The sequence below is a fragment of the Tachyglossus aculeatus genome, chromosome 1 (assembly GCF_015852505.1).
Source record: "Tachyglossus aculeatus isolate mTacAcu1 chromosome 1, mTacAcu1.pri, whole genome shotgun sequence".
NCBI classification, from domain to species: domain Eukaryota; kingdom Metazoa; phylum Chordata; class Mammalia; order Monotremata; family Tachyglossidae; genus Tachyglossus; species Tachyglossus aculeatus.
In genome coordinates this window covers 142498390-142642568 of record NC_052066.1, presented here as the reverse complement: position 1 = coordinate 142642568, position 144179 = coordinate 142498390, and the positions used below count along the sequence as shown (strand labels likewise).

The 144179-nt window shown below is 46.4% G+C and overlaps 2 protein-coding genes across 7 annotated transcripts; one reads left to right on the top strand and one right to left on the bottom strand.

Annotated features, from left to right (window-relative positions):
• Positions 1-28813: 28813 nt before the first annotated feature.
• On the bottom strand, positions 28814-72669 carry ZC3H8 (zinc finger CCCH-type containing 8). Of its 4 annotated transcripts, none has more exons than XM_038752506.1 (9): positions 72571-72669; positions 46789-46945; positions 46471-46599; positions 45608-45806; positions 40999-41138; positions 34194-34310; positions 32449-32560; positions 30834-30943; positions 28814-29077 (listed from the first exon to the last, which is right to left on the bottom strand). In XM_038752506.1, exons 1-9 carry the CDS (start codon positions 72621-72623, stop codon positions 28898-28900), a joined length of 1197 nt encoding a protein of 398 aa, XP_038608434.1. In that variant the 5' UTR covers positions 72624-72669; the 3' UTR covers positions 28814-28897. The 4 variants fall into 4 exon arrangements, with proteins under 4 accessions (XP_038608434.1, XP_038608411.1, XP_038608427.1 ...); XM_038752483.1 differs by lacking the exon at positions 72571-72669 and adding an exon at positions 53718-53872; XM_038752499.1 differs by lacking the exon at positions 72571-72669 and adding an exon at positions 53718-53872 and having other exon boundaries at positions 45608-45803.
• An 8574-nt stretch (positions 72670-81243) lies between these two features.
• ZC3H6 (zinc finger CCCH-type containing 6) lies at positions 81244-143598 on the top strand. Of its 3 annotated transcripts, none has more exons than XM_038764085.1 (12): positions 81244-81951; positions 103180-103363; positions 107780-107902; positions 116890-117073; positions 125330-125469; positions 127425-127541; positions 127974-128085; positions 130206-130315; positions 132207-132460; positions 135230-135741; positions 138744-138980; positions 141140-143598. In XM_038764085.1, the coding sequence occupies exons 1-12, from the start codon at positions 81872-81874 to the stop codon at positions 142639-142641; spliced, it is 3555 nt and encodes a 1184-aa protein (XP_038620013.1). In that variant the 5' UTR covers positions 81244-81871; the 3' UTR covers positions 142642-143598. The 3 variants fall into 3 exon arrangements, with proteins under 3 accessions (XP_038620013.1, XP_038619915.1, XP_038619926.1); XM_038763987.1 differs by having other exon boundaries at positions 116890-117142; XM_038763998.1 differs by lacking the exon at positions 81244-81951 and adding an exon at positions 94544-94631 and having other exon boundaries at positions 116890-117142.
• The last annotated feature ends 581 nt before the right edge of the window (positions 143599-144179 follow it).

Sequence of the window (144179 nt, the reverse complement as noted above, 5' to 3'; positions counted from 1 at the left end):
CGTCCCTATGCAGCAGCGTGGCTCAGTGGAAAGAGCGTGGGCTTGGGAGTCAGAGGTCATGGGTTCGAATCCCGCCTCCCCCACATGTCTGCTGTGTGACCTTGGGCAAGTCACTTCACTGGGCCTGAGTTCCCTCATCTGTAAAATGGGGATTGGGACAGTGAGCCCCACATGGGACAACCTCAACTCCTTGTGTTCACCCCAGCACTTAGAACAGTGCTTTGCACATAGTAAGCGCTTAACAAATACCAACATTATTATTATTATTACAAAAGGCAGCAAACCTTGTGACTCCCAGGCCCGCGCCCCGTTCCCATGCAGCGGACAAATGGCAGCAAACCTCGTGACTCCCAGGCCCGTGCCCTGTCCCCATGCAGCAGCGTGGCTCAGTGCAAAGAGCGCGGGCTAGGGAGTCAGAGGTCATGGGTTCGAATCCCGCCTCCCCCACATGTCTGCTGGGTGACCTTGGGCAAGTCACTTCACTTCTCGGGCCTGAGTTCCCTCATCTGTAAAATGGGGATTAGGACTGTGAGCCCAACAAGGGACAACCTCATCTCCTTCTGCTCCCCCCAGCGCTTAGACCAGTACTTTGCACATAGTAAGCGCTTAACAAATACCAACATTATTATTATTATTATTAGAAATGGCAGCAAAGCTTGTGACTCCCAGGCCTGTGCCCTGTCCCCATGCAGCAGACAAATGGCAGTAAAGCTTGTGACTCCCAGGCCCGTGTCCCGTCCCCATGCAGCTGACAAATGGCAGCAAACCTCGTGACTCCCAGGCCCGTGCCCTAACCCTACGCAGCAGCGTGGCTCAGTGGAAAGAGCGCGGGCTTGGGAGTCAGAGGTCATTGGTTCGAATCCCGCCTCCCCCACATGTCTGCTGTGTGACCTTGGGCAAGTCACTTCACTTGTCTGGGCCTGAGTTCCCTCATCTGTAAAATGGGGATTGGGACTGTGAGCCCCACATGGGACAACCTCATCTCCTTGTGTTCCCCCCCGGCGCTTAGAACAGTGCTTTGCACATAGTAAGTGCTTAACAAATACCTACATTATTATTATTATTACAAATGGCAGCAAACCTTGTGACTCCCAGGCCCGTGCCCCGTCCTCATGCAGCAGACAAATGGCAGCAAACCTCGTGACTCCCAGGCCCGTGCCCCGTCCCCATGCAGCAGTGTGGCTCAGTAGAAACAGCGCAGGCTTGGGAGTCAGAGGTCATGGGTTCGAATCCCGCCTCCCCCACATGTCTGCTGTATGACCTTGGGAAAGTCACTTCACTTCTCTGGGCCTGAGTTCCCTCATCTGTAAAACGGGGATTGGGACTGTGAGCCCCACATGGGACAACCTCATCTCCTTGTGTTTCCCCCGGTGCTTAGACCAGTGCTTTGCACATAGTAAGCGCTTCACAAATACCAACATTATTATTATTATTATTACAAATGGCAGCAAACCTTGTGACTCCCAGGCCCGTGCCCCGTCCCTATGCAGCAGCGTGGCTCAGTGGAAAGAGCGCGGGCTTGGGAGTCAGGGGTCATAGGTTCGAATTCCACCTCCCCCACATGTCTGCTGTGTGACCTTGGGCAAGTCACTTCACTTCTCTGGGCCTGAGTTCCCTTCATCTGTAAAATGGGGATTGGGACTGTGAGCCCCACATGGGACAACCTCATCTCCTTGTGTTCTCCCCAGCGCTTAGAACAGTGCTTTGCACATAGTAAGTGCTTAACAAATACCAACATTATTATTATTACAAATGGTAGCAAAGCTCATGACTCCCAGGCCCGTGCCCCGTCCCCATGCAGCGGACAAATGGCAGCAAACCTCGTGACTCCCAGGCCCGTGCCCTGTCCCCATGCCGCAGCGTGGCTCAGGGCAAAGAGCGTGGGCAAGGGAGTCAGAGGTCATGGGTTCAAATTCCGCCTCCCCCACATGTCTGCTGTGTGACCTTGGGCAAGTCACTTCACTTTTCGGGCCTGAGTTCCCTCATCTGTAAAATGGTGATTGGGACTGTGAGCCCCACATGGGACAACCTCATCTCCTTGTGTTCCCCCCAGCGCTTAGACCAGTACTTTGCACATAGTAAGCGCTTAACAAATACCAACATTATTGTTATTAGTATTACAAATGGTAGCAAACCTTGTGACTCCCAGGCCTGTGCCCTGTCCCCATGCAGCAGACAAATGGCAGCAAAGCTTGTGACTCCCAGGCCCGTGCCCCGTCGCCATGCAGCGGACAAATGGCAGCAAACCTTGTGACTCCCAGGCCCGTGCACCGTCCCTATGCAGCAGCGTAGCTCAGTGACAAGAGCGCGGGCTTGGGAGTCAGAGGTCATGGGTTCGAATCCCGCCTCCCCCACATGTCGGCTATGTGACCTTGGGCAAGTCACTTCACTTCTCTGGGCCTGAGTTCCATTATCTGTAGAATGGGGGTTGGGAGTGTGAGCCCCACATGGGACAACCTCATCTCCTTGTGTTCCCCCCAGCGCTTAGAACACTGCTTTGCCCATAGTAAGCGCTTAACAAATACCAACATTATTATTATTATTATTATTATCATTATTATTATTATTATTACAAATGGTAGCAAACCTTGTGACTCACAGGCCCGTACCCTGTCCCCATGCAGCAGACAAATGGCAGCAAAGCTTGTGACTCCCAGGCCCGTGCCCCGTCCCTATGCAGCAGCATGGCTCAGTGGAAAGAGCGTGGGCTTGGGAGTCAGAGGTCATGGGTTCAAATCCCATCTCCCCCACATGTCTGCTGTGTGATCTTGGGCAAGTCACTTCACTTCTCTGGGCCTGAGTTCCTTCATCTGTAAAATGGGGATTGGGACTGTGAGCCCCACATCATCATCATCATCAATCGTATTTATTGAGCGCTTACTATGTGCAGAGCACTGTACTAAGCACTTGGGAAGTACAAATTGGCAACATATAGAGACAGTCCCTATCCAACAGTGGGCTCACAGTCTAAAAGGGGGAGACAGAGAACAAGACCAAACATACTAACAAAATAAAATAAATAGGATAGATAGGTACAAGTAAAATAGAGTAATAAATATGTACAAACATATATACATATATACAGGTGCTGTGGGGAAGAAAAGGAGGTAAGATGGGGGGGATGGAGAGGGGGACAAGGGGGAGAGGAAGGAAGGGGCTCAGTCTGGGAAGGCCTCCTGGAGGAGGTGAGCTCTCAGCAGGGCCTTGAAGGGAGGAAGAGAGCTAGCTTGGCGGATGGGCAGAGGGAGGGAATTCCAGGCCCGGGGGATGACGTGGGCCGGGGGTCGATGGCGGGACAGGCGAGAACGAGGTACGGTGAGGAGATTAGCGGCAGAGGAGTGGAGGGTGCGGGTTGGGCTGTAGAAGGAGAGAAGGGAGCTGAGGTAGGAGGGTGCAAGGTGATGGACAGCCTTGAAGCCCAGGGTGAGGAGTTTCTCCCTGATGCGCGGATTGATTGGTAGCCACTGGAGATTTTTGAGGAGGGGAGTAATATGCCCAGAGCGTTTCTGGACAAAGATAATCCGGGCAGCAGCATGAAGTATGGATTGAAGTGGAGAGAGACACGAGGATGGGAGATCAGACAACCTCATCTCCTTGTGTTCTCCCCAGCGCTTAGAACAGTGCTTTGCACATAGTAAGCGCTTAACAAATACCAACATTATTATTATTATTACAGATGGTAGCAAAGCTCGTGACTCCCAGGCCCGTGCCCCGTCCCCATGCAGCGGACAAATGGCAGCAAACCTCATGACTCCCAGGCCCGTGCCCCGTCCCCATGCAGCAGCGTGGCTCAGTGGAAAGAGCGCGGGCTTGGGAGTCAGAGGTCATGGGTTCAAATCCTGCCTCCTCCACATGTCTGCTGTGTGACCTTGGGCAAGTCACTTCACTTCTCTGGGCCTCAGTTTCCTCATCTGTAAAATGGGGATTGGGACTGTGAGCCCCACATGGGACAACCTCATCTCCTTGTGTTCTCCCCAGCGCTTAGAACAGTGCTTTGCACATAGTAAGCGCTTAACAAATACCAACATTATTATTACAAATGGCAGCAAACCTTGTGACTCCCAGGCCCGTGCCCCGTCCCAGTGCAGCGGACAAATGGCAGCAAACCTCGTGACTCCCAGGCCCGTGCCCTGTCCCCATGCAGCAGCGTGGCTCAGTGCAAAGAGCGCGGGCTTGGGAGTCAGAGGTCATGGGTTCAAATCCCGCCTCCCCCACACGTCTGCTGTGTGACCTTGGGCAAGTCACTGCACTTCTCTGGGCCTGAGTTCCCTCATCTGTAAAATGGGGATTGGGACTGTGAGCCCCACATGGGACAACCTCATCTCCTTGTGTTCCCCCCAGCGCTTAGACCAGTACTTTGCACATAGTAAGTGCTTAACAAATACCAACATTATTATTATTGTTATTATTACAAATGGTAGCAAACCTTGTGACTCCCAGGCCCGTGCCCTGTCCCCATGCAGCAGACAAATGGCAGCAAAGCTTGTGACTCCCAGGCCCGTGCCCCATCCCCATGCAGCGGACAAATGGCAGCAAACCTCGTGACTCCCAGGCCCGTGCCCTGTCCCCATGCAGCAGCATGGCTCAGTGCAAAGAGCACGGGCTTGGGAGTCAGAGGTCATGGGTTCGAATTCCTCCTTCCCCACATGTCTGCTGTGTGATCTTGGGCAAGTCACTTCACTTCTCTGGGCCTGAGTTCCCTCATCTGTAAAATGGGGATTGGGACTGTGAGCCCCACATGGGACAACCTCATCTCCTTGTGTTCTCCCCAGTGCTTAGAACAGTGCTTTGCACATAGTAAGCGCTTAACAAATACCAACATTATTATTATTACAAATGGTAGCAAAGCTCGTGACTCCCAGGCCCGTGCCCTGTCCCCATGCAGCGGACAAATGGCAGCAAACCTCGTGACTCCCAGGCCCGTGCCCTGTCCCCATGCATCATCATCATCATCATCATCATCAATCGTATTTATTGAGCGCTTACTGTGTGCAGAGCACTGTACTAAGCGCTTGGGAAGTACAAGTTTGCAACATATAGAGACAGTCCCTACCCAACAGTGGGCTCACAGTCTAAAAGGGGGATTTCCCTAAATTTCCCTAAATGAGGGAAATCAGTAAGGCTGGCTTGGAGGAAGCTTTCACAAGACAAATCATATCTGAAATTCCTTAACTTCCACTTCACTACCCCCTTCAGACCTCCCAAGAACGCAGAACAGAAGCGATTTAAAATATTTTCACATTCAGATGCTGAAATAATATAACTAAGATGGTCCGAAGTTTTAGATTCATGGGATAAAAAATGGAAACCAGAACTACACCTGGAGAGAACACAGCCAGTTCAATTGTACACCTGTCACACTAATGTTTAGATTAGTGCAGATAGTCTAAGGTGAAGTCGCATCCAATAACACGAGGGAATCGATCAACTTTTTCTTAAAAATAGAAGGTAGATGATGAAATTGCACTTAATTCTGAATGAATTCAGACAGGTCCTATCGATTCCATGTCTTGCTTAGTCACCACTTTCCTCACGGCTTCTTCCAACTCCCCCTTACGAAAAGCGCTCAGAACGAGCCCGTTTAACATCCGACGTTTGGTTACGACAGGTCAGTGGACCATTCCCTTTTACCCTTATCTATCCTGCTGGTCGGTGTTGGACTTCTTATCGTCAGAGACGGAGGGGTCCAGTACAGGGTTCACAAATCCAGCGTACTCCGAGTTGCCGTTGTCATCCATTTCGGCACTCACAAAATCATTCTCCCACTCCAGTCCGTTAGAGTCATCAGAGGCTGAGGTAGGCTGGCTTCCGCTCTTCTTGCCGCTATACCTTAGAGCTGCCCGGAGAGCAGCGTGGCTCAGTGCAAAGAGCGCGGGTAAGGGAGTCAGAGGTCATGGGTTCGAATCCCGCCTCCCCCACATGTCTGCTGTGTGACCTTGGGCAAGTCACTTCACTTCTCGGGCCTGAGTTCCCTCATCTGTAAAATGGGGATTGGGACTGTGAGCCCCCATGGAACAACCTCATCTCCTTGTGTTCCCCCCAGCGCTTAGACCTGTACTTTACACATAGTAAGCGCTTAACAAATACCAACATTATTATTATTATTACAAATGGTAGCAAACCTTGTGACTCCCAGGCCTGTGCCCTGTCCCCATGCAGCAGACAAATGGCAGGAAAGCTTGTGACTCCCAGGCCCGTGCCCCGTCGCCATGCAGCGGACAAATGGCAGCAAACCTTGTGACTCCCAGGCCCGTGCCCCATCCCTATGCAGCAGCGTGGCTCAGTGGCAAGAGCGCGGGCTTGGGAGTCAGAGGTCATGGGTTCGAATCCCGCCTCCCCCACATGTTGGCTATGTGACCTTGAGCAAGTCACTTCACTTCTCTGTGCCTGCGTTCCCTCATCTGTAAAATGGGGGTTGGGACTGTGAGCCCCACATGGGACAACCTCATCTCCTTGTGTTCCCCCCAGCGCTTAGAACACTGCTTTGCCCACAGTAAGCTCTTAACAAATACCAACATTATTATTATTATTATTATTATTATCGTCATCATTATTATTATCATTATTATTATTACAAATGGTAGCAAACCTTGTGACTCACAGGCCCGTACCCTGTCCCCATGCAGCAGACAAATGGCAGCAAAGCTTGTGACTCCCAGGCCCGTGCCCCGTCCCTACGCAGCAGCGTGGCTCAGTGGAAAGAGCGTGGGCTTGGGAGTCAGAGGTCATGGGTTCGAATTCGGCCTCCCCCACATGTCTGCTGTGCAAACTTGGGCAAGTCACTTCACTTCTCTGGGCCTGAGTTCCTTCATCTGTAAAATGGGATTGGGACTGTAAGCCCCACATCATCATCATCATCAATCGTATTTATTGAGCGCTTACTATGTGCAGAGCACTGTACTAAGCACTTGGGAAGTACAAATTGGCAACATATAGAGACAGTCCCTACCCAACAGTGGGCTCACAGTCTAAAAGGGAGAGACAGAGAACAAGACCAAACATACTAACAAAATAAAATAAATAGGATAGATATGTACAAGTAAAATAAATAAATAGAGTAATAAATATGTACAAACATATATACATCTATACAGGTGCTGTGGGGAAGGGAAGGAGGTAAGATGGGGGGGATGGAGAGGGGGACGAGGGGGAGAGGAAGGAAGGGGCTCAGTCTGGGAAGGCCTCCTGGAGGAGGTGAGCTCTCATCAGGGCCTTGAAGGGAGGAAGAGAGCTAGCTTGGCGAATGGGCAGAGGGAGGGCATTCCAGGCCCGGGGGATGACGTGGGCCGGGGGTCGATGGCGGGACAGGCGAGAGCGAGGTACGGTGAGGAGATCAGCGGTGGAGGAGCGGAGGGTGCGGACTGGGCTGTAGAAGGAGAGAAGGGAGGTGAGGTAGGAGGGGGCGAGGTGATGGACAGCCTTGAAGCCCAGGGTGAGAAGTTTCTGCCTGATGCGCAGATTGACTGATAGCCACTGGAGATTTTTGAGGAGGGGAGTAATATGCCTAGAGCGTTTCTGGACAAAGATAATCTGGGCAGCAGCATGAAGTACGGATTGAAGTGGAGAGAGACACGAGGATGGGAGATCAGACAACCTCATCTCCTTGTGTTCTCCCCAGCGCTTAGAACAGTGCTTTGCACATAGTAAGCGCTTAACAAATACCAACATAATTATTATTATTATTACAAATGGCAGCAAAGCTCGTGACTCCCAGGCCCGTGCCCTGTCCCCATGCAGCGGACAAATGGCAGCAAACCTAGTGACTCCCAGGCCCGTGCCCCGTCCCCATGCAGCGGACAAATGGCAGCAAACCTCGTGACTCCCAGGCCCGTGCCCCGTCCCCATACAGCAGCGTGGTTCAGTGGAAAGAGTGTGGGCTTGGGAGTCAGAGGTCATGGGTTCGAATCCCGCCTCCCCCACATGTCTGCTGTGTGACCTTGGGCAAGTCACTTCACTTCTCTGGGCCTGAGTTCCCTCATCAGTAAAATGGGGATTGGGACTGTGAGCCCCACATGGGACAACCTCATCTCCTTGTGTTCACCCCAGCACTTAGAACAGGGCTTTGCACATAGTAAGCGCTTAACAAATACCAACATTATTATTATTATTACAAATGGCAGCAAACCTTGTGACTCCCAGGCCCGTGCCCTGTCCCCATGCAGCGGACAAATGGCAACAAACCTCGTGACTCCCAGGCCCGTGCCCTGTCCCCATGCAGCAGCATGGCTCAGTGCAAAGAGCACGGGTAAGGGAGTCAGAGGTCATGGGTTCGAATCCCGCCTCCCCCATATCTCTGCTGTGTGACCTTGGGCAAGTCACTTCACTTCTCTGTGCCTCAGTTCCCTCATCTGTAAAATGGGGATTGGGACTGTGAGCCCCACATGGGACAACCTCATCTCCTTGTGTTCCCCCGGGCGCTTAGAACAGTGCTTTGAACATAGTAAGCGCTTAACAAATACCAACATTATTATTATTATTATTACGAATGGCAGCAAACCTCGTGACTCCCAGGCCCATGCCCTGTCCCCATGCAGCGGACAAATGGCAGCAAAGCTTATGACTCCCAGGCCCGTGCCCCGTATCTATGCAGCAGCGTGGCTCAGTGGCAAGAGCGCGGGCTTGGGAGTCAGAGGTCATGGGTTCGAATTCTGCCTCCCCCACATGTCTGCTGTGTGACCTTGGGCAAGTCACTTCACTTCTCTGGGCCTGAGTTCCCTCATCTGTAAAATTGGGATTGGGACTGTGAGCCCCACATGGGACAACCTCAACTCCTTGTGTTCCCCCCAGCGCTTAGACCAGTGCTTTGCACATAGTAAGCGCTTAACAAATACCAACATTATTATTATTATTACAAATGGTAGCAAACCTTGTGACTCCCAGGCCCGTGCCCCGTCCCCATGCAGCAGACAAATGGCAGCAAAGCTTATGACTCCCAGGCCCGTGCCCCGTCCCCATGCAGCGGACAAATGGCAGCAAACCTCGTGACTCCCAGGCCCGTGCCCTAACCCTACGCAGCAGCGTGGCTCAGTGCAAAGAGCGCGGGTTTGGACGTCAGAAGTCATGGGTTTGAATCCAGCCTCCCCCACATGTCTGCTGTGTGACCTTGGGCAAGTCACTTCAATTCTCTGTGCCTCAGTTCCCTCATCTGTAAAATGGAGATTGGGACTGTGAGCACCACATGGGACAACCTCATCTCCTTGTCTTCCCCCCGGCGTTTAGAACAGTGCTTTGCACATAGTAAGAGCTTAACAAATACCAACATTATTACTATTATTATTACAAATGGCAGCAAACCTTGTGACTCCCAGGCATGTGCCCTGTCCCCATGCAGCGGACAAATGGCAGCAAAGCTTGTGACTCCCAGGCCCGTGTCCCGTCCCCATGCAGCGGACAAATGGCAGCAAAGCTTGTGACTCCCAGGCCCGTGCCCCATCCCTATGCAGCCGCATGGCTCAGTGGAAAGAGTGTGGGCTTGGGAGTCAGAGGTCATGGGTTCGAATCCCGCCTCCCCCACATGTCTGCTGTGTGACCTTGGACAAGTCACTTCACTTCTCTGGGCCTGAGTTCCCTCATCTGTAAAATGGGGATTAGGACTGTGAGCCCCACATGGGACAACCTCATCTCCTTGTGTTCCCCCCGGCGCTTAGAACAGTGCTTTGTACATAGTAAGTGCTTAACAAATACCAACATTATTATCATTATTACAAATGGCAGCAAACCTCGTGACTCCCAGGCCCGTGCCCCATCCTCATGCAGCGGTCAAATGGCAGCAAAGCTTGTGACTCCCAGGCCCGTGCCCCATCCCTATGCAGCTGCATGGCTCAGTGGAAAGAGGGTGGGCTTGGGAGTCAGAGGTCATGGGTTCGAATCCCGCCTCCCCCACATGTCTGCTGTGTGACCTTGGACAAGTCACTTCACTTCTCTGGGCCTGAGTTCCCTCATCTGTAAAATGGGGATTGGGACTGTGAGCCCCACATGGGACAACCTCATCTCCTTGTGTTCCCCCCGGCGCTTAGAACAGTGCTTTGTACATAGTAAGTGCTTAACAAATACCAACATTATTATCATTATTACAAATGGCAGCAAACCTCGTGACTCCCAGGCCCGTGCCCCATCCTCATGCAGCGGTCAAATGGCAGCAAACCTCGTGACTCCCAGGCCCGTGCCCCATCCTCATGCAGCGGTCAAATGGCAGCAAACCTCGTGACTCCCAGGCCCGTGCCCCATCCTCATGCAGCGGTCAAATGGCAGCAAACCTCGTGACTCCCAGGCCCGTGCCCTAACCCTACGCAGCAGCGTGGCTCAGTGGAAAGAGTGCAGGCTAGGGAGTCAGAGGTCATGGGTTTGAATCCCGCCTCCCCCACATGTCTGCTGTGTGACCTTGGGTAAGTCACTTCACTGGGCCTGAGTTCCCTCATCTGTAAAATGGGGATTGGGACAGTGAGCCCCACATGGGACAACCTCAACTCCTTGTGTTCCCCCCGGCGCTTAGACCAGTGCTTTGCACATAGTAAGCGCTTAACAAATACCAACATTATTATTATTATTACAAATGGCAGCAAACCTTGTGACTCCCAGGCCCGTGCCCCGTCCCCATGCAGCGGACAAATGGCAGCAAACCTCGTGACTCCCAGGCCCGTGCCCTGTCCCCATGCAGCAGCGTGGCTCAGTGGAAAGAGCGTGGGCTTGGGAGTCAGAGGTCATGAGTTCGAATCCCGCCTCCCCCACATGTCTGCTGTGTGACCTTGGGCAAGTCACTTCACTGGACCTGAGTTCCCTCATCTGTAAAATGGGGATTGGGACTGTGAGCCCCACATGGGACAACCTCATCTCCTTGTGTTCCCCCGGGCGCTTAGAACAGTGCTTTGCACATAGTAAGCGCTTAACAAATACCAACATTATTATTATTATTACAAGTGGCAGCAAACCTCGTGACTCCCAGGCCCATGCCCCGTCCTCATGCAGCGGACAAATGGCAGCACACCTCGTGACCCCCAGGCCCGTGCCCTGTCCCTATGCAGCAGCGTGGCTCAGTGGAAAGAGCGCGGGCTTGGGAGTCAGAGGTCAAGGGTTCAAATCTTGCCTCCCCCACATGTCTGCTGTGTGACCTTGGGCAAGTCACTTCACTTCTCTGGGCCTGAGTTCCCTCATCTGTAAAATGGGGATTGGGACTGTGAGCCCCACATGGGACAACCTCATCTCCTTGTGTTCTCCCCAGCGCTTAGAACAGTGCTTTGCACATAGTAAGCGCTTAACAAATACCAACATTATTGTTATTATTACAAATGGTAGCAAACCTTGTGACTCCCAGGCCCGTGCCCCGTTCCCATGCAGCGGACAAATGGCAGCAAACTTTGTGACTCCCAGGCCCGTGCCCTGTCCCCATGCAGCAGTGTGGCTCAGTGGAAAGAGCGCTGGCATGAGAGTCAGAGGTCATGGGTTCGAATCTCGCCTCCCCCACATGTCTGCTGTGTGACCTTCAGCAAGTCACTTCACTTCTCTGGGCCTGAGTTCCCTCATCTGTAAAATGGAGATTGGGACTGTGAGCCCCACATCGGACAACCTCAACTCCTTGTGTTCCCCCCAGCGCTTAGACCAGTGCTTTGCACATAGTAAGCGCTTAACAAATACCAACATTATTATTCTTATTACAAATGGCAGCAAACCTTGTGACTCCCAGGACCGTGCCCCGTCCCCATGCAGCGGACAAATGGCAGCAAACCTCGTGACTCCCAGGCCCGTGCCCTGTCCCCATGCAGCAGCGTGGCTCAGTGCAAAGAACGCGGGCTAGGGAGTCAGAGGTCATGGGTTCGAATCCCACCTCCCCCACATGTCTGCTGGGTGACCTTGGGCAAGTCACTTCACTTCTCTGGGCCTGAGTTCCCTCATCTGTAAAATTGGGATTGGGACTGTGAGCCCCACATGGGACAACCTCATCTCCTTGTGTTCCCCCCGGCGCTTAGAACAGTGCTTTGCACATAGTAAGTGCTTAACAAATACCAACATTATTATTATTATTACAAATGACAGCAAACCTCGTGACTCCCAGGCCCGTGCCCTGTTCCCATGCAGCAGTGTGGCTCAGTGGCAAGAGCGCGGGCTTGGGAGTCAGAGGTAATGGGTTCGAATCCCGCCTCCCCCAGATGTCGGCTGTGTGACCTTGGGCAAGTCACTTCACTTCTCTGTGCCTGAGTTCCCTCATCTGTAAAATGGGGGTTGGGACTGTGAGCCCCACATGGGACAACCTCATCTCCTTGTGTTCCCCCGGGCGCTTAGAACAGTGCTTGGAACATAGTAAGCGCTTAACAAATACCAACATTATTATTATTACAAATGGCAGCAAAGCTTGTGACTCCCAGGCCCATGCCCCGTCCTCATGCAGCGGACAAATGGCAGCAAACCTCGTGACTCCCAGGCCCGTGCCCCATCCCTATGCAGCAGCGTGGCTCAGTGGAAAGAGCGCGGGCTTGAGAGTCAGAGGTCATGGGTTCAAATCCCATCTCCCCCACATGTCTGCTGTGTGACCTTGGGCAAGTCACTTCACTTCTCTGGGCCTGAGTTCCCTCATCTGTAAAATGGGGATTGGGACTGTGAGCCCCACATGGGACAACCTCATCTCCTTGTGTTCCCCCCAGTGCTTAGAACAGTGCTTTGCACATAGTAAGCGCTTAACAAATACCAACATTATTAATATTATTATTATTACAAATGGTAGCAAAACTTGTGACTCCCAGGCCCGTGCCCCGTCCCCATGCAGCGGACAAATGGCAGCAAACCTTGTGACTCCCAGGCCCCTGCCCTAACCCTATGCAGCAGCGTGGCCTAGTGGAAAGAGCACGGGCTTGGGAGTCACAGGTCATGGGTTCGAATCCCACCTCCCCCACATGTCGGCTGTGTGACCTTGGGCAAGTCACTTCACTTCTCTAGGCCTGAGTTCCCTCATCTGTAAAATGGGGATTGGGACTGTGAGCCCCACATGGGACAACCTCATCTCCTTGTGTTCCCCCCAGTGCTTAGAACAGTGCTTTGCACATAGTAAGCGCTTAACAAATACCAACATTATTAATATTATTATTATTACAAATGGTAGCAAAACTTGTGACTCCCAGGCCCGTGCCCCGTCCCCATGCAGCGGACAAATGGCAGCAAACCTTGTGACTCCCAGGCCCCTGCCCTAACCCTATGCAGCAGCGTGGCCTAGTGGAAAGAGCACGGGCTTGGGAGTCACAGGTCATGGGTTCGAATCCCGCCTCCCCCACATGTCGGCTGTGTGACCTTGGGCAAGTCACTTCACTTCTCTGGGCCTGAGTTCCCTCATCTGTAAAATGGGGATTGGGACTGTGAGCCCCACATGGGACAACCTCATCTCCTTGTGTTCCCCCCAGCGCTTAGAACAGTGCTTTGCACATAGTAAGTGCTTAACAAATACCAACATTATTATTATTATTATTATTACAAATGGTAGCAAAGCTCGTGACTCCCAGGCCCGTACCCTGTCCCTATGCCATACCGCTTATCTAGCGATGGTTATCGATTGATCCCTGCTATGTACTGAGCGCTCGCTTGCCTTGTGGAAAGCCCCGTCCGAAATGCTCGGGAGGGTCCGCTCCAACAGAGTTGGTCGATGGGACCCCTGCCCACGAGGAGTTTAGAGGAGGAGTTGGCGGTAAAAACAGGTTATTGAGGGGCCGAGGGAGAGGTGAATAAAGGGAGCAAATCCAAGAGCTGGGGCAATGCAGAAGAGAGTGGGAGAAGAGGAAAGTTGGCTATAAGAAATGTGCAACAGACCTCCAACTGATATATAAAATCTATGGACTGGAAGGCAAGCCATTAGCTTCTTAAGTGGGCGAAAAGCTGATACAAAATACAAAGAATGGAAGAGCAAACATTTAGTAACTCCAATAGCAGGCAGCGCCATAATACAAACTGTATGAAATATAAATAACAGGCTCAGTCTTTTTAAAACAGCAGGCAGCAACCTCATACAAAATATGAGATATAAATCACAAACCTAGGATCTCAAACTGCAGGTATTAAGCGAATGCCAAGGAAACATGGTGACACAGTACAGAATGACCTTTATCCTATTAATTGATATAGCCTAATTAATACAGGATATAAACTGACATAGGCTACAGTATTTTATCTAATCTGTAGCTCGCTACTAATATGCTTCATTACATCATCTCAAACACAAGGTGATGTAATAAGGAATGTATATATACCTATATATATACACACACATACATGTCATTTATATATCACGTGAGGTGATGTGTGTGTATATATATGATATATATATACATGATACTTTAAGGAGTAAAGAGATATAGATATCACCTCATGTATATAGATCTACATGTTATACATGAAGTGATAGCTATATCTATCTTTTAAGTCCTATATATGGAGAGATAGAAAGATGATATCTATATCTATTTACTCCTATATGGAGATCATGAGGCGTTATCGATATCTATTTCCTCCTTAAAGTTTCCTCTTGTAGTCTATATCTGTTTGTGGGGCTTACTATTGAAACATGCTTTTAAGCTCAGTAGGAGGACAGTCATTAGAGAGCCATTTGATTTTTCAAACCTTCAGATAGCCACCTGTGCCCACCCTTTGAGTTCAAGAAAGACATTTAGGACCATCCCATCCCTATTCCTTGTGTTCTAGGGTGCAGGTTTTAGGATAGAACAATGTTGAAAAGCTAGGGAATGTTAAGCTCTTTGTGGGCAGGGATTGCATGTCCACCTACTCGAATAATAATTCTCGTACTTGTTAAGCTCTTAAAATGTGCCAAGCACTCTTCTAAGGACTAGGGTGGATACAAGTTAGTGAGGTTGGACACAGTCCCTGTCCCACATGTAGCAAACACTCTTATCCCCATTTTACAGATGAGATGATAAAGGCACAGAGAAGTGAAGTGACATGCCCAAGGTCACAAGGCAGACGTGGCGGAGAGAACCCAGGTCCTTTTGGCTCCCAGGCCCCTGCTCTATCCACGAAGCCACGCTACTTCTTCCAAGCACTTAGTACAGTGCTCTGCACCTAAGTGCTCAATAGAAACCATTGATTAATATCTTTAAAGTACATTTTATAAATTACTCATTTCTATTAATTTCTGTCTGCCCCTTAGACTGTAAGCTCATGAAGGACAAGGAACATTCCTGCTAATTCCGTTGTACTGTGCTCTCCCAAGTGCTTAGTGTAGTGCTAAGTCCTAAGTAAATACCATTGACTGATAGACATTCATTCATTCAATTGTATTTGAGCACTTACTATGTGCAGAGCACTGTGCTAAGCGCTTGGGAAGTACAAGTAGGCAGTGTATAGAGATGGTTTCTACCCAACAATGGGCTCCCAGTCTAGAAGCGGGAGACAGACAACGTCAGTGCTTAGAACAGTGCCAGCGCTTAGAACAGTGCCAGCGCTTAGAACAGTACTTTGCACATAGTAAGCACTTAATAAATGCCATAAAAAAAACAACAAAAACAACAAAAAAACAAAAAACAAAACATGTAGACAGGTGTCAAAATCCAGACATGATCCCTGCCTTCTAGGAGCTAACAGTCTTAGTGGGCACAACAGACACTGAAAGACTCCCAGAATTTTCAGAATTGATTTTTCAAGCCAAAAAATCCTGAAGGTTTGAAAAATCAAATGACTGTCCTCCTACTGAGCTTAAAAGCACGTTTCAATAGTAAGCCCCACAGACAGATATAGACTACTTGGGGATACTCTAAGAAGGAGAAAAGAGAGAGCTATAGATATAGCACCTCATGATCTCCATATATGAGTACATAAATAGATGTAGATATCATCTCTCTCTCTCTCTCTCCATATATAGGACTAAAGCAATAAAGCTATCAACCTCTCATGTTGTACAGAGAAGCAGCCTTGTCTAGTGGAAAGTCCACGGGCCTGGGAGTTGGGAGGCCTGGGTTCTAATCGTGGCTCTGCTGCATGACCTTGGGCTAGTCACTTCTCTGTGCCACATTTCCCCTCCCCTGCAAAATGGGGATTCATTAGCAGTTCTTCCTCCTTCTCAGACTCTGTGCGGGAGCGGATAATCTCGTATCTATCCCAGCACTTAGTCCACTGCTTGACACATAGTTATAATAATAATAACAACTGGAGGTGGTAGGGATAAAACTGAGTCAACTTTGAGGTCGGGCTGAACTGGAGGAGGAAGGAATCAAACTGACTCAGCTTTGAGGTGCTGCTAACTTGGATCATCCCTCCCCACTATCAGCAGTGCTACCTTGGACAGGTTCCCATGGAGAATGCCGTTGGCAAAAAGTCACACAGCGGTGGAGCTGGGATTAGAACCCATGACCTCGGACTCCCAAGCCCAGGCTCTTTCCACAGATTCACGCTGCTTCTCCGTGTTTGTTACCTCATCTGCAAAATGGGGATGAAGACTGTGAGCCCCACGGGGGACAGGGACCGTGCCCAACCCAATTAGCTTGAATCTACCCCAGCGCTTAGTACAGTGCCTAGCAAATAGTAAACACTTAACAAATACCACCTCTACGGACCCTTTTCATCGGTCCGTGGCCTAGTGGAAAGGGCCCAGGCCTGGGAGTTGGAAGACCCAGTCGCACAGTGCTTACCGTACCTGAGGCATAATCCGGGCAGCTGATGTCACAGACTCTGGTCTTGCTTTTAGGAATAGGTTTCCAGCTATGTTGATTTTCTGCAGACCCTGAAATAATGAAAATATCTTAGTTGAGTTAGAAGGGCTCAGATTTACAATGAACTGCCTTCAGCAGATTCTAAAGGGTATTGCCTGATTGTTTGCCTCTTGGCAACAAGACTCCTGGCTGTCCACACTGTTGGCATTCCCAGGGCTGGCGCTTCCCTTGGCCAAATTCCGTGGATAATACAGCGCCCTTTGTGCCACCTGCTCATTTTGCTCCTTCTGGGGGATGGTTGTCCGATCCATTTTAGCAGCACCCTTGTTGTGACAGCCTTTTTCCCCCACTGTGGTTTCCTTTACCTTGGGGGAGCCCCCTCGGTCCATTCATTCAATCATATTCATTGAGCACTTATTGTGTGCAGAGCACTGTACTAAGCGCTTAGCACTGTACTACTTGGAGTGATGTTTTCTGAAGCTTAAATTTAGGGCTGAATTTGTTCCTGCTGCTTTTTTTTATGAGCTAGAGAGATCGATGTTGGTACCTCTTACCCACACCTGAGCAATTGCAACTGTTCCCCAAAACCTTTTCCTTCAAGAGGGGCCTGCCCTAGGACTCCGTGCCACAGCGTTAAGACGTCAAGGGCCAAGCCGAGGTGTGGGAGGGTGTCACGGCCCTTAGGAAACCTATGAAAAACCGGGCGAAGATAAGGAGCTCTGTTTTGGACATGTTAAGCTTGAGGTGACAGGAGGACATCCAATTAGAGATGTTTCGAAGGCAGGAGGAGATGCGAGACTGCAAAGAGGGAGAGAGATCAGGGCTGGAGAGGGAGGTTTGGGAATCATCTGCAGAGAGGTGGGAGGTGAAGCCACGGGAGCGAATGAGATGTCCACGGGAGCGGGTATAGATGGAGACTAGAAGGGGACCCAGAACTGAGCCTTGAGGGACCCCCACAGTTAGGAGTGGGAGGCGGAGGAGGAGCCCACCGAGGAGACCGAGAAGGAATGGCCAGAGAGAGAAGAGGAGAACCAGGAGAGGACAGAGTCAGGGAAGCCAAGGTTGGATCACGTTTCCAGGAGAAGGGGGCGGTCCACAGCGTCGAAGGTGGCTGAGGGGTCGGGGAGGATTAGGATGGAATAGTGGTACAAGGTCACGCAGCAGATACGTGGCAGATGTGGGATTAGAACCCAGGTCCTTCGCGTGAAAAAACAGTGTGGCACAGTGGCTAGAGCCTGGGGCCTCGGAGTCGGAAGGTCAAGGGTTCTAATCCTGGCTCCGCCACTTGTTGGCTGTGTGACCTTGGGCAAGTCGCTTCTCTGTGACTCAGTTCCCTCATCTGTAAAAGGGAGATTAAGAGTGTGAGCCCCACGTGGGACAAGGACTGATTAACTCACTGTTAACTGTTAATAGCTAACTGATTAAGCCCTCAGAACAGTGCTTGGCACATAGCAAGTGCTCAGTGAGGACCATCATTGTTCTGAGGAGGTAAGTCATCTTATAATAATAATAATAATAATAATAATAATGGCATTTATTAAGCTCTTACTATGTGCAAAACACTGTTCTAAGTGCTGGAGGAAATAAGCTTTCCAGTATTCTGCTTTAAAAGGGCCAAGGACTCAGGGCTGGCGCCAACCCTTCTTTATTTATTTATTTTATTTGTACATATTTATTCTAATTATTTTATTTTGTTAATATGTTTTGTTCTGTTCTCTGTCTCCCCCTTCTAGACTGTGAGCCCACTGTCGGGTAGGAACCATCTCTATATGTTGTCAGCTTGTACTTCCCAAGTGCTTAGTACAGTGCTCTGCACATAGTAAGCGCTCAATAAATACGATTGAATGAATGCATGAACCCACTTCTGCCTGTACCTCGTCAAACTCCTCGGCCATTTTCCGGGACAGGTCATTCTTGGGAGAGCTCTGGAACATTTGGGCCATCACCAACCCTGAAGAAAACCCGAGGGAAAGGACGCGTCAAAGAGGGGAATGAGACGGCGGCCCGGTTCGACGTTTCCCAAAGGAGAGAGGCGGGGAGCAAAACCTTGTCTTCCACAGGTGGGGACAGCAACCTCCTGTAGCCTCCCCCCCACCAAAAATAAAATGATTTTACCGGGAGAGTGGAAATGGGGGGGAAACAATAACAATAACAATAATAACAATTATGGTACTTGTTAAGCACTTACAGAAGCACTCACTTCTATTAAGCAGAAGCAGCGTGGCTTACTGGAAAGAGCCCGGGCTTGGGAGTCAGAGGTTGTGGGTTCTAATTCTGGCTCCAACACTTATCAGCTGTTTGACTTTGGACAAGTCACTTCACATCTCTGTGCCTCAGGTGCCTCATTTGTAAAATGAGGAGGAAGACCGTGAGCCCCACGTGGGACAACCTGATTACTATGTATCTACCCCCGTGCTTAGAAGGGTGCTCGGCACATAGTAAGCACTTGCCACCATCATCATCATTATTATTATTATTCAAACTCAGTTCCTTCTGACTCAAGCCTGGGCTCTAATCCACGCTGTCTTCCTAGATGCATCCAAAGGAGAAATTCCCAGGGGAAAACCAGCACCATATGAAGAAGCTGATTAGGTCCAGGAGGGCCCCATCAGGGTCGGCTTTGTAAGCTCGGGCCCAGTCATCCACCACAGATTGAGGAAAGATTTAAAAAAATCCACCAGGGATTTAAGGAGGCTTTCAGCAGCGAGTTGGGAGCTATCAGGGTGGACACGGGAGGAGATGTGAGACTGCAGAGAGGGAGCGAGAGATCCGGGCTGGAGGGGGAGATCTGGGAATCGTGCACAGAGAGGCGGGAGTTGAATCCACAGGAGTGGGTGAGCGACGGGGCAACTTCTCAGAGAGGTACCTGTATAGAGCCATAGCCCATGCTGACCACCTCAAAGAGGGTCACCGCCTGGTCTTCCTCCGCCCGAGGTTCTCACGTGGCTGGCGGCCTCTCCTCTTCCCCCTCTGAAAAACGTTCTGCATCCACAACAGCAATAACAAAAGAAACCCCGGCATCACTACCGTGAGGCGGCTTTCCCAACTGAGCTCGTATAGTCGGCCGATGGTCAGGCCGAGAGGGCTTCAAGGTCACCTCCTCCAAGAGGCCTTCCCAGACTGAGCCCCCTTTTTCCTCTCCTCCTCCCCATCGCACCCCCGCCCTACCTCCTTACCCTCCCCACAGCACTTGTGTATACTTGTATGTACATATTTATTTATTTTACTTGTACATATTTAGACTGTGAGCCCACTGTTGGGTAGGGACTGTCTCTATATGTTACCAACTTGCACTTCCCAAGCGCTTAGTACAGTGCTCGGCACACAGTAAGCGCTCAATAAATATGATTGATTGATTGATATTTACTACTCTATTTTATTAATGATGTGCATAGAGAGAGAGTCAGCATGGCTCAGTGGAAAGAGCACGGGCTTTGGAGTCAGAGGTCATGGGCTCAAATTCCAACTCCGCCAATTGTCAGCTGTGTGACTTTGGGCAAGTCACTTCACTTCTCTGGGCCTCAGTTACCTCATCTGTAAAATGGGGATTAAGACTGTGAGCCCCCTGTGGGACAACCTAATCACCTTGTAATTTCCCCAGTGCTTAGAACAGTGCTTTGTACATAGCGCTCAATAAATGCAATTGATTGATAGTAAGTGTTTAATAAATGTCATTATTATTATTATATAGCTGTAATTCTATTTATTCTGACAATTTTGACACCTGTCTACGTGTTTTGTTTTGTTGTCTGTCACCCCCTTCTAGACTGTGAGCCTGTTGTTGGGTAGGGACCGTCTCTCTATGTTGCCGACTTGTGCTAGTCTAGTGCTCTGCACGCTGTAAGTGCTCAATAAATACAATTGAATGAATGAATGAATGAATGAAGGGGTGGGGGGGGGGGCTCTCTTTGCGGTAAGTATTTGGTACGGCCAGACATCGTGGCAATAGAACGGGGCTGCAGGGGACTTCTCCAAGCACTCAGGTGCTCTGCACATGATGGGATGGAGAGAAGAGTACATAAGACTTGGGTTCTAATCCTGGCTATGCCATTTGCTGGCTGGGTGACCTTGGGCCAGTCACTGAACTTCCTGGGCCTCAGTTCCCTCATAGGTAAAATGGGGACCAACACTGTGAGCCCCAAGTAGGGCAGAGACCGTGTCCAACTCGATTTGCTTGTATCTATCCTGGCACTTAGTACAGTGGCTGGCACATAGTAAGTGCTTAACAAGCAGCGTGGCTCAGTGGAAAGAGCATGGGCTTTGGAGTCAGAGGTTGTGGGTTCAAATTCCAGCTCTGCCAACTGTCAGCTGTGTGACTTTGGGCAGCTTAACTTCTCTGGGCCTCAGTTACCTCATCTGTAAAATGGGGATGAAGACTGTGAGCCCCCCATGAGACAACCTGGTCACCTTGTAACCTCCCCAGCGCTTAGAACAGTGCTTTGCACAGAGTAAGAGCTTAATAAATGTCATTATTATAAATACCACACTTACTATTATTATTACAGTACCTGGCACATAGTTAACACTTAACAAATACCACGATTATTAATTATTATTATTATTATAGTGCCTGGCACATAGTAGGTGCTTAACAAATACCACACATTATTATTACCATTATTATTATTATTATTATAGTGCCTGGCACATAGTATGTGCTTAACAAATGCCACGCATTATTATTACCACTATTATTATTATAGTGCCTGGCACATAGTAAGCGCTTAACAAACACCCCAATTATTATGTCAGAAGGTGGTGGGTTTTAATCCCGGCTCTGCCGCTTGTCCGCTGTGTGACCTCAAGCAAGTCATTTCCCTTCTCTGGGCCTCAGTTCCCTCATCTGGAGAATGGGGATTGAGATTGTGAGCCCCAGGTGGGACAGGGACTGTGTCCAACCCAATTTGCTCGTATCCACCCCAGTGCTCGGTACAGTGCCTGGCACATAATAAGCGCTTAATGAATACCATCACTGTGATAGTGCCTGACACATAGTAAATGCTTAATAAATCCCACAATTATTATTATTATTATTGACTGAGGGAACTGCCACCCCAAAATACAACACACGCCCCCCTCTTTACCCCAATATGACTGGGCCCAACATTTCTTTCTCTCTCTCTCTCTTGCTACATCCGATCACGATTCAGGGACCGCAGAATTGCAACTCTCCTCTTGCAGCCAGGAAGGTGAAGAGGGAAATGCCGGAATCTTCTGTCCCACCGGACCCGTCCCGCTCGGCCCTTAGCAATGATAACTCCTCACCGTGGTCTTCCCGGTGCCGGCCATCCTCCCGTCTCTCTCTACGGCAGAGGAGAGAGTGTGCTTCCGTCAAAAAGGAGCCGGCCTAGAGACGGGAGGACCTGGGTTCTAATCCCGGCTCCGTCGCTGGCCTGCCGGGTGACCTCAGGCCAGTCACTTAACATCTCTGGGCCTTGGTTCCCTCATCTGGAAAATGGGGATGAAGACTGAGCCCCCTGTGGGACAGAGGACTGGCACGGAGATTAGCTCATATCCACCCCAGCGCTTGGCACATAGTAAGTGCTTAACAGATGCCACAATTATTATTATTAATATTATCAAACTGCCCCATACAGGAACTGACTTACACGCAGCGACTGACATTTGCTTAAAGAAAAATACCGGGTTCGATACAGAGTGTCAGGGCAGAATATAAGAGTGGAGCAGCGTGGCTAGTGCCAATTGTCAGCTGTGTGACTGTGTGACTTTGGGCAAGTCACTTCACTTCTCTGGGCCTCAGTTCCCTCATCTGTAAAATGAGGATTAAGACTGTGAGCCCCCAGGGGACAACTTGATCACCTTGTAACCTTCCCAGCGCTTAGAACAGTGCTTTGCACATAGTAAGCGCTTAATAAATGCCATCATTATTATTATTATTATAGAGCACGGCCCGAGGAGTTAGAGGACCTGAGTTCATTCATTCATTCATTCAATTGTATTTATTGAGCACTTACTGTGTGCAGAGCACTGTACTAAGCGCTTGGGAAGTACAAGTTTGCAACATATAGAGAAGGTCCCTACCCAACAGCGGGCTAATCCCAGGTCTGCCACTTGTCTGCTGTGTGACCTTGGGTACGTCACTTCCCTTCTCTGTGCCTCAGTTCCTGCATCTCTACAATGGGGATTGAGACCGGGATATCGGACAGGGACTGGGTCCAACTTAATTACCTTGTAAATACCCCAGCACTTAGTATGGTGGCTGGCACATAATAAGAGCTTAACAAATACCATTCAAGTGTCAATTTTACTCACCTGGCCATCCTGGTTGGGCTGGCTCATGTCTAGAAACTAATTGCAAATAAGTCTATAATAATCAGATAGATTTATAGATCTATCTACAGATAGATTTACAATCAATCGTATTTATTGAGCGCTTACTGTGTGCAGAGCACTGTACTAAGCGCTTGATCCAGCTGGATCACAGGGTCCACCTATGAATGCCATTCATTCATTCGAGCGTATTTATTGAGCGCTTACTGTGTGCAGAACACTGAACTAGGTGCTTGGGAAGTATAATTCAGCAACAAAGAGAGACAATCCCTGACCACAACGGGTTTACAGTCTGGAATGGGGGAGACAGACATCAAAACAAATAAACAGGCATCAACGGCATCAATATAGATGGAATGAGAGAGATATATACACACATTAGAACAAATTAACAGGCTATTAATATAGATAAATAGAATTATAAATATGCACATAAATACACAGGGGCTGTGGGGCGGGGAGAGGGGGTAGAGCAGTTGTAGGGAGTTGAGGCGATGAGGGAAAGGGGAGCAGAAAAAACGGGGGGCTCAGTCTGGGAAGGCCTCCTGGAGGAGGTGAGCCTTCAATAGGGTTTTGAAGGGGGGAAGTGTGATTGTCCTAGAGAAGGTGGGAAGCATAGGGCTTAGATAATAAATGTGGAATTTCTTAAGCGCTTACTCTGTGCCAAGCACTGAACTAAGCGCTGAGGTGGATACGAGCAAATAGGGTTGGACCCGGTCCCTGTCCCACTTGGAGCTCAGAGTCTCCACTTCCACTTTACGGATGAGGGAACTGAGGCCCAGAGAAGGGAAGTGACTTGCCCAAGGTCACACAGCGGACACGTGGCGGAGCCGTGATTAGAACCCATGACCTTCTGACTCCGAGGCCCGGGCTCTGTCCATTACACCACGCTGCTTTAACTGCATATTGAATTCTGAATTAGGAGATTAATTTTAAATATTTTATGCATTTCTGATAGTCTTAAGTAAGGTGAATTAGGCCTAAAGGGAAAAATGAATAAAAATACTGGAGTAATGTGAAGACCCATACACTTTTACACTTTCATTCATTCATTCAATCGTATTTATTGAGTGCTTACTGTGTGCAGAGTACTGTACTAAGCGCTTGGGAAGTACACTTAGTTCAGTGCTCTGCACACAGTAAGCGCTCAATAAATGCAATTGAATGAACGAATGAATCTTGTTCACCGCTTCTTGGAATTTAAAGGTTTTTTTTGTGTTTGTTCAGTGGTATTTGTGCCAGGCACTGTACTAAGCGTTGGAGTAGAGACCAGCCAATCAGGTTGGACACAGCCCCTCAACTACGTGGGGCTCATAATCTTCATCCTCATTTTACAGATAACAATAACAGTTATAATAACAATAATGACGGTATTTGTTAAGCACTTACTATGTGCCAGGCACTGTACTAAGCTCTGGGGAGGATACAAACAGGTCGAGTTGGACACATTCTGTGTCAATCAATCAATCAATCGTATTTATTGAGCACTTACTGTGTGCAGAGCACTGTACTAAGTGCTTGGGAAGTACAAGCTGGCAACATATAGAGACAGTCCCTACCCAACAGTGGGCTCACAGTCTAGAAGGGGGGAGACAGAGAACAAAACCAAACATACTAACAAAATAAAATAAATAGAATAGATAGGTACAAGTAAAATGGGGCTAGCAGTGTCAATCCCCGTTTTCCAGATGAGGAAACTGAGGCCCAGAGAAGGGCAGCGACTTCCCCACGGTCACCCAGCACGAAGGGTCAATTGTGAGGAATGCCGGAGAAGAGGAATCCCATCCGAAAGTCCTCTAGACCGGAAACCCGTCTCGGGCAGGGAATGTGTCCGTTTACTGTCCTATTGGCTCTCAAGTGCTTAGCACATAGTAAGCGCTCAATAAATAAACTTTTAGACTGTGAGCCCACTGTTGGGTAGGGACTGTCTCTATATGTTGCCAACTTGTACTTCCCAAGAGCTTAGTACAGTGCTCTGCACACAGTAAGCACTCAATAAATACGATTGATGATGATGATGATAAATACCATTGAAGGATTGAATAAATACGATTGACTGAGTGAACGAAAGCCTTCTAACAAATCAAGTCTATTTCACCTGCTTCATCCCAGCCCTGAGTGCTTGGCTTTTAATTCCGCTTCCATCCAAGTCGATTTTCCCGGTTTCTTTCAACCCTGGGTGTGGGTGTCTTCTAGACCGTCAGCCTGTCGTCGGGGAGGGATTTTCCCTATCTGTTGCCAACCTGTACTTTCCAAGTGCTTAGTACAGCAGTCTGCACACAGCAAGCACTCAATAAATACAACTGAATGAATGGTGCATGTGCCTTTCTAATTCTGCTTCTGTCCAATCCAGCCTATTTTACCTGCATCTTCCGACCCTGGATATGCATTTCTAAAGCTGCTTCCATCAAATCCAGCCTCTCCCTCCTACTTTTTCCCCCGGCCCAGTGCCTTCGCTCAGGTGGTAGATAACTAGGAATGCCAATAACATTCCCTAAACAGCAGCAAACTATTAAATTAATGAGCTCCTCCCCTGAGCTGCAGTCAGCTTGTTAGTAAACCATGGCCTTCTTAAGTACCGAACTGCGGCTCTAAAGATCCCCGAGGGCTTTGCAATAGTTTGTGTCATTTCCTAAACGACTATTCCAGGGGGAAGAAGCGGCTAATTTTTTAAAGGAATGAGACTTTTTTTTACCTACCCATCCCCTAATTCGGTCCTCTTGATGAGGGAAATGAGACACAGGGAAGTGACTGTGACTTCCCTTCTCCACAGCACCTGTATATATGTATATATGTTTGTACATATTTATTACTCTATTTATTTTACTTGTACATATCTATTCTATTTATTTTATTTTGTTAATATGTTTGGTTTTGTTCTCTGTCTCCCCCTTCTAGACTGTGAGCCCACTGTTGGGTAGGGACTGTCTCTAGATGTTGCCAACTTGTACTTCCCAAGCGCTTAGTACATTGCTCTACACACAGTAAGCACTCAATAAATACAATTGATTGATTGATTGATTGAAGTGACTTGCCCAAGGTCACACAGCAGACAAAATGGTGCAGCCAGGATTAGAACCCAAGTCCTTCTGTTTCCCATGCCCATACAACATCCAGTAATAATAATGGTATTTGTTAAGCACTTACTATGTGCAAAGCACTGTGCTGCTTCTCTACCAGCTCTGTTGCTGCACTTAGTACAGTGCTCTGCACAAAGTAAGCCCTCAATAAACACCACTGATTGATTTGTAACTCCAACAGCCAGGATTTGAAGAATTTACAACTCATGCCAGAGGGCTGTAGGGAGAGAGGGACAAACAGATCACTTGACCTGTGGGCAGTCAGATCTGGGGGTCTTTTATTTTACCTTCCGGCCCTGTTGGATCGATCAATCAATCAATCAATCGTATTTATTGCACGCTTACTGTGTGCAGAGCACTGTACTAAGCGCTTGGGAAGTACAAGTTGGCAACATATAGAGACGGTCCCTACCCAACAGTGGGCTCACAGTCTAGAAGGAGGAGACAGAGAACAAAACCAAACATATTAATAAAATAAAAAGAGTAGATATGTACAGGTAAAATAGAGTAATAAATATGTACAAACATATATACATAGGATCAGTGTAGAGTTAATAATAATAATAATAATGGCATTTATTAAGCACTTACTATGTGCAAAGCACTGTTCTAAGTGCTGGGAAGGTTACAAGGTGTAAATATAATAATAATAATAATAACAATGGCATTTATTAAGCACTTACTATGTGCAAAGCACTGTTGTAAGCGCTGAGGAGGTTACAAGGTAACCAGGTTGTCCCCCGGGGGGCTCACAGTCTTAATCCCCATTTTCCAGATGAGGTAACTGAGGCACAGAGAAGTGAAGTGACTTGCCCAGAGTCACACAGCTGACAATTGGCTGAATTGTCAAAATAATAATAATAGTATACATGAAGCACTTATTGGGTGCCAAGTACTGCACTAAGCACTGGGGTAGACACAAGTTAGTCAGGCCAAACACAGTCCCCTGTCCCACATGGGACTCACAGTCTAAGGAGGTGGGAGAACGGTTTTGAGTCATCACTTTACAATCAATCAATGGTGTTTGAGAGCTTACTGTGTACATTCACTCATTCGTATTTATTGAGCGCTTACTGTGTGCAGAGCACTGTACTAAGCGCTTGGAAAGTACAAGTTGGCAACATATAGAGACGGTCCCTACCCAACAGCGGGCTCACAGTCTAGAAGGGGGAGACAGGCTGCAGAGCACTGTCCTAACCACCTGGGAGAATACAATACCACAGAGTTGGCAGACATGTTCCCTGCCCATGAGGAGTTTATTACAGTCTAGAAGCGGAGAAAGACATCCAAACAAATTACAGACAGGTACATAAGTTCTGTAGGGCTGAGGGTCGAGCGAATACCAAGTGCTTAAAGGATACAGTTCCAAGTACAAGGGTAAGAGAGCAGAAGAGAAGCAGCATGGCTCAGTGGAAAGAACATGGGCTTTGGAGTCAGAGGTCATGGGTTCAAGCACTGTTCTAAGCACTGGGGAGGTTACAAGGTGATCAGGTTGTCCCACGGGGGGCTCACAGTCTTAATTCCCATTTTACAGATGAGGGAACTGAGGCCCAGAGAAGTGACTTGCCCAAAGTCACCCAGCTGACAATTGGCGGAGCCAGGATTTGAACCCATGACCTCTGACTCCAAAGCCCAGGCTCTTGCCACTGGGCCACGCTGCTTCTCAGTAGTAACAGCACTGAGTGTCTACCACGAACTGTCGTGGAATCAGTCGCAGAATAAGGACTTAGATGGAGGGTGGTCAGAGCAGAAGCTTTATTACTACAGCTATGAGAGAGAACACCAACGGCAAAACCTCCACCCTGCCTGTTGTGAACTATGATCAGCTCGGTGGGTGCATCCTCCTTATACACTAACATGTGCACAACCTGGTGTTTTCCTCTGACAGAAGAGGAAGCTACAGATGGCCACTAAGTGAGTGGAGTGAGGAAAACAACTGTTTCTCGGAAGGGGAAACCAAAGGCCTTACTCAGCACTCGGAAGGTTTGATCATTTTCCCACGAGGCCTGGGCACTCTTGGACCAGATATTTTTTGATCCACCACGGATTTCACCATTTGGGGTCCGAGGACTGAGTGCGAACCTCCACAGTAGAAAGCAATCAATCGATCGATTGTATTTATTGAGCGCTCACCGTGTGCCGAGCCCTGTATTCAGCGCTTGGGAGAGTACAATATAACAGAGTTGGTAGGCATGGTCCCTGCCCACAAGGAGCTTATAGTCTAGAGGGGGAGACAGGCATGACTATATATTAATATATTATGGCTATTATAATGGTAACTAACTGTTGGGAAAGAACACACAGGGGAGAATTAGAAACATTCTACATGGCTATATATTAATATATTATGGCTATTATAATGGTAACTAACTGTTGGGAAAGAACACACAGGGGAGAATTAGGAACATTCTACGTGTAAAGTGGGGCTCTGGTGGCACATCCAAAAGGGAAGATAAAAACAATAAGAATGCACAGGCAACAAAACCGAGGACGGGGATTAATTAAATATAAAAAATACAATCAAAACAGCAGTAGGACACTGCAGCTAGAAGAGCAGAGCTTTACTTGTGGTGGGCTCTCCCAAGGGTAGTAGGAATTCGGGGCTCAGTTCCCTTGGCTCAGGCTGAGCCATCTAGAAGAAGCTGGGGGGTATTTCTCCATACGGAACAGACCTTGAGCTTCCCCAAGCCACCAAATGTTTGCTTGAAAATTTAACTGCACCAATGACAGACCTTGAGCTTCCCCAAGCCACCAAATGTTTGCTTGAAAATTTAACTGCACCCATGACAGACCTCAATCTAACGCTTTGCGATTTTATGGCCTTTATTCACAACGGGTTTTCACACTTTTTAAAAGACCCCCCGGGTGTTCCTGGAGTCCTCGAAAATATCAGTTTGTTTCTTTGGATTCGGGAACAGAAAACAACCTTGGGGGTGCTGGCAAACAGCTGGCTTGTAGAGGTATCATAGCAGGAGGAACGGGAGGAGGAGGAGGGACTGGGTCTTCAATCCCGGGGTGTTCTGAACTGCTTTCAACCTCATTGACCGGCTTCTCTCCGTGATTCAGAACCTACACGAAAACCGCACCGTCAGTTTTGAACAAAAACCTTCTTGAAATCAAAGCAACCAAGAGGCTTGAAAAAGTCTACTGCTCCCTCTAGATGGTAAGCGCCTTATGGGCAGGGCACGGGTCTGCTAATTCTGTTGTCCTCTCCCAAGCGCTTAGTACAGTGCTCTGCACACGTAAGAACTCAACAAATACCACTGATTGACTCATTGAATATATGACATTTCCAATGATAGACTCAGAAGGGGACTGATCAAATTTTCTTCTTATATTACAGCACCTTTTTACTGACACTTCAAAGTCATCTCTGACCAAATACATAATGGCCCAAATTCTGGATATTGAGCAGAGCTTGTAAATGAGTCCAAATAAATCTAGATTGCAACTAGATTATAAATTCCTTGTTGGCAGGGATCATGTACTTTTCCACATGCTTAGCATAGTGTTCCGCAGAGAGTAGGTACTCAATAAATACTGACTTTCCTTCACTGCCTCGCACTTGCCTTTTTCACTTCCCTGGCACATGATCAGAGGAATTTTTGCCCCAGATGATTATTGCCAATAGCCTTTTAGTCAGCAACACCCCTTTAGCATTCACAGGCCTATCTGCAAACTGAAGCGGACAAGATTCGTTCTCCTCATTTTACAGAAAGCCAGCAATCCTGAAAAATGACTAAGATCTCACTAACACCAAATACTCTGCACTTCTTAAAGTTTGCTTTTCCCCTGATTTTCCCAAGAGGGTGAAAAAAGACTTCTCCGATCCTTCCCCGAGCCATCGCAAGTATCTTTTGACAGAGACACGTTATATAATTCGTGTGGGGACCAAGTGGCATCTGCTGCTGCCGTTGGGGTCTCTGAAAAATCCGTTCTGGGGCTGCAAAATGCACCCGTTCTCCCCACCACTCGTCTCACAATACATGCTGCTGGAGGTAGGAGGAGTAGGAAGAGAGTGGGGATGGTTCAGTGACGACCATCACCACTACGCAAAAAACAACTCAAAAGCGGGTCCCGCTGGCAGTAGGATATACTCCTTTCTCTCAACCTTAGGACCGAAGTGGAGAAGGAATCTTTCAGCTCCCCTGAGAACTGCTTAAAGGACGAAAGGAGTGCCACTGAATCAGAGGTATCAGAGCAGCCCCTACCCAAATGGCCGGGGCCAGAAAAGGAGCACTACCCATCTTTGTGGACACGGTGCAGCATGTGTGCAGAGACTCTCTCAGAGACACTCAAGAGTGCAAAGACTCTCTCTTAGAGACATTCACATGCAAGCTGACCAACTGTGCAAGGTTCTCTCTCAGCGACACTCACGCGCGTGGATACAATCTCTTGTGAGCGGCATCAACTTCAAACTGAAGGGACAACTTTCCATCAACTCCAAGTCATTTTTTTATGGTATTCGCTAAGCGCTTACTGTGTGCCGGGCGCTGCATTAAGCGCTGGGGTAGATACAAGGTAATCAGGTTGTCCCACATGGGGCTCACAGTCTTAATCCCCATTTTACCAATGAGGTAACCGAGGCACAGAGAAGTGACGTGACTTGCCTAAGGTCCCACAGCAGACAAGCCCATGTTCTTTCCACTAGGCTCCGTTGGTTCTCTGAGAAAGGAACCACACAGACTTTCCTTTAACCAAAACAAACCATTGCCATTGAGCATTGCTGGGCCCCAAGACAGTATTCTTTACTTCTACTGAATGTCCCTGGGGGCCTCGTTCAGTGCCCCGGCAATCAGTGTGGACCCCCAAACGCTAGACTCACCTTGTCCAGGAGTTCCTTGGTTTCCTCAGTCAGGGGAGCGTGAGAAAACTTGCACTTGTCACCTTGGTAGCACTTTGTTCGCGTGTGATAGAACTTGCACGGATATTCATGTAATCGGAACTCTTAAGGAACAAATCCAGTACCGACTGGTGATGGGAGGTTTGATAAGTCATTCTGAACTTCGCTATTCCCCCGCGGCTCGGTGAGCAGTTTCAGAAAGGTGATCCTGGGGTCCTGCCTGGAGGGGAGAAGGCTGCCTGGAGGCGGTTTGAGGAGGGGGCGAAGGGGAGAAGCACCTGCTTTTCCAACCCGAATGGCGCAAAGGACCACCTCTATTCCTCAGTGGGGCTGGGCTCTGGGTTGACGCTTGAGGACGACTCAGTATTCCATCTCATTTGGAAGAAAGATGGAACTCTAGTTTCTGAGTGACTCCGGGGCTCAAAACCTTACGGACCAACTCCCCCCAGGACCGAAGCGGAGATGGAACTTTTCAGCTCCCCGGGGAACTAGTGAAGGATGAAAGGAGGAGTGCCGCCGAGTTAGATAGGTGGGACTCCAGGTTGAAGAACGGCCCTGTTGCCCTGGGGTGTTGCTGACCAATAGGCTATTGGCAATAATCATCTGGGGCAAAAATTCCTCTGATCATATGCCAGTGAAGTGAAAGAGGCAAGTGCAAGGCAAGATGAAAGTGCCTATGCAGTGAAGGAAAGAGTCAGTATTTGAGTACCTACTCTCTGCGGAACGCTATGCTAAGCATGTGGGAAAGTACATGATCCCTGCCAACAAGGAATTTATTATCTAGTTACAATCTAGATTTATCTGGACTCATTTACGAGTTCTGCTCAATATCCGGAATTTGGGTCATTATGTATTTGGTCAGAGTGCTCTCGGTAATTACAAAGATGAGGATGAGAAGTGAGTTACCGAATCCTAAGCAACTTATTATCTTGAAATGTAGTGGAAAACACCCCGGGATCACGCTTCTTTCACCAACATGATGGACAGTTGCAAATTCCCCAAATTCTGTAGTTGCTGCCATTTGGAGACTGTAAAGCTTCTTGTGGGCAGGATCACATTGTACTATACTATATACTGTGTATTGTATTACATACTGTATTATATACTGTAGTATGCTGTACTTTCCCAAATCTCCTAGTACAGTTCTCTGCACATGGTAAGTGCTCAATAGATAGCACCAACTGACTGACTGTTCCATTGGAAAGGTGGCTACCTTCTCTGGATGTTCCTGGGTGTTAGACTGTGAAAGCTACAGGGCAGCATGGTTTGATGACTTAGCTCAGAACTGGGGCCCAGGAACCCAAGACTTGGGGGAGCCTCTTTTCTTTGTTGGAAGTCGTAAGAACACTTTATCCTGACAGGGCTGATGGAGAGGATATTTGCTTGCAAGAGTTTCTCTTTAAGAGCCAGGGAGAAAACTGGTACAACTCAACTAGCTGCCTCGAGAGAGAGAGGGAAGTTTTCTGGGTGGGTTTGCCAAATCGAATATGGATCATTCTACTGGGATGGTCTCACTTTCCTTTTGTAGCAGAAAAAAAACCCCAAACCTTGTTTTGGAAAAAAACAAAACAAAAAAACCCATTCAGTTTCAGGATATTGTGCATGTAGCGGCAATTCTCCCCTCTATTGCAGTAGCCCTGGATGTAGAATTTGCAGATTTCCTTTCTCTTCTCCAATTCTCCTTCATGCTCAAATCTGCATTGTTCTCCCTGTGGATGAGATAAGGAGAAGAAATACAATAAACAAGGCACCGAGCCTTAGACCACTTCATTGTAACTACCATTATGACAAGTTAAAGCATTTATTAATTGGATTTTACTTCTCGCCATTCAAAAAAAAAAACCCTAATACTCTGCGGTGACTGGGGTGGTTTTTCTTCACACCTCAGACAGTGACCATGGTAATCCCTGGCTACCCCCAGGTTACCACAGTTATCCCTCAGTGGACTAAAGCCCACATGGGCTGGAGCATCTCCAAACCGTTCCAACCTCTGAGGGCATGTTGGGTACGCCGGATGAGGCTCCTCCAATCTGAGAGGTGAACCCCGAGAGGGGGACTGCCACTCCCCGAAAATACAGCAGGCTGATCCTGTCCAAAGTACTTGCAAGAAGAAGAGCTAACTTGTTACCCTCACCCTCCAAAATGTGGGTAGGTTGTGAGTGATCTCATTGCGGGGTTCATTTCTTAGTGGAAAGAGCACAGGTTTGGGAGTCAGAGGTAACTGGACAATTCTCTTGACAATTAACACAATACTATTTAAATAATAATAATGATGTGGCATTTGTTAAGCGCTTACTATGTACAGGCACTGTTCTAAACGCTGGGGTAGATACGATATAATCGGGTTGGACACAGTCCCTGCCCCACATAGGGCTCCCCGTTTTAATCCCCATCCTACAGGTGAGGCAACTGAGGCCCAGAGAAGCAACTTGAATTGTCCAAGGTCACACAGCAGACGAGTGGCAGAGCAGAAACTAGAACCTAGGTCTTTCTGACTCTTTCCACTAGGTTACAACTAACATCCCAAAGGACTCGACTGCGAGGGGGTGGGAAGGAGGGGGATAACTGGCATTCCAAAGGGATGGGGAGACGGGAAGAGGGAGGAAAGATGCCCACGGGACCCTGGGACCCAGATTATGCCAGGGAAAGAGGAAGGAGAGGGCCTGTTCCTTCTGAAGGAACTCTCAAGGAAGAAGGCACTTCCATACCAGACTCTTCTGGCAGTTCATTCCCAGGCATCTTCTAGACTGTGAGCCCACTGTTGGGTAGGGACTGTCTCTATATGTTGCCAACTTGTACTTCCCAAGCGCTTAGTACAGTGCTCTGCACACAGTAAGCGCTCAATAAATACGATTGATTGATTGATTCTGGGGCTCCAAATCCCCTGGCGTACCCAGAAAGGCTACTCTTTACCCCTTAGTGGCCATCCCCTGGGCGATGAGGGGGTCAGCTAGGGGAAGTGGGGTGGAAAAGGCCCACCGGGAGACCCGGTGGGGGGGCCTTTCAAGGATGCGGGTTTGGATTACCGAGCTCAGATGCCACTCGGGGACCTGGAGGCTGCTGGGAGCAGCCAAATGCCGCACACTAGAGGAAGCTTCAGGCGGCAGGGAGCCACGTGAGACACTCCTTTCCTCTCGCCTGTGCCTATCGCCCGCTTTACCTCCGCAAAGAGGACTTAAAGGTCATGATTTTTCACACGTTAAGCACTTTTCTAACAGCGGGAAGTTCACCAACCGGGAGCGATTTTGAGCACAGAAATTCAAAAGACCGGACCTAAAAATCAGACGGACATGAAACAAGTCCTTTCTCGGAAGGGGTTTCGCGGCCCAGAAAATGATTTACCTTGATGCACCTCCCATCCAGAAAATATTTACAGATCTGCTTTCCTTTGCGCTCCACGGTGTGCTGATTTATGAACTCTTGACTCAACTTCACACATTTCTTCACAGGTTGACTAGGCTAAAAGGGACAAAGATACAAAGATACTGTTAGCTATTAAACTATAACTGGAGCACAGTAGGGGTGAGGGTAGAGGGAGAGATGGGGAGAGAGCAAGAATGCAGGAAGGGGGGAGAGACAAAGAGAGTGGGACACACACACACGCACACAAAAAAATGAAGTTTGCGGGAAGAGGATAGTGAGAAACTCAGTGGAAAGAGCACGGGCTTGGGAGCCAGAGGTCATGGGTTCTAATCCCGGCTCTGCCACTTATCAGCTGTGTGACTTTGGGCAAGTCACTTCACTTCTCTGAGCCTCAGTTACCTCATCTGTAAAATGGGGATTAAGACTGTGAGCCCCATGTGGGACAACCTGATGACCTTTTATCTCCCCCAGCACTTAGAACAGTGCTTGGCACACAGTAAGCGCTTAACAAATACCAAAATTATTATAAACTCTGTAGTGGAGAATGAACCTTGCTCCTTCCTTTCCCCAGTACAGCACTCTTCCTGGCTTCTCTGTCCCTTCTTGGGAGATGGGGAGGACACATGGTTTTTGGCCAGAAACCCCTCATGCATGCACAGACATTTCCGATAAACCCCTGAGCTGAGGTACATTTAACACATTTATAATCAGATGAAAATCCCAATGGTTAGATGTAGTCTGGTGGATAAACGGTAAGACAGTTGAAATCTAACAAAAAGCTTGAGCTACGGACATTCAGTTTTTGGGTGGGAGACCCTGAGATTTGCTGAACTGAAGCCCGTCGGGATCAAAGGTCCTTGCCGTGGGCAAGGAATGTGTCTGTTATATTGTCACACTGTACTCTCTCACGCACTCAGTGTGCAATAAACGCTCAATATATACCATCGATTAGTCTGAAAAAGGCGAGATTGGCCCTCAAGTTCCTGGCTACAAATGTGGCTTATTTTGTTTTCTCTCACATCTCTCCGCTCTAGCGTACTGCCTCTCTCTCTCCCCCTCCTTTTTTACCCAAGACGCAGTGCAGGGCAAGGGCAGCGTCACTTGTCCAGTCCTGGGCTCTGCCTCACCACCTGACCGTTCACCATTCAGAGGGTTCATCGTAACCAGATGCTACTTCTGGTTTCTCTGAGAGATTTCAAAGCTCCTTTTTTTCCCCAAGGGATAGTACCTTTACCTGTTGGCTACCCTCTGAAGCCCCGTCTCCTTGTCATTGCATACAAACCTGGCAAAAAAATCGATCTATCAATCATATTTATTGAATGATGATTAGGCGCAGAGCACTGCATTAAGGGCTTTGAATATAGTACTGTAACAGACATAATTCCTGCCACCGCTGGGTAAGGCCTTACTTCCCACCTCCCAGAGAGGCAGGCCCAGATGGAGGTTTGGCTTGCTTGTTATCGTTGATAGAGCCCAGGCTGGGAGTCAGAAGGTCATGGGTTCTAATCCTGGCTCCACCACTTATCTGCTGTGAGACCCTCGCCAAGTCACTTCACTTTTTTGGGCCTGTTGCCTCATCTGTAAAATGGGGATTATGACTGGGAGTCCCACATCCAACCCGATTTGCTTGACTATATCTCAGTGCTCATCTGTAAAATGGGGATTATGACTGCACATGAGACAGGGACAGCATCCAACCCGATTTGCTTGACTATATCTCAGTGCTTAATACAGTTCCTAGCACATAGTAAGTGACTTGGCTGAGATCACAAAGTGCATGCATAAAAGGTTTTGTGTGCACCAGACTGTCAGTGAGTGTATACGAGGGTGTGTGTCTGAATGTACCAGTGTGCATATGTGGGTATATACTCTATTTTGCTTGTACATATTTACATATTCTATTTATTTTATTTGTTAATATGTTTTGTTTTGTTGTCTGTCTCCCCCTTCTAGACTGTGAGCCCGCTGTTGGGTAGGGACCGTCTCTATATGCTGCCAACTTGTACTTCCCAAGCTCTTAGTACAGTGCTCTGCACACAATAAGAAATACGATTGAATGAATGAATAATAAGCGCTTAACAAATATCCCATATTATTATTCTGTGCTTGTGGACTGATGATCCACGTCAACCATCCTCAGTGGCTCGCTGGAGGATTGGGCTTCATGTTCTTTTCGGACCTCCTTGTGGAAGGGAGCGGAGAAGAGGAGTCTAGGAAGTCCCAGCCCATAGAACCCAGACTAAGCCCCCTTTTCCTCAGCTCCCCTTCCTTTCCGCGTCACCTCGACTTGTTCCCTCTGCTCTTCCCCCCATCTCCCTGCTCCACAGCACTTATATATGTTTATATCTATAATTCTATTTATTTCTACAGATCCCTGCTTACTAGTTTTGATGTCTGTCTCCCCTCCTCTAGACTGTACACCCACTGTGGGCAGGGACTGTCTCTCTTTACTGTTGTACTGTACTTTCAATCAATCAATCAATCAATCATATTTATTGAGCGCTTACTGTGTGCAGAGCACTGTACTAAGCGCTTGGGAAGTACAAGTTGGCAACATATAGAGACAATCCCTACCCAACAGTGGGCTCACAGTAAGCACTCAATAAATTTGATTTAATGAATGAACAGAAACCATCCTGAAGCAGATCCGATCCATCGTTTTTTGGGGGGGTTTTTTTTGGTTTATTTTATGGTATTTGCTAAGTGCTTACTTCGTGTCAAACACTGTTCTACGCATTCTACTAGGGTAGCCACAAGTTAATTCGGTTAGACACGGTCCCTGTCCCGCATGGGACTCGCCATCTAAGTAGCGGGGAGAACGCACTCCCAAGCACTTAGTAAAGTGCTCTGCACACAGTAAGCGCTCAATAAATGTGGCTGACTGACTGAAGAGGAGAACTGGGGCACAGAGAAGTTGAGCGACACAGCAGAGTCAGGATTAGAACCCAGGTCCTCTGCCTCCCAGGCAGGTGATCTTCCCACCAGGCCACTCTGCTTTGAGTGAGTCTGAGAACAGGACTGACCATCCAGAGGCGTTCCCTGTGGCCAGATCTACAACTCTGAAGAAACTTCAGGCTGATGTTCTTGTGGTTTCTGCTGGGAATACCACAAGATCTCTATTCTACAGGTTGTTACCACTTTTTTTTTTAATGGTACTTGTTAAGCGCTTACTATGTGTCAAGCACCGTTCTAAGTGCTGGGTTAGAGACAAGTTAATCAGGTCGGACACAGATCCTGCCCCTCATGGGAGCGGTCTATGCCTTCTGATACTTTTATCCCCTGTTCTGTTCTCCTCATTATGGTCTTTGTAACTAGGGTGCTTTATACCAATGGAAAGACAACTGGGAATCAGCTTATTATACACTGTCCTTGTCACCAACCAATTTTCTTATCATTCAAATGGAGAGGGGGTGCACAGCTCTTGTCATAAAAACCTGTTCAGATTCCTTTAGAATACAAGGAAGCCACGCTTCATCATGACTCTCCTAGCACCATGCTGGCTAAATTGCTCTTTCATTCCAATCCATTAAAAACAGAATTAATAGAAAAATGTTCCCTAAGGTTCCCTTACTTGAAGTGCGCTCGCTAAGAATTTTGCCGTGAGACTCACTTCTTTGGTAAATCCAAAGGGAGGGATGCGTGAGGTATGGAGGAACAAGTGTTCTCCCTATTTTACAGATGAGGAAACTGAGATCCAGGGAGGTCACGGGACTTCTCTGAGGTAACACAGGCCGGTGGCAGGATTGGGAGTCGAGCCCAGGCCTTCTGGCTTGTAGAGTTGGCCCATAGTACCTATCCACCCCTTATTTTGCCTAACCCAGTTTGCGAGTTCCCACTGCAAAGTTGTGAAAGTCGGGTGGGAAAATTAGTGGCAGGATGTGGAGAAGGTTAAAACATCAGAAAGCATTTGGGGTCCACTTAGGTACATGTCTGTAATTTTATTTATTTATATTAATGCCCGTTTCCGCCTCTAGACTGTAAAGCTTGTTGTGGGCAGGGAATGTGTCTGTTTTATTGTCATCTTGCACTCTCCCAAGCGCTTAGTGCTCTGCACACAGCTAGCGCTCCACAAATGTAACTGACTGACTGGCTGGGGATTCAATACCTGGGTTCCTTCCTACTTAGAAAGTGAGCCCCGGTGCTTAGTATGGGTCCTGGAACGTAGTAAGTGCTCAACAAATGCCACAATTATCGCTATTATATTTCCTTTCAAACAATATTAATTCTCGCTCCTGAAGAACTGCAGGAAACAGCTGGGATTTTCCGGAAAGCAGGTCCTCCCCAGACTCACGCCCCAACTCTGAGAAACCCTGTACATGGGGGAAATGGGGCCATCCCGTACCCCACAGAGCATCCCATTGCCGTTGCAAGCCCCATAACGGCAGCCCAGTCCCCCAGAATTTCCAGCTGTCAGATCGTTGGAGGGGCTGCGGTAATTGGAACAGAGCTCTGAGAGGTCAAATGACTTGCCCAGGGTCACACAACAAGTACAGTGAGAAGTCACAGGATCTGCCTTTCAACAGCTGTTCATTTACTACAATCTTATCTCCGTGGTTTCATAAGGAGAAGCAGCATGGCTCAGTGGAAAGAGCCTGGGCTTTGGAGTCAGAGGTCATGGGTTCAAATCCCAGCTCCGCCACTTGTCAGCTGTGTGACTTTGGGCAGGTCACTTCACTTCCCTGGGCCTCAGTTCCCTCATCTGTAAAATGGGGATGAAGCCTGTGAGCCCCCCGTGGGACAACCTGATTACCTTGTTCCCCCCCAGCGCTTAGAACAGTGATTGGCACATAGTAAGTGCTTAATAAATGCCATTATTATTATTTGGAACTTGGCTGTCTTTTATGGTATTTGTTAAGCGCTTACTATGTGTCGAACACTGTTCTAAGCGCTGGGGTAGGTACAGGTTAATTAGGTCAGACACAGTCCCCATCCCGCATGGAGCTCAAAGTAGGAAGGTGAAGAGGTGATGAATCCTCATTTTACATTGAGGAAACTGAGGCCCAGAGGTGAAGTGACTTGCCCAAGGTCAGAGAGCAAGCAATTGGCAGAGCCGGGATTAGAACCCAGGTCCTCTGATTCCCAGGTCTGTGCTCTTTCCACTAGGCCATGCTGGTTCTTAATTCATTATCAGTCTTCCCCAACTGAGAAAGGAGGACTGTGCTTGATTTAATCATCTCCTAATGTACTGATAATAATAATAATAATAAAGGCATTTATTAAGCGCTTATTATGTGCAAAGCACTGTTCTAAGCGCTGATCCTGGTGCTTCCCTTAGAACAGTGCTCCAGTGCTTAGAACAGTGCTTGGCACATAGGAAGCACTTAACAAATACTATCATTATTACCACAGAGCTCAGGACAGAGTAACATCTTCGTCAATATCACTGTTCCTACTACTATTTCTTGTGATACTTCTTCCACCCAGCCTGAATTCTGGGAGGTAATAAGCGCTTAATAAATCCCATCCTCATGTAATAATGGTACTTGTTAAATGCTTACTATGTGCCGAGCACTGGGGTAGATACAAGGTAATCAGGTTGGACACAGTCCCTTGGCATTCATTCATTCAATCGTATTTACTGAGCGCTTACTGTGTGCAGAGCACTGTACTAAGCGCTTGGGAAGTACAAGTTGGCAAGTTGTCCCACATGGGGCTCTAACTCTTAATCCCCATTTTCCAGATGAGGTTACCGAGGCCCAGAAAAGTGAAGTGACTTGCCGAAGGTGTCACAGCAGACACATGGCAGAGTCATGATTAGAACCCAGGTCCTTCTGTCTCCCAGGCCTGTGCTCTATCTAGGAAAGTGTCCAGTACTGTGCTGAGCACTGGGGTACATAAGTCAACTAGATCAAAAAGTCACAGTGTGGGCACCAAGAAAACTATTAATGACTGTGGTGTTTATTGAGGGCTTATTATACGCCAAGCACTGTACTAAGCACTGGGGTAGATTTGAGACAATCATCATCATCATCAACAATCATATTTATTGAGCGCTTACTATGTGCAGAGCACTGTACTAAGCGCTTGGGAAGTACAAATTGATTACAATCAGATTAGACACGGTCACAGTGTGACTGTGGTGACATCAGGGTACCACAAAAATATCACTCAACTTTGATATTTGTTCAGTGTTTACTACATAATAAAATAATAATAATAATAATGGTGCTATTTGTTAAGCGCTTACTATGTGCCAAGCACTGGAGTAGATAGAAGGTAATCAGGTTTTCCCACGTGGGTCTCAGTCTTAATCCCCATTTTACAGATGAGGCTACTGAGGCCCAGAGAAGTGAAGCGACTTGCCCAAGGTTGCACGGCAGGGCGAGTGGTGGAGCTGGGATTACGGAAGCCAGGAAGATGCAACTAGTAGAAGGCGAATGGAATTGTGATTTTTATTTCCAACCCTAGTAGCTTCAACTCTATTCTTAAGGTGCCCCTTAGGCACAGAGTTCATTCATTCATTCATTCAATCAATCGTATTTACTGAGCACTTACTGTGTGCAGAGCACTGTACTAAGCGCTTGGGAAGTACAAGTCGGCAACATACAGAGACGTTCGGGCCCTGAGAAGTTAGTGACTTGCCCACAGTCGCACTGCAGGAAAGTTGGGGTGCTGGGCCTCCTGACACCCAGCCCCATGTTCTTTCTGAGAGGCCACGCCACCCCCCCAATCAATTCTTCGATAGAGCACATTAATACTATCTATACAACCAGCTGAAACGACCCCACACTCTTCCTGCTTATACGTGTAGATGCTCATCTCCTCCAACGCCCAGGTACCGTACCTCTTGAAAGCCATCTGTTCCTGAAAATGCATTAGGCCCTTTATTACCTCCTCTTCCTCTTCCTCGGTCTTTGCGCTTCGTTTTCTTCTGCAAACCGCGGCCGCGACCGACGCTGAGGTCTTTACCCTTCTGTTCAACACCTAAGGGAGGTAAAAATCCCCTTCAGACCCGTTCCGGGAAGACAGAGAATGCAGCCAGACCAAGCCCCCCTTTCCCTCTGCTCCCCCTCCCTCCTCACTCGCTTTGCTCTACCCCCTTCCCCGCCCCGCGTTTACATGTTTATAATAATTCTATTTATTTTTATTAGTGATGTGTACATACCCATAATTCTATTTATTTATAATGATGCTACATATGCCTGTTTACTTGTTTTGATGTCTGTCTCCCCTCTTCTAGACTGTGAGCCCGTTGTGGGCAGAGATTTTCTCTATGTGTTGCTGAATCGTACTTCCCAAGTGCTTCATGCAGTGCTCTGCACACAACAGGCACTCAATAAGTACGACTGAATGAATTAATTTATTCTTCCACAAGAGAAAGTGCGGTGTAAGGTGTGGAGTTCTTCCTCCAACTTTCCGGCCCTGCCCCTACGAGCCAACGATGGGGAAAAGTGGGTTGGATTTTTATAATAATAATAATAATAATAATAATAATGGTGGTATCTGTTAAGTGCTTACTATGTGCCAAGCACTGTTCTAAGCACGGGGGGGGGGGGGGGGGGAATACAAGGTGATCAAGGTTGTCCCACGTGGGGCTCACAGTCTTAATCCCCATTTTACAGATGAGGGAACTGAGGTCCAGAGAAGTTAAGTGACTTGCCCAAGGTCAAATAGCTAAGTGGAGGAGCTGGGACTCGAACTCATGACCTCTGACTCCCAAGTCCGGGCTCTTTCCACTCTTTATATTTCACGTCCAGGAGAAGCAGCGTGGCTCAGTGGAAAGAGCCTGGGCTTTGGAGTCAGGGGTCATGGGTTCAAGTCCCGGCTCGGCCAACTGTCAGCTGTGTGACTTTGGGCAAGTCACTTCACTTCTCTGGGCCTCAGTTCCCTCATCTGTAAAATGGGGATTAAGACTGTGAGCCCCCCCGTGGGACAACCTGATCACCTTGCAACCTTCTCAGCACTTAGAACAGTGCTTTGCACATAGTAAGTGCTTAATAAATGCCATTATTATTATTATTATTATTATTATTAGAACATGGAGCCGTGCCAGAGCGGACCAAAGAGAGAGGGGCTGACCACCTCTTGCCAAAGTCGAGATGGACTGGCCCTCCCACCCTCTCCCCAGCTGCTTCCTCTAGACTGGGAACATATCTAATTCTGTTATATTGCCCTCTCCCAAGCGCTCAGTACGAAGCTCTGCACATAGTAAGCGTCAGTAAAGACCACTGACAGACACACCACAGGCCTCGGAGTCAGAGGACCTGAGTTCTCATTCCAGCTCTGCCACTTGTCTGCTGTGTGACCCTGGGCAAGTCATTTAACTTCTCTGTACCTCAGTTCTCTCGTCTGTAAAATGGGGATTCGATACCTGCTCTCCTTCCCTCACAGACTGTGAGCCCTGTGTTTGAACTGTGGGCTCTGCCTGACCTGATTATCCCAGCACTTGACACAGAGTAACAAACAAACATTGCGTAGAGCATGGGCCTGGGAATTAAGAGGACTTGGGTTCCAGGCCCAGCTCCGCCACTTGCCTGCTGTGTGACCTTGGGCAAATCGCTTCACTTCTCTGGGCCTCAGTTCCATCTTCTGCAAAATGGGGATTCAGTACCTATTCTCCCTCCTACTTAGATCGTGAACCCCATGTCAGATCTAACTTGAATCTATCCCTGCGCTTAATACAGTGCTTGGCAAATAGTAAGCGCTAAGAGAAGCAGCGTGGCTCAGTGGAAAGAGCACGGGCTTTGGAATCAAGGTCACGGGTTCAAATCCAGCTCCTCCAATTGTCAGCTGAATGACTTTGGGCAAGTCACTTCTTTGTGCCTCGGTTACCTCGTCTGTAAAATGGGGATTAAGACTGTGAGCCCCCCATGGGACAACCTGATCACCTTGTAACCTCCCCAGTGCTTAGAACAGTGCTTTGCACATAGTAAGCGCTTAATAAATGCCATTATTAAGAAATACCACAATTATTATCATTGTTACTAATAATCATCTTCTTCGTCATATTTATTGAGCATTTACATGTGCAGAGCACTGTATTAAATGCTTGGGAGAGTGCAATGTACCATCTGGTAGACATGTTCCCTGCTTACAATGAGCTTACTAAATACCACAATTATTCTCATCTCTTCTTATTTTAACTACGTAACTTGACTCTCATTCAACCTACATATTCAATCCATTACTAAATCCTGTCAGTTCGACTTTCACGGCACTGCTAAAATCCACCCCTTCCTCTCCATCCAAACTGCTACCACGTTAATCCAAGCACTTAGCCCATCCCTCCTTACTAACTGGATCAGTCTCCCTGCTGACCTCCCTGCCTCCTGTCTCTCTCCACTCCAGTCCATACTTCACTCTGCTGCCCGGTCATTTTTCTACAAAAATGTTCAGGCCATGTTTCCTCACTCCTCAAGAAACTCCAGTGGTAGCCCATCCACCTCCGCATCAAACAGATACTCCTCACCACTGGCTTTAAAGCACTCAACCACCTTGCCCCCTCCTGCCTCACCTCACTGCTCTCCTACAACACAGCCCACATGCTTCGCCCCTCTAATGCTCACCATCTCAGTGTATCTCGATCTATCTCGCCACCGACCTCTCGCCCATGGCCTGCCTCTGGCCTGGAACAGCCTCGCTCCTCAAATCTGACAGGCAAATACTCTCCTCCCACTTCAAAGCCTTACTGAAGGCCCATCTCCTCCAAGAGGCCTTCCCTGACTAAGCCCTCCTTTCCTCTTCTCCCATTTCCTTTTGGGTCACCCTGACTTGACCCCTGTATTTACCACCCCCACAGCTCCACAGCACTCATGTACCTATCATAATTTATTTATTTATATTAATATGTTTCCCCTTCTAGCCTGTAAGCTTGCTGTGGGTAGGGGACGTGTCTGTTATATTGTGACATATTGTTACATCGGACTCTCTCAAGAACTTAGTACACTGTAAGCGCTCAATAAACTCTGTTCTACACCAGGATGTAGACGGTAGACTCTGTTCTCTAGATTATCAAACTCATGGTGGAAAGGGAATGTGTCTGTTATACTGTTGTATTACACTCTGCTCAGCACTTAGTACAGTGCTCTGCACACAGAAAGAGCTCAATAAAATACCACTGACTGACTGATAAGCCACAGCACTGTGGCTACCCAATACACTGCTATGAAGAAGAAACCATGAAGCTCTTCAAACAGAGCAGTTTCACTTCTCGAGATCTCCCCCTTGTAGAACCATGAAGCTCTTCAAACTGGGCAGTTTCACTTCTGGAGATCTCCCCCTTCTAGACTGTAAGCCCATTCTTGGGTAGGGACCGTCTCTATATGTTGCCGACTTGTACTTCCCAAGCGCTTAGTACAGTGCTCTGCACACAGTACAGTATGATTGAATGAATGAACCGACCTACTTGTGTAAAGACTCATTCTGGCAGTTTGAAATTTGAAAATACTTTGGCCTGGAGAGCTCCCTTTTTATGATTAACACAATACTAACTGCACTATCAGTGTTCAACAAATAATGGGGAGTCACCCACATATCAAGGGAAGATAATTCCTAACTGAAAGCAGTTTGTCCTGAAGTCAGCAAGAATTATGCCATTAGATAATGTAAGTCATTAATGAAGGATCTGATTTAATTTCCTCCCGTGGCAGACTATTATTCCTTGGCATTAGAAATAAAAGATGTCTTATCAAAATTTAAGTTAAAGCTGCAGCCCCATGGCTTGAAGGTCAAAATCAATGGTATTTATTAAGCGCTTCCTAGGTGCAGAGGACCGTATTAAGCACTTACGGTACAAAGTAGGGGTCACTTTAGAAAAACCTGTCTGCTTTCATACATCTCAAAAACACAGATAAATCTTGTTGATCCGTGAACCCTGCCGAGAACACATGTGTGCCTGGTGACGCCAGAGTCGCTACATGAACTTCCAGATATAGCCATCTTGAATATTACTTTTTAAACGTTTCCCCGGTGTGGGTTAACAAACACGTGGACAGAAGAATAACTAGTGGATCAGAGCATATTCGATTTTCAAAAGACCTTTGACAAGGTAGCAGGTCGAAGACTTTGCAGTAATCATGAAATGACTAAAAGGAAGGAAATAAGCCATCACGGACGCAGCACGGCCTAGGGGAAAGTGAGCAGTCTGGGAGATCAGAGCACCTGGGTTCTAATGCCGGCGCCGTCAACGGACCGCTGTGTGACCCTGGGCAAGTCACTTAACTTCTCAATCAATCGTATTTATTGAGCGCTTACTGTGTGCAGAGCACTGTACTAAGCGCTTGGGAAGTACAAGTTGGCAACATATAGAGACAGTCCCTACCCAACAGTGGGCTCACAGTCTAAAAGGGACTTTTAAAAGGGAAACTTCTCGGCTTCCTCAACGGTAAAACAGGGACAAAATGTCTCCTCAGACTGGCCCTCTGCCACCGTTAGTGAGACAAGACTAGACTTACTTTGTTGGATCCCTTTCATCTCCTGGGTTTTCAGGGCTTCATCAGGCACTGGGGTTCTTAAGGCAGTGCTTGAGGTTTCTTTTGCTTGTATGTACTGTTTCAGCTGATCGGCAAAATCCTCTTCCTCGCTGTGACTGAATTTCCCCAAGGGGCTGCTGCATTCATCATACTTCCAATTTTTTGATTCTTGACACTCCTGCTAAAAAAATAAACAAATAAATAAAATAAAATGAAAGATGGATCATTTCTGGTGTTTGTTGGAGAAGACGGAAGCATCTACTTTCCCCTCCCCACAGCACCTGTATATATGTTTGTACAGATTTATTACTGTATTTATTTTACTTGTACATATTTACTCTTCTATTTACCTTGTCAATGATGTGCATCTAGCTTTATTTCTATTTATTCTGATGACTTGACAACCGTCCACATGTTTTGTTTTGTTGTCTGTCTCCCCCTTCTAGACTGTGAGCCCGTTGTTGGGTAGGGACCGTCTTTATATGTTGCTAACTTGTACTTCCCAAGCGCTTAGTACAGTGCTCTGCACACAGTAAGCGCTCAATAAATACGATTGAATGAATGAACTCAAAATATCAACATCCCTGAGAGACGCTTAATACATTATCATTATTATTATGTGCTATCCAGACAGAAAGGGTGACTTTTTTTTTTTACTTTTTCAATGCTATCTTTTAAGTGCTTACTATGTACCAAGCACTGTACTAAGCACTGGGGTACATGCAAGATAATCATGTTGGGTACAGTCCCAATCCCACATGGGGCTCACAGTCTTAATCCCTATTTTACAGACAAGGGAACTGAGGCACAGAGGAGGAGATGAAAAGGTAATTTTAAAGCAATACCTGAAGAAATAATTTGTCATAATCCCTGTAGTGGGTAACAGGTCTCTTTTTGGGAGGCTCTCCCGATGAATTTTCAGTGTCCAAATCAAGATTGCAGTTGGAACTGTTATCATCACCTGGGGAATTATGCTGAAAGATAAAAATAAATTCTTGCTCAAAGAAACAAAAAACAGAACTTTTACAAACACCAGGGTAAAATAACTAGGGTTTAACTTCAGTAAACATGTTTAATGTTGCTGAGAATTTAACAAGGGATCCTTTTAAAACAAGCAATTTCATTTCCATAGAGCCAGTTCCACAAAAAAACAAATTTCTAACCTTGGGTTTCTCCCATCTTCTTTGGGTTTGTTCTTTGGCTTTTGTGGATTTCTCTCTTGATTTTCTGTGAGTTTCCTCTCTTTTCTCTTGTCTGCTCCCTTTTGCTTCTTGCTTTTGGGGGTCTTCGAATCCTGCCGTCTTTATTTCACCACCTTTTCTACAGGGGAAAAAGTGTGTTTCATACTTTCAGTGTTGGTAGATACAAAATATGCTGATGCCCCCTGGAAAACTGTGGTACTGTTCCAAGAATGTTTGAAATAGAACCATTTCACTCCTCTAGAGAGAAGACTCCTTGTAGGAGGTCCATCAATCAATCAATCGATCGTATTTATTGAGCGCTTACTGTGTGCAGAGTACTGTACTAAGCGCTTGGGAAGTACAAGTTGGCAACATATAGAGACAGTTCCTACCCAACAGTGGGCTCACAGTCTAAAAGGGGGAGACAGAGAACAAAACCAAACATACTAACAAAATAAAATAAATAGAATAGATATGTACAAGCGGTGGTACTTATCGAATGCTTACTGTGTACAGAGTACTGCACTAAACACTTGGGAGAGTGCAACACAACAGAGTTGGTAGATACATTCCCTGCCCATAATGAGCTGACAGTCTAGAGGGGACGGTGTCTCCAACTGTTACATTTTACTCTCCCAAGCGCCCAAAAAAAGTGCTCTGCACACAGTAAGCGATGAGGGATCTGAGGCTCAGAGAAGTCGAGTGAGCAGACAAGCAGCAGAGGTAGACATCAGACAAGCAAAAGAGCTGGGATTAAAACCCAGGTCTCCTGATTCCCAAGCCTGTGCCATGCTGCTTCTCGAGAGATACATGGGCCCATTGGGAATTCTGAAAAACAGCCGGCTAATAGTGGCAAAGACTGCAGCAGTTACCAAGGCAACTTCTCCGCTCGGTTAGGGTACCAGGACTTAGCATCTACACTCCGCTACGGCTACTTCAGTTTCTAAATGGCTCCCACGTGTTAAAAACTTTTGTGTGCCCGTTGCCACGTGTTGCCCCTCTGCCCACCTACTCGCTTCACGACAGTCTGGGCACCGGCAGGAGCGAGACTGGCAGAGGCGTGAGAGCGCGAGTGGTCCCGGGAGAATCATCGTCATCAAGTCAATTCCTTCATTCCAGTTCTCAATCCTTATCAGCGCCTTCATCCGGGATGCTTGGAATAACCTGGCCCCGCTAGAGAAGCAGCGTGGCTCAGTGGAAAGAGCCCAGGCTTGGGAGTCAGGGGTCAAGGGTTCCAATCCTGACTCCCCCGCTTGTCAGCTGTGTGATTCTGGGCAAGTCACTTCACTTCTCCTCAGTGACCTCATCTGTAAAATGGGGATTAAGACGGTGAGTCCCACATGGAACAACCCGATCACCTTGTATCCACCCCAGCGCTTAGAACAGTGCTTCCCACATAGTAAGCACTTAGCAAATGCCATCATTATTATTATTACTGTAGAAGCATCATAGTCTTGTGGCTAGAGCCTGGGCGTCAGAAGGACGCTGGGTACCACTCCCGGCTCTGCCACCTTTCTGCTGTGTGACCTTGGGCAAGTCACTTCACTTCTCTGGGCCTCAGTTCCCTCATCTGTAAAATGGGGATTAAAACTGTCAGCTCCAGGTGGGACAGGAACTGTGTCCAACCTGATTTGCTTGTATTCACCCCAGCACTTGGGACAATGCCTGGCACATAGTAAGCGCTTAATACAACAATTTTTTTTAAATTGTATCAGCTTTCTCACCAGTCTCACTCTCCAGTCCATATTTTCCCTCACCTCAAGAGACTCAAAAGATGACCCATCCTTCAGCTTCAACCAGAAACTTTTGAACGCCAGCTTTAAGGCACTCCATCAGCTCTTCCCCTCTTATTTTTTTTTGTGGAATTTGTTAAGCTCTTACTATGTGCCAGGCGTGGTACTACAGCTGTGCAAGCAGGGAAGCAGCACGGCGTAATGGACAGAATATGGGCCTGGGAGTTAGAAGGTCATGAGTTCTAATCCCGGCTCGGCCACTTGTCTGCTGGGTGGCCTTGGGCAAGTCACTTCACTAGGCCTCAGCTACCTCATGGAAAATGGGGATTAAGACTGTGAGTCCTGAGTGAGATGATAATAATAATGATGGCATTTGTTAAGCACTCACTATGTGCAAAGCACTGTTCTAAGTGTTCTAAGCTGGGGGGATACAAGGTGATCAAGTTGACCCACGTGGGGCTTACAGTCTTAATCCCCATTTTACAGATGAGGTAACTGAGGCTCAGAGAAGTTAAGTGACTTACCCAAGGTCACACAGCAGACGTGTGGCAGAGCCGGGATTCGAACCCATGACCTCTGACTCCAAAGCCTGTGCTCTTTCCACTGAGCCACGCTTTGGGTCCCAGCCTGATTATCTTGCATCTACCCCAGTGCTTAATCAATCAATCAATCAATCATATTTACTGAGCGCTTACTGTGTGCAGAGCACTGTACTAAGCGCTTGGGAAGTACAAGTTGGCAACATATAGAGACAGTCCCTACCCAACAGTGGGCTCACAGTCTAAAAGGGGGAAGACAGAGAACAAAACCAAACATACTAACAAAATAAAATAAATAGAATAGATATGAACAAGTAAAATAAATAAATAAATAAATGGAGTAATAAATATGTACAAACATAAATACATATATACATGTGCTGTGGGGAAGAGAAGGAGGTAAGATGGGGGGATGGAGAGGTGGACGAGGGGGAGAGGAAGGAAGGGGCTCAGTCTGGGAAGGCCTCCTGGAGGAGGTGAGCTCTCAGTACGGCCTTGAAGGGATAATAATACAGCTTAATACAGTTCCTGGCACGTAGTAAGCACTTTAACAACAAATACCACAATTATTATTATTATACAAGACAACTGGGTTGGATGTAGTCCATGCCTCAGTTTAAATCCCCATTTTACAGAAAAGTGAGGCGACTTAACCCAGAATCACCCAGCAGACAAATGACAGAAGCCAAGATTAGAACCCAGGTCCTCCGACTCCCAGGCCCAAGCTCTTTCCACTAAACCGCGTTGCTTCTTGCTGCCCTCTTCTCAGCGCCATTCCTCCACCTACAAATCAGCCAGCATACTTTCTTCCTCACAAGCCAATCTGCTCACTGGGCTTCATTCCTGACTCTCCCACTGTGACTTCTTGTTTCCACTCTTCCTCTCTCCAGGCTGAAACTCTCTTCCTCTTCAAATCCACCAGACCACAGCCCTCCCGATCTTCAAAATCCTCCTGTAACCCCACCGCTTCCAGGTGGTCTTTCCCAATTAATAATAATAATAACAGTAATAATGGTATTCGTTAAGAACTATGTGCCAAGCACTGCTCTAAGCTCTGGAGTAGGTACAAGTTAAAGAGATTGGACACCGCCTAAGTAGAAGGGACAACAGGTAATGAATCCCCATTTTATACTGCATCCCCATTTTACAAATGAGGAAACTGAGGCCCAGAGAAGTGAAGGGACTTGCCCAAGGTCACACATCAGGTGGAGCAGGGATCCTGTCTACAAACTCTCATCTGCTCTTCCAAGTGCTTAGGACAGTGTTCTGCACAGAGCACACCCTTTACAAATACTAGTGACTGACTTTGTTGAGGGGAGGCTAAGGGAAGCCTCCCCATCCCCAGGGGAGGGGCTGGAAGGAAATAGTTCCACAAATTACTAGGAAATTATTATTATTATTATTATTATTATTAATAATGGCATTTGTTAAGCACTTACTATGTGCCAAGCACTGTTCTAAGCACTGGGGTAGATACCAGGTAATCAGGTTGTCCCACATGGGGCTCACAGTCTTAATCCCAATTTTGCAGATGAGGGGACTGAGGAGCAGAGAAGTGAAGTGGCTTGCCCAAGGTCCATAGCAGACAAGAAGTGGAGCTGGGATTAGAACCCATAACTTCTGACTCCCTAGACCGTGCTCTTTCCACTAGGCCGCTGCTTCAGTCTGTCCTTATTCTAAATTAATGCAAAAAGATAAGAAAACCACTAGGTTATTATTAGTGACAGGGGCAAAAAAAAACCAAAGTCCTACTCCCATCAAGAAGCTGCAATGCCAGTGAAATGATTTTTTTTAATGGTAGTTGTTAAGTATTTACTGTGTGCCAAGCAATGTTCTAGGCGCTGGAATAGATGCATCATTAGATTAGACCCAGTCCCTGTCCCTCTTGGGGTTCACAGTCTTAACCCCCATTTTGCGAATGAGGGAACTGAGGCCCAGAGAAGTGAAGTGATTTGCCCAGGGTCACACAGCAGACAAGTGGCAGAGCCAGGACTGGAACCCGGGTCCTTCTGCTTCCCGGGCCCCGCACTTCCCACTAGGCCCTTTGCAATTAGTGAAAGTTAAGCAACCAAAAATCACATTGTGCAAACGGGAATTCAACCACCTTCCCACCCAGGGCCCTTCGGAGGGTGATGGGGGATGGCCCTCCTCACCCCGCCAGCCCCCCACCGCTTCTCCCAAATGCCACAAACCCTCTCGACCCAGGCCCTTGGGGAGAAGGAGAAGGAGGGAAAGGAGGAAAAGGAGGAGGAGGAAAAAGAGGAAGGGAATAATAATAATGATGGCATTTGTTAAGTGCTTACTATGTGCCAGGCACCGTTCATTCATCAATCAATTGTATTGATTGAGCACTTACTGTGTGCAGAGCACTGGACTAAGTGCTTGGGAAGTACAAGTCGGCAACATATAGAGACGGTCCCTACCCAACAGTGGGCTCACAGTCTAGTCACAGTCATTCATTCAATCGTATTTATTGAGCGCTTACTGTGTGCAGAGCACTGCACTAAGCACTGTTCTAAGCACTGGAGTGGAGGATTAGGCATTGTGGCTCAGTGGAAAGAGCCCGGGCTTTGGAGTCAGAGGTCATGGGTTCAAATCCCGGCTCCGCCAACTGTCAGCTGTGTGACTTTGGGCAGGTCACTTCAATTCTCTGTGCCTCAGTTCCCTCATCTGTAAAATGGGGATTAAAACTGTGAGCCCCCTGGGGGACAACATGATCACCTTGTCACCTCCCCAGCGCTTAGAACAGTGCTTTGCACATAGTAAGCGCTTAATAAATGCCATCATTATTATTATTATTAAGACTGTGAGCCCCCCGTGGGACAACCTGATCTCCTTGTAACCTCCCCAGCACTTAGAACAGTGCTTTGCGCATAGTAAGCACTGAATAAATGCCGTCATTATCGTCATTATTATTATTACAAGCAATCTGGGTGGACACAGTCCCTGTCCCGTGTGGGGCTCACTGTCTCGATTCCCCATTTTTCAGATGAGGGAACTGAGGCTCAGAGAAGTGAAGTGCCTTGCCCACGGTCACACAGCGGACAAGTGTCAGGGCCAGGAGTAGAACCCACGACCTCCTTACTTCCAGGCCCGGGCTCTAACCACTAGGCCATGCCGCTTCTCATCGACCATGGGGGGAAGGGGAGGAGGAGGAGTGGAACTGCTCATTCATTCAATCGTATTTACTGAGCGCTTACTGAGAGCAGAGCACTGTATTATCATTACAATACAGCAATAAAGAGACAATCCCTGCCCACTGCGGGCCTGCTCACATAAACCTCCTTATTATAATGATCGGAGAGACGGTGGGGGAAGAAAGGAAATGAGATAGAAGGGAGAGAGAGAGAAAAGAGAGGGGGAAGAGAAGGGAGAGGGAGAAAGGGGAAAAGGAGAGAGAGAAGGGGGAGAGGGAAGAAAGAGAGGAGAGAATGGGGAGAGAGGGCAATAGGGGAGGGGGGAAGAGGGGAGAGAAAAAAGACAGGAGAGAAAGAGGGGGGATAGAGAAAGAGAGAGAGGAGGGGAAGAGAAAGGTGGTGGAGAAGAGAGAAAGAGAGGGGAGAGGAGAAAGACAGAAGGGGAGAGAGAAGGTAGACTGTGAGCCCACTGTTGGGTAGGGGCCGTCTCTATATGTTGCCAACTTGTACTTCCCAAGCGCTTAGTACAGTGCTCTGCACACTGTAAGCGCTCAATAAATACGACTGAATGAATGAAAGGTGGAGAGGGGGAGAAAGAAAGAGAGAGGAAGATAGGGAGAGAGGATAGAGAGAAGAGAGAAGGGGGAGAGAGAAAGAGAGGGGAAGTCAGAGAAGGGGATGGGGAAAGAAGGGGAGAGAGGGGAAGAGAGAGAAGGGGAGAGAAGGGAAAGAGAGGAGAGAAGGGGAGAGAATAGAGGGGAGAGAAAGAGAGGGGAGCGGAGAGAAAGGAGGGAGAGAGAACGACAGAAGGGAAGGGAGGAGAGAGAAGGTGGACAGGATAGAGAGAGGGGAAGACAGAAGGGGAGAGGGAGAAAGGAGGGACAGGGAGAGAGAGAAGGGGAGAGAAGGGAAAGAGAGAGGAGAGAAGGGGGAGAGGAGAGAAAGGAGGGAGAAAGACAGAAGGGAAGGGGGGAGGAGGGAGAAGATGGAGAGGATTCAGTGAAAGGGGAAGACAGAAGGGGAGAGGGAGAAAGTGGGGACAGGGAGAGAGAGACGGGAAGAGAGAGAAGGGAAAGAGAGAGGCGAGAAGGGGCAGAGAATAGAGCGGAGAAAGGAGGGAGAAAGACAGGAGGGAAGGGAGGAGAGAGAAGATGGAGAGGATGGGGGGAGGACAAAAGGGGAGAGGGAGAAAGGGGGGACGGGGAGAGAAGGGAAAGACAGAGGAGAGAAGGGGAGAGGATAGAGCGGAGAAAGGAGGGAGAAAGACAGAAGGGAAGGGAGGAGAGAGAAGATGGAGAGGCTAGAGAGGGGAAGGCAGAAGGGGAGAGGGAGAAAGGGGGGGACGGGGAGAGAGAGGATAGAGAAAGGAAAGAGTGGGGAAGACAGAGAAGGGGAGGGGGAGAAAGAGAAGGGAGAGAGAAAAAGAGAGGAAAGAAAGAGTGGAGAGAGAAGAGGGAGCTTAAGGGGGTGGGGAGGGGAGAAGAAATCAGAGGCTACTGCACCTTTGTTCCCCGGGGCATCCGGGACGTGCGGCTGCTGGGCCCAGGGGAGGGTTGGGGGGCTTAGAAAAGAGGCTGTAGAAGGGCGAGAGGGTCGGGGAGCCGGGGCTCCGGGGGCCGGGGCTCCGGGGGCCGTCGGCCATGCTGCTGACGGGAGGCCCAGCCCGCACGGCCGCCGCTTGACAACTGTGGGCCTCCAGGCCCCTTCCGCTTCCCGTCCGCCGCCATGACCTCAGGGGACCCCGCCCACAGGCCCGGGACCGGCCCGTTGGTCGCCTTGTTCGGGGGTATTGGGGGCGCCCCCCCCCCCCCCATGTGCCAACCACTCTACTAAGCGCTGCGGTACACACTCATAAGCAGGTTGGACAAAGCCCACCTTCCGCACTCCGCCACTTGGCTGCTGGGTGGCTTGGGGCAAGTCACTTCACTGGGCCTCAGTTACCTCAGCTGTAAAATGGGGATTCATAATTATAATCATAATGATGACGGTATTTGTTAAGCGCTTACTATGTACCAAGCACTGTTCTAAACGCTGGGGGGGGGATACAAGGTGATCGGGTTGTCCCACTTGGCTGCTGGGTGACTTGGGGCAAGTCACTTCACTACACTGGGCCTCAGTTACCTCAGCTGTAAAATGGGGATTCAGAATCATAATCATAATGATGATGGTATTTGTTAAGCCCTTACTATGTGCCAAGCACTGTTCTAAACGCTGGGGGGGGATACAAGGTGATCGGGTTGTCGCACTTGGCTGCTGGGTGACTTGGGGCAAGTCACTTCACTTCACTGGGCCTCAGTTACCTCAGCTGTAAAATGGGGATTAATAATTATAATCATAATGATGATGGTATTTGTTAAGCGCTTACTATGTGCCAAGCACTGTTCTAAACGCTGGGGGGATGCAAGGTGATCGGGTTGTCCCACTTGGCTGCTGGGTGACTTGGGGCAAGTCACTTCACTTTTCTGGGCCTCAGTTACCTCAGCTGTAAAATGGGGATTAATAATCATAATGATGGTGGTATTTGTTAAGCGCTTACTATGTGCCAAGCACTGTTCTAAACGCTGGGGGGATGCAAGGTGATCGGGTTGTCCCACTTGGCTGCTGGGTGACTTGGGGCAAGTCACTTCACTTTTCTGGGCCTCAGTTACCTCAGCTGTAAAATGGGGATTAATAATCATAATCATAATGATGGTGGTATTTGTTAAGCGCTTACTATGTGCCAAGCACTGTTCTAAACGCTGGGGGGATGCAAGGTGATCGGGTTGTCCCACTTGGCTGCTGGGTGACTTTGGGGCAAGTCACTTCACTTTTCTGGGCCTCAGTTACCTCAGCTGTAAATTGGGGATTCATAATCATAATCATAATGATGACGGCGTTTGTTAAGCGCTTACTATGTGCCAAGCACTGTTCTAAACGCTGGGGGGATGCAAGGTGATCGGGTTGTCCCACTTGGCTGCTGGGTGACTTTGGGGCAAGTCACTTCACTTTTCTGGGCCTCAGTTACCTCAGCTGTAAAATGGGGATTCATAATCATAATCATAATGATGATGGTATTTGTTAAACGCTTACTATGTGCCAAGCACTGTTCATTCATTCATTCAATCGTATTTATTGAGCGCTCACTGTGTGCAGAGCACTGTACTAAGCGCTTGGGAAGTACAAGTTGGCAACGTATAGAGACGGTCCCTACCCAACAGCGGGCTCACTGTTCTAAGCGCTGGGGGGGATACAAGGTGATCAGGTTGTCCCACTTGGCTGCTGGGTGACTTTGGGCAAGTCACTTCACTTCACTGGGCCTCAGATGCCTCAGCTGTAAAATGGGGATTAATAATAATCATAATAATAATGGTATTTGTTAAGCACTTACTATGTGCCAGGCACTGTTCTAAGTGCTGGGGAGATACAGGGTGATCAGTTTGTCCCACTTGGCTGCTGTGTGACTTTGGGCAAGTCACTTCACTTCTCTGGGCCTCAGCTGTAAAATGAGGATTAATAATAATAAAAATAATGGTATTTGTTAAGGGCTTACTATGTGCCAAGCACTGTTCTAAGCACTGGGGGGATACAGGGTGATCAGGTTGTCCCACTTGGCTGCTGTGTGACTTTGGGCAAGTCAGTTCACTTCTCTGGGCCTCAGTTGTAAAATGAGGATTAATAATAATAATAATAATAATAATGGTATTTGTTAAGGGCTTACTATGTGCAAATCACTGTTCTAAGTTCTGGGGGGGATACAAGGTGATCTGGTGGTCCCACGTGGGGCTCACAATCTTAATCCCCATTTTACAGATGAGGGAACTGAGGCCCAGGGAAGTGACTTGCCCAAAATCACACAGCTGACAAGTGGCGGAGCTGGAATTAGAACCCATGATCTCTGACTCCCAAGCCATGCTCACTGAGCCATGCTGATTAAGACTGTAAGCCCCACGTGGGACAACCTGATCACTCTGTATCCTCCCCAGCGCTTAGAACAGTGCTTGACACACAGTAAGCGCTTAAAAAATGCCATCATTATTATTATTACCATTATTATTACTCCACCGTATTCATTCAATCGTATTTATTGAGCACTTACTGTGTGCAGAGCACTTGGAAAGTACAATTTATTCATTCAGTCAGTCAGTCAATCGTATTTATTGAGCGCTTACTGTGTGCAGAGCGCTTGGAAAAGCGCTGCCCAGCCCGCACCCTCCGCTCCTCCACTGCTAATCTCCTCACCGTACCTCGTTCTCGCCCGTCCCGCCATCGACCCCCGGCCCACGTCATCCCCCGGGCCTGGAATGCCCTCCCTCTGCCCCTCCGCCAAGCTAGCTCTCTTCCTCCCTTCAAGGCCCTGCTGAGAGCTCACCTCCTCCAGGGGGCCTTCCCAGACTGAGCCCCTTCCCTCCTCTCCCCCTCGTCCCCCTCTCCATCCCCCCATCTTACCTCCTTCCCTTCCCCACAGCACCTGTATATATGTATATATGGTTGTACATATTTATTACTCTATTTATTTATTTATTTATTTTACTTGTACATTTCTATCCTATTTATTTTATTTTGTTGGTATGTTTGGTTCTGTTCTCTGTCTCCCCCTTTTAGACTGTGAGCCCACTGTTGGGTAGGGACTGTCTCTATGTGTTGCCAATTTGTACTTCCCAAGCACTTAGTACAGTGCTCTGCACATAGTAAGCGCTCAATAAATACGATTGATTGATTGATTGATTGATTGGAAAGTACAATTTATTCATTCATTCAATCGTATTTATTGAGCACTTACTGTGTGCAGAGCACTGTACTAAGCGCTTGGGAAGTACAAGTTGGCAACATATAGAGACGGTTCCTACCCAACAGTGGGCTCACAGTCTAGAAGGGGGGATACAGAGAACAAAACCAAACATGTTAACAAAATAAAATAGAATAAGTATGTACAAATAAAATAAATACATTTATTGAGCACTTACTGTGCACAGAGCACTGTACTAAGCACTTGGAAAGTACAATTCAGCAATAAAGAGGGACAATCCCTGCCCACAATGGGCTCACAGTCTAGGGTGGGGGAGATACATCAGAACAAGTAAACATCAATACAAGCCACGAGGAGCAGCGTGGCTCAGTGGAAAGAGCACAGGCTTTGGAGTCAGAGGTCATGGGTTCAAATCCCGGCTCCACCACTTGTCAGCTGGGTGACTTTGGGCAAGTCACTTACCTTCTCTGTGCCTCAGTTACCTCAACTGTAAAATGGGGATTAAGACTGTGAGCCCCCCGTGGAACAACCTGATCCCCTTGTAATCTCCCCAGTGCTTAGAACAGTGCTTTGCACATAGTAAGCGCTTAATAAATGCCATTGTTTATTTATTTATTTTATTTTTAAGCAGGCATCAATAGAAATAGAGAGAATTATAAATTTACACACATATACATAAGTGCTGTGGAGCGGGGAGAGGGGGGAAGAGCAAAGGAAGCCCACTGTTGGGTAGGGACCGTCTCTGTGTTGCCAATTTGTACTTCCCAAGTGCTTAGTCCAGTGCTCTGCACACAGTAAGCGCTCAATAAATACGATTGAATGAATGAATGAAAGTGAGTCAGGGCGATGTGGAAAGGTTGGGACTTTTCCTCAGCCTTTTGGGGGCTTAGTCCGGGAAGGCCTCTTGGAGGAGGTGCATCTTAAGGGGGGGAAGAGGGATCATCTGGCGGATTTGATGCAGGAGGGCGTTCCAGGGCAGAGAGACTGTCCGGACAGAAGGTTAGGCACCAGAGGAGCCAAGTGTGAGGGCTGGGATGTAGAAGGAGAGAAGAAAGGCAAGGTAAGAAGGGGCAAAGTGATGGATGGAGAGCTTTAAAGCCGATAGTGAGGAGTTTTTTTTTGATACGGAGGTTGACAGGCAAGCACTGGAGAACTTTTGAGGAGAGGGGTGATATTCCCTCAGCGTTTCTGTAGAAAGATAATCCGGGCAGCGGAGTGAAGTTGGGACTGAACTGGGGAGAGGCAGGAGGTTGGGAGGTCCAAAAGGAGGCTGATAATAATACTACTGATGGCATTTATTAAGCGCTTACTATGTGCAGAGCACTGTTCTAAACGCTGGGGAGGTTACAAGGTGATCGAGTTGTCCCACGGGGGGCTCACGGTCTTCATCCCCGTTTTACAGATGAGGGAACTGAGGCACAGAGAATAATAATAATAATAATGATGGCATTTATTAAGCGCTTACTATGTGCAGAGCACTGTTCTAAACGCTGGGGAGGTTACAAGGTGATCAGATTGTCCCACAGGGGGCTCACAGTCTTAATCCCCGTTTTACAGATGAGGGAACTGAGGCACAGAGAATAATAATAATAATAATGGCGTTTATTAAGCGCTTACTATGTGCAAAGCACTGTTCTAAGCACTGGGGAGGTTACAGGGTGATCAGGTTGTCCCACGGGGGGCTCACAGTCTTAATCCCCATTTTACAGATGAGGGAACTGAGGCACAGAGAATAATATTAATAATAATGATAGCATTTATTAAGAGCTTACTATGTGCAGAGCACTGTTCTAAGCGCTGGGGAGGTTACAGGGTGATCAGGTTGTCCCACGGGGGGCTCACAGTCTTAATCCCCATTTTCCAGATGAGGGAACTGAGGCCCAGAGAAGTGAAGCGACTTGCCCAAAGCTGACAGCTGACAATTGGCGGAGCCGGGATCTGAACCCACGACCTCTGACTCCAAAGCCCGGGCTCTTTCCACCGAGCCACGCCGTAGATCCAAGGTAGTCAGGTTGGACACAGCTCCTGTCCCACATGGGCCTCCTGGTCTTAATCCCCACTTTACAGATGAGGGGACTGTAAAGTGACTTCCCCAAGATCACGCAGCAGAGGAGTGGCAGAGCAGGATTAGATCCCAGCTCTTTCCAACTCCCAGGCCCGTGCTCTAGCCAGTAAGCCATGCTGCTTCACACATACCATTATTATTAATTCAACGGAAGACCAGTGCTAGGCCAGTCATAACCGTAGAAATGTTGACAGCGGAGGAGCTTGCATTATTTCATCTTCACGGTTATTTTCACTCACCCATTCCTACGGTATTTAAGATTACCCTGGTGCTTTCTATATTCTTAGGACCCCGGGGGAAAAAGCTGAAACTGGAATGACTAATTAAGCAATCTGAATAAAGCTGTTGCTCTCTTCCCAATAGGATTATTTCGATTATTATTGCTCGTTTCCCTGGAGGGATGTAAGTCATGAAAAACTCATCTGAGGTTTTCTTGGAAATAATTAGTTTGTTGGGTTTTTTTCACTCTGAAAACAAATCAAACAGCTACGGTTTAGATCACGGTAGTGTCAAATTCAAATGTAAATACCTACAGTGATTTCTCATGTAATGGGTGGGGGGTATCATCATCAATCGTATTTATTGAGCGCTTACTATGTGCAGAGCACTGTACTAAGCGCTTGGGAAGTACAAATTGGTAACATATAGAGACAGTCCCTACCCAACAGTGGGCTCACAGTCTAAAAGGGGGAGAGAGAGAACAAAACCAAACATAGTAACAAAATAAAATAAATAAATAGATATCCTATATATCTATATAGGTATCCTTTAAGAACTTTATGTTATGGGAAAATTGTGCTGTAATAGCCACTGAATCAATGGCAATTAATGGTTACTAGGTAGTTGGTTAGAAGATATCCCCATCATTGACATTTTTGATACAAACTGCTATAATAATAATAGTATTTGTTAAGCGCTTATTATGTGCCAGGCACTGTACTAAGTGCCAGGGTGGATACAGTAAGCTCTCAATAAATACTACTGAATGAATACAAGAAAATCATGTTGGACACAGTCCACGTCCCTTGTGCGGCTCACAGTCTGAATCCCCATTTTACAGATGAGGTAACTGAGGCCCAGAGAACTTAAGCAACTTGCCCAAGGTCACCCAGCAGACAAACCGTGGGGTTGGGATTAGAACCCAGGCCCATGCTCTATCCACTATGCCATAGTATAGTATTATGTCCACCAGTAGCAGAATATTTTACATTCTTGTCAATCAGGCATTGGTATTTATTGAGCGCCTATCGTGGGCAGCATGGCCTAGTGGAAAGAGCATGGGCCTGGGAGTTCAGAGGCCCTGGGTTTTAATCCCAGCTCTGCCACTTACCTCCAGTGTGACCTTGGACCAGTCATTTCTCTTTGTCTCCATTTCCTCATCTCTAAAATCAGTCGATCAATCAATCAATGGGTTTTATTGAGCGCTTACACTGTGCAGAGCCCTGTACTAAGCATTTGGGAGACTACAGAAGCAGCGTGGCTCAGTGGAAAGAGCCCGGGCTTTGGAGTCAGCGGTCATGGGTTCAAATCTCGGCTCCGCCAATTGTCAGCTGTGTGACTTTGGGCAAGTCACTTCACTTCTCTGGGCCGCAGTTACCTCATCTGTAAAATGGGGATTAAGACCGTGAGCCCCCCGTGGGACAACGTGACCACCTTGTAACCTCCCCCGCGCTTAGAACAGTGCTTTGCACATAGTGAGCGCTTAATAAATGCCATCATTGTTATTATTATAATTAATAATAATACATATAATTTATGTATATATACATAGTACATATAATACATATAATTTATAATAATACATATAATAATAATGGCATTTATTAAGCACTCACTCTGTGCAAAGCACTGTTATAATAATAATAATGATGGCACTTATTAAGCACTCACTATGTGCAAAGCAGTGTTATAATAGTAATACTGATGGCATTTATTAAGCGCTCACTATGTGCAAAGCACTGTTCTAAGCGCTGGGTATGGGAAAGTACAATATAAGAGAGTTGGTAGACAGGTTCCCTGCCCTCAAAGAGGATGGGAATGTTAGTGGAAGAGAGAGGATTTTTGGAAGGGAGGAAGATGGGTTCAGCTTGTAACACTCTGGGGGGAAGGAGAAAATCAGCGGCAGAGAGGCCTCCGCAGTCCCGCCCCACTACCGGACGCTACCTCCCAATCCACCAGCTCTCCTCAGCACCAGTCAATCAATCAATTAATCGTATTTATTGAGCACTTACTGTGTGCAGAGCACTGTACTAAGCGCTTGGGAAGTACAGGTTGGCAACATATAGAGACAGTCCCTACCCAACAGTGGGCACCATCAAGGAGACTCCATCCCGGCCTGTCTCGCACCATCCCGGCGGGAGACAGAAAAGCGGCCACAGCCTGATGCCATCTCCACAAAATAATAGTCATAATAATAATAATAATAATGATATCTGTTAAGCGCTTAACTATGTGCCAGGCACTGTACTGAGCGCTGGACAAGCAAATCGGGTCGTACACAGTCCCTGATCCATGTGGGGCTCACAGTCTCAATCCCCATTTTCCAGGTGAGGTAACAGTCCCAGAGAAGTGAAGTGACTAGACCAAGGTCACACAGCAGACAAGTGGCCAAGCCGGGATTAGAACCCATGACCTTCTGACTCCCAGGCTTGGGCTCTGACATTCATTCATTCAATCGTATTTATTGAGCGCTTACTGTGTGCAGAGCACTGTACTAAGCGCTTGGGAAGTACAAGTTGGCAACATATAGAGACGGTATATCTATTCTATTTATTTTATTTTGTTAGTATGTTTGGTTTTGTTCTCTGTCTCCCCCTTTTAGACTGTGAGCCCACTGTTGGGTAGGGACTGTCTCTATATGTTGCCAACTTGTACTTCCCAAGCGCTTAGTACAGTGCTCTGCACACAGTAAGCGCTCAATAAATACGATTGATTGATTGATAGAAGGGGGAGATTTATTAAGCACCTACTATGTGCAAAGCACTGTTCTAAGCACTGGGGAGGTTACAAGGTGATCAGGTTGTCCCACGGGGGGCTCCCAGTCTTAATCCCCATTTTACAGAGAACTGAGGCCCAGAGAAGTGAAGTGACTTGCCCAAAGTCACACAGCTGACAAGTGGCAGAGCCGGGATTTGAACCCATGACTCATGACTCCAAAGCCCGGGCTCTTTCCACTGAGCCACGCTGCTTCTCAATCCATTACGCCACACTGCTTCTCAGCAGATACAAGGTCGATGCAAGTTGGGTTGTCCCCCGTGGGGCTCAGTCTTAATCCCCATTTTCCAGATGAAGGAACTGAGGCCCAGAGGAGTGAAGTGACTTGCCCAAGGTCACACAGACAAGTGGAGGAGCCGGGGTTAGATAGAACACGTTCCCGGGAGCACAGGGACCCCAACCTTCCGCAGCATGGTGTAGTGGATAATGGGGGTTCTAATTAAGGTTCCAACTCTTGTCTGCTGGGTGACCTTGGGCAAGTCACTTCACCTCTGTGCCTCATCTGTAAAATGGGGATTGAAAGTGGGAGTCCCACGTGGGACAGGGACTGTGTCCAACCCAATTTGCTCGTCTCCAGCCCGGCGCTTACTACAGTGCCTGGCACTCTGTAAGCACTTAACAAACACCACAATTATTGTTATAATTCTTTTTAGATCACGAGCATAAATGGGAATGAAAGGTCTGTTCTCCCCCTTAGACTGCAAGCTGCACTTGGTATGACTATTTCTGACCTGCTTATCTTGTATCTTGTAAATCTTCTAAAATGGGGATTAAGACTGTGGGCCCCACAGGGGACATGAGACATGGACTGGACTGTGACATGGACTGGAATTTGCTCCTAGAGCTTATCACAGTGTGTGGCAAGTTGTTGCCAACTTGTACTTCCCAAGTGCTTAGTCAAGTGCTCTGCACACCGTAAGCGCTCAGTAAATACGATTGAATGAATGAATGAATGAAATAGCGTTTAACAAATACCACCATTATTACTCTTAAAGCCTGAATCTAAGTTTTCCATCCTCTAGCATTAGAAGATAAAGCTGCATATCTCAATGAATGCAGCCCAAAGCAAACTTCTTTATGACATTTAAGTGAATGATAATAATAATAATAATAATAAAAAACTGTGATATTTATTAAGTGCTTACTATGTGCCATGCACTGTATCATGAGAAGCAGCGTGGCTCATTGGAAAGAGCCCGGGCTTTGGAGTCAGAGGTCAGGGGTTCAAATCCCAGCTCTGCCAATTGTCAGCTGTGTGACTTTGGGCCAGTCACTTCACTTCTCTGTGCCTCAATGACCTCATCTGTAAAATGGGGATGAAGACTGTGAGCCCCTATGGGACAACCTGATCACCCTGTAACCTCCCCAGCGCTTAGAACAGTGCTTTGCACATGGTAAGTGCTTTACAAATGCCATCATCATTATTATTATTACCAACCTTTAGGGTGGAAACAAGCAAATTGGGATGGACACAGTCCATGTCCCTTCCATGTGGTGCTCACGGTCTTAATCCCCATTTTACAGATGAGGTATTGGGGGCCCAGAGAAGTGAAGTGACTTGCCCAAGGTCACACAGCAGACAAGTGGCAGAGCTGGGATTATCCATCAATCGATTAATATTTTTTTTGAGCGCTTACTCTATGCTTCTTCTGATTCCCAGGCCCCTGCTCTATCCACTAGCTCACACTGCTTCTCTTTCTATGTGCCAGGCACTGTACTACTACTACTAATCATGTTGGTATTTGTTATGCGCTTACTATGTGCCAAGCAAGGCACTGGGGTAGATACAAGTTAATCTTGCAAGTAGATTTGACTTTCTCTGACAAGACTTGCCCCAATCTTGTCATCACCAGAAGAACTAAGGTTCAGGGAATAGCCTCCAACTACAAAGATTGGCAGTAGCATTTAGGCAATAAAATGAGTGTAAAAAGGAGAGCAGCCTCCTGCCAAAAACATGACAGGGGCAGGGAGGTTGGTCAAAGCCTGATAGATGATTTAATGCTAGAGGCAATTGCGGAAAATATTAAGATTTGATGATTGTAAAATTTGAAAAGACGTTTGTTTTCTTTCAATAAGATTGTGTGGTTATCGGAAGAAAGAACACCTGCGAAGAAAAAGGGCATAGTCCCCCAGCAATGAGAGATTTTTCTTCAGGTACAGAACAGAGGATGAACAATTGGCCTCCTCTGAACCGAGTGATTCTACTCAAAGCCTTCTTCTACACTAAAGATTTCATGAAGCATATTTAAATCATTTAACAAGAGGGAGGAACCCATGTTTAATCCCATTAGTCATGGAGCTCTAGCACGGGGATACGGAGAAGCAGCGTGGGCCTCGTGGAGAGAGCGTGGGCTTGGGAGTCATCATCATCATCATCATCAATCGTATTTATTGAGCGCTTACCATGTGCAGAGCACTGTACTAAGCGCTTGGGAAGTACAAATTGGCAACATATAGAGACAGTCCCTGCCCAACAGTGGGCTCACAGTCTAAAAGGGGGAGACAGAGAACAAAACCAAACATACTAACAAAATAAAATAAATAGAATAGATATGTACAAGTAAAATAAATAAATAAATAGAGTAATAAATATGTACAAACATATACACATATATACAGGTGCTGTGGGGAAGGGAACGAGGTAAGATGGGGGAGATGGAGAGGGGGACGAGGGGGAGAGGAAGGAAGGGGCTCTTTGAGAGTCCGTGGACTTAGGTTCTAATCCCAGCTCCGCCACTTGTCTGTTGTGTGACCTTGGGCCAGTCACTTAACTACTCTGTGCCTCAGTTATCTCATCTATAAAATGGAGATTAAGACTTTGGGCCCTATGTGGGACAGGGACTGTGTCCAACCTGATTATTTTGTACCTTCCTCAGCACTTAGTACAGTGTCTGGCATGTAGTAAGTACTTAAAAAGTACCATAAAAAAAAGAACACCTTGTAATTAAATTCATTCATTCATTCATTCAATCGTATTTATTGAGCGCTTACTGTGTGCAGAGCACTGTAAGCGCTTGGGAAGTACAAGTCATCTGTCATTTGATAATACTTTGATGACGGGCTGCTATATTTAATTGATCTTCTGATCACTGCCAAAAGTTTACAAATTTAAATAGATCATGCTCCCTTTTCATAAAGAGAAGCAAAGAGCCGAATAGTTCCTAACTGATGCTTCTAAAATGTTTTTAGCAAAACCAGTCTAATGCAAAGGAGCAGTAACTAAAGGACAGTGGGGAACTAAAGAGCAGCGAGTCAAAGACTCGGCAAATGTGCGACCTTTTAAAGAGGGTCACAAATCTGCGAGAAGATGAGGGGAAAACACAGAAATATACGTATAGGTATAGAGTGACCTATCTATACCTATGTGTATATTTATATGGTTATATATCACTCTCTATATAAATGTATAAACCCAGAAATTCAGAGACCAGAGAGCCTCAACTAGATAACCACACTGTCCGAAAGAAAAGTCAGACATTAAGACAGTGACAGAGAAGGATACATCCCGAGATATAGCGGGAGAAAAAAAACCAACAGACAGAGAAAGAGAGCAAAAGAGGCAGTTGGATGAAACATTCAGTCATTCATTCAATTGCATTTATTGAGTGCAGAGCAATGTACTAAGCGCTTGGGAAGTACAATTCAACAACAAATAGAGACAATCCCTGCCCATAATGGTCTCACAGTCTAAAAGTGGGGCGACAGACATCAAAAGAAGTAAAGCGGCCTCGGTAGCATCATTATAAATAAATAGAATTATAATATAATAGAATTATAATATACACATCACTAATAAAAATAAATAGAATTATAATTATAAATATGTACAGATGTACACAAGTGCTATGGGGCGGGGAGGAGGGAGGGAGTCAGGGTGATGGGGAGGGGAGGGGGAGCAGAGGAAAAGGGGGGCTTAGTCTGGGAAGGCCTCCTGGAGGAGGTGTGCTCTCAGAGACCCAACAGGGAGACAAAGAGTGAGAATCGGAGATAATGAGACACAGATATCAGGAGAGATATAGAAAGGGACAGAGACAGAGATAAAACCCAGAGGTAGAAACCATGTGAAAGGTTGACAGATGGAAGGAGACAGACATGGTTAGGGATGTATAGAGAGACAGACAGAGAAGGTTGAAAATGGCAGATAGTTTGAGAAAGAAGTCCCCTCCAAAAACAACAAAGATAATAACTGTGGTGGTATTTGTTAAGCGCTTACGATATGCCAAGCACTGTACTAAGCAGTGGGGTAGATACAAGATAATAAGGTCTCACATGGGGCTCACAGCCTACGTAGGAGGAAGAACATGTACTGAATCCCCATTTTGCAGATGAGGGAACTGAGGCGCAGGCCAGTGATGTGACTTACCCAAGGTCACACAGCGGGTAAGTAGTGGAGTTGGCATTAGAACCCAAGGTCCTCCGACCCCCAGGCCCGAGCTCTTTCCACTAGACCACACTGCTTCTCTAAACACACAGAAACAGAGGGGAAAAAAAGAAAAGAGGGAAAAACTATGATGGAGAAATACATCGAGGGCTGAGAATAAGATAGAAAGAAATAGTGATACAAAGGGACAGAAGCAGGGGTAGCCAGTGACAAGATATTGGCACAGGTAATCATCTAACAAATATCACGGTTATTATTTTCAAGACTGTAAGCTCCCTGTGGGCAGGGAGCATGTCTACCAACTCTGTTGTATTATACTCTCCCAAGTGCTTAGTGCGGGGCTCTGAACACAGTAAGACCTCAATAAATACTGTTGATTGATTGGCAGATGGAGAGACAGGCAGAAAGACCCAGAGACTCAAGACAACTGTGAGCCCGTTGTTGGGTAGGGACCGTCTCTATATGTTGCCAACTTGTACTTCCCAAGCGCTTAGTACAATGCTCTGCACACAGTAAGCGCTCAATAAATACGATTGAATGAATGAATGAATGAATAGTGGTAGAAGGTGGCAGAGAGGAAAATTAAAAATTTGCACGTTAATAGATGCAATAGATACTATTTATTAAATGAGAGCATATATAATTGCACTGTTAAGAACAATCCCAATTTAACTCTAAGGAACCGATGCCTGTGGAAAGCTTATTCACTTCATAAGTTATTACTATATTCTAGTTTAAAATGCTGATTACACTGTACAACGCTGGATTCCCAGCTCCGTGCATCTTCAGAACAGTGACGTTATTAAGCTCATTAATAATGGACCGGATCAAAGGTCAGAAAAAGCCGAATCTTTAAGAGTAAGGTGCATTCATTCAATCGTATTTATTGAGCGCTGACTGTATGCAGAGCACCGTACCAAGTCGGCAGCATACAGAGATGGTCCCTACCCAACAACGGGTTCACAGTCTAGAAGGGGGAGACAGACAATAAAACAAAACATGTGGACAGGTGTCGAGTCGTCAGAATAAATAGAAGTAGGGGAAGCAAAAAAATGCTGGGGCCTCTGGTCAAGGGGAGAAAAACCTTGGGTCTGGGGGCTCAGAACCAGGAGCCTGAGTGGAGAAAGTGATTCCTGTGCTAGTGGTTTGCATCAATCAATCAATGGTATTTATTGAGCACTTCCCCATCTTACCTCCTTCCCTTCCCCACAACACCTGTATATATGTATATATGTTTGTACATATTTATTACTAAATTTATTTATTTATTTTACTTGTACATATCTATTCTATTTATTTTATTTTGTTAGTATGTTTGGTTTTGTTCTGTCTCCCCCTTCTATTCATTCATTCATTCAATCGTATTTATTGAGCACTTACTGTGTGCACAGCACTGTACTAAGCGCTTGGGAAGTACAAGTCAGCAACATATAGAGACGGTCCCTACCCAACAACGGGCTCACAGTCTAGAAGGGGGAGACAGACAACAAAACATATAGAAAGGTCTCAAAATCGTCAGAACAAACAGAATTAAACGATCTGTGTCCAACCTGGTGAGCTTGTATCTACCCCAGTACATAGTACAGTATCCGGCACATAGCAGCGTGGCTTAGTGGAAAAGAGCCCAGACTTTGGAGTCAGAGGTCATGGGTTCAAATTCCGGCTCCGCCACTTGTCAGCTGTGTGACCCTGGGCAAGTCACCCAACTTCTCTGTGCCTCAGTTCCCTCATCTGCAAATGGGGATGAAGACTGCGAGCCCCCCGTGGGACAACCTGACCACCCTGTAACCTCCCCAGCGCCTAGAACAGTGCCTTGCACATAGCAAGTGCAAGGATTTAGACTGTGAGCCCACTGTTGGGTAGGGACTGTCTTTATATGTGGCCAATTTGTACTTCCCAAGCGCTTAGTACAGTGCTCTGCACACAGTAAGCGCTCAATAAATACAATTGATTGATTGATTGATTTTCTGTCCCCCCCTTCTAGACTGTGAGCCCACTGTTGGGCAGGGACCGTCTCTATATGTTGCCAACTTGTACTTCCCAAGTGCTTAGTACAGTGCTCTGCACACAGTAAGCGCTCAATAAATACGATTGATTGATTGATTGATTGACTTCCTGGTTGCAAAACTTGGGAGAGACATGTTTCCTACTCATAAAGCCATTCTCACTCTCTCATCCTTGCCAGTGGTCGTCCCGTTGGGCACCATTGGAACATAGGGAGCGAGGAGCGGGGTAGTAGTGTTGATTTCGTGCCTATCACAACCCCCCGCACACAGTAGGCGCTCAATCGACACTACTGAATGAATATCCGTTTTCATTTTGAAGCGGGAAGACCACAAAACCACAAAACTTTTGACCTATCAAATGAAGGGAGCTTACATGATAGCTCCTGGTTGGAGTTATTAATCTGGAGTGGGAAGCTATTGATCCTCACACTCTGATCAATCAATCACTGGTTTTTCATTCATTGTCGTATTTATTGAGCGCTTCCTGTGTGCAGAGCACTTGATCCCCACACTCTGATCAATCACTGGTATTTCATTCATTCATTCAATCATATTTATTGAGCACTTCCTGTGTGCAGAGCACTGTACTAAGCGCTTGGAAGTACAAGTTGGCAACGTATAGAGACGGTCCCTACCCAACAGCGGGCTCAAAGTCTAGAAGGGGGAGATTTATTAAGTGCTTACTATGTGCAAAGCACTGTTCTAAGCGCTGGGGACATTACAAGGTGATGAGGTTGTCCCGCGGGGGGCTCACAGTCTTCATCCCCATTTTACAGATAAGGGAACTGAGGCCCAGAGAAGTTAAGTGACTTGTCCAAAGTCACACAGCTGGGCTCACAGTCTAGAAGGGGGCTTATGGTATTTATGGAGCACTTACTGCACACAGAGCACTATACTAAGCGCTTGGGAGACTACAATGCAACAGAGTTGGTAGACCCTTTCTCTGCCGACCAAGAGCTTCCAGTCTAGAAGGAAAGAGAAATGAGAAGCAGTGTGGCCTAGTGGATAGAGCACGGGCCTGGGAGTCGGAAGGACCTGGGTTCTAATCCTGGCTCTGCTGCTCGTCTGCTGTTTGACCTTGGGCAAGTCACTTCACTGCTCTTTGCCTCAGGTACCTCATCTGCAAAATGGGGATTAAGACTGTGAGCCCCAAGTGGGATGTGGATGTGTCCAACCTTGTATTTTCTCCAGCACTTCGTACAGTGCCTGGGCACAGAGTAAGCGCTTAACAAATACTATTAAAAAAACCATGGAATGCTTCACAGATTTGCGTGTCACCCTTGCACAGCGTCCCTTACAGGCCCGACCCCAGAAGGAGGCTTAATGCTTAAGGCTTAAGGCTTCAGAAGCACCTTGAGAACCATGAGATGCACCGTGGCTCAGTGGAAAGAGCCCGGGCTTTGGAGTCAGAGGTCATGGGTTCAAATCCCGACTCTGCCACTTGTCAGCTGTGTGACTTTGGGCAAGTCACTTCACTGGGCCTCAGTTACCTCATCTGTCAAATGGGGATTAAGACTGTGAGCCCCCTGTGGGATGACCTGATCACCTTGTCAATCAATCAATCAATCAATCGTATTTATTGAGCGCTTACTGTGTGCAGAGCACTGTACTAAGCGCTTGGGAAGTACAAGTCGGCAACATATAGAGACAGTCCCTACCCAACAGTGGGCTCACAGTCTAAAAGGGGGAGACAGAGAACAAAACCAAACATACTAACAAAAATAAAATCAAATTGTCACCACCCTAGCGCTTAGAACAGTGCTTTGCACATAGTAAGCGCTTAATAAATGCCATCATCATCATCATCATTATTATTATTATTATTATTAATACTGACAAATGGCCCAGATGGATTGCACAGACTGCCTTGCATAATACATAGGATAATAAGGTTAAAGTACAGTGTGGGAAGCAGCGTGACTTAGTCGAAAGAGGGAGGTCATGGGAGTCAGAGGACCTGGGTTCTGAGCCCGCCGTTGGGTAGGGACCTTCTCTATATGTTGCAAACTTGTACTTCCCAAGCGTTTAGTACAGTGCTCTGCCACAGTAAGCGCTCAATAAATACGGTTGAATGAATGAATAATTCCACCTCCATCACTTCCCTGCTGTGTGACCCTGGGCAAGTCACTTCGCTTCTCTGGGCCTCAATTCCATCATCTGCAAAATGGGGGTTCAATATCTGTTCTCTCTCCTACTGTGTACCCCATCTTGGATCTGATTATCTACCCCGTGCTTAGTATAGTACTTGGCACATAGTAAGGGGTTGACAGAGGAAGCAGCATGGCCTAATGGATAGAGCACGGGCCTGGGAATCAGAAGGTCATGGGTTCTAATCCCGCCCTGCCACTTGTCTTCTGTGTGACCTTGGGCACTTTTCTGGGCCTCAGTTCCCTCATCTGTAAAATGCAGATTGAGACTGTGAGCCCCGCACGGGACAGGGACTGTGTCCAACTCGATTTGCTCGTATCCACTCCAGCGTTCAGTACAGTACGTGGCACATAGTAAGCGCTTAACAAATAGCATAATTATCAGTAGTAGTAGTACAGAACCAGAAAGTTAAAAATTCAGCAAAAAGCTTCATGAGGTAATGTCTGCTTCAGACGAGTAAACGTACAGGATTCTGCCAAAAATCTCTCTTGTCTCGTCTGTTTCCACACTGTACAATTGGTCATTTTTTCTCCTGGTGACCCATACTCTTGAAGCTAAAATCTGTCCATGTTAACCTGCCGGCACAGTACCACAATAATTTGTAACGTAAACGTGTTGATCTGGTTTTCGTTAGTGCTACTACAACGAACAGATTTAGGTTGTAGTGATGTGTAAAAAGTTTTTTTTTTCTTTTAGTTAAACTTCACCAAGAACATGTGTGAGGAAATCTTTTAGAAAAAACATTCCGATAAAGCGGCCTGATAAAGGTTGTTACAGATGAAAAAAAAAACCCGCTTAGACTCCATTTTAAGGAAATACGGCTGCTCTGTCAGTTTGTGGGCTCAAAACAAGCCATAGTAGACTCAAGATTGTTTTACATCGGTATAAATGCTGGCAAAGGGTGAGTCCTGTCAATGAACACTTAAAAAACAAACACAAAACAAACAGGGATTTTTCCCATTTCATTTTATGCTCATTTTGAGGCTTCTTCTGCATTTTAATCAATCAGTGGTATTTATTTAGTGCTTGCTATAATAATGATGGCATTTGTTAAGCGCTTACTATGTGCGAAGCGCTGGGGGGGATACAAGGTGATCAGGTTGTCCCACGTGGGACTCACAGTCTTAATCCCCATTTTACAGATGAGGGAACTGAGGCTCAGAGAAGTAAAGTGACTTGCCCAAGGTCACATAGCAGACATGTGGCGGAGGCGGGATTAGAACCCATGACCTCTGACTTCCAAGCCCGGGCTCTTTCCACTGAGCCATGCTGCTTACTAGGTGCAGCAATTCATTGAATTCTATTTATTTTATTTTGTTAGTATGTTTGGTTTTGTTCTCCGTCTCCCCCTTTTAGACTGTGAGCCCACTGTTGGGTAGGGACTGTCTCTATATGTTGCCAACTTGTACTTCCCAAGCGCTTAGTACAGTGCTCTGCACACAGTAAGCGCTCAATAAATACGATTGATTGATGGATTGATTGAATTAATGTATGTATTTATTACTCTATTTATTCATTTTACTTGTACATATTTATTCTATTTATTTTAGTATGTTAATATGTTTTGTTTTGTTATCCGTCTCCCCCTTCTAGACTGTGAGCCCGCTGTTGGGTAGGGACTGCCTCTCTATGCTGCCAACTTGTACTTCCCCAGTGCTTAGTACAGTGCTCTGCACACAGTAAGCGCTCAATAAATATGATTGAATGAATGAATGAGTGCAGAGCACAGTACTAAGTGCTTGGGAGAGACAATTCCACAATGAGTTTACAGAGCACTGTACTAAGCGCTTAGTACAGTGCTCTGCACACAGTAAGCGCTCAATAAATACGATTGATTGATTGATTGATTTACCATCTACACACATTAATATAAAGAAGTAATTCATTCTTATTAAAGTATATTAATAAATAAATCTAATTTAATCAAGCGTATTAAAGTATATAATTTAAATGTATAAAGATATGTACATAAGTACTGTGGGGTAAGCTTTTAGCTTTAGGCTCACCATTAATCCTTGGTTGGAGATCGTATTACCTTAGCCATGGAGACGTTTTGGTTCCTGGATCATATCCATCACTAGAATTCATAAAGATTCCAGGCAACACGAACGTAGGAAGTGTTTGGTATTTACTTGCTACACTTTTCAGAGCCGTGTCCACTTCAACTGCCTCTGGGTGTGTTTAACAGCACATTAAAAAAAGATCAACAAAAGAAACAAGTTAATTATTATTGACAATCAATGAAAGGCCAAAGGAGCAGTGCTTCGGGGCTCGAGAATGTACTAAGGATTCGAGGAAATTTAATACAGAATTGTAGTCGAATTCAGAGGCCCGGCAGTGGAAAATCTGGCATATCCTTCAGGTTTCTTTCTTCCAAACCGCTGTGTCTTCTGCTTTGGAACAGTACACGTTAATTGTTATTGACAATCAATAAAAAGGCCAAAGGAGCAGTGCTTCGGGGCTAGAGAATGTACTAAGGATTCGAGGAAATTTAATACAGAATTGTACTCAAATTCAGAGGCCCGGCAGTGGAAAATCTGGCATATCCTTCAGGTTTCTTTCTGCCAAACTATTGCGTCTTCTGCTTTGGAACCGTACACCCTATTGGAACACCATTTTGTTTCCCAACATCTAGGGTTTTTCAATCCCCATATATTTTAATGATTTTTGTTAAGCATTTACTATGTGCCAGGCACTGTACTAAATGTTGGGGTAGATACAAGCTAATCCACAGTCCATTTTCCACGCGGGGCTCCCAGTTTTAATCCCCATTTCATTCATTCAATCGTATTTATTGAGCGCTTACTGTGTGCAGAGCACTGTACTAAGCGCTTGGGAAGTACAAGTTGGCAACATATAGAGACGGTCCGTACCCAACAGTGGGCTCACAGTCTAGAAGACAGAGAACTGAGGCACAGATAAATTACGTGACTCACCCAAGGTCACACAAGCAGACAAGTGGCAGAGCAGGATTGGAATCAATCAATCAATCAATCGTATTTATTGAGCGCTTACTGTGTGCAGAGCACTGTACTAAACGCTTGGGAAGTACAAGTCAGCTCTTCTAACTCCCACGCCCATGCTCTTTCCACTAGCCTTCAGCGCTTAGAACAGTGCACATAGCGCTTCACAAATACCAAAATTATTATTATTATTGCTGCTCCTCAATCGGTTGCCATATCCTGTCTATTTTCCCCTACATTTAAAGGACCCACCCTTACTCTCCATCCAAATGATCACCCTACTAGACTGGACTGTAAATTCCTTGGGGGCTGGAATCAAATCAACTAGTTCTATTTTATTTCCCCAGGCACTTCGATCACGATAATAATTGTTTTTGTTAAGCGCTTACTATGTCAAGCGCTGTTCTAAGTGCTGAGGTCGAAGCTAATCAGGTTGACCCCACTCCCTGTCCCACACGGGGTTCAACAGTCATCATCATCATCAATCGTATTTATTGAGTGCTTACTGTGTGCAGAGCACTGTACTAAGCGCTTGGGAAGTACAAATTGGCAACATATAGAGACAGTCCCTACCCAACAGTGGGCTCACAGACTAAAAGGGGGAGACAGAGAACAAAACCAAACATACTAACAAAATAAGTAGAATAGATATGTACAAGTAAAATAAATAGAGTAATAAATATGTACAAACATATATACATATATACAGGTGCTGTGGGGAAGGGAAGGAGTCAATCCCCATTTTACAGAACTGGGGCACAGAGAAATTAATTGGTTTGTCCAAGGCCACACATGGGGCACAGAGAAATTAATTGATTTGTCCAAGGCCACACATGGGGCACAGAGAAATTAATTGATTTGTCCAAGGCCACACAGCAGCCAAGTGGTGGAGCAAGAACTAGAACCTAGGTCCTTCTGACTCCCAGCCCGTGCTCTATGCACTAATGATGGCACTTGATAAGCGCTTACTATGTGCAAAGCACTGTTCTAAGCGCTGGGGAGGGGGGGCTACAAGGTGATCAGGTTGTCCCACGTGGGGCTCACAGTCTTCATCCCCATTTTACAGATGAGGTAACTGAGGCTCAGAGCAGTTAAGTGACTTGCCCAAGGTCACACGACATGTGGGGGAGACGGGATTAGAACCCATGACCTCTGACTCCCAAGCCCGTGCTCTTTCCACTGAGCCACGCTGCCTCTCCATGCGACTTCGTATTTATTGAGCACTTACTGTGTGCAGAGCACTATACTAAGCGCTTACATTCTACCCTCCCAAGCACTTAGTACAGTGCCCTGCACTCGGTAAGCGTTCAATAAATACAACTACCAGGGTTGGTAGGCAAGTTCCCAGCCCACAAGTAGACATTCAGTAAGTACTAGGGGAGTACTAGGGGAAGTACTAGGGGAAGTTCAGTAAGTACTAGGGGAAGCAGAGTGGCTCACCGGAAAGAGCCCGGGCTTTGGAGTCAGAGGTCATGGGTTCAAATCCCAGCTCTGCCAACTGTCAGCTGTGTGACTTTGGGCAAGTCACTTCACTTCTCTGGGCCTCAGTTACCTCATCTGTAAAATGGAGATTAAGACTGTGAGCCCTCCATGGGACAACCTGATCACCTTGTAACCCCCCCCCCCCAGCGCTTAGAACAGTGCTTTGCACATAGTAAGCGCTTAATAAATGCCATCATTATTACTAGCAGTAGCATGGCGGAGTGGATAGAGCAGTCCTGGGAGTCAGCAGGTCATTAGTACAGTGCTCTGCACACAGTAAGCGCTCAATACATACGATTAAATGAATGAATGCTTCTCAAATAAGTGCGAAAGATTCACGATCCGGTGAATGAATGAATCCCAGCTCTGCCACTTGTCTGCTGTTTGACCTTGGGTAAGTCATCTCACTTCCTTTGTGCCTCAGTTACCTCATCTGTAAAATACAGGTTGAGCCTGAGCCCCACATGGGATGGGGACTGTATCCAACCCGATTTGCTTGTATCTACCCCAGTGCTTAGTACAGTGCCTGGCAGATAGTAAGCACTTAACAAATACGATATTATTATCTACCCCAGTGCTTAGTACAGTGCCTGGCACACAGTAAGCACTTAAATTTATTGCTCTATTTACTTTACTTCTACATATTTACTATTCATACGATATTATTATCTACCCCAGTGCTTAGTACAGTGCCTGGCACACAGTAAGCACTTAAATTTATTACTCTATTTATTTTACTTCTACATATTTACTATTCTATTTGTTTTGTTAATAGTGTGCATATAGCGTTAATTCTATTTGTTCTGACGATTTTGACACCTGTCTACATGTTTTGTCCTCTGTCTCCCCCTTCTAGAGTGTAAGCCCGTTGTTGGGTAGGGACCATCTCTATACGTTGCCAACTTGTACTTCCCAAGTGCTTAGTACAGTGCTCTGCACACAGTAAGCGCTCAATAAATAAGATTGAATGAATGAACAAATACAATATTATTATTATCTACCCCAGTGCTTAGTACAGTGCCTGGCACACAGTAAGCACTTAAATTTATTGCTCTATTTACTTTACTTCTACATATTTACTATTCATACGATATTATTATCTACCCCAGTGCTTAGTACAGTGCCTGGCACACAGTAAGCACTTAAATTTATTACTCTATTTATTTTACTTCTACATATTTACTATTCTATTTGTTTTGTTAATAGTGTGCATATAGCGTTAATTCTATTTGTTCTGACGATTTTGACACCTGTCTACATGTTTTGTCCTCTGTCTCCCCCCTTCTAGAGTGTAAGCCCGTTGTTGGGTAGGGACCATCTCTATACGTTGCCAACTTGTACTTCCCAAGTGCTTAGTACAGTGCTCTGCACACAGTAAGCGCTCAATAAATAAGATTGAATGAATGAACAAATACAATATTATTATTATCTACCCCAGTGCTCAGTACAGTGTCTGGCACATAATAATAATAATAATAATAATAATAATGTTGGCATTTGTTAAGCACTTACTATGTGCAAAGCACTGTTCTAAGCGCTGGGGGGATACAAAGTGATCAGGTTGTCCCACGTGGGGCTCACAGCCTTAATCCCCATTTTACAGATGAGGTCACTGAGGCTCAGAGAAGTTAAGCGACTTGCCCAAGATCACACAGCAGACATGTGGTGGAGCCGGGATTCGAACCCCTGACCTCTGACTCCAAAGCCCGGGCTCTTTCCACTGAGCCACGCTGCTTCTCTGATAGTATGTGCTTAACAAATATGATATTATTATCCACCCCAGCGCTTAGTACAGTGGCTGGCATACAGTAAGTACTTAAATGCAATATTATTAATTATAATCTACCCCTGCGCTAAGTACAGTGCCTGGCACATAGCAAGAGCCTGACAAACACAATATTATTAATTACTATCTACTCCAGCACTGAGTGCAGTACCTGACACAGAAAGAGGTTAACAAATATGATATTATTATTACCTACCCCAGCGTTGAGTACAGTGCCTGGCACCCAGTAAGGACTTAAAAAATACCATCATTATTAATAGTAGTACTATGGATGGATTAGGCCAATGTAGCCATTTCGGTTACAAGCTATCAGTTGAGGGCTTAATACAGCGCTGCACACACAGTAGAGGCTTAATAAACACAACCGAATGGATCAATCAATCATATTTATTGAGCGCTTACAATGTGCAGAGCTGTACTAAGTGCTTGGGAAGTACAAGCTGGCAACATATAGAGACAGTCCCTACCCAACAGTGGGCTCACAGTCTAGAAATGGATGAGAATCAATCCCTCTCAGAGAAGCAGCGTGGCTCAGTGGAAAGAGCCCGGGCTTGGGAGTCAGAGGTCATGGGTTCTAATAATAATTTTGCCCATTGTTGGGCAGGGACCGCCTCTATATGTTGCTGACTTGTACTTCCCAAGCGCTTAGTACAGTGCTCTGCACACAGTAAGTGCTCAATAAATACAATTGAATGAATGAATGGTATTTATTGAGCGCTTACTATGTGCAAAGCACTGTACTAAGCGCTGGGGGAGACACAAGGTAATCAGGTTATCCCACGTGGGGCTCACTGTCTTCATCCCCATTTTCCAGATGAGGTAACCGAGGTACAGAGAAGTGACTTGCCCAGAGTCACACAGCCGATAAATGGCAGAGCTGGGATTAGAACCCAGGGCCTCTGACTCCCAAGCTCGGGCTCTTTCCACTGAGCCACTCTGCTTCTGCTTGTCAGCTGCATGACTTTGGTCAAGTCACGTTACTTCTTGGGAGTCAGAGGTCATGAGTTCTAATCCCCGCTCCGCCACAAGTCTGCTGTGTGACCTTGGGCAAATCACTTAAGTTTTCTGAGCCTCAGTGACCTCATGCATGACTTTGGGCAAGTCACTTCACTTCTTGGGAGTCAGAGGTCATGAGTTCTAATCCCCGCTCCGCCACAAGTCTGCTGTGTGACCTTGGGCAAATCACTTAAGTTTTCTGAGCCTCAGTGACCTCATCTTTAAAATGGGTATACAGACTGTGAGCCCCATGTGGGACAATCTGATCACCTTGTATCCCCCCCAGCACTTAGTGCTTCGCACATAGTAAGCACTAACAAATGCCATTATTAATATTATTACTTCTCTGGGCCTCAGTTACTTCAGCTGCAAAATGGGGATGAAGACTGTGAGCCCCACATGGGACTACCTGATCACCTTGTAACTACCCCAGACAGTGCTTTGCACATAATCATTGCTTAACAAATAGCGTGATTTAGTGGAAAGAGCCCGGGCTTTGGAGCCAGAGGTCATGAGTTCAAACCCCTGCTTCGCCACTTGTCAGCTGTGTGACTTTGGGCAAGTCACTTCACTTCTCTGAGCCTCAGTGACCTCATCTGTAAAATGGGGGTGAAGACTGTGAGCCCCCCATGGGTCAACCTGATCACCTTGTAACCTCCCCAGCACTTAGGACAGTGCTTTGCACATAGTAAGCACTTAACAAACGCCATCATTATTATTATCATTACTTCTCTGGGCCTCAGTTCCCTCAGCTGCAAAATGGGGATGAAGACTGTGATCCCCCCGTGGGACAGCCTGATCACCTTGTAACCTCCCCAGCGCTTAGAACAGTGTTTTGCACATAGTAAGCGCTTAACAAATGCCATCATTATTATCGCTATCACTTCTCTGGGCCTCAGTTACCTCATCTGTAAAATGGGGCTTAAGACTGTGAGTCCCCCCCCGTGGGACAGCCTGATCACCTTGTAACCTCCCCAGCGCTTAGAACAGTGTTTCGCACATAGTAAGCACTTAACAAAGACCATCATTATTATTGCTATCACTTCTCTGGGCCTCAGTTCCCTCAGCTGCAAAATGGGGATGAAGACTGTGAGCCCCCCGGGGGACAGCCTGATCACCTTGTAAATTCCCCAGCGCTTAGAACAGTGATTTGCACATAGTAAGTGCTTAACAAATGCCATCATTATTATTACCATTACTTCTCTGGGCCTCAGTTCCCTCAGCTGCAAGTAAGCACTTAACAAATGCCATCATCATTATTATTATTATTACTTCTCTGGGCCTCAGTTCCCTCAGCTGCAAAATGGGGATGAAGACTGTGAGCCCCCCCGGGGGACAGCCTGATCACCTTGTAACCTCCCCAGCGCTTACAACAGTGTTTCGCACATAGTAAGCGCTTAGCAAAGGCCATCATTATTACTGCTATCACTTCTCTGGGCCTCAGTCCCCTCAGCTGCTAAATGGGGATGAAGACTGTGAGCCCCCCCGTGGGACAGCCTCATCACCTTGTAACCTCCCCAGCGCTTAGAACAGTGTTTCGCACATAGTAAGCACTTAACAAAGGCCATCATTATTATTGCTATCACTTCTCTGGGCCTCAGTTCCCTCAGCTGCAAAATGGGGATGAATACTGTGAGCCCCCCGCTGAGACAGCCTGATCACCTTGTAACCTCCCCAGCGCTTAGAACAGCGTTTCGCACATAGTAAGCGCTTAACAAATGCCATCATTATTATTACCATTACTTCTCTGGGCCTCAGTTCCCTCAGCTGCAAGTAAGTACTTAACAAATACCATCATTATTATTATTATTATTACTTCTCTGGGCCCCAGATCCCTCAGCAGCAAAATAGGGGTGAAGACTGTGAGCCCCCGGTGGGACAACCTGATCACCTTGTAACCTCCCAGCGCTTAGAACAGTGTTTCGCACATAGTAAGCGCTTAGCAAAGGCCATCATTATTACTGCTATCACTTCTCTGGGCCTCAGTCCCCTCAGCTGCTAAATGGGGATGAAGACTGTGAGCCCCCCGTGGGACAGCCTGATCACCTTGTAACCTCCCCAGCGCTTAGAACAGTGTTTCGCACATAGTAAGCGCTTAACAAATGCCATCATTATTATTGCTATTACTTCTCTGGGCCTCAGTTCCCTCAGCTGCAAGTAAGCACTTAACAAATACCATCATTATTATTATTATTATTACTTCTCTGGGCCCCAGTTCCCTCAGCTGCAAAATGGGGATGAAGACTGTGAGCCCCCCAGGGGGACAGCCTGATCACCTTGTAACCTCCCCAGCGCTTACAACAGTGTTTCGCACATAGTAAGTGCTTAACAAAGGCCATCACTATTACTGCTATCACTTCTCTGGGCCTCAGTTCCCTCAGCTGCAAAATGGGGATGAAGACTGTGAGCCCCCCGGGGGACAGCCTGATCACCTTGTAACCTCCCCAGCGCTTAGGACAGTGTTTCGCACATAGTAAGCACTTAACAAATGCCATCATTATTATTACCATTACTTCTCTGGACCTCAGTTCCCTCAGCTGCAAGTAAGCACTTAACAAATGCCATCATTATTATTACTTCTCTGGGCCTCAGTTCCCTCAGCTGCAAAATGGGGATGAAGACCGTGAGCCCCCCGTGGGACAGCCTGATCACCTTGTAACCTCCCCAGCGCTTAGCACAGTGTTTCGCACACAGTAAGCGCTTAACAAATGCCATCATTATTATTACCATTACTTCTCTGGGCCTCAGTTCCCTCAGCTGCAAAATGGGGATGAAGACCGTGAGCCCCCCCGTGGGACAGCCTGATCACCTTGTAACCTCCCCATTGCTTAGAACAGTGATTTGCACATAGTAAGCACTTAATAAATGCCATTATTATTATTATTATTAACACTTGAGCGTGGAGGGCTTCGGGTCCGCCCCCCGAGGCCAAGCCAGCGCCTCGGGGCCCGCTGGGAAAACGCTCCCGCGCCTGCCCAGAAGGGACGGGCCCCGGGGAAGGCAGAAAGACGGGAAAAACGGCACCGCGGGGAAGTCCCCGAAACGGCCCTCGACTTAAAGTTGGCCTGAGGGGCGGGCGGCGGGGCCGCCATGACACTCCCGCCCCCCTCCTCCGCCCTGACGGCCTCGAAAGGCGGCCATTACGGCTGAGGGGGGAAAGGACAGGCCGCGCGCCCCCCCCTTCTTCCCCCTCGTGGGGGCGGCGAGCACGTGACGCGCGCGCGCGCGCGTTCGTCGGCGGGGAGGTATCCCTCCGCCGCCGAGCGCGTCGACGGGGGAGGCCCCGCCCCCTTTTCCGGATCGACACCCGCTCTCATCCAATGGGGGCGCGCCATTCGGGAGGCCCCGCCCCCTCTCCGGGGGCCTCCCCCCTCCCCCTCGCGCGCGCGCGCGCGCGCACGCGGAGGGATCCTTATTTTCCCTCCCTCCCTCCCCCCCCCCCCCTTCGCGCTCGGTCTTTGGCCGCGCCGTCGCCATTTTGTGAAGCCGCCTTGTGAGGGGGGCGCCGCCATGTTGGCGGGAAGAACTCAGCGCCACGGCCACTGCCCCAACCCCCGTGTTCCTCACCGCCATCTGCCCGTTTCCAAGCCTCGACCACCACCATCACCGGCGGCGGCGGACAGAGCCTAACGAGCAGCGCCGGGGGGGGGGGTGTCCTGGGGAAGGGGGTGCAGTTAGAGCCCCCCCCCCCCGCCACCCCCTCCTTCTCTGTCTCCCTCTGCCCGGGCTTGTTAATAGACTGGAAAAAGTCTCTGTGTCTCTCTGTGTCGCTCACTAAGTAACCGTGAGTTTTTACCACCAATCCATCACCGCTCACCACCCAGTCCCCGGCGGCGGGCGAGAGGCAGGTGGTGGTCAGCGAGGCCCAAGTGTGTTGTGTCTCCTCCTCCTCCCTCCTGGTCCTCGGTCCTGTCAGGCCCCGCGGCTCCAGCACAGCATCAGCAGCATCAGCAACAGCAGCAGCAGCAGCAGCAGGGCCGGGGGCGCGCTAAGGGTTCTGGTCCGGTGGCCCAAAAAGGACCATCCTTTTTCCTCCTCCTCCTCCTCCTCCTCCTGCTGCTGCTCATCCCTCCTCCACCACCTCCACCATCACCACCACCACCACCACCATGGCCTTTGAGAGCCTTTTCTCCAAAGCCCCCCACCCCGTCCTTGACCAAAACATGACAGACTCTGAACATGCAGAAAGGTCGAGTAACCCTAATTCTCTATTTCTTTCTCTTCTCTCTCTCCTCTTTCCTCTCTCTGACGGATGGTAATAATGATGTGTCTGTGATCAGTAATAATCATGGTCCTCATCCTCGTTGGGGGGGGGGCGGGAGTGTTTTTGACATTTTTTTTGGGGGGGTGGGGGGAGTCATCCCCTTCATCCTCTGGGGTTGGGGGGGCGCCCCCCTTCATCTTACGGGGTCGAGGGAAATGATGGGGGGACGACCATCCCCTTCATTCTCTGGGGTTGGGGAAATGATGGGGGGGGGCGTCCCCTTCATCCACAGGGGTCGAGGGAAATGATGAGGGACGGCTATCCCCTTCATCCTCTAAGGTTGGAGGCTTGAAGTGGGGGGGCGACCATCCCCTTCATCCTCTAAGGTTGGAGGCATGAAGGGGGGGGGGACCATCCCCTTCATCCTCTAAGGTTGGAGGCAATGATGTGGGGGGGGACCATCCCCTTCATCCTCTAAGGTTGGAGGCAATGATGGGGGGGGGGGACACCATCCCTTTCATCCTTTAAGGTTGGAGGGAATGATTGTGGGGGGGCATCCCCTTCATCCTCCAAGGTTGAAGGCAATGATTGGGGGGGGGACCATCCCCTTCATCCTCTAAGGTTGGAGGCAATGATTGTTGGGGGGGCATCCCCTTCATCCTCTAAAGTTGGAGGCAATGATGGGGGGGTACCATCCCCTTCATCCTCTGAGGTTGGAGGCAATGACGGGGGGGACAGCCATCCCCTTCATCCCCTGGGTTTGGGGGGAACCGTCCCCTTCATCCTCTGGGGTCGGGGGGGAACCGGGAGGCTCGGTCGGAGTTGCAGTTTGCATGATTTAAACTTATCTATCTATCGATTTTTGGTTGTTGCCTTAGTTCCATTAAATGCGCCTCGCTAAGTCTGCGACATCACCTCGCTTTCATTGCAGCTCGCCCGGTGTGGATCAGGGCTTTGAGGGCGGGGGGGTTAACTTATTTATTTATTTATTCATTTCTTCTCGCGCAACCCCTCACTAGGTTCCGTTTTCTATATTTAACTCGGTGATCGGGTTTTCTCTTCGGATTTCGCTGCCTGCGGATTTCACTGGATCTTCTTCTTCTTCTTCTTCCCTTTTTTTTTTCGATGCAGATTAAGGCCCTGAGTGACGTGGTGTCTCGCCCCCCCCCCCCCCCCCCCCCCCCCCCTCCCCAGCCAGCGAGTGCCCACACAGTCCCTCCCAGTCATCATATCCCCGGTTAGATGACAAGCACTTTTGTGTGTGGGCCTCCCCTCCCCTCTTCCTCTCCCTCCCCTCTTCCTCCCCCTTCCCCCCAGCCCACCCCCCCGCGCTCGCCCGAGCCCCTCTTGCAGCCACCTTGCTGCAGTCTTCCCCTCTTCCAGCAGCTCGGACCCAAGCGAAGGCCTCGAAAACTTTTGTCGAGCGCCAGCCACCCCGCTGTTCAATGGTCAGACCGTTGCCAACAGGAAACGAGGGGGCTCTAACGATGCTGCTGTTGGCGTTTGTTAATAATAATAATGATGGCGTTTGTTAAGCGCTTCTATATGCAAAGCACTGTTGTGAGCGCCGGAGAGGACACAAGGTGATCAGGTTGTCCCACGTGGGGCTCACAGTCTTAATCCACATTTTACAGATGAGGGAACTGAGGCACGGTTGTCCAAAGTCACACAGTGGAGCCAGGATTTGAACCCATGACCTCCGACTCCCAAGCCCGGGCTCCTTCCACCGAGCCACGCCGCTCAAGCGCTTACTATGTGCCAAGCAGTGTTAATAATAATGTTGGTATTGGTTAAGCGCTTACTATGTGCCAAGCAGTGTTAATAATAATGTTGGTATTGGTTAAGCGCTTACTATGTGCCAAGCACCGTTACTATGTGCCAAGCAGTTGTCTTCCCCATTTTACAGATGAGGCAACTGAGGCACAGAGAAGTTAAGTGACTTGCCCAAGGTCCCACAGCTGACAAGCGGCAGAGCTGGGATTCAAACCCATGGCCTCTGACTCCCAAGCCCGGGCTCTTTCCACTAAACCATGCTGCTTGTCAGCGCTGGGGGAGATATAAGATCATCGGATGGTCCCACGTGGGGCTCACAGTCTTCATCCTCATTTTACAGATGAGGAAACTGAGGCACAGAGAAGTCACACAGCAGATAAGTGGCGGTGGCAGGATTAGAACCCACATCCTCTGATTCCCAAGCCCGGGCTCTTCCCACGAAGCCATGCTGCTTCTCCAATCCTAATCACCAACCGAAGGGGCGCCTAGTGGGGGCAGGAGCACTGGACTAGGTGTCCCGGAAAGTACAGGACCCCCTTTCTAGACGCCCACTTCTTCGGCAGCGCGGTGGGCCCGTCGGTCAGTGGAGTTGGTCTTGACGATGGCAGCCAGGCGGCCTGGTGGACAGAGCCCGAGTCCTGGGGTCGGAGGACGTGGGTTCTGATCTGCTGTGTGACACTGGGCAAATCACCTCACTTCTCTGAGCCTCAGTTACCTCATCTGTAAAATGGGGATTAAATCCTACTCCCTCCGGAGCCCCGTATGGGGCAGGGACTGTGTCCCTAGCTGATTCAGCACTTAAAACAGTGCTTGGCCCGTAGTAAGCGCTTAACAAGTACCATAATTATTACAGTAAGCCCTAGAGTAAATACAAGATAAGGGGAGACAAAGGCTCGCCCATATAGGGCTCAGAGTCTAAAGCTAATGAAAAACAAGAGTGCTTGAAAATAATGCCACGGCCTTTACTTCCAAATAATTCAAATGATTAAATTTTAGGGGATTGTAAATTTACCTCTGGCCTATTTATTTTTTTTTTTAGCATATGAACTACGCTGTGAACATTTTCCACCAAGTCTGTTACTGTTACTCAATTCCTGTCCCAGAGGATACAAGCTTCAGTTCAAAGTCCGCTGCCCATCATATGTTAACTCTGAAATATGCTGAAAGACTTCTCCAGTGTATACCCAGGAGGGAGAACAGTTATTAAATCCCTGTTTTACAGATGAGGAAACTAAGGCCCGTTGGTGGGTAGGAACCGTCTCTATATGTTGCCAACTTGTACTTCCCAGGTGCTTAGTACAGTGCTCTGCACACAGTAAGTGCTCAATAAATACGGTTGAATGAATGAAGGCACAGCGAAGTTGTCACTTATCCAAAGTCACAAAGCCGGCAGAGCCAGGTTTAGAACCCAGATCCTCTTTCCACTAGTCCCCCACTACTTTTCATTTCTCGTATCAGAATGACATAGTAGAATTAAAGTAGGCATCATATCTTCTTTACTGGTAATAATGGTTATCGTGAAATTTGTTAAGTGTTTACTGCCAGCCAAACACTTCCAAACACTGTAGATAATCAGGCTGGTCACAGTCCCTGTCCCATGTGGGACTCCCAGTTTTAGCAGAAGGGAGACCAGGTATTCCCATTTTTCAGATGAGAAAACTGAGGTGCGGAGAGGTTCAATGGCTTTCCCAAGGTTACGGCAGGCAAGAGTGAGGGTGTTATACTCGCCCATTGTACTCTCCCAAGCGCTCAGTAAGCGCTCAATGTTATGTTGCCAACTTGTACTTCCCAAGCGCTTAGTACAGTGCTCTGCGCACAGTAAGTGCTCAATAAATACGATTGAATGAATGAATAAATACGATTGAATGAATGAAGTGCCCACCTAGTGATTCAGAGTCAACATATGCTAGCCAGCCGACTTTGAAGTGTGTATCCTCTGGGACAGGAATTAAATAAAAGACTTGGTAGATAATGTTAGGAGCGCAGTACATAAGAAGCAGCGTGGCTTAGTGGAAAGAGCCTGTGCTTGGGGAGTCAGAGGTCGTGGGCTCTAATCCCAGCTCCGCCACTTATCATCTGTGTGACCTTGGGCAAGTCACTTAACTTCCCTGTGCCTCAGTTACCTCATCTATAAAATGGGGCATAAGTCTGTGAGCCCCATGTGGGATAACCTGATTACCTTGTATCAACCCCAGTGCTTGGCACATAGCGCTTAACAAATACCATTATTATTATTATTATTATTATTATTATTATTATTATTATTATCTTCTAGACTGTGAGCCTGTTGTTGGGTAAGGACTGTCTCTATATGTTGCCAACTTGTACTTCCCAAGCGCTTAGTACAGTGCTCTGCACACAGCGCTCAATAAATATGATTGAATGAATGAATGAATATTATTGTTACATAAGCTCTGCACAGAGTAAGCCCTCATTAAATGACGCTGATTGATTTAGAGAACTCATTTCCAAATTTTGAAGAGAATAGGTCAGGGAATGGAATAGCCAAAACATCACCTTTGTAAATATTTTTTCAACTCCAAGTTTGGGTAACTATATGATGATGAAGATGATGGTATTTTTTAAGCGTTTACTTTGTGCCAAGTACTGTTCTAAGTGTGGGGTAGATACAAGGTAATCAGGTTATCCCATGTGGGGCTCACAGACTTAATCCCCATTTTACAGATGAGATAACTGAGGCACAGAGAAGTAAAGTGACTTGCCCAAGGTCACACAGCTGATCAGTGGTTTAGCCGGGATTAGAACCCACGACCTCTGGCTCCCAAGCCCCTACTCTTTCCACTAATAATAATAATAATAATAATGGCATTTATTAAGCGCTTACTATGTGTAAAGCACTGTTCTAAGCGCTGGAGAGGTTACAAAGTGATCAGGTTGTCCCACATGGGGCTCACAGTCTTTATCCCCATTTTACAGATGAGGTAACTGAGGCACAGAGAAGTGAAGTGACTTGCCCAAAGTCACCCAGGTGACAATTGGCGGAGCCGGGATTTGAACCCATGACCTCTGACTCCAAAGCCCGGGCTCTTTCCACTGAGCCACGTTGCTTCGCTGTGCATGGCTTCACTAAGCCATGCTACTTCTCATGTCACATATATGTCAGACTGAGCCCCTTCCTTCCTCTCCCCCTCGTCCCCCTCTCCATCCCCCCATCTTACCTCCTTCCCTTCCCCACAGCACCTGTATATATGTATATATGTTTGTACATATTTATTACTCTATTTATTTTACTTGTACATATCTATTCTATTTATTTTGTTAGTATGTTTGGTTTTGTTCTCTGTCTCCCCCTTTTAGACTGTGAGCCCACTGTTGGGTAGGGACTGTCTCTATATGTTGCCAGCTTGTACTTCCCAAGCGCTTAGTACAGTGCTCTGCACACTGCGCTCAATAAATACGATAAATATGATTGATTGATTGATTGACTCATGTCACTGTATGTATATATAGTATATATGCCACTGTTAGTGTACAGTATGAGTAATAATTACTCAAGCCAGTAAATGCTATTATGATGCTTTAGTAGACAGTTTCTAACCCTTTCTTTCCTCCCGTATTATAAATCGTGAGTTTGCCACTTTCTGCTTGCACTAAATGTTAACCTCATAAACAGCTTTGTCTTTAATGATACACTTTTTTTGGTGTTTGTTAAGCACTTGCTGTACGCCAGGCACTGTACTGAGCTCTGGGGCAGATACGAGATAATGAGTTTGGAAGCAGTCCCTGTCTTACATAGGTCTCACGGTCTTAATCCCCATTTTACAGATGAGGGAACTGGGGCACAGAGAAGTTAAGTGACTTGCCTAAGGTTACACAGCAAGCAAGTGGCGGAGCTGGGATTAGAACCCAGGTCCTCTGGTTCCCAGGCCCATGCTCTTTCCCCATGACTACGCTGCCTCTGATTTTGTTGTATCCCTGTGAGTAGGTGATGAATATATCCAAGTAAAACAGTATATTTAAAATAAACTTAAAGCTAAGGTTTCTTGTTTTAAAAAAAAGCAACCTAAATATGCCTTTCCCACTGTGGCAAAAAAAAGGCACGTTTGGGATTTTTTTGTTTTGTGTTTGGAGAAAAGTGTGTGGTTAAGGCAGTGGTTTGAACATTGGTTTTAATCACATATATGGAAATATGGGTTGCTGAACCACATTGCCTTAAATGAATTGCAGTGAAAATGGTGAAGCTTGCTAAATTAACCTCTGTCGTCCCCATTGATAATACAGAAGATCTTCTGTCTAAAGTGAAAGCAAATAGGGGAAAACTAGTTTCTCATGAGGAATTCCCTGTTCTGAATTTCTGGAGGCAAAGTGATGACATTTCTTTTTGACAATTCCTATTTAAAGAAGAAAAAAAACTTGGATAAAGTACAGCATACGATTTTTTTTAATGATAGGATTAGCGTCATTAGGCATTACCCTTTTGAGTTGAAGTTGACTTGTTCTCATTGGAATTTTATTTTCTCTTTTTCAAGGGATGCAAAGGGATTGATTTCAAAACTATCTGTAGTGTTAAGAAAACTTTCGTTAAATGGATAAATCAGAAGGTCAGAAGGGTGAATTATGCTAGGAATTTTGCTGGAAAACATGTTGTGATGCGAACCTAAAGACCTAGCGAGAAATGACTGTGAATTAGGAAATGTACGTTTCCTCTTCCTTGGGGAAGAGAAGATGCTCCACCAAATGAAATATTTAAAGTAGTATCCCTGTTTTAATAGTAGTAGAACTTGTGTAGTTGTCATATAGAGAAGATTGGGCTTCTTACTTTATAAGCAATCTGGATAAGTACACTTTCTATTGAATGGTTTTTATAAATCATTTGGGTGCGCGAGACAGATTTTGTCAGTGGTGAATCAGGAACATTGTGAACTCCATAATCATCCCAGCTATAAGAAGAGTATGTCCCTCAAACAATTGGTGTGATATACTTCCCTGAATATGAAGTGTTTTCATTTTGAAAATGTTTCCTGCCGTTGCCCACTTCGAAGTTATTTGATTAGATGGTGGGCATGTAAGCACCCCAATTTTATCCAGAAACAATTTCTGCTTCAAATGTTCTACACCCCATAGATTCTTCATAAATTCTAGTCATTAATGAGGTAGAATTTTGAAGCAGAGTGTGTAATATATTGTAGAATGAATTACTGACAATAGTTTATTAACAATTTCTATCTGAAGGTGGTTGGTTAGAAACAAAAGGTTCAGAACATATTCACGTGGCAGGTAGGGAACAAACAGAATTTGTGTCCATGTGAGTTGTGTAGGAAGAAAATACCGTTATGTTCCTTAAGGGTTTGGATCCATGATGGATTGTTGGAAGGAGAGTGACACAAATTAGATGGCAAAGTTAGGGATGCTAAATGCTTCCCCCAAAATTGGATGTCAGGGAAAGCATGACAGAAGTTAGATGGAAAAGTTAGGGATGGTAACTGCTCCCCCAAAATTGGAGGTCAGGGAAGGCAGACACACTCCTCCACCCAAGTATTGCGTTATCATCGCCAAAACCAATGCCAAGCTGAGTGGACCATTGGTCTGACTCGGTATGGCACTGCTTATACCCTTAAGCACTTGGCATGGGCCAATACACACGCTAACGTGGGTGAAGATAGCACATGCTTGTCGCATTGTGCTGCACCCCTGCCTGCCTAGTCACTTGTTACCTGCTCTGCCCCATCGGGAACATGACCGTCAGAGTGTCTTGCCAGAGACACTAGGCAAGAACAATAACAACAGCAATAAATAAATAATAAGGGGAGTAAATACAAGGTAATCAGGTTGGACACAGTCCCTGTCCCACATGCGTCACAGTTTAAGGGGAGGGTGGGAGAGCAGATGAGGGAAGTGGGATGCAGAGGAGCTAAGTGACTTGTCCAAGGTTACAGAGCAGGCAAGTGGCAAAACCAGGGATAGACGCAGGTCTCCAAACTCCCAGGCTTGTTCCACCAGGCCTCGCTGCTCCTCCGGGCTATAAGTCAGGACAGAAGCTCACCTGTTGCTCCTGACAAGAGAGTGCACCCGTCGCGTGGGTGTACATTTGTGCAAGGGTTTTGGCGAAAGAATGACACTATCCGTTACTGGATGAGTTTGATTGCATAATATTCTTCCATAAGGAACTAGCAACCAGTTTACAGTCAGTTTCATTGAAGGCAGAATGAGATCCCTCATCTACTTACTACATTCAGCAACAAATCTTCAGTATTAGCAATCAGTCAATCAAGGGTATTTATGGAGCCCATACTCTGGGCAGAGCAGTGTGCTAAATGCTTGGGAGAGTACAGTACAACAGAATTAGCAGATACATCCATACCAAGCTTAAAGTCCAGAAGGGGAGAGACAGACATCAATATGAATAAATAAGTAATTTATACTAGTAATAAGCTAGATGTATTTTTCTTTTCATGTCCTGAAAATTATGCATCATCATAATCCGTAATGATAGAATGATTTTGGGGAAGCCAGACTTCATACGGAAAATTCTCATCACTCTGTAAGCATTTTTGTTCTCTCCCTTTGATTTGGTTTTTGTAGGAACTCCAATAGATGAATACATTTTGGGTGGTATTATTGACTGTGGCGTGAAGGAACAAAGCACACACTGTCCCCCAGATGACTTACGTGTTAATGGATTGAGAACCGGAGAAAGAAAAGCAGATTTCTTCATTGCAAAGGAAATAACCGCAAACCAATGCATCCATATAGAAAAGTGGCCCTTCCCGGCCACAAAGGAGAGGGGCAAGTCACATTCTTTCAAGTGCCCCCGCATACAAAGGCGACTTCTTCTGAAGTATGGGCTTCAGAATGAGTTGCCGAAGATGGGAAAATGTGACACCTGACGAGTCGTACCCATTCGCTAGTTTTAGGCTTTGGTCTCCCTGTTCCTAGGGCCAAATCCGCAGTCAGGTAGACCCTGGAAGAGATCGAGAAGGATCAGGAAATAGGGAAGACAGGGTCTTGGATTTACATCCAGGGAAAGCCAGTGTTATTTAAATGTTTCACTGGACATTGCTTGAAGAATAAGTAGCAATTTGCATCCATTTGTCTTGTTAGATTTTTTAGGCACCTTGAGGTACCCATTTTGCTTTTATTGTGTGTTCCCCAAACCAATACAATGCTGTACAAACAGAAAGCACTCAGTAAGCATCTGCCAATTCTGTTGTACACTCCCAAGTGTTTGGTACAGTGCTCTGCGCACAGTCAGTGCTCAGTAAGTACCATTGACGATGATAAAGAAATACTGTTGGTGATAATGGTGGTGATTGGTCTGGAGTATAAATATTTAAAAGGGGTCTTCTGTGACATTCCTTTTTTAAGGACTCAGAAGTGAAAATTATAAGGGAAGTAGTTGCCATTGTTTACCTTTCCTTAAACTGTTCGAGAAACCTAGACTCTTAAATAAAATTGTAATATTCCCTTTGTGAGTCAGATTCCATGCCCCTGTGATTGAATTCTGAGAAGGCTAAAATTTTTGTGTTTGTTTTTTCACCTAATATAATGACTGAAATCCATTCACGTACCGCATCAGCTCTTCTTTGAAAGAAATATGGTACTGTTGACAGTTGTGTTGACCCTTTCAAGACTCATACCACTTTATGAACTGAAGTAATAACGTGTTAAGCCACTTGAAAAAGTTAATGGAGCATCCAAAAGTGCCTAACCTAAAATCAAGGAGAAGCTTACATATGGGGAGCAGGTGGCTCATAATTTTTTGTTATGTACTTTTGCTACAGATCTGGAATTTCTCAAATTTAACTGTAGCTTTTTAGTTAATCATTTGCCTAGGTTTTAAATCCTTTTTATTTTACTGTATTTTGGTATAGAACGATACTAAATCACGTGTATTGTATTTTGGTAAAAAAAAACAGAATAAAGATGCCCGTGATGAGATTATTTTCTTATTAAATAAAATCTTCCATAAATTTCACATTTATTTGAACATAGAATGTCCACAGAATTCATCATTAAAACATCAAACTTTTTCTAGATGCCCTGTTGGGGCTTTACGTTAATCACTACAAGTTTTTTTCAACAGTAAAAATTCAAAAGCATTGATCAGCATTGATTTTGGTGTGTATTTGTTAAATAAAAGAAAAAGTTGGCACCTATTTCTCTAGGATTTGACCGTTTATTATAGTTTCCAAAGATAATATTCAAATTAGATGCTCACTGGTCTAAGAGTTGGGCCTCTCCTAGGCCAATAATTCCCTACTGACTACAGAAACGAATCTCGGGATCTTCTGTTCGTCACAGAGAATTTTACTGTCAGTTCTGCCGTAACACATATCGTCATTGTGCGTTTTGGCTAGAACGCTGTGGAAGAATTAGGCAGAGTTCTCCCAACAGGGACTATGTGTCTGGATAGAACATGGTGAAGAAACAATTGGGCGCATAAGCTCGGAACTGGCAAAGGCATAGCGCCGTGTGCATGAAATCACTTGATAGTATGTCAAGGTACAGATACTACGATGGAACTCCTTAATTCAAAGTTCTTCAAGAACATAACACCTGCACGCAAAACCCCTCCCAAGTAAATCTGTCGGAAGCCGTCCAATTCAGATCGTTCAGGGCAGGTTTAACTCCTCTAGACTTGGATTCACTTCAGTGTCATTTCTACTAATACAAATAGAGCCAGAATGCTAGAGTACTGTTCCCAGATCAAGACTCAGTGGTAGAAATAGTAGCGTTTTCTGCGTACAGAGCACTGTACTAAGCACTGGGAAAGAGTGCACAGGTAGGAGTTAGGTACAGTCCTTGTCCCTCGGGGGGCTCCCCATCTGAAAAGCTTCAGAGTTCTCAAAAGCTCCGTTTTTGCTGAGCTTCTGGCTCACGTCTAATATCAGTTCATTCAAATTATGATCGTAGGTATCGGGATATCCTTTCTTAATGCATTTCTAGCAATTTTGGGGGGCTTTTAGACTATTGTGCTACTTTGCCATTCCTGGCTTTTCAGCTTGTATGTTTTGTCTTTGCGGAGATCTCTGGTCTGTTCTTCGGTTCAAAGCGTGAATGAACCTTGGATAGCAAGGAATCGAACCCGGAGGTTAAAAAAAAAACCCAGCTCTCCCTACTACCACGAGGGCCCCTCCAGGAGGTTGGAGCTTGGTGACACCCGGGAGTTGAGGATCCAAACACTGAGGAAGGCCTAGCTGGTGGCCGGAACCTGTTTTGGCCATAGATTCATCCTTTTTCTTTTTGCTGCGAGAAGTGGGAACCCAAACACTGTTGCAGGCAGCAGGGAAAATTCTGTTGGGAAATTTTATAATATCGCTTCCCATTTTCCTCATGCAAACTACTTGTCATTGGAATTGAGGACTGGAGGAGCACTTCTTTCTGTTCCCTTTTCCTGTTGCCTGTGGGTAGGGAATGTGTGTGTTTATTGTTCCGTTGTACTCTCCCGAGAGCTCTGCACACAATAAGCGCTCAGAAAGTACAACTGACTGACTGGTCCTATAGGCCTTATGCTGAAGGGAGCAAATAATTTTTTCCCAGGCAACGGCCAGACGTTGTGCTCCCCACAACCCGCCCGCCGTTTACGTATCTTTCTGATATGTGTGGCAAATGTTCTTACTGGTACCAGAGAAGCAGTTGCTGAGAATGTCAACCTTCACCCCAGGTCCATCCTCGATAGCTCCCCCGAAATCACCCTCTATCTGTCACTTTAATGTCTGGCCACCCCTTTATTCGTTCATTCAATCATATTTATTGAGCGCTTACTGTGTACAGAGCACTATACTAAGCGCTTGGGAGAATACAGTAGAACAATACACTTGGGAGGAGCTAGATTGTACAGTCCTTGTGGGCAGGGATCGTGTCTACCACCTCTATTGTATTGTCCTCCCCCAAGCACTTAGTACAGTGCTCTGCCTACAGCAAGCGCTCCGTCAATACCAATGATTGATTGATTGATGGGCACCATGATCGATATGTCCCTAAAAGCGTTCAGTGAACAACCTTACTGCTGTACACAGAGTGGAATTTTTTCTTTCCTCCTCTTATTCCCCCTCATCCTCAATTAAGTCTGCAGGAATTTCCTTCCTCAGCACAATCTCTCCATATTCAAAGGCAGAACTGGGGAACTGTTTCTTAAAACCAGTGCCATCCCAAGTTGTAAACTCATTGTGAAACACTTTATGCCCTATAATAAACTTAAGAATATAATTGTTGGTCCTCAAAAGATAGTTTCAAAGTGCATATCCTGTGGGTCATTTGTTTTTTCAGAGCCCTGTATCGGAGAATGCTAAATTTTGTTCAAGGGTTAAATTTCCTAGGTCAGTTTGGGGCTTTAAAGCATGGTGACATATTAAAGGCAATATTTAATTAAGATCATTTTCTCAGTTTGCTCTGCGATTTTGACTTGTTTTGGCCTAAGATCTTCATTGCTAGCATTGGTCTCAAATTGCTTCATTCAGAAACCTATTTCCATGCGAGGGTCATTTGTTGTGGAAATCGGAAGAATGTGGTTTGACTAGCACAGTGGTTCGTTGATGGATATAGGAGAGGAAATAGGTAATAGCCTGGCACATTTTTTGCCTGCAGGGATTTAAAGGCTTTCAGCCCCAACTGCTTTTCTGAAAAATTTTAAAAAGCATCGCTCAAGAAAGCTGATGGCTTTAACATCACCTTCATATGGAACAGTACATTGCCGTATTATTTTTGAAAGTCCGTCATAAAGTTATTTGTTGCGTCATAGTGCTCCTGCCCACCTCGTCATCGCTTCATCAGATGGGCAGAAATTGCTTGTTCACGAGTTTGTTTCCCAACGGAGGGCTGGAGAGCAGTCCCATTTTCCAAGTGTCAAAGGTGCCAAGGAACTGAGAGTGTGTCCAGGAATTCTCCTTTCAAATGATACTAAACTGGGAGAAGTTCCTAACACTTTGGAAGTAAGGCATACAATTCAAAGTGACTTGAATAAGTTTAGAAAAGTGATTGGGTAGCAAGAGATAGTTTTTTAGGGGGCAAATTTCAGGCAGTCCGGAAAAAGGAAAGACAGTCAAATGGTAAAACCCGGGATCAACCTGTGGGCCCAGGTTGGGGAGGAGTTGTATAGACCTGGAGTTAGGTTAGTTCATGTCTGTCCATCTTAAACCCCGTCCACCTTTCCACAAGCCTGAAGTGTTTTGGAAGTTGGGGTTCTAGTACGTCTGGGGGAGCTAGAAATGGGCACAGCCAGAGACATTTTGGCTAGATGATAGGGGAATTTAGCAACCATTCCAATCCAAGTTGGGGTGTTAGGAGGACATTGACCAGATCTCCTTGTCCATATAGAACAGAGCCAGGGGAAATAGATTTAAATTACAGCTGAAGAGAGTTTGAATAAATGTATGAGATAATTTTTGATACTGGGGTGAAAATGTTGGAATAGGTGGACACTGTTCTTGAAGATGGAAAAAGAAATAAACATCCATCCCAGATTCTCCTCTCCAGTGGCAAGGCTTGGACCAGATCATTTTTGGAGATCCCTTCTAGCTGTGTGATCCTTTCTAAATCGGGTGTAGTTGAGAGAGCGTTCTGTAGATTGTGGGGAAACCAATTACTCATACAAGATTTCCTTTCTAAGAAATAGTTCAGGGAAGAAAAATAATGATATCTTTTGGCTAGTCAACTCTTCATACTTCTTGAAGATAACTGAAAGCTATTGCTTAGGGAAATGGAGAATTAGAAACTTGCCCTCCTGGGGCTTGAAGCATCCTGTGCATTAGTCATTTGGAACATTAAAATGTCTAGAGTGGGCAAATCTCCCATTTTTTAAAAGAATGAACAAATGTCTTGTTACGTTCACCTTGCCTCCTTAAAGCTGATGGGGTATGGTAATGCCACTGATTTGCAGAGTTGTATTAATATTGTTGTTGTTATTCCGATTCGCAGTGACTCTATGGATGTATTTTGTCCAGAACATCCTGTCTTCTGCCATGATCCATAACCTTTCTGACGCTTCTTCCGTTATCGTGGTCTTTATCCATCTAGCTGCTTTTCCTAGCATTAGCGTCTTCTCCAGAGAATTAGTCCTCCTGATGATGTGTCCAAAATACGCTAATATGTCGAGTCATTTGGCCTTCCAAAGACCACTTTGGCTTAATTTGCTCCAAAGTCCATTTGTTTGTTTTTCGGGCAGTCCATGGCATTCGCAAAAGCCTTCTCCAGCAATCACATTTCAGAAGACCCCATGGTCTTTCTATCCTGGTTTTTCATGGTCCAGTTTTCAGATCCATACATTGTCAGTGGAAACCCCATAGAATTGACAATATGTATTTTTGTGGAAATTGTTAAATCAGCACATTTCATGACTTTTTCCAGGCTCTTCATAGCTGTATTAATATTAGGATATCAGATATTGACCCTCCCATTTGAAAATGAACCAAATAATGAACTTGAGCATTGTACATCCTGTTTTTATCTTCTTTTTAGAACACAGATTAGATGGAACGGGGATTAGGGTAATTTGAACTTGAAGGATTTGAAAGGTTATTGATTTGGCAAGATTGAACTGAGCTTTTGAGTACGGCATGTGGCATAAATGATAAAAGACCCCTGAAATCCAGCATCTTTGGCAGTGTATCCAGGGAAGTCAGGAATATCCAGGTTCAGGTCTGAAATTTTTCCACTGTGGTCAGGATGTTGCACTGTTAGTCTCGGTGTCATTCTCCAAAAGGAAAGTGATTTCGTTCATCTCACCGGAGGGCTAATGTAGAATAACAAGTGCAGTATCTGCCAAGCTTCGCTTTCAGAAGGATGAAATGATCTTGCCTATGTACACTAGACTTCCGCCTATGTTCTCCCGTGTGTGTCAGGAAAGGCTTTGTGTTCTAGAAAAGTGGACAGTCCAAAGAGATTTCTTTTAAGATGTGTTTGGAATGCTTCTCTGTAACTTCAGAGAAGCAGCATGGCTCAGTGGAAAGAGCCCGGACTTTGGAGTCAGAGGTCATGGGTTCAAATTCCGACTCCCCCACTTGTCAGCTGTATGACTTTGGGCAAGTCACTTAACTTCTCTGGGCCTCAGTTACCTCATCTGCAAAATGGGGCTGAAGACTGTGAGCCCCACGTGGCACAACCTGATCACCTTGTAACCTCCCCAGCGCTTAAAACAGTGCTTTGCACATAGTAAGCGCTTAATAAATGCCATTATTATTATTATTATTATTATTATTATTATTATTCTCTGGTTTTGTCTTACTAAAATAGGCCAGCCTTGAAATTCGACTTCTGGCCCTATCTCCTATCCATTCCACAAGCCTCAAGTTCTCCATGTTCATGTTAGAGGGAGGACTAGAGAGTGTAGAGATGTCCAGCGCTTTTCTCTTTCCTGCACTTCCCAATCAATGGTATTTATTGAGCACTTACCGTATGCAGAGCAGTATACTACGTGCCTGGGAGAGTGCAATATAACAGAGTTGATAGACACGTTCACTGCCCACAGCGAGCTTACAGTCTGCGGGGGACTGCCTTCCCAGATCCAGTTATCCTCGGTCTACTCCATCACCACTTGTCAGCTGTATGACTTTGGGCAAGTCACTTAACTTCTCTGGGCTTCAGTTGCCTCATCTGTAAAATGGGGATTAAGACTGTGAGAGCCCCCCGTGGGACAACCTGACCACCTTATTACCTCCCCAGTGCTTAGAACAGTGCTTTGCATGTAGTAAGCGCTTAATAAATGCTATTATTATTATTATTATTATTATTATTATTATTATTATTATTATTAAGAGGAAGGGAGTTCCAGGCCAGGGGAGGATGTGGGAAAGGGGTTGGCTTAGTACAGTGCTCTGCAAACAGTAAGCACGGATTGATTATGGAATGAGAAATTTGTGTGCAAGAGAAAAGATCCAGGAAATAGAACCCAACTCATTGTATTGTGCCTATCATTTGAAAAGGAAAACTTTTCTGGCTCCAGGTTTTACCACCTTGTTTTGAAATTAACGATTTATAATCCAGACTTTTTATTAGAGGGACAAATAGTAGGCCTCATGCAATTTGAGGCTTAAATCTATTCATAAAACATTTATCTTCTGGCTAGAACGACGCTCTCTCAGGCTTCTGACTTATTTACAGTTGAGTTGGGAGTGTGTTTCTCGGTGTTAGAGGTTGTCGAGTGGAGGGCAGAATTTTAACTATCAATTTGTTTTACTTACTGTTTCTAGCTAGGCATGTTTTCTTACAAATGGAATTTTTTCAGCCAGATTTTCCAGGTAGTTAGATAGGGATATAATCATTACGCTTTGTTTTTCCCCAGTGGTTATTTTGCACTTATGTGAGTAGTCATTTTTCTTCTAATTCTTCCTTGAAGCAGATGTATCCACAGTGGTCCGTGTAGTTATATTTACTCATCAACAAATGAAGAGAACTAAAACTTTGCCTCACTTTGTGCCTTTGTGTGGTTGCCATGACCATAGAGTATGCTCAGTAGAGGAAAACTGAAATGTATTTTAGGGAAAGGGCATGCATTTTCTGGTTTATATAAAATTATTCTCTTTAAAGAGATAGAACAGGGAAACTGCTAAAATCATCATATCTCAAATTCCTAAACATCCCAAGTCTCCGTTCTAGTGTGGCAACATAACTTTAGAGTACACGCAAACACACACATATTAGTATTTGATCAAGTTTCACTAATTTTTGTTTGGGGTGCCAGTTTTTATGTAGAATAAAAATATTTGCTTCTATTCGATCAGACGGGGTATTCATTGAGTACTTACGGTGTGCCGAGCGGTGTACTTAGCGCACGGTAGAGTACAGTACAATTGGGAGACGCGTCCTTGACCTCAAGGAATGTTCAGTCCAGTGGCAGTCTATTAGAGAAGCAGTGTGGCTCAGTGGAAGGAGCACAGGCTTTGGAGTCAGAGGTCATGGGTTCAAATTTCGGCTCCACCAATTGTCAGCTGTGTGACTTTGGGTGAGTCACTTCACTTCTCTGGGCCTCAGTTACCTCATCTGTAAAATGGGGATTAAGACTGTAAGCCCCACGAGGGACAACCTGATCACCTTGTAGCCTCCCCAGCGCTTAGAACCGTGCTTTGCACATAGTAAGCGCTTAATAAATGCCATTGTTATTATTATTATTATTAGAAAAATCACGTTAGAACTAACAGAACAGAACTCTGTTGGGCATAGTTCCCCCATCCCCAAGGGGCTGCCCGCCCCTCTAATAATAATAACAATAATGATGGCATTTGTTAAGTGCTTACTATGTGCAAAGCACTGTTCTAAGCGCTCCAGACTGTAAGCTCATTATTGGCAGGGAACGTGTCTGTTTACTGTTATATTGTACGCTCCCAAGCGCTCCGCACCCAGTAAGTGCTCAGTAAATACGACTGAATGAGTGAACGGGGCAATGGCTCCCAAAGATGTTGGAGCTGGGTGCCGACTGGGCCTCATCTTAGATCTCCGACAAGACCTGAGGGTTTTCAGTCAGAGCAGAAATGACCCGGGACAGTGGTTTCTAACCCCTTAGCCCTTTGAAGCTAGTTCATTCATTCATTCATTCAATCATATTTATTGAGCGCTTACTGTGTGCAGAGCACTGTACTAAGCGCTTGGGAAGTACAAGTTGGCAACATATAGAAACGGTCCCTACCCAACAGTGGGCTCACAGTCTAGAAGGGGGAGACAGAGGACAAAACAAAACATATTAACAAAATAAAATAAATAGAATAAATATATACAAATAAAATAAAATAGAGTAATAAATACATACAAACATATATACATATATACAGGTGCTGTTGTCTGTGAAGAAGCAGGAACAGCGGCCAGCTTTGACCTCGGATGGGTCCCTCGGTTGGGTTCGTGAGGGAAATATGCTTTGATGATGATGATGATGATGGCATTAACTAGGCACTTACTAAGTGCAAAGCGCTGTTCTAAGCGCTCCCTCTCTGTCCGTCTCCCCTCCCGCCCTCCAAATGCCTTTACCCTTTCCTCCCTGCCCTCGAAAAGTGGCACCTGTACCGTTGGTGAGAATTCTGATTTGCCACCTCCAATCTGGATTGAAAAATCTTCAAAGGTCAATCACGTATTACTTAGCCTTGAGGATGGCAGAATTTTCAGCTTTAACTGCATTTTAATTAAGATATCTGGACAAGTCACATTCTGTCATGACCAAACACTGCTCCCGGGTCATGCATTTTTGGAGGTACATTAGCTCCTTCCTGTTATTGGGTGACTGATTATTGTGATTTATTTAGTGTAGTAAGTGACAGTCTGATGGGGTAATGCCTGTTTAGAGGTAGATGAGTCATCTAGGAGACTATGTCTCAGTATCTTTGACAGAGAGTACTGTCATGTTCTTTTAATCAGAAGTTCTAAATTATGAATCATTTTTATTTTTGAAGGATGATCCTTATTCAGGAAATATTGCTTTTAAAAGGCAGCAAGCAATTATTCATGCCTTCCAAAATCAACAGCGCTTTGCTTCTGGCTGGTGGAATCGTTTCTGAGTGTTCGTTTTTGACAGTGACATTCAATGACCACAATGTATTAGTAATTGGAGTTCATGGCAGAATATAAAGGACTTCCTCACTGAAGAGGTTTTTTTCTTTTACTGAGGTATATGATTATGAAGTATTTTTAGTCACCAGGTTTCTTTGGGAAGGAGTTAGGAAGCAAAGCCAAAACTTTGCCACTGCAGTATCAAAATCATGGTTGGTCCTCAATTGGAATACAGTGTACGATTTTGGTCACCCCATTTTAGGAAGGTCATAACCGAGTTGGAGAATGTAATGTAAGCTCGTTGCGGACAGGGAATGTTTCTACCAACTCTGTCCTTTAGAGTGTAAACTCATTGTGCCGGGGGAATGTCCATTATAGTGTCATATTGTACTCTCCCAAGTGCTTAGTACAGTGCTCTGCACACAGTAAGTACTCAATAAATATGATTGAATGTGGGGAAATACGTGCCTACCAACTCTGCTCTCTAAGCTTGTTGTGCGGAGGAAATGGGTCTTCCAACTCTGTTGTTCTCTCCCAAGTGCTTAGTACAGTGCTGTGCACACAGAAAGCACTCAGTAAATCCCACTGAGGATGATGATGATGTATTGTAATAATAATGATGGCATTTATTAAGCGCTTACTATGTGCAAAGCACTGTTCTAAGCGCAGGGGAGGTTACAAGGAGATCAGGTTGTCCCATGGTGGGCTCACAGTTTTAATCCCCACTTTACAGATGAGGTAACTGAGGCCCAGAGAAGTGAAGTGACTGGCCCAAAGTCACCCAGCTGACAGTTGGCAGAGCCGGGATTTGAACCCATAACCTCTGACTCCAAAGCCCGGGCTCTTTCCACTGAGCCACGCTGCTTCTCTGTACTCTCCCAAGGGCTTAGTACAGTGCTTTGCACATAGTAAGCACTCATTAAATAGCATTGATTGATACAGAAAGGTCAACTAAGATAATCAGGAGCAGCATAGTCTAGTGGAGAGAGAAGCAGCATAACGTAGCGGATAGAGCACGGGCTTGGGAGTAAGAAGGTCATGGGTTCTAATCCTGACTCCTCCACTTGTCTGCTGTGTGACCTTGGGCAAGTCACTTAACTTCTCTGGGGCTCAGTTACCTCATCCGTAAAATGAGGATCGAGACTGTGAGCCCCATGTGGGACAGGGACTCTGTCCAGCCCAGTTTGCTCGTATCTACCCCAGCGCTTAGTACAGTGTCTGGCACAGAGTGAGCGCTAAACAAATACCATGATTATTATTTTTATCATTATTATTAGAGCATGGGTCTGCGAGTCAGAAGGACCTGAGTTCTAATCCCTGCTCCACCTTCTGTCTGCCGCGGTACCATGGGCAAGTCACTTCACTTCTCTGTGCCTCAGTTCCCTGATCTGTAACATGGGGAATAAGACTGCGAGCTCCATGTGGGACATGGATTGGGTCCAACCTGATTTGCCCGTACCCACCCCAATGCTTAGCTAAGTGTCGTAGTTATTATCAGAAGCGGTATTGGAAAAACTTTTGTAGACTGAAAGCTATATTTGGTGAAATATTATTATTATTAATATTATTAATTATAATAATTAATAATATTAATATAATAATAATAATAATATTTAGTGCCCTTGGTACACTTCATTGTGCTAGGTACTTGAGAAGTACAGAATAATAAAGTGACGTGTTCCCTCCCACAAGGAGCATGCATTCCAGTAGGAGACAAGCAAAAATATTTACAATTAGAGCAGTCAAAGTAATATATTGGTATTAATGTATTTCTCTCTGCCTCAGTTCCTTCATCTGTAAAATGGGGGTTAAGACTGTTAAATCTTTACAGTCAGAGCAGTCAAAGTAATATATTGGTATGAATGTATTTCTCTGTGCCTCAGTTCCTTCATCTGTAAAATGGGGTTTAAGACTGTGAGCCCATGTCCAACTTGAATAGCCTGTATCCACCCCAGTACTTCGGACAGTTTCTGGCCCGTAGTAAGCACGTAACGAGTACCATTAAAAAATGGGTGCTTTTAAACTGATGCTATTTAAATTGCTGTTGAAATGGCAGGGTAATGGAGGAAGTAGAGCCAGTATTGGAGTCCTTTACAAAATAGTCTTTGGTCTTAAGTACAGTAGTTGTCGTTTTAAGTTTCCCAAAACGGGCGCAACATTATCATCATCAGATGGGTGCATATCTTATTGTGATGGGTGATTGCTGTAGTGGACATTTTGCCCACCTTTTGCTCATGATGATATTTCTGGTTACTAGTCGAGAAGTGTGCATCCTTTTTATTGAGGTTGGCATGTTTTGAAAAGACACATGCATTCTTCTTTAAGGATGAGTTATTTTCGTTTTGCCTTTTATTGAGATTGTTGGCCTGTATCATCATCTCTACATTAAGTCTATTTGGGGAGCCATATTTCTATAGAATCACTGAATTCCCTATAATATGGAGTGTCAATTAATAGGAATCCAGAAAAGCCTTTACAAATTCTATTTAGAAAAATATACATGTGCCATCTCTCCCTAACTTGGGTCTTTATTAATAGACGGTGAAATTTGTACATTCCGTGTATATGGTTTTGCTTGTGTCTTTGATTCTGCTTGGGGTAAGATTAAGATTAGAGGTTTAATATTTCCATTTTGTGTTTATAATTTTTGTTTCCTCAGATATTTTCACGTGTATAAGATTCAGTTTAAAAGGTCCTTTGGTAAAAAATACAGCCTATTGGTTAAAATTTTGTGGGGAAAGATAACAAAACTTCTTGAAAAATTCAATCAATTGTATTTATTGAGCGCTTACTGTGTGCAGAGCACTGTACTAAGCGCTTGGGAAGTACAAGTTGGCAACTATTTGTTAAAATTTTGTGGGGAAAGGTAACAAAACTTCTTACTCTGAAGGAATAAAAGCCCTTAAAAACGCCTGATGCAGGCCCTTTTTTTCTGATAGAAAATGACGTTGGGGTTCTTTTTTAGAAATTGGGATTTAAAATGCAAAATAAACTTTTCCTCTACAGAGAAGATGGAGAGTTAGAAGATGGTGAAATAGATGATGCAGGTTTTGAAGAAACACAAGAACATCAGGAAACTAAAGGGGATGATAAACAGAAAACGGAGAGAGCCCATAGAAAATCAAGGAAGAAACGCAAGAAAGAAAAAGAAAAGAAAAAATCAAAACGGAGAAGACGGGAGAAACATAAGGTTGGAAATTGTATTTTGTACCTTTGGTTACATAAGTAGTGCTCTTTGGTTTACTTCGGGGTCACAAACAAAAAATTTGTTTTATAAAGGATTGTTACATATTTTTCTGAAGCGATTAAAAAGAAAAAAAGGCCAAAAAAAAAAGAGGGAAACCTGATTCCACTACATGTAAGGTTGAACTGGTTGCTGTCTTTGGGATCTTTAAGCAGACTTAGGTAGGAAAAGGGGAAGGTGTTTGTTATGCACACTTCCAAGATTGGAACTCAGAGTTTAAGAGGGTGGGTAGATAATTTTGATAATTCCATTAATGCACATATCAATCAGAGTTATTTCTTGAGTGCTTACTATGTGCAGAACACAGCACTTAGCTTGTTGTGGGCAGGGAGTGTGTCTGTTGTTATACTCTCCCAAGCGCTTAGTACAGTGCTCTGCACGCAGTAAGCGCTCAATAAATGCGATTGATGATGATGATGATGGTAAGCACTCAACAAATATGATTGAACAAATGAAAGCTGAACTAAGCTCTTGGAAGAGTACAATATAACAAGAATTAATGGACACGCTCCCTGCTCATAACGATCTTAGGGTCTAGAGGAAGTCTATGACTTCCCTTTTCCAATGTCCCCTCCGTATGGATTGAAACGCCATGTTGGAAAGGAGCAGAGGCGTTTTGAAATAAGGAGATGAGGAAATGATAATAGTGGTATCTGATAATTGCTTACTACGTGCCAAGCACCATATTAAGCACTGGGGTTGATACAAGATTATTAGACATAGTCCCCGTCCCTAATGGAGCTCACAGCCTAAGGGGAGGGGGAGGATAGACATTAAATCCCCATTTTACAGATGAGGAAACTGAGGCCCAAAGAAGTGAAGTGACTTGTTCAAGGTCACACAGCAGGACAGTGCAGAGCCAGGATTAGAACCCAGGTCTTCTGACTCTAAGGTCCATGTTCTTTCCACTAGGCCATGCCACTCTCTCCTCTCTGGCTCCGGAAAATACATTACTGGGCCTCTGGAGCCATGAACAGGACAATTGGGCACAATATGAATTTCCAATCCAAAATTCTTTCTCCAATGAAAAAGGATCCATTTTGGGGGAGGTTAATTATTTTCCAGAATTTACCATTTTTCTTAACCTTTTTCATTTGTTCTTTTGTCAAAGTTGCCTGCATATTCTTTGCTAGTTAGAGCTACTACTTTTCTGTGGAGTGCCCTCTATACAGTGAGCTCCTTGTGGGCAGGGAACGTATCCCCCAAGCGCTTAGTACAGTGCTCTCAACGCAGTAAGTACTCAGTAAACACCATTGAATGATTGTGCAGCACTTCTATCCATTTTAAAAATTCATTTTCAGTTTCTCTGTGTAGTAAATTATACCTTACAGAGGTCAAACTGAGTATGAATTAGTCCAAGGAAGGATGTCTGTTGTTAAGTAATCATAAAATTCCTTCCTACAGTGGCCTTCAGAAATCTTCATACTTGTTGACTTGGATTGTTGTGATGTGACTCTGGGGCCATAATTGAAAAGTCGCGCCTGGGATCTAACTAGCCGCCAGGAGCTGAGCTTGTAGGGTGAAGTCAGGCCAGCACAGAGCTGAATTCAGTCAGGTTTTGGTGGACTTCAATATTCCCTTCCTCCTCCTGCTTCCTGTATCCTCCATACCCCAAACGCCCAGTCCTTCTTTACCCCAGAATTGGGGACCGCCCGACACTTCGGACTCTGTTGGCTGAAATGTGGGCCAAAGTATGAGTTTAGCTTGTGGGAGGGAGAACGTGTGCTCGGAGTGGGGATGTGTTTGTCAGTACTATATGATGGTAGCAATCCTGGGACCAGAATTGGGAAGGAGAGAGGGAAATAGAGGTAAGGCAGGGTGGGAGGGTGTAGTTTGAAGATGGAGAAGGTAAAGATGTTAGAAAGGAGGTAGGAGAAGAAACAGAATCAGAGAGAAGGAGAGCAAAGGAGAGGAATGCTTGGTCTTGTAGCCGGGGGAAAGAGACAAGAGGAAGAAGAAAGCACAAAAAAGCCTCCAAACCTGTGCGATGTTCACTGGCTTCAGCAGGTATAATTTTTTGGGATTGATTTTATTTTTCATGGTTCATGCGAGGTACTTAATATGTGCCACTGTACTAAGTGCTGGGGTAGATTCAAGCTAGTCAGGTTGGGCACAGTCCATGTCCCACCTGAGGCTCACAGCCTTAACCCCTATTTTCCAGATGAGGGAACTGAGGCACAGAGAAGTGGAATGACCTGCCCAGGGTCACACAGCAAACAAATATTATGTAATTGGAAGCAAAACCCAATGCAAAGTATCATATAAGGGCTTATAAAAAAAAAGTGATTGGCTTTGAGCCGTCAGCCAAACCGCAGAGGAAGGGATCTTGGAGTCATTGTCATGAGTTCTCTCCATTCAGTCGTAGACCGAAAAGGCCAATAAAAGGGATTGTTAGAGAAAAACAGAAGTCAAAGTTCTGCGATGTAGAAGAAATGTGGTAGCTATGCACAGAAATCCCCAATGCAGTTCTGAGCACATAATAATTATAGTACTTTACTTACTTAGCTCTTACTCTGTGCCAGGCACTGTATTAAGCGCAGGGGTGGATACAAGCTAATCAGGTTGGACACAGTCCACGTCCCACATGGAGCTCACACCATTAATCCCCATTTCACAGTTGAGGGAACTGAGGCACAGAGAAGTGAAGCGACTGCCCGAGGTCCCACAGCAGACAAGTGACGGAGCCGGGATTAGAACCCAGGTACCCCTGACTTCCAAGTCTGTGCCCTATCCACTAGACCATGCTGCTTCTTCACATTTTAAGAAAGGTAAAGAAGGGGCAGCAAGTTGATAAGGGGGCTAGAGCGATTTGTCCGTGAGAACAGAGCAGAACGGTTAGCGCTTTTCAGTCTGGAAAGGTGAAGGCTAATGGGGCTTTAATTGAAAAGTTTCAAAATCACAGAGGGAAGGGATTAAAGTGAACACAATCCTGCCCCCAAAATTCCACACACTGTGACGAAAGGGCAGCACTTTGAGCTTCAAGGTTGTAGGATCAAGACTGACAGTCATCAACAGTATTTACTGAGCACTCACCAGTACAGAGCACTGTACTAAGCACTTGGGAGAGTATAATACAACAGAGTTGGCAGACACATTCCCCGCCCACAGTGAACATTTTTCACACAGTGGGTGGCGGCCTACGGAATTCATTACCACAGGATGTTTGTGCAGGCCAGAAGTAACAAGAGTAGTTTGGTTAAACTTCAGGAGAGCCATAGTAGGATATTAGAGGGAAAGGTTGGGGATGTCCCAGTGTACCTCTTAAACAGTGAAATGAGAGGACCATCATACTTTTCTCCAAACCTATTTTGGTTCTGTTGTCAGGGTGCCGGGCTGGAAGGACTATTGTTTTGGTTTGGCGTGGGATTGTGGTCATCTTATGGTCAAACTGTTCATGAAATTCATCATTCAAAAAACCATGACGTCACTCTCCCGTAGGTTGTTCTTGGCTAAGTATGAGGTTCTATTCGTCTGAATGAGTTTCCCTGAAGATTAGGGTGCTTATCAATAGGACCGTAATTCCATTTGTTGTCATAATTTCAGAAGTAGCAATGAATATATAATTTTCAGGCAGTCATCTGTTTAATCTTAAATCGATGCATGATCGTGCCCATAGTGGGTTGATTAGTATCGGTGATACAATCTGAGTTCCCGCTAGCAGTATCATCACCGTCCATGGTGTTTATTGAGGGCTTACTATCAATCAATCAATCGTATTTATTGAGCGCTTACTGTGTGCAGAGCACTGTACTAAGCGCTTGGAAAGTACAAGATGAATTATGTACTATGTATTATGAATTATGAACTATGTATTATATGTCCAAATATGGGTTGCTTTCTGCATCTGTTAAAAATTTTACTGGCAAATTCTGTAAACTTCTGATGATAAACAGCATGGCCTAGTGGAAAGAACGAAAGCCTGGGACTCAGAAGGACCTGGGTTCTAATTCCGGCTCCACCATTTACTTGCTGCGTGAGTTTAGGCAACTTCTCTGGGCCTCTGTTACCTCATCTGTAAAATGGGGATTAAGACTGTGAGCCCCATGTAGGACAGGGACCGTATCCAACCTGATTAGCTCGTATCTACCCCAGCGCTTAATTCTTGGCACATGGTAAGCATGTGAAAATGTCACAATTATTAATGTTATCATTAAAAAATATTCAACTAGAGATAACCCAAATTTGGACTAATACCACTGGGAAAGTCTAGGTAGAATTAGTACTTAAGGCTATATGTACCCAAGTCAGGGTAAATCTACTTGGTGAATATAGGTTTTTCTTTTCCCTTTTTTTCCTGCATTTAATGCTTGTTTGTTTCTTCTTTGGATATGATCTTTATAGAATGTTTTTATTCTTTTACAGCATAATTCCCCATCTAGTGATGACAGTTCAGACTACAGCATTGACTCAGACATCGAACACACAGAGAGGTCCCATAAGAAGGGATCTAGCACCTACAGGGATTATGACTCTTCGTTTATGCAGGTAATACAAGAAAAAGCAACTTTTCATCTCATTTGTTTACCCCAGTATTTTGATTAAAATGCCTTATAAACACACCCCCCCACACAAGATATGTGGATTGACTAGACATCCTTATGCTTCCTGCAATTAATTGGGATGAAATCAGTATTGCAACTTGTAACCTTGAGCTATGAGAAAGGAAATAGGCTGTAGCAAACCCACAGAGAATTTACTCCCTCTTTTCACTCTTCCCTCCTTCCTCAGCGCCGAGTTTAGGAACAGTACACATGCGGAAATGGCAACAGAGAGCAATGCCACGATTTTAGGGGTCTGGGTAACGACGCTATGTGCAAAGAAGCTGAAGTGATGGCTGCCCTAGAAACCACAAGCTTAGAAACAGTAATTCTCCCCAGGAAACCGTTTCAAACTTTCTTCAGAAGGAGAATATTAGAGGGAGATGAAGGGAGAGCTTTCTCTCACCTACAGCACCAGAAGATGTGGTGTCTTGCACTGCACAACTTTTATTGAGTGCTTACTGTGTGTAGAGTTCCATTCTAGGTGCTTGGAGAGTGCAATATAGCAGAGTTGGTAGACACATTCCCTGCCCACAAGGAATTTACTATCTAGCGGGAGCTTACAGTCTAGAGGGTATTCCAAATTCCAAATCTTTTATCGTTTAAACAGTATATTTTACCCTGTTGTTTTTTAACGTGTTCTTCATATCTGTCATCATCTTATGAATTTAAATTTTCTGTCACAATCTTCAGACAGTGATCTGGCAAAGCAGTTTCTTTGCATGATTCACAAAATGAGACTCTTCTTCAGCTATTACTCACATTCAAGTGGTGATATATTAACACCGAACTCAAGTTCAACACTTTCTCCTCCTAAGTGTTCTATGAGCAAGCCTCCCATCTTTTATTTTTAGATCTTCACACCTTCTTCTCTCATCCAGGTCCATCTCCCAGCCTCACCGCTCTCCACGTGTTCAGCTGCTTTTTCTTTGTGTCTCTCTTTGGACTTTTCTGCCGGAAAACATTGTTTACTTTTGGGCTTCCTCTGCCCCTGCCCTTCAGTGAATTGTGGTTTATTCTTTCCCTCCCAAATTGACTTTAGTTTGCTCTTCTTTTCAAGTGGAGCCTTTCTTCATCGTGTCACACCCGTCATTGCACTACTTTGTGAAGTTTCCCTTTTTAATTAACTTGTGTAATGTAGACTTTACTCATCTTCCTATCCAACTTTCATGGGGCAACTGACCATTTTCAGATGGAATTTATCTCTGCTCATGATAGAGGAACCATTTTCTTCCACACATTTGTTCTAAGCGTTCTCTTACCAAATCCTGCTAAGTAGTTCAAAGCTTTCTAAAAACGGCATGTCCCAGTACACCATTGAAATCAGCTTTCATAGTTATCTGAATGACTATGATTCTCTTGAGTCACTGGTTGCTGTGGGATAGTGCCTCTTTAGAGGTAATTCTTTCCTCAAAAACTAGTTGCCATATTAGACCATAAATTTTGGTGCTTTATGGCCTGCCCTGGAAGGTGAGATTTTTTTTATGGTATTTGTTAAGTGCTTACTACGTACCAGGCACTGTACTAAGCGCTGGGGATAGATACAAGCTAATCCTGTTGACACAGTCCGTATCCCACGTGGGGCTCACAGTCTTAAACCCCATTTTACAGGTGGTACTACTACTAGTACTACTTGGTAATAATAATGATGGCATTTGTTAAGTGCTTACTATGTGCCAAGCACTGTTCTAAGTGCTGGGGGGATACAAGGTAATCAGGTTGTCCCACATGGGGCTCACAGTCTTAATCCCCATTTTACAGATAAGGTAACTGAGGCCCAGAGAAGTTAAGTGATTTGCCCAAAGTCACATAGCTGACAAGTGGTAGAGCCAGGATTAGAACCCATGACCTCTAACTCCCAAGCCTGTGCTCTTTCCACTGAGCCACGCTGCTTCTCTATAATAATAATAATCATAGTATCTGTCACTTACTATGTACCAGTCACTGTACTAAACACTGGGGTAGAGAACAGAAAATTGGGTTGGACCCAGTTCGTGTCCCACAGGGGGCTCACAGTCTTAATCCCCATTTTACAGATGAGGGAATTGAGGCACAGAGAAGTTAAGTGACTTGCCCAAGGTCTCACAACAGACAAATGGTGGAGCTGGGATTAGAACTCAGGCCCATGCTCTATCCACCAGACTACTCAGGTTTCAGGGAGCTCCCATCCACTTTACATCTGCCAGAACATGTCCCTCTCTGTCCCCATCTTCAAAGCCCTCCTGAAAATCCACCTCTTCTAGGAGGCATTCGCCTCAACAAGTCATCTCACCTGTAGCACTTATATGTAATGTTGGTGTGTTATTCCATTTAGTTTTTCACTGATGTAATTATGGCCTTTGTTAAGCGCTTACTATGTGCAAAGCACTGTTCTAAGCGCTGGGGGGGGATACAAGGTGATCAGGTTGTCCCACGTGGGGCTCACAGTCTTAATCCCCATTTTACAGATGAGGGAATGGGGCTCACAGTCTTAATCCCCATTTTACAGATGAGGGAACTGAGGCTCAGAGAAGTTAAGTGACATGCCCAAGGTCACCCGGCAGACATGTGGCAGAGCTAGGATTCGAACCCATGACCCCTGACTCCCAAGCCCGGGCTCTTTCCACTGAGCCACGCTGCTTCTCTACTGTAAGGTCATTGTGGGCAGGCCCTGGCACCCTCTTATCTCCTCAGGAGGCATATAGCATGTTTCCGGAGCCCAACTGACACATCGAAAAACCTTTCAACTAGGAAAGCAGACACCGTAAAGTGGGCACATTTAACACTTGGTGCAAAGAGAGCAATGTCCGTATTCTCCACCCGTGTCTATTAGGAGCACAGTTCATTTTGATTAAAGTCCAACCGGCGCCATCCTTCCGAAAACCGAACAGTAGTCAACATTTCCCCTTATTCACTTCTCGAAGGGAAGTAGGAAACTCAAGGCAGTGGATTTCTAACCCCCAAACAAAATAAATGTACTAATCAGTTCATATGGCAGCCATCAGTGATATTTAAGTGCGTACAAAGGGTGAAGCACCATACTGGCTGCTCGGATTAATCCATGGATAAATCCACACACAGTCTCTGGCCCACAAGGGGTTCACAGTCTGAGATGGGGAGGCCAGGCACTGAGAAAACCAGCAGGCTGAAACAAGCAAATCTTAAACCACAACAGATGATCATCGAACCCGCTCTTTCCTCACAGGAGGAAGTTTTAGGTAGTGCTGTTGTTACAGGAGCTCCAAGTGTGCTTTTTCTCCGTTAACCACTTGTGCATCTTTGAGTTCGTTCATTCATTCAATCATATTTATTGAGCGCTTACTGTGTGCAGAGCACTGTACTAAGCACTTGAGAAAACTAAGACACAGTGAGAACCCTGGGGAAGAACGGAACCAAATGAGTGTGGTATTAAGTAGTTACTGCGTGCTAAGCACTGGGGTAGATACAAGATAATTAGGTCCCGCATGGGGCTCACAATCTTAAGTAGGAAGGAGAACAGTTAATGAGTTTCCAAGTTGCAGATGGGGGAGCTGAGGCCCAGAGAAGTGAAGGGACTTGTCCAAGGCTACAAAATAGATATTCTGGCGGAGCCAGGATTCGAACCCAGGTCTTCTCATTCCCAGGATCAGAGGGTTCAGAACAACAGATCCTCAGCATCCTAGGAAGCTCTCAGTGAATTTGGGCCGGGGCCATTTTTGGGGTCCAGAAAATCGGGGCCAGTCCTCTTCGTCTCTTGCTTTGGTAGGCCTGTCCCTCCCCCACAAGCAGCACTGCAGCTGCTGGAGTTCAGAGGGGACAATAACATCATGACGAAGAATAACTCCTCCCTTGGACTCGGTATCAAAAGCGGATCCCTTTCACTTTGATCATCAAACCTTTCTTATTTGCGTCTCTTTTTGGCCTCTAACCCGCTCTCAGGTCATCTTTTCTCCTGGGCTGGCCTGTCGCCTTTTTCTTCATCATACAGCTGCGTCCTTGTGAATGATCCGATTTAGCCTCCGTAATTCCCAGATCTGGGATGACTTCTTAAGCCAGTAGTCAGAAAAGTGTAAGTTAAGTTCGTTGCCAGATCCAAAAGTTAGGGGACAGCGGGAAGAGCCCAGGCTTGGGAATCAGGAGGCCCGAGTTCTGGTCCCGGCTCTGCCACTTGCCTGCTGGGTCATCTTGAGCAAGTAACATAAATTATCTGTCCCTCAGTTTCCTCTTCTGTAAAATGGTGATAGAATACGGGATTTTTTCCCCCTCCCTCTAGATTGGCACCTAGGAAGTGCTTTGTCAGAATTGTCATTATTTGTTATCATTGTATAGAAGCAGCATGACCTAGTGGAAAGAGCACGGGTTTGGGATCCAGAGGACCTGAGTTCTAATCCCAGCTCTCCCACTTGTCTGCTGTGTGACCATAGGCAAGTCACTTCACTTCTCTGTGATGATGATGATGGTGATGGCGTTTGTTAAACGCTTAATATGTGCCAAGCACTGTCCTAAGCGCTGGGAGAGATACAAGGTAATCAGGTTGTCCCACGTGGGTCTCATATAAAAATCCCCGTTTTACAGATGAGGTCACTGAGGCACAGAGAAGTCAAGTGACTTGACCAAAGTCCCACAGCTGACAAGTGCCAGAGCCGGGATTAGAACCCACGAACTCCGACTCGCAAGCCCGGGCTCTTTCCACTGAGCCACGCTGCTTCTCTATGCTGCTCTGTGCCTCAGTGACCTCATCTGTAAAATGGGGATCAAGACTGTGAGCTCTGTTGGGACCGGCACTGTGTCTGACCCGTTTATCTTGTTATCTACTGCAATGCTTAGTACAGTTCCCGGCACAAAGTAAGCGCTTAACAAATAGTCTTAATGTTATTATTCTTCTGCATCCCATCCCAGAACCTCTCATCACATTAGGCTTTCCTGTCATTGAAGCTGTGAATTAGGGTGTTCTTTTTAAGTGTCCCACCCCGCCTCATGGTTACCCAAGGTGCTTTCCAAGTTGCTTGGGGCAGGAGATGTGTCCACTACTAAGAGTGTCTAGTAAATGGCTGAAGAGCTTCCCTCGTAAATTTGCATTCAGCTTCACACCTTCAGGAGGAAGGAAATGAATACTTTGTGAAAGACCACATTTTGGAGGCAGTTATCTATTCTTGGTTATGTAGCCTTTTCTGTATCACTCATTTTGATAGATGGTACAAATGTGTTCATCTATCTATAAACTAGTATCAAATGTATTTCGTTGTGTGTAGGGAGCATGTCTACCAACTGTGTTGTATCGTACTCTCCCAAGCGCTTAGTACAGTGCTCTGTACGCAGTTAAGTACTCACTAAAAGCCACTGATTGATTGAATAACAAAGTGCTTAAATACCACAGTTATTATTATCATTAGGCATAGATATACATTTTGTCAGTCAGCCTGTTGTATTTATTGAGCGCTTACTGTGTGCAGAGCGCTTGGCAGAATACATATAACAATATAACAGACACATTCCCGGCCTACAGCGAGCTGAGGGAGAGACAGATATTCATAAGGGCGAAATATCCCCCTTCTAGACTGTGAGCCCACTGTTGGGTAGGGACCGTCTCTATATGTTGCCAACTTGTACTTCCCAAGTGCTTAGTACTGTGCTCTGCACACAGTAAGCGCTCAATAAATACGGTTGATTGATTGATTGATATCAGTATCCCTTTCATTCATTTCCTCTCAGCCCACTTCAAAAACTGCCCTTCCCATATAGCTGTGGGGGAGCCTGGTAATGGGCCCATCTCAGGGGGATTTCATAACCCTGCCCAGCTCGTCCCTTCAGAGCCGGTCCCCCAAAGCCCTGCCAGCTTCCTGGAGCCGGCTGCCCTGCCGTCAGGATGCCAGCCTCCACAGAACCAACCCAGGGATCTCCAAATGAGTGGCCCCCTGGGCCGTTAAAGATTTGAGGTCCAAGAAGAGGTGGCTTGGGTTGGGGATAAGAGTGCAAATGATAGGAGGGGAGAGGAAATAGGGTCAGAGCTGGGAAGAGCCCCAGAGATGGTGGTGACCCACTTTTATCCCAGGTGCCCAGCTGCCCGTTCCATAAGTAAATCTTCCAGCTCGCTACTAGGCACCAAAATGCACCAAAAGAGAAATCAAGGTTTAAGGAATTGTTTTTCCAAAGAAAGCGTGGGAGTGACAAATCACTGTTTTTTTAAACAAAGCACGAAACTGAATTTTGGCCGTTTCACTGGGGGCACGTGACACAAGCCTTAGGATCCAGTTCAGGATCACAGGCTTTCCGTTGCACTTTTGAAGTGAGGGGTGAGGTGCGGTACCGCTGCGAGGAGTAGAGGCTAGATTTAGAGCCCAGTATTTGGACAGTAGACAGAATAGTCTAGGTCAGTGTCTCCAACGAAGACATCTTTCTCATTTGTTCCAGTCACAGAATCCACTTTCAGGGTTTTAGAATTAGACGGGTAGGAAGACGCAAGTGCTTCCAAACACTTCTTTCGAACACTACAGCTAAACTGTATTTTTAAAAATAATAATAATGACGATGACGGTAATTGTGGTATTTGTGAAGCGCTTACTCTATATCAAGCACTGTTCTGAGGCCTGGGATAGATAAAACACATTCAGGTCAGACACAGGTCGGAGCCAGCATTCACATTCTCTGTATGAGGGAGAACAGGTATTGAATCTTCATTTTACATTCGTTCATTCATTCAGTCATATTTATTGAGCGCTTACTGTGTGCAGAGCACTGTACTAAGCGCTTGGGAAGTACAAGTCGGCAACATATAGAGACGGTCCGTACCCAACAACAGGCTCACAGTCTAGAAGTTAGAGATGAGGAAACTGAGGCACAGAGAAGTGAAGTGACTTGCCCAAGGTCACACAGCAGAGAAGTGGCCGAGCCAGGGTTAGAACCCAGGTCATCTGGCTCCTAGGCCTCTTTCAGCTAGACCACACTGCTTCACTATCAAAAAGAGATAGTCAAGATGAGAGCGCACACCTTCAGGTGGTAATTACGTAACAAGGATACTCCATCAAAAATAAGTGGTAGTGAAGCGGAATTAAAATACCGAAGGGAATATCACAGTAGTGGTAATAATATTAAGTGTGTGCTGGGAACAGTGCACTGGGGAAAAAGAAAAAAAAAACACGATGAGAATTAGACTCAGTCCCTGGCTCCCCCTCGAAGAGGAAGTGGGGGTAGGAGGGCTTGGTGATAAGCATGTAAAGAAAGATGGAACACCAGACTATAAGAGTCAAGGGTGACAAGACCAGTAGGGTGTCGTGGTTAGAGGAACAGGATTTAGGCCCCTCGCGATCCAGTCGCAACAGTCACGGCAGTCAGAGCCACGGCCACGGCCTCGCCCACGTTCTCAAAGAGCTTCTGTATTTCAAAACAGAAATACAAGTTCTGCTTGTATTGGAGTCCCTCCCTGGGCTCAGTTACACCTGTCGGCTCCTCTCTAGCCCCTAAGTTCATTGTGAGCTGGGAGCAAGTCTGCGCCCTCTATTCCATTGTACTCTCCCAAGTGCTCAACATCGTGCTCTGCTCACAGTAAATGCTCAATACATATCACTGATTGATCGATGACTGATGGGAGCAGGGGTCCGCGGGAGTCCCAGTGCTGGGGAAGGGGAGGCAGCATCTCACCTCCACAGCAGGCGGGGCGGTTCGCTGTCAGGAAACCGCTGGTGAGTTCAGGCTGCTGATCTTAGTGGTAAATACTCTTGCTCCTAAGATTAAACTCTGTTCATTTTGGCAGGCAGTAAAGGTATCTTAATTGCAGAAGAGCAGTTAACTTGGGCCCTAATAGATTGAAAGAGCTCATGCTTTTCCTGTAAGCTCCTTGTGGGCAGGGAATATGTCTGTTACATTATATTGTACTCTCCCAAGTGCGTAGTACAGTGCTCTGCACACAGTAAGCGCTCAGTAAATACCATTGATTTCCAAGTGAACACTTCCCTCTTAGACTCGGCTCACTTTCTCTACCAAACCTAACCTTGGAATTTTTTTTTGTTATAAGAAATATTCATATATAGAAAGAGGACATTTCATGGTGACTGAGTTTGTGCTGTAGAAGAATAGTAGTTTATTTAAATCAGTTCAAGCAGTTATTCTACCAGACTTTGTTTTGGTGTAATTCTGTGATTTTACTAACACTTTTTGTATTGCCTCTGGCCGACTTTTATATACAAGTATATAAACGAGAAGCAGCATAGCCTAGGAGTCAGAAAGACCTGGGTTCTAGTCCCAGCTACCCCACTTATCTGCTGTGGGACTTTGGGCAAAACATTCAGCTTCCCTGTACCTCAGTCACCTCATCTGTATAATGCGGATGAAGACCAAAAAAAGCCCCGTGTCAGACAGGGACTGAGTCCAAGCTGATTAGCTTGCATCTACTACAGTGCTTGGCACTTAGTAAGTGCTTAACAAATACCAAAAAAAAATAGACTTGAGGATTGGCAATGTCATGGGTTTTCAAGGTATTTAAGGCCTCCTTGTACGTACAGAATAAATAGACATTTATTTATAATAACGTCTGTCTCCCCCTCTGGACTGAGAGCTCATTGTGGGAAGGGAATGTGTCCGATGTTAGATTGTACTCTCCCGAGCGCTTAGCACAGTACTTTGCACACAGTAAGCATTTAGACTGTGAACCTGTTGTTGGGTAAGGATTGTCTCTATATGTTGCCAATTATACTTTCCAAGCACTTCGTACAGTGGTCTGCGCACAGTAAGCGCTCAATAAATACAATTGAACAAATTATTATTATTACTACTAATAATAATAACAAAAGACAAAATATATCACTAATGGAAATAAATAAATGAGTACTATAAAGGAGTATTTTAAGTGTTTGGAGACTGTTAGTGGAACTAATGATCTTCCCCTACCAAGTCAAGAAGCATTACCATGACATGCCTCTAATTTAGGATTTAATATTGGAAATGATCACTGTCCTGCTCGTGTGTGTTTTTTTTATTTAGCATGGACATTTGTCGGGGAACTACATGTCATCCCAGAAGAGTCAGCATAATAAAAAATCCAAAAGTAAGGAGTATGAGGAATACAGTAACTACAGCGATGACAACTTTGGGAACTACAGTCAGGAAACAGACGAGGACTTTGCCGACCAGCTTAAACAATACAGACAGTCTAAAGACACGTCAGGTACCGGGTTAGGAGCATCCTTTCCTAAAGAATCATTGAAAAAACAGGGGATGAAAGGGATCCAGCAAGGTCAGTATGTAACTAACGTCCAGGGGTGAGCACTTTTCATTTTGAGAGCGGGGGGCGGAGCATTGAGGGAGTGAGGCACTGGGGGTGGGGTCCAGCAAGGAAAGGGCAAGAAAAAAAGAGGGAGGGAGAGGAAGAAAAAAGTACTGGCCGCTGTTTCTCCGCTTTCCCAGCTGCTGCTCTTGGGTCTTTGCCAGCGCAGGACTGAGCCAGGGCAACCTGTGGGAGGAGGATGGGGGCCATCTGGGGATGGCCAGAAAAGGAACCCTTCCTCCCCTCCTCCAGCTTAGCTGGCCTGTTTGGGCTGCTGCTACTGCATGTCAGGCACTCAGTGGTATTTATTGAGCGCTCATTTTTTGCAGAGCACTTAACTAAGCGCCTGGGAGACGGAGGGCAGCTTGCCCGCATAGGTGCGGCAGTTGGTGGCTACCTCCCAGGCTTCCCAGGCAAGGGCTGCATGATGCCGGCAGAGGGCAAGGAGCAGAGCCATCCCTGTTGGCCCCAAAGGGGGTGAGAGCCTCCCTTAAAAAGCCACTGGGGCGAAACAAATGGCATCACCCCCATGGTGCCAAGTCTTTGGGGGGTCTAGATGACCCCCTCCTCCCCGCCATGGAATTAGGTGCCTTTGATTTTGTTTTCTGGAAGGGAGACATCCTAACGTGGAACTTCACAGCCCTTTTATTCCAGCGCACTTGAATCAGAGAATGCCCGAGTCTCCACGAATGTTGGCTGGGACTGTCTCAGTTTTACCCTGGAAGTTGTGAAGGGGTTCCAGAGATCTGATAGCCAAATAGCTTTTTGGTTCGGGGATTACTCTCGGCCTCTACTCCATCCTATTCCTCCTAGACCTCTCGGCCACCTTTGACGATGTAGACCACCCCCTTCTCCTTGAAACTTTATCCAACTTTGAATTCCCTGAAACTGTCCTCTGTTGGTTCTCCTCTCTCTTTGACGGCCCTTTCTCAGTCTCTTTCGGGGGCTCCTTTTCTGCCTCCCACCCTCTTACGATAGGGTTCCCTGAAGGCTCAGTTCTGGGTCCCCTTCTGTTCTCCCTTGGAGAACTCATTCGCTCATGGCCTCAATTACCATCTCAATGCAGATGACTCCCAATCTACGCCTCCAGCCCTAACCTCTCTCCTTCCCTGGAATCTCACTTTTCCTCCTGCCTTCAAGGTATATCTACTTGGATGTCCTGTCTACACGTCAAGTTAGGCTTGTCCAAAACTCAACTCCTTATTTTCCCACCCAAACCTTGTCCTCCCTCTATCTGTCCCTTCACTGTAAACAACCCTACTATCCTTTCTACCTCACAATCCCGTAACGTTGGTGTTGTCCTAGAATCATCTCTCTCATTCCACCCACATATTCAGTCTGTCACCAATTTCTGTTAGTTCTTCATTCACAAAATTGCTAAAACCTGCTTGTTCCTCTCCATCCAAACTGTTACCATGTTGAGCCAAGCACTTATCCTGTCCCACCTTGACTATTGCATCTGCGTCCTCGCTGACCTCCCTCCCTCCTGTCTCTCTCCTCTCCAGCCTACACCGCACTCTGCTGCACAAATCATTGATCAACAGAAACGTTCAGTCCGTGTCTCCCCACTCCGCAAGAACCTCCAGTGGTTGCCCATCCACCTCCACATCGAACAGAAACTCTTACATCAGCTTTAAAGCATTCGATCATCTTGCCCCACTGTATCTCACCTCACTAATCTCCTACCACAGCCCAGCCCGCACACTCCGCTCTTCTAGCGCCAGCTTACTGTGCCCTGATCTCGTCTCTCTCACCTCCAACCCCTTTCCCATGTCCTCCCCACTAGGGTGGAACTCCCTCCCCTTCCATATATGCCAGACCATCACTCTCTCCACTTTCAAAGCATTACTAAGCTTTGAAATTAAGCCTTCTTTTCACCAGCTCACTCTCCCTTCTGCCTCACCTGTGCATCTTAATCTGTGACCTTTGGACAATTGAAATTCTCCGCACGCTCAACCCCAAAGCCCTTATGTACAGATCTTTAAATTATATATTATAAAGGCCACTATTTATTCATATTACTGTCTTGTCTCCCCCTCTAGCCTGTAAGCTCATTATGGGCTGGGAATGTGTCTTCTAATTCTGTTTTATTGTACTCTCTGAAGTGCTTAGTACAGTGCTCTGCACATAATGAGCGCTCAGCAAATACAGTGGAGTAATTGATTGCTTGATTGATTGTCCCTCTTCTTTCAAATACGTCACATGCTGTGCACACAGTAAGCGCTCAGTGAATACCACTGACTGACTGACTGAAATGTCAGTCAGTGCATAGCTGTATGAGGTTCTCGTCCCTCTCATTATCATCTCATTCCTTTTCTTTTGGGAAGAGCCAAAGGAAAGATGCCCCCGCCATCTTCCACATCCCACCAAATCTGGATCATTGGCTTCAAACTTTTCGACCAGCTCTCTTCACCCTCTGTTCCCCAGTCTGTGGTCTTCTCTCCTCTGAAGTTCACCATTTTTTTTTCACCTTGCCCTTGACTCTCCATCTTTGACCCTCTGCCCTAGCTCTTCCTTTCACCTGGAACTCCTCCCCCCTTTAAATCCTCTAGGTCACAGTCCTCTTCATCCTGGACCCCCACTTTTTCTAGGATGCATTCCCCAATTAATTTCCACCATCTCTCCTTGTCATGTTAACATTCTTAACATTAATATATCCATATACCTAGATTTGTGTTCTCAGTTTGTATACTCAGTTTATTTTCTCACTTATTCATTGTTCCTTACTTTGGATATTACAGGTCGTCTCTGTATTTTCCCCTCTGCCCGCACTGTATGTGAACCATTTACATCCACCTGGCACTCTCAGTTAAATGATCATCTCCCTGGAGGGCAGGGACCACACCTTTAATTTATACTGTACTCTCCCACGTAGTTTGTTCAGTGCTCTGCACACAGAAGGTGCTCAGTGAGCATTCTTGAAATTTTATAAATGCCGTCAATACTTGTAGTGTAGAATAAGTACTACAGGTCTGCGTGTGATTTTCATATTGGCAACTGATTTGCTAACACCTCTTTTGAGCAAGAATTATTTTTCCCCTCCTTCGTGTGTTTCTCGTGATGGTCGTCCTAAAGTACTTTTTAAAAAAATGGCACTTGTTAAGCGCTTTCTATGTGCAAGGCTCTGTATTAAGCACTGGGGAAAATATAAGCTAGTCAGGTTGGACACAGTCCGTGTCCCACATGGTGCTCACTGTCTTAATCCCCATTTTACCGAGGAGGTAACTGAGGCACAGAGAAGTGAAGTGACTTGTCCAAGGTCACTCAGCAGACACATGATGGGGTCAGACTCCAGGCCCGTGCTCTTTCCACCAGGCCACGCTGCTTCTCTATCCGCAGTGGATTGGCTAGAGAAACTCCCGAGTGAGGTGAAAACACGAATGCCATCTGTGCCCGGTGGCAGTTTCACTTAAAGCTCTAGAAAACGATTACCTTCCAGGACAATTGACTGCCCTCCAGGCTTTCTGGGGGATGACCTGAGGAGGTGGCCAGTAAACCACTGAAGGGTGGCATTGTAGCCGCTCTCCCTAGGGTCTGATCCAGTTATGCTGAATGTGGCTCAGAGCGTAGCAAAGTGCTCTTATTTTTTAATGGTACCTTTTAGGCGCTTTCTACATATCAAGCACTGTTCTAAGTTCCGGGGTAGATACAAGTTAATAAGGCCGGTTACCATCCCTGTCCCACATGAGAAGGGAGAGTAATTATTACCATATCAATATAGCACAGTCCTAGCCTCATCTTTTGCCTCCTGAGCCCCAGGTGATTATGAGGTGCCCCTAAATATTTGTGGTTAAAAGTATTTTTCTCTTAATATTCATAAATGTTTGAAAAGTGCCCCCCCCAATGAATCTCAGTGCCAGATTCATCTTTTCATTCTGCAGTGTTCAGTGAGTATCCATCCATCAATCAATCAATCGTACTTATTGAGCGCTTACTGTGTGCAGAGCACTGTACTAAGCGCTTGGGAAGTACAAGTTGGCAACAACTTGTATCCTCTTTGAGCCGAACACCGTGCTGGGCATCGAGAAGAGTTAAGAAGAATCAATAGAACCTGATTTTCCCTCGAGGAGCATACCTTCTGTGTGGAAGGACATCTAATTCCCACCTGTATATTCTTTCCCAGTGCTTAGTACAGTGTTCCGTGCATAGTAAGCCCTTCATAAATACTATTGCCATCACTACTGAAAGAAAAGAAAACCAGTCTATAAGATGACAAGAGTTGGTGGAGATCCTTGAAACCAAAGGCTTCCAGCATCTTCCATGAAAGCCCTCAGGGTGGTGTGAAAGTAACGCCTCTTATTTTTGACTTCATACCGAGTTGTCACAGGCAAGTTAAGAGAAACGTTGATTAAAAGCTTGTACCTGATTGATGAAAAGTTTGTACGTGACCTGCACATTTTAAATTAAGAAGTGCTATGGTCAATCAAAGGCCACACCACACATTAACAATGGAAACCTCACCAGTTGAACGTACGATTTTTGAATTTCTGTGGCAGAAATTCCTAATTTGGCTCTTCATGGATGTTTAAAAGAGCACATAATAATAATAATAATAATAATAATAATAATAATAATAATAATAATAATTGTGGTACTTGTTAAGCACTTGCTATGTGCCAAGCACTCTTCTAAGTGCTGGGGTAGATTCAGGCTAAGCAGATTGGACACCGTCCCTGTCCCCCACAAGGCTCACACTCTTAATCCCCATTTTACAGATGAGGTAACTGAGGCCCAGAGAAGTTAAGTGACTTGCCCATGGTCACACAGCAGACATGTGGCAGAGCCCTTCCTCTATCCACTAAGCCACACTGCTGCATCTACTCTACTGTGAATGTGAACCCTGTGAAGTGGAGGGGGGAGGGCAAGCATTTCCAAATCCACAGGGAGAATCCAGCTGGATAGGAAGCCTTGAAGGGGCCAGCCTTCAGCAGCCACAGGATCAGAAAAAGAGAGCGATGCGCTCAACAGGATGATCCCACCACATCCCGGAAGCTGCGTGAGGCAGTGAGAATCGGAAACCAGCCTTCCAAGGCTTCCTACAGGCACCCCGGTGGTCCGAGATTTGTGCAAGGAGGATCCTGAGAATGCCAGTAGAGGATCATAAGGACAATCACCTGCCTGTTAGGGTGCCAGTTCCATTTGTGATCATTTCGTGTCTGTATTTTGAATTCATATTCCATATAATTTTCATTGGCGCGTTTAGCGAGAGAAAATGAGGCAGTCCAGCGTGGCTCAGTGGAAAGAGCCCAGGCTTTGGAGTTGGGGGTCATGGGTTCAAATCCCCGCTCTGCCACTTGTCAGCTGTGTGACCTAGGGCAAGTCACTTAACTTCTCTGGGCCTCAGTTCCCTCATCTGGAAAATGGGGATTAAAACTGCGACCCCCCCACGTGGGACAACCTGATCACCTTGTAAACTCCCGCTTAGAACAGTGCTTTGCATATAGTAAGCGCTTAATAAATGCCATTATTATTATTATTATTCTATACAACTCCTTAGCTACAGAGCCGTGTGGATCCCAATCGACATGTGCTTTGCAAGAGGGGAAAGTTCAGGAACTGTTATAAGAGTACTCTAGAAGGAATCCTCTCCGTCATCGGCTCTTATTAAATCATTAGGCTCCTTCTGCGTTAAATCATCAACTCTTTGCCCACCAGTTAGTTGCACTGTGCTCCCCTAAATAGATATTAGAAATGATGAAAAGGCATCTGATTTGCAGGTAACAAAGACGAGATTGGGGTGGCCCTCCCTTCCCATTTCCTGATAATTGCAGTTTGCTTTTTTTCCTTGGAAGGGAATAATGGAGCGTTCCGAGAAACAACTGGTCTTCCGCAGCTCTGCCATCTGTAACGTCAGCCCGCTCTCTTTGGTCTGTCCTGGCACAGCTTCACTTTTTAGCATCCTGGAAGCGAAATCATCATCATCATCAATCGTATTTATTGAGCGCTTATTGTGTGCAGAGCACTGTACCAAGTGCTTGGGAAGTACAAGTTGGCAACATATAGAGACAGTCCCTACCCAACAGTGGGCTCACAGTCTAAAAGGGGGAGACAGAGAACAAAACCAACCATACTAACAAAATAAAATAAATAGAATAGATATGTACAAGTAAAATAAATAAATAAATAGAGTAATAAATATGTACAAACATCTATACATATATACAGGTGCTGTGGGGAAGGGAAGGAGGTAAGATGGGGGAGATGGAGAGGGGGACGAGGGGGAGAGGAAGGAAGGGGCTCAGTCTGGGAAGGTCTCCTGAAGGAGGTGAGCTCTCAGTAGGGCCTTGAAGGGAGGAAGAGAGCTAGCTTGGCGGATGGGCAGAGGGAGGCCATTCCAGGCCAGGGTTGGGGGATGTGGGCCGGGGGTCGATGGCGGAACAGGGGAGAACGAGGTACGGTGAGGAGATTAGCGGCAGAGGAGCGGAGGGTGTGGGGTGGGCTGGAGAAGGAGAGAAGGGAGGTGAGGTAGGAGGGGCGAGGTGATGGAGAGCCTTTAAGCCCAGGGTGAGGAGTTTCTGCCTGATGCACAGATTGGTAGCCACTGGAGATTTTTGAGGAGGGGAGTAACATGCCCGGAGTGTTTCTGGACAAAGACAATATGGACAGCAGCATGAAGTATGGATAGAAGTGGGGAGAGACACGAGGATGGGAGATCAGAGAGAAGGCTGATGCAGTAGTCCAGACGGGATAGGATGAGAACTTGAACGAGCAGGGTAGCGGTATGGATGAAGAGGAAAGGGCGGATCTTGGCAATGTTGCGGAGCTGAGACTGGCAGGTTTTGGTGACGGCTTGGATGTGAGGGGTGAATGAGAGAGCGGAGTCGAGGATGACAACAAGGTTGCGGGCTTGTGAGACGGGAAGGATGGTAGTGCCGTCAACAGAGATGGGAAAGTCAGGGAGAGGGCAGGGTTTGGGAGGGAAGACAAGGAGTTCAGTCTTGGACATGTTGAGTTTTAGGTGGCGGGCAGACATCCAGATGGAGATGTCCTGAAGGCAGGAGGAGATGTGAGCCTGGAGAGAGGGGGAGAGAGCAGGGGCAGAGATGTAGATCTGGGTGTCATCAGCGTAGAGATGATAATTGAAGCCGTGGGAGCGAATGAGGTCACCGAGGGAGTGCGTGTAGATCGAGAACAGAAGGGGACCAAGCACTGAACCTTGGGGAACCCCCACAATAAGGGGATGGGAGGGGGAGGAGGAGCCTGCAAAAGAGACTGAGAATGAATGACCGGAGAGATAAGAGGAGAACCAGGAGAGGACGGAGTCTGTGAAGCCAAGGTCAGATAGCGTGTTGAGGAGAAGGGGGTGGTCCACAGTGTCGAAGGCAGCTGAGAGGTCGAGAAGGATTAGGACAGAGTATGAGCTGTTGGATTTGGCAAGCAGGAGGTCATTGGTGACCTTTGAGGGGCAGTTTCCGTGGAATGTACGGGACGGAAGCCAGACTGGAGGGGGTCGAGGAGAGAGTTGTTGTTGAGGAATTCTAGGCAGCGCGTGTAGACAATTCGTTCATGGAGTTTGGAAAGGAATGGTAGGAGGGATATGGGGCGATAACTAGAAGGTGAGGTAGGGTCAAGAGAGGGTTTTTTTAGGATGGGAGAGACATGGGCATGTTTGAAGGCAGAGGGGAAAGAACCAGTGGAGAGTGAGCGGTTGAAGATGGAATTTAAGGAGGGGAGAAGGGATGGAGCGAGAGATTTCATGAGATGAGAGGGAATGGGGTCAGAAGCACAGGTGGCCGGAGTAGCACTTGAGAGGAGGGAGGAGAGCTCCTCTGAGGATACTGCTGGGAAGGATGGGAGAGTAGCAGAGAGTGTTGAGAGCCGGGGGGTTGGAGAAGGGGGGGAAGTGACTTTGGGGAGGTCAGACCTGATGGATTTAATTTTGTTAATGAAATAGGAGGCCAGATCGTTGGGGGTGAGGGAAGGAGGAGGGGGAGGAACCAGGGGCCTGAGAAGGGAGGTGAATGTACGGAAGAGTTGGCGGGGGTGATGGGCATGATGATGATCAAACCCACTTTTCCCCATGGTTGGCTCTTGAGGGAAGGGGCAAAAAGTTGGAGGAGGAACTGCACACCCTAGACAGCACTTTCTCTTGTGGAAGAATAAATGCATTCTCTCTTTTCCTATAACGGGTCTGAAGGGGATTTTACCTTTTTTTAGGTGTTGAACAGAGGGGTAAAAGCTTTACTGTTGGTCGCGGACGCGGTTTGCCGAAGAAACTGAAGCGCAAAGACCGAGGAAGAGGAAGAGGGTGCAGTAAAGGGCCTAATGCATTTTCAGGAACAGATGGCTATCAAGAGGTATGGTACCTGGGCGTCGGAGGGGCTGTGCAAGAGCTGAGCAGCTCCGTGCAGAAACAGAGCAGGAGTTTGAGCCTGTTCCGTATTTCTAGTCCAGCTGGTTGCAAAGGTAGTGTTGTCTTTCACACCCAAGGATGAGAGAGTTTTCAGATCAGCAGGAGGAAGACTGACAATTAGTAACTGGCAAGGAAGTGTGGGTTTTCTTTATTCATTGTAGCCCCATGACCTGCTGACCTCTGAAGGACAGAGAAAGGTCAGCTGTGCTTTCCCTTCCAAAGACTAACGTTAAAGTGAGAGGTGAGGTATGTATGTTTGGAATAAATAATAATGGTAATAGAGTGTGGTTTCGGTTAAGTGCTTACCACGTGCCAGACACTGTACTAAGCGCCAGGGTAGTTACAAGGTAATCGGGCCGGACACAGTCCCTGTACCACATAGGGCTTACAGTCGTAATCCTCATTTTACAGATGAAGTAACTGAGGCACAGGGAAGTGAAGTGACCTGCCCAAGGTCACACAGCAAACATGCAACAGAGCTGGAATCAGAACCCAGGTCCTCAGATTCCCAGACCCGGGCTCTTTCCGCTTGGCCACGCTGCTTTTTGTATACTAAAATGTACTAATGTGCAAAAGTACGAAAGTTCCACCTTCTCAGCCAGTCGCTCTCCCTCTTTCCTGGAAGCCTGAAGGCCCCGTAGGAAAGGAGAATATACATGTCCTCGTGTTGGGGTGTAGAAATGGGACACCCCAAGGCCCCGGGCCCGCCTCGGCAGCCCAAGAATCGGGGAAAACAGCACTCCCTGTCCATTAGTTAGGTTCACCACCCCTTTTTCAGAGTTGCAGTTTCAAGTAGCCCAGCCCTAGTCTCCCGAGCTACCAGGAAATCTGGGTTCAACTACTGGGGCGGACCCGAGTTTTGACCCAATTTAAGTGGTGACACCGACAAATGGCAGAAGTGGGACAATTCCGAGTGTGCCTGAGGTACAGAAGGAGGAAGAGTTGAAACCAGCCCAGGACTTGCTTTCTGAGCATGGGCACCATGGTCTTCTCACGTCTTTTCTCCCTCCCTCCACCCCTGTCCATTTTTCAGGCAGTTTTTAAGAGGGTGCCTAGTCCCATGGCCTAACCAGGGTGTCATCCGGACCCATATCTTTCAGATGTCTCTTTGCCCAGGAATTCACCCAGCTATTTTATTCAAATGACCTAATCCTACTTCTCTCAGGGGCTGCCACTCTTTTGGCAAATATTTGTTCCATGACTTTACTGCACCTGTGGATTGAATTTTTTACATTCTGACCTTCTTGCCCCCCTGTTTCCATCAGAGGATTCTGTTGCTTTTGTCCTTGTACAAATGGGAATAAATTTCCACTACTACTGAGAAATAAATTTTTTATACCCTCTCCCCCTTGACCAGCCATCATCGTGCGGATGGGAAGAGAAGCCCGGCGAATTGGCTAAATTCTAAAAGAGCCTTCACCGTAAATGCATTCCACTTGATTATTCTTCCAGGAACACGTTGTTTAGATTACTGTTTCACTCAAAGTGGAATTAAAGGTGTCTGTTGGTCCTGTTTGCTCATTAACGGAGGTTAGATCTCCATGCTCGAAGGGTAGTTGAGGCAATTCCAATTTGCCCTGGGAAATGTACAGAGTGGAGGTGCCGTAAAATAAACTCATCACACCTTTCTAGGGTGACTGACTCCTTCACAGCCTCATGGACACCTGACTACTTAGAGCCTGTAAAATCTGGGAGAATCTTAGTCTAAGAATGTTGCCCTAGAACCTGTTTTTTAGCTAGCGAAGTTCAAAGCACAAGATTCGCAGTTTATTCCTAAGGAGGGATTCTTCTAACTGTTGGAATTTTCCATACCTTTTCCAAAGCATTTTGTGGATAGATTTCATTGTAAATCAAAGATTACTGTGAATATTAGTTTTAATGGAATATTTTTTCTTTTAGGATGGTAAACCGATGAAGAAATGGGTGAATATGAGTCAGGAATTCATCAATCAGCATACAGTGGAGCACAAAGGAAAGCAGATTTGTAAATATTTTCTTGAGGGGAGATGTATTAAGGTAAATAATTTAAGCATGTACAGGGGAATCCTTCTAAGAAATTCCAGTTTATATTCCCAAATTACATGGTGACTGTTTTTGTTGTTCCTTCATACCTCCACATATTCTTTCTGTTCAATTCTAAGAGTGTTATTTAAGAAGGTTTGAATGGTCATTACCTTGCAATTGTAAGAACACGGATTCATTTTATATATATATATAGATAGATCTCTCTCTATGTATACGTATATATATAGTACATTTTATATATATAATGCATAAAATACTGTTTTAGGGATTTTGGTATATCAATTTCAGATGATTTTGTGGCCATAATATCTTTACATATTAATATCTGACAGAATGAATTAGTTCTTTGAAGTTAACTGTGTTGGCAAAATGGGGTGATAAGACTTTAAGAAGTGACTTTTATTTCTCTCTCTTTGCATACAGGGAGACCAGTGTAAATTTGATCATGATGCAGAGTTAGAGAAGAAAAAGGAAATCTGCAAGTTTTATATACAGGGATATTGTACCAAAGGAGAGAATTGCATTTATATGCACAATATCCTTTACTGAAAAGTGCACATTGAGTAGAATTGTACTTTCAAGTTTTCGAGATAGTCTTTGGGTTTATTTTCTTTTTTATAAAAAAAGAGGTTGTATACAGGACCAAAAGTCTGGCTATAATATTGGGTTTGGGAGTCTGTTGCCTAAATCTAACCTTCCTTCTTGAAATGTCAAATTGAGTTGCACTTAGTGTATTCTGTGGGAGGAAATAAGACCTTTGAGAGATCCATCTCCGTTTACAGAAATCTTTCCTATCGGTGTGGTCAGATTAAAAGTTTTCGTAGACTTTTAGAAGACAGTAAACTTCCCCAGGAGTTGCTGATGAAAATTGTAGCATAGCGGTTTAAATTCTGTCTTTCCGCCTCCCAGTCCATGCTGCTTCATCTGCCATCGGTTGTCTGCTCCTTTCCCTCCCCTGCCCCCCCAGGGATGTCCAGAGCATCCCCCTTTGTCATCGTTGTCCGCCCTGCTGATGTTCTCCCTCATCCTCCACCTCCCATCCTTCTTGACTCTACAACCAGCTCTGTCATGTTGCCCAATTCCAGCCTTTTGGCTGTAGCCTCACTAGGGCTGGAAACCCCTTCAGCCCGCATCCTTTCCCGGTCCATCCCTATCTTTATTCCCACGGAGGGGGGCTGGGATGGGGAAGTGGGCTTAGAAGTGGGAATTAGGGAAGTGTTGGCAGGGGAGGACAGTACCTCGCACAAGGGGGTGGGGAAAGCAGACTCCTTTTACTTGTTTTTTTTTTAAAGTGGTATTGGTTACATATTTACTATTCTATTTGTTTTATTTTGTTAATATGTTTTGTTTTGTTGTCTGTCTCCCCCTTCTAGACTGTGAGCCCGCTGTTGGGTAGGGACCGTCTGTATATGTTGCCAACTTGTACTTCCCAAGCGCTTAGTACAGTGCTCTGCACACAGTAAGCGCTCAATAAATACGATTGAATGAATGAATGAATGGTTAAGCATTTACTAGGTGCCAGACACCGTTCTGAGGACTGGAACAGGTACAAGGCAGTCAGGTTGGACACAGTCCACGTGGGGCTCATAGTCTTAATCCCCGTTTTACACACGAGGGGACTGAAGCCCAGAGAAGTGAGGTGACTTGCCCTAGGCCACACAGCAGGCAACTTGCGGAGCCGGGATTAGAAGCCAGGTCCTTTAGACTCCCAGGGCCGGGCTCTTTCCGGTAGGCCACACTGCTTCTGACCATGTTTGCGGGCCTGGCAACCCCTAAAACTCCAGCATTTAACCCAATCTCGCCCCCTCCTCAGAGGTCATGATTTTCTGTAGGCTCTTCCAGGGGCTCTTCATGGTGGATCAGGAGAACCCCTACCACGACTCCAAGAAACGAGGCAACGAGAACATCACGCTGTCAAACACTGAAACTTCTTGTTTCCAGTCCAGAAACCACACTCTAAATATTCTTAGTAACTGCCCCATATGACACCAATTCTCGACTCCAGGAGAGGAGCAGGACTCGGTGCTGCAGTGGCATGGAAGAGTGATTTGTACTCTCCCAGACACTTAGTACATTGCTCTGCACACTGTAAGTGCTCAATAAATACTACTGACTGACTGATTTGGCAGAGTTGGGGGAGGGTGCCAGGGCCTTGAGGAATTTTCCCTAATTTTGACCAAGCAGCTTACCTGGCTAGGGAAAGATCACATTTTTTTTAAATCTCCAAGATCCATATTGCTTGGGCAGTCTGTGGGTCCTTTAATTTAGAGCTGGATCATCCTCCAGAAACTAAAAGTTCAGTACACTCTCGATTGTCTGCACCTATTTCTAGGTCAGGCAAACAGGAAAAAAACATAGATCACTGAAAATGCCTTTTGCCACGAAGGGTAGTGGCTTTTTGGCTCAAGCTTTGAAACCTTCGGGACGGTATACCTGAGCAAGGCAGAAGGAAGGGGGACATGGCAGTTCCTTGGATGATTGCCTCTTGGTTGATGGAGAGCATAATTAAAATGAGACCGCACACATCAAAATAAGAATCGCCTTTAGGTTGCTCTTTAATAATAACCGAATATTTCAGCCTGATCATAGAAAGTTGGGCATTTGTGAAGTACATGGCTTAAAGAGTACTTCTTTTTCCTTAATAGCTGTGATTACATGAATTTCCTTGCAAGTTCTATCATACAGGAGCAAAATGCTACCAAGGCGACAAATGCAAGTTTTCTCACGCTCCCCTGACGAAGGAAACGAAAGAACTCCTGGACAAGGTGAGTCTAGTGTTTGTGAGAGAGGTAGTGTCCACTTGCAGGGAGCCATTTGGCTTGAAGACTTGCTCTTGACCCCTCAAAAGCATTAGGAGGTCGGCGTTTAAATTGCATAAAAATGGCTTGCAGAGTGCGAGGGAGAGGCTCAGCTTTACATTTTGGAAGATGCTAAAGTGTTTTTAGCGGTGTCCAAATCAAACTGCTCAGATCCTCTTGGAGAAATGAGTAATGATGAGACAGCCAAGGTGTAGAAGCTCAGTTGTTTGTCTGTTTGTTTCACACTGTACTCTTGGGTACTGTGTGCTTAGTACCTGCACACAGTAAGTGCTCCAAAAATACCATTGATTAAATTAGTAAGCTCTTTGGGTGCTCAGATCCTCTTGGAGAAATGAGTAATGATGAGACAGCCATGGTGTAGAAGCTCAGTTTGTTTCACACTATACTCTTGGGTACTGTGTGCTTAGTACCTGCACACAGTAAGTGCTCCAAAAAAACCATTGATTGATTAAATTAATAAGCTCTTTGGGAGAAAGGAGATTGAAAGACTCATTTGAAGAAGTTTTTAGTTTGTAAAGAGCCCAGCGTTTTTCAATTTTGGGGGAGTCCTAAACCATCCTGTCCTCAGAGCAGTGGCTACCCGCCGGTAAGGAAAAGAGTAAAGGCCACTTCCATTTTCCGCTTTCTCATCTGGCTTTTAGGACATAGCTGATGACTTAGACTGAGCCCCTTCCTCCCAGACTGAGCCCCTTCTTCCCAGACTGAGCCCCTTCCTTCCTCTCCCCCTCGCCCCCCTGTCCATCCCCCCCATCTTATCTCCTTCCCTTCCCCACAGCACCTGTATATATGTATATATGTTTGTACATATTTATTACTCTATTTATTTATTTATTTATTTTACTTGTACATATCTACTCTATTTTATTTTGTTAGTATGGTTGGTTTTGTTCTCTGTCTCCCCCTTTTAGACTGTGAGCCCACTGTTGGGTAGGGACTGTCTCTATATGTTGCCAATTTGTACTTCCCAAGCACTTAGTACAGTGCTCTGCACATAGTAAGCGCTCAATAAATTAGATTGATGATGATGACTTAGGTAACCTTCTGCTTCTCCACTTCTGAACTGGGGGAAATAGAATGCATGTATTAAGGAGAAGAGGGTGTTTAACAAATTGGACCATAGTTTGGGTGAAACCACGTCAACTGAGCCAAGCAAAATCAGTCCGCATTGGCCTCTCAGCGAGCAAGAGGCGTGTTTGGGTTGTTTTTTCCTTCAGTTTTGTTTTGAACCCGCCCCGCTGACTGTATTTTAGCGGGTCCAGACTGCAGCAGAGCGAGGAGAGAGCGTGAAACTGCCAGCACCTCTAGGGACTTAGCCCTCATCAGTTGGGTACATTCCCAGCCAGGCAGAAAGGCCATGCAAGGACTTGCTTTTACAGGGAAAAACCAGCCTGCCTCTCTCCAATCTCAGTCTACTCTTTTCATTCCTGTTGCATTCAGTCGATGGTATTTATTGAGCGCTTACTACATGCAGAGCACAGTACTAAGCACCTGGGAGAGGTCAGTACCCCAGAATTAGCAGACACATTCCCCGCCCACAACGAGCTTACGGTCTAGATCATTGGATTGTAACCAAAGGTACTTTGCAGCAGATGCTTCAATGTGAGCTGGCTTATAAGCAAGTTTTCCTTATCCCCATTAAGAAACAGATGCGCTAAATTTCTTCCAACCCGATGTTAATCCTGTGAGATGTGACTCTGAACATGTTGGGAAAGAAAATCGACTCAATGGAGTCACACAACCCTTTGAAACCCTAGGTTCAAGGAGCAGAAAGTGTTTGTTTTTTTTAATTGAGATTTGGATTTTGTGGTGCAGAAAATAACAGCGATTTCGATTTCAGGTTTTGAATACCGAAGAGGAGCCCCAAAATGAAGATGAGCGTGAGCTGGAGGAACTGAGGAAACGTGGCATTGCTCCTTTACCTAAGCCGCCTCCAGGCGTTGGGCTTCTGCCGACCCCACCAGAGCATTTTTCATTTTCTGAACCAGAAGACAATTTTCAAGGCGATCTTTCTGATGAGTTCAAGAAAATCCCATCTCTTTTTGAAATAGTGGTGAAGCCGACTGTGGATTTAGCACACAAGATCGGAAAGAAGTAAGTCTGTGAATTGTTAAAAGCAGATTACTCTTTGTCCAGTAGCGGTGAATGCGTCTCGTCAGAGACTGAAGAACAGCCCAAGTTGGCATCTCAGCTGCCCTCCTCATGTATCAAAGCAACATATTGGTCACGTAGTCTTTTCAAAGAGTGGGTGGCATTTGCATGTCATGACAAAGGTACCCAAAACTCTCATTTTTTTGACTGCATCCTCAGGTACAGGTTGTTCAATAATGTTTGTGTTGGTGCAGTAATGGTTTTTTTGCCAGGAGACTTTTAATCTCTGAGGTCTTAGCATCGAACAGTCTTAGTGCCTGGCCACGCCTGCTGTCTTCACGGCTGCCCGCTAGAAAGTGTCGCAGAGAAATACCCGTTCTTGGTTTAGATAGGCGATTGCGGTTGGACTTTCCTGTCGGATTCTTAATAATCCCGGTATCTGTGACGCGCTCACAGGGTGCAAAGCACTGGGGTAGATAGATGGGGCTCACGGTTTGAGCCCCAATTTGCAGATGAGGAAACTGAGGCCCAGAGAAGTGAAGTGACTTGTCCAAGGTTACGCAGCACACACGTAGTGGAGCTAGGATTAGATCCCAGGTCCTCTGGCTCTTTCCATTAGGCTACATTGCTTCTCAGTGCTCCTCAGAACTCTTACTGCAGAGCTCTTTGAGATTGGCTTGAGATTCAGTGTTTATCTGCCTTGGCAGTTTGGAGACCTCCTTCCAAAGCAGTCGCTGTTATGGCAGGGTAGCGCAGGAGCATATTAGGCAAATTAGACGGTAACATATTTGGGAGAGAACAAAGGCCTGAACCAGGCAGTAGCCCTTTGCGTGGGAAGGAAGGGGCCTCCAAGCCAAGAGATATCGTGGAGAAAGAACCAGTAGGATTTAGCGAAAGACCGAGGGCTTTAAGAGAGCGAAGAATTAAAAACGACACCAAGGTTTTGAGCCTCAGGAATTGGGGAGAGGCGGGAGGGGGTGATGGTGGTGAGGTCAGCAGAAATTTTGAGGAGTGATTTTAGGAGGGGAGATGATGAGTCCAGTTTTAGGTATGTTAAATCCAATAATAATCATCATCAAACGTATTTATTGAGCGCTTACTGTGTGCAGAGCACTACTAATAATAATGTTATAATAATAATGTTATAATAATAATAATATATATATAATAATAATGCTGGTATTTGTTAAGTGCTTACTATGTGCCAAGCACTGTTCTAAGCGCTGGGGTAGATACAAGGTTATTAGGTTGTCCCACTTGGGGCTCACAGTCTTCATCTCCATTTTACCAGTGAGGTAACTGAGGCCCAGAGAAAGGAAGTAACTTGCCCAAAGTCACACAGCGGACAACTGGCGGAGTCGGGATTAGACCCCGTGACCTCTGACTCCCAAGCCCGGGCTCTTTCCACTGAGCCGCGCTGCTTCCAATGTGCCAGTAGGACATCCAGGTGGAGATGTGAGGTTGGAGGGAGGCAACGTGAAGAGCGTGGGCTTGAGAGTCAGAGGACCTGGGTTTTTAATCCCAGTTCTGCCACTCATCTGCCAGGTGACCTTCACTTTTCTGTGCCTCAGTTTCCTTCTCTTTAAAATGATTAAATCCTACTTAGCAGGTGAGCCCCATGTGGGAGAGGGACCTGATTATCTTGTATCTACTCCAGCACTATCGTACAGCGAAGGTGTACGTAGTGAGTGCTTAATAAGTGTTGTTATTACTGGAGATAAGTTTGGGACTGGAGAAGTAGATTTGGAAGTCATTTGCATAGAGACAGTAGCTGAAACTTCAGAAGCGGCTGAGCTCCATGAATGAGTCAGTTTAGAGCAAGAAACCGGGGCCAGAAAAAGAAACAGGGGCCAAGAAAAAGGGGCCAGAACAGAGCCGTGCGGGGCACCCAGTTAAGGTAAGAAAGGTGGAAGAAAGGGCACTGTTGACAACATAAAAAGAAAACAAACGAACGAAGAACCACAGTTTCCATCTTGACCCAGTGAAGTTGCTTTAAAAATAGTCAAAAGTTCACTCTCCTCTACTCTGTACGCACCCTACATGGCTACCAGGTGTGTGGGATCACAACAGTATTCTGTACCTGCAGGATTGTGTAGACGAAGCTGGAGGAAACAGGTGACCGAGAGAAACTGAGGCGGGAGGGGATGGGAATAAGGCAGAATACCGTAAAGCATCATCGTCATCATCATCAATCGTATTTATTAAGCGCTTACTGTGTGCAGAGCACTGTACTAAGCGCTTGGGAAGTACAAATTGGCAACATATAGAGACAGTCCCTGCCCAACAGTGGACTCACAGTCTAAAAGGGGTAGACAGAGAACAAAACCAAACATACTGACAAAATAAAATAAATAGAATAGATATGCACAAGTAAAATAAATAAATAAATAGAGTAATAAATATGTACAAACATATATACATATATACAGGTGCTGTGGGGAAGGGAAGGAGGTAAGATGGGGGGGATGGAGAAAGGGACGAGGGGGAGAGGAGGGAAGGGGCTCAGTCTGGGAAGGCCTCCTGGAGGAGGTGAGCTCTCAGTAGGGCCTTGAAGGGAGGAGTAAATGGCATATGGCAGTTGATGTTAGGTGGTCTTGATCCCTTTCTTCGGGTCAAGATAGTAGTAGCACATAGTGAGTGCTCAATAAATCCCACGGACTGGTAGTGAATTTTGTGTTTGGAAATTTCTGAGCTCTGATTTGGAGGCTGGAATTCCCCAAAAATCACTGATTTTAATTCCTTTCTTTTTTTTCTTTTTTTCCTGAACCACAGGCCACCAGCTTTTTATAACAGCGCCTCCCCGCCTGGGCCCCAGTTTCAGGGAAGCAGCCCCCATCCCCAGCACATGTACAGTGCAGGATCCAGCCCAGGCCCCGGGCCCAACATGTCCCAGGGCCCCAACGGACCCCCAGTGCACCCCGGTTCCCCGGGACATCACCAGTGTTCGGGTCCCCCCGGCCCTCCGATGCCACACAGCCCGCCGCTGCAGTCCGGTCCTTCCGGCTACCTGGGGCCGCATAATCAACCGGGGGCTCCCATGCAGCCGGGTCAGCCTCTGACCCCGCCCGGGATGGGTTCCCCTTACAACACCCCCGGGGTGCAAGGCCACCTGATGAACATGCCGCGAGAGAATCACGGTCCTCCAGTCCCCCCCTACCAGCAGGGCCCCGGGGAAATGCCGCTCAGCACCGGCTACGAAGCCTTACAGAACCCAGCCGATTTTTACGACAACTACTACTCACATCAAGCCGTCCATAACTTCCAGCCAGCCAATAACTCGGGTGGTAAGCTTTCATGACGAAATCGCACGTTTGGTGCCCGGGTGGCGGCGGGGGAACAGGTCCTAGACGATGAAAAACGTCTCTTTCTGGGCAAGCCATCTCAGGTCAAGTGCTGTAGCTCTTCGATGCAGTGTGTTCTGTGTGTGGTGGTCTATAAAAATCGCTTTTTTTAATGGTATCTGTTGAGGGGTTTGTTATGTGCTGAGCACCGTAATGAGCACTGGGGTAGACCCAACTTGTACTTCCCAAGCGCTTAGTACAGTGCTCTGCACACAGGAAGCGCTCAATAAATACGATTGAATGAATGAATACAAGCTAATCAGGTTGGCCATGATCCATGTCCCAAATGGGGCTCACAGTCTTCATCCCCATTTTACAGATGAGTTGACTGAAGCACAGAGAAGTGAAATGACTTCCCCAAGGTCACATACGTGGTGGAGCTGAGATTAGAACCCGGGTCCTTCTGACTGTCAGGTCCGTGCTCAATCAACTAGGCCATGCCGCTTCTCTCCTCAGCGTACCCAGTTATTAGTATTATCATGGTATTTGGTAATGTAATTTGGAGAAGCAGCATGGCTCGGTGGAAAGAGCCCGGGCTTTGGAGTCAGAGGTCATGGGTTCAAACCCCGGCTCCACCAATTGTCAGCTGTGTGACTTTGGACAAGTCACTTCACTTCTCTGGGGCCTCAGTTACCTCATCTGTAAAATAGGGATTAAGACTTTGAGCCCCCCTGTGGGACAACCTGATCACCTTGTAACCTCCCCAGCGCTGAGAACAGTGCTTTGCACTTAGTAAGCGCTTAGTAATAAATGCCGTCATTAATGTAACAGATGGCTAATAAAGAAAAGGACAAAGCCCTTGTGCCCCTTTTAAATGAAGACTGGTATCTGGTCTACTAAATCTGTCGTGCTCTCCCAAAGCCCTTAGTTCAGCACACAGTAGGTACACAGTCAGTGCTATCGATTGCTATCGAGTGCTATCCCCCATCTTACCTCCTTCCCTTCCCCACAGCACTTGTATATATGTATATATGTTTGTACATATTTATTACTCTATTTATTTTACTTGTACATATCTATTCTATTTATTTTATTTTGTTAGTATGTTTGGTTTTGTTCTCCGTCTCCCCCTTTTAGACTGTGAGCCCACTGTTGGGTAGGGACTGTCTCTATATGTTGCCAACTTGTACTTCCCAAGCGCTTAGTACAGTGCTCTGCACACAGTAAGCGCTCAATAAATATGATTGATTGATAGTTGGAAAAATATCATGTGGCATTTCCAGGTCAGCGTGATAAATTCATTCCATTTAGTTAATCCTTGAGAGGGGAAGAAAAAGCTTGTCACAAGTCCACAAGTGGAAGCATCAAATCGCCAGTTCTGCGTTGATCAAATGAACTGGGTAATTGAGAAATCGCCTCCCCCTGGTTCTGGGCCAGCCCTCCCTGAACTGTTGTATGAGAGGTGTAAGGTGGATAGTTCCGGGAACTGCCTGAAAGGGAGAAATCATTTTTCTGGTCAAATCAGGAATCAGTTGGTTCCAGCAAGGAATCAATCAATCAATCAGTCAGTCAGTCATGTTTAATGGGCACTTACTATGTGCAGAGCACTGTACTAAGCACTTGGGAGCAACATGGCTTAGTGATAGAGCACACACCTGGGAGTCAGAAGGTCACAGGTTCTAATCGCGGCCCTGCCACTTGTCTGCTGTGTGACCTTGGGCAAGTCACTTCACTTGACTCGGCCTCAGTTCCCTCATCTGTAAAATAGGGATAATAACAATAATAATGATGGCATTTATTAAGCGCTTACTATGTGCAAAGCACTGTTCTAAGCGCTGGGGAGGTTACAAGGTGATCAGGTTGTCCCACGGGAGGCTCACAGTCTTAAGCCCCATTTTACAGATGAGGTAACTGAGGCCCAGAGAAGTTAAGTGACTTGCCCAAAGTCACACAGCTGACAATTGGCGGAGCCAGGGTTTGAACCCATGACCTCTGACTCCAAAGCCCGGGCTCTTTTCCACTGAGCCACGCTGCTTTTCACAGGGGATGAAGCCTGTGAGCCCTATGTGGGACAGGGACTGTATCTAATCCGACTCTCTTGTATCTGCCCCATTCATTCATTCATTCTTTCAATCGTATTTATTGAGCGCTTACTGTGTGCAGAGCACTGTACTAAGCGCTTGGGAAGTCCAAGTTGGCAACATATAGAGACGGTCCCTACCCAACAGCGGGCTCACAGTCTAGAAGGGGGAGACAGGCAACAAAACGGAACATATTAACAAAATAAAATAAATAGAATAAATATGTACAAGTAAAATAAATAAATAGAGTAATAAATACGTACAAACATATATACCTATATACAGTGCTGTGGGGAGGGGAAGGAGGTAAGGCTGGGGGGATGGGGAGGGGGAGGAAGGAGGGGGCTCAGTCTGGGAAGGTGCCAGTGCTTAGTACAGTGCCTGGCACATAGCGCTTCGCAAATACCACAATTATTATTATTATTATTATTATTATTATTATTATTATTATTACTACTATTACTATTATAAGAGAAGGAAAAAAGTACTTATCCAAAGCAGCAAGTGCACCCTTCAACTTCACCAGTCCACAATATGAATGATACTTGGAGAACGTTTTCCCACAAAACGTTTAACACCAAGATTTTTTTTGTTTCTTTTCTGAAGCCGATTCACAAAAGGATTCCTTTAGGTTTCTTTTTTTTTTTTAAGAAAAAAAAACTTTAAAAACAGTTCATACTAAATCTAAAGTGAATCGTTTTGGTGGGTAAATACAGGAAGATCAAGTAAAGACATGCAAAGGGGCTCAGAGTCCAAATAGAGTGTGAGGGGCCGGGAGGAGAGTCAGAAACAATTTGATCCCTAGCTCCGAATTCCTTGGATTCATAAATGCCATAAAAGCGTTTCTTAGTAGTACCGTCGAGTGAGACGTCGGCCTACTAAATTTCCCACTCCTTTTTTTTGTTGTTGTTGTCGCCTACACAGAAGGGATGTGGCACGGTGAATATACCGAACATCAACCTCACATCATGGCCCAAGAACCACACAACAGCGGAAACGAATCCGACTGTATCAACACCGCAGGCCGGACACCCGCTCTCAATGTTCCCGATTTCCTTCCTGCAATGCAGAAAGCCCTCTTTGCGAGACTCAGCCAGAAACACCAAGAGGACGGAGAACCGATCAGCAACCACCCCCAGAGGACACTGAGCAAGGAAGAAGGTAAAAGGAAAATCTGAACAGCAGAGAAGCAGCACGGCCTAGTGGATAGAGCACGGGCCTGGGAGTTGGAGGGACTTGGTTCTAATCTCTGCTTCATCACTTGTCTGCTGTGTGGCCTTGGGCAAGGCACTTCACTTCTCTGGGCCTCAGTTACCTCATATGTAAAGCGGGGATTGAGCCTGCGAGCCTGTGGACCGTGAGACTGTCCAACCTGGCTAGTTTGTATTTACCCGTGGGCTTAGTACAGTGCCTGGCACATTGTGAGTGATTAACAAATACCGTTAAAAAAAAAAATCAATCAGGTAGTTCTTAAAAAGCAGCCGGCGTAGGTCTGCCTGTACATTTACACCCATTAAGAGTGACTTGGCAGAGCGTACAGTGCATTCGTGAGACCACGGAACTGATTGGAGAAGCAGCGTGGCTCAGTGGAAAGAGCACGGGCTTTGGAGTCAGAGGTCATGGGTTCGAATCCCAGCTCCACCACAAGTCTGCTGTGTGACCTTGGGCAAGTCACTTAACTTCTCTGAACCTCAGTTACCTCATCTGTAAAAATGGGAATCAATACTGTGAGCCCCACGTGGGACAACTTGATCACATTGTATCCCCCCAGTGCTTAGAACAGTGCTTTGCACATAGTAAGCGCTTAACAAATGCCAACATCATCATCATCATCAAATCCCAGCTCCGCCACTTCTCAGCTGTGTGGCTTTGGGAAAGTCACTTCTCTGGGCCTCAGTTACCTCATCTGTAAAATGGGGATTGACCGTGAGCCCCCCGTGGGTCAACCTGATCACCTTGTAGCCTCCCCAGCGCTTAGAACAGGGCTTCGCACATAGTGCTTAATAAATGCCATTATTATTATTATGGCCCAGAATCGAAAGTTGTTGGAAGAGAACCAGTATCCTAGGATGACCACCCTGTGGGGAATTTTCAAGCACGATGCTGAAGACAAGTTGAATAGTCCAAACCATTCCTCTTTGGGTTCTCTTTTGAGGCAAATCTTGGGAAGTTTGGTGAGGAGTCAATTATAAGGCTTGGCCCTAGCGGGCTGGCCAATTATTCATTCTTTTATTCCTTCAGCAGCATTTATTGAGCACTCGTTGTGCTCAGAGCACTGCACTTGGTGTTTGGGAAAGCATGGTTACAGTAAGAGGCAGGCCTTGCTCTCAAGGGGCTTGCATTCTAAAGGCAGGCATCAGCCAGTCTCAAATCTGACACGTCCCAATCCGTGACATCTCCCTAAAACTCGTCAGAAACCGGAGTGCTTAGTCCAGGGTTTTTAAACTTCCTCTGGACTCAAAGGGATGATGCATTCAGCCACCAAAAACCCCAAAAGGTGGTAACTTTCCTGGGCAGAGAAGGGCTATCTGGCCAGATAATACCGTGCATTTCATTTAAGAAATTTTCAGAAGGGGAAACAGCATGGCCTAGTGGAAAGAGCTCGGGCCTGTGAGTTCTCATCCTGGCTCCGCCACGTGTCCGCTTACCTGCGCTTGGTACAATAAAAAAGGAGCAGGAGAGGATGATCCCTGCCCCCAAGGATCTTAGAGTCTAGAAGGTTCTAGTCCTGGATGTGTAAGAAGGGAAAAGGCTGCAGGGGCCATTCCTCTGTGGGGAAAGCTCCCTGACCCAAGAACTAACTAGGGCCTTCTGTCAGGCCTGTGGGTCGGAGGACCTGTTGTCTTCTGCGAGACCTTGGGCAAGTCACATCACTTCTCTTTGCCTCACTTAACTCATCAGTAAAATGGAGATTAAGGCTGTGAACCCCATATGGGACGGGGACTCTGTTCAACCTGGTTGTCTTGTATCTACCCCAGTGTTTAGTACAGTAGCCCCCTGTTGGGTAGGGACCGTCTCTATATGTTGCCAACTTGTACTTCCCAAGCGCTTAGTACAGTGCTCTGCACACAGTAAGCGCTCAATAAATACGATTGATTGATTAATAAGGGCTTAACAAACGCCATCAGAAAAAAAAAAGAGAGATTCTGGCCCCCCTCGAATCCAAGTAGCACTCAAATCATTCACCTCTTTGGATAAGCTTCAAGCGAAACCGTGTTTACGAAGCAGACATTGTGCCCTATGGTAATGGACGAATCTGGATGAATACTCAGCGGTCCCGCCCTTTTTCGATTAAAAACGCTCTCCCCATCTGTTTTCAGATGACAACGTAAACTGGTATTCCAGCAGCGAAGAGGAAGAGGGCAGCAGCGTCAAGTCGATACTGAAAACGCTAAAGAAGCAAACGGAGACCTTGAGGAACCAGCAGAAACATCCCGCGGATCTCGGGGCCCCCGCCGACCTGCGGCTGGCCAAGGAGAAGAGCCCCGGAAGCCAGGCCGCGGACCCTCGCCTGCGGCCCGGCTCGAGGCAGAGCGGCCGGAAGCCGTCCGAGTCCGCCCCCTTCGACCCGAGGCTGGCGCGGGATCCCAGGAAGTTCAAAGCCAACGAGGGCGGCCCCGCCGGGCCCTCGGCCGGAACGGCCAAGTTCGACGTGCCCCACGCCGGCGCCAAGGTCAAGCAGAAAGGGCCGGACGACGACGACGAAGAGGCCGAACGGGAACTGCGAGAGAAGGCCTTCCTGATCCCCCTGGAGCCTTCCCCCGGCGCGGCGCTGCAGGACCCGCGGTCCCAACTGAGGCAGTTCAGCCACATCAAAATGGACATCACCCTGACCAAACCCAACTTCGCCAAGCACGTGGTGTGGGCCCCCGAAGACTTGCTCCCCGTGCCGCTGCCCAAGCCCGACCCGGTCTCCTCCATCAACTTACCCCTCCCCCCCCTCATAGCCGACCAGAGGCTCAACAAACTGCGGAACCCGAAAGGCGACCTTCACCCCAGCGCGATGCCGGCCGATCCGAGATTGGCCTCCAAAGCCAAAAACCACGCCAGCCGGGGCGGGTTCTTGGACCAGTGCCCGGAGAGCCACAGCCCGGGGAGCAAACTGGGCGACCCCCGGTTGCAAAAGAACGTCGACCCGAGGCTCCACAGACTGCCCAGTACCGAGACCCACCACGGGATCGCGAAGGACGCGCACCCCTCCAAGTTCGACCCTCGCCTGGCCAGGGCCGGCCCGGCCCAGCCCTCGGGGGCCGCGGCGAGCCGACCGGACCCCGACGCCCTCCCCCCGTACGCGCCGAAGCTGTCGGCTTCGGCCGGGGTCCGCCCGGGGCCCCCCAGTTCGCTGCTCAGCGGGATCAGCCTGTACGACCCCCGGGATCAGAGCTCGGCTGCGGCTGCAGAGCCGGCCCCGCCCGCCGCCGGAGAGAACGGGGAGAACCCGAAGAAAACGGGCGGCCTGAAGAGCAGCGGCAAAGGCGAGCACGCGCCACCCGAAGCCACGGTGCCTCAGAAGACCGCCCCGAACGCGGAAAAGGCGGCCGAAGGGCCGGCCGACGCCCCTCCGGCCGACAGACTGAGCGGCGCCGCCAAGGCCCCGGCCAAGCCCGGGCCGGTCCACTCCAGTCCCGCCCCGGCTGTCCACAATCTGCCCATTCAAGCCCTCACCGGCCTGATCAGGCCCCAGTACAGCGATCCGAGGCAGACCAGGCCGCCCGGACAAGCGAGCCAGGCGCCGGACGGCGAGCCGGACGGAGAATCCGATGACAAATCCCTGAAAGACGTTTTTAAGACTTTCGATCCCACCGCTTCGCCGTTTTGTTAGCAGTTGCTTTATTAAAAAAAAAAACAAAAGACACGCGCTCACACACTCTCACACACACACACACACACACACACACAGAGAAAAGTTTTTACCGTCGTGACGATTGCAGTTTTCTGCCGTTTTGTAACCGGTTTACCTCTATGCTTTTATTTATTTTTAAATTATAATTATCGACTCTTCAGCTGCTAATCTCAGAACCACACGCAGTTCTACGCGCTAGTGTTTGCAAAGCTGTGGTATTTTCTAGACGATATTTTTTTTTTCCAATTTCAGGGAGACCGTGATAAATGACAAGAGAAACAGGCGCCAATCATGTTCGATCCGATAAGAAGCACTTTCATTGTAAATAAGGCATCGTGAAGAATCCAGACCCTCAAGACTTGTATATGTGCAAGCTGTCTTTCATAATCAATGTTTAGAGAAATGATTGCCACTTTTGTATGACTGTATAGGTTCAAGCAATACGATGTACATTACTTGGAGAAAGAGTATTTCAGATCGGGATCTCCTGAATTTACCGCGCCAAACCCGCTCAACTGAAATTTTCACCAATGAACTGAAGTCTCGATCCGAGTTTTCCAAACAGTCGATGGGAGGCCATCGCTTTTATCCATATTGTCGATATCCTTAGTGTAAAAGAAACCTATATCACATATCGCTGAGTTGAAATGTCATATCTTTTAAAAGTATTTTATGCTATACTGTATATAGAAATCGTGAAGTACATAACTGTCCCAGTGGATAATCCCTACGTTCTCTAATATGAAAACTTTTTATTTAATTTTTTTTTTCACATAAAACAATTCTGGATAGTGCTGTAGTTTCATTGTGGTGTTCATGTATTTCAATGTATTTTTGTATTCGGCGGCTTAATTTGTATTGCTTTTTTGTATTGATGTATCGGCAGTTCATGTATCCATCGTGTTGGACATTTTTAACAAAATTAAAAAAAGCTACAGTGAAGATCTATTAGTGACAATGTTCTAAATGAGTAGGTACGGCATTTTTACTTACAGCACTGGAAAGGCGAAGGGAAACCCGAGCCGATCTCATGACAGAATATCACAGTTTGATTTAAATGTTTTTATGAACCGGAAAGGATCGTTTTAAAAACCCGTCGGGGTCCGGGGAGAGGGGTCTGCGGTTGATGCATCCTCCCTTGAGATGAAGTTTTTCCTGCCTTTGTAGATCTTAAAGGTGTGTGGACGCGAAACGTTCTTTTTTAAAAAAAATCCAAACCCGGCGGCACTCTTGGGAATATTTGGTGGTGTGCAAATAAACCGCCAGTCCATTTTATGGAAATTTTGAAGCGCATCTAACTGTTTGGTCTTGAAAAGAAGTTAGGGTAATGTTTCTTGGTAATAAATTCAGCCAGTGATCTTGAGGGGACTTTTCCACTCTCAAAGCAGAATGAAAGTTTAAGGTTTTCAATCGGGGAGGGTATTCATCCTCCGAAAAAGGAGCTTGGGTTTCGCTGAATATTTCCGAACGATCTGGGTGAAGTATGAGTGTGAAAACATAGGCCGCATGTCTGAAGC

Bases quoted from the DNA above. Each gene is read 5' to 3' on its own strand.
- ZC3H6 (XM_038763987.1), top strand. From the start codon at position 81,872: ATGGCCTTTGAGAGCCTTTTCTCCAAAGCCCCCCACCCCGTCCTTGAC. The intron at 81,952-103,179 runs GTCGAGTAACCC...TTTCCTCTACAG, and splicing joins GACTCTGAACATGCAGAAAG to AGAAGATGGAGAGTTAGAAG. The intron at 130,316-132,206 runs GTGAGTCTAGTG...TTTCGATTTCAG, and splicing joins CGAAAGAACTCCTGGACAAG to GTTTTGAATACCGAAGAGGA.
- ZC3H8 (XM_038752483.1), bottom strand. From the start codon at position 53,857: ATGGCCGACGGCCCCCGGAGCCCCGGCCCCCGGAGCCCCGGCTCCCCG. The intron at 32,561-34,193 runs GTAAATCATTTT...TCTCATCCACAG, and splicing joins TGGATGGGAGGTGCATCAAG to GGAGAACAATGCAGATTTGA. The intron at 30,944-32,448 runs ATATCCTGAAAC...AGTTCCGATTAC, and splicing joins GAATTGCCGCTACATGCACA to ATGAATATCCGTGCAAGTTC.